The sequence below is a fragment of the Parasteatoda tepidariorum genome, chromosome 5 (genome assembly GCF_982258835.1).
Source record: "Parasteatoda tepidariorum strain Cologne lab strain chromosome 5, Ptep-v5.0, whole genome shotgun sequence".
Lineage (NCBI taxonomy): Eukaryota > Metazoa > Arthropoda > Arachnida > Araneae > Theridiidae > Parasteatoda > Parasteatoda tepidariorum.
Window position 1 is genome coordinate 7,537,362 of NC_141759.1, and position 144,179 is coordinate 7,681,540.

The window sequence follows — 144,179 nt, forward strand, 5'->3', positions numbered from 1 at the left end:
GTAAAAAAGTTTCCCATAGACTTTAAAAATTGGTGGTAAGTATACTTACCACGGCTTTAGAAAGGGTTAAATATTATCAAAATATTCAGTTTCGTGTTTTTCTTTTATAAATTCTCTGATATCTGTAAAAGGACTTACTCCATGCAATAAAACACTATGAAATTAGACTCCATACATGAAAAAAAAAATTAAAACTGGAATTCGAGTTATTTATCAAGAATGGAGGAACAAAAGACAATAATAATGTAAACATTACATGTTTAGAAGACAATTTCGAAACAAAAGCAATTTATCATCATCTGATGTCTCTAACTTGATTTATGTTTGTATAAGACAACTGCATTTTGGTTAATTAACCAATAAAAGGTAAGTTGAATGTCTTTTGCGATTCTGTTTTCTTTAATAAAACGAAATAGGACATTACAATAAAGCTGAGCCGATACGTCTCAAAATATCTATATTCTTTAATGATCGTGATAATCGTGACTGGGTTTCTTTGTAATTACGAAGCTACTGTTGCACAATTATGGTTACGCTTTGATTCGAACCCGTTCCCTCTATTTTAAATAGAATTAGACTGAAAAACAAGACGAGACAGCGGTAAAAAATTATAAAATACTACTGGGCTGCGCCCCCTGCTCGCTAACGCTCGCCAACTCGGGGAGTTGTAATGAGGCTTTTTTTTGTCGCCGTATAAGAGAAATATATATATAGATAACGTGCCGAATATGTCTTCCCACAAGTAAACAGTTAATAAAAAATTTTCTTTGTTTGAAATACGAAAGTTTTTTTTTTAATCATTTAACACAGTGAAGTATAGCTTTGTTTTGCATGGAAAAAACAAGTTCTGGTAAAATCATCGTACTTGGCGGTAGTGATATTTCCAGTAAAAAAAATCCATAATGTTGGTAATAGGATCAAAATATACGGTATTTAAGCATTCATTCAGTAATTTTTCCATTCGGATCGTAACAAAAAATTCTGGTTTTAAAAAATAAAGCTCTTATTGCTACACATTTAGTAAAAATACAAAACTGAAAATTAAGTTTAACCAAATAAATATTCTTTATGCTGCGACCTAATGAATCATGATAAAATCAAACAGCAAATCATAAACCGTATTTTTTAGTTAATTTTCCCAAAAGTTATTACACGAGAGCTTCGGTAAAAATTACCGTGCTTTTTGACGATCCCATAGAGCCAAAAATATGGTAAATATTACCAAATTCTGATAGTTTTGACCATACTTTTTTTCTCAGTGTAATATCCAAAAATAAGATATTTTTAAAACCAGAAGATTAACCTTTTAATGGGCCATTTATTTCTAGTAAAGGTAAATTAAAAAAATTTTTGGAATTGGAATAGTTATAGGAATAGTAATTGATATAAGAAAGAAGAACTAATTTAGTTTATAAAAATGCCATTTTTTTGGTTGTAAGTATATTTAACACGACCTATTAGGAACTTATTGCCTTTTATTTTTCTTTATTTATAAAATAAATTTTAAAAATGCTACAATCTTCAAAAGTAATAATGCATTTTATAACTTTTATACATTTTCTTAAACTAACAAATGGTTGTCAATGTTATTCAAACGCACTTCAAGAAAGCTGAAGTTATTGACAAATGGAAACGTAAATTTAAAGTGGTAAAAAAGTTTCCCATAGACTTTAAAAATTGGTGGTAAGTATACTTACCACGGCTTTAGAAAGGGTTAAATATTATCAAAATATTCAGTTTCGTGTTTTTCTTTTATAAATTCTCTGATATCTGTAAAAGGACTTACTCCATGCAATAAAACACTATGAAATTAGACTCCATACATGAAAAAAAAAATTAAAACTGGAATTCGAGTTATTTATCAGGAATGGAGGAACAAAAGACAATAATAATGTAAACATTACATGTTTAGAAGACAATTTCGAAACAAAAGCAATTTATCATCATCTGATGTCTCTAACTTGATTTATGTTTGTATAAGACAACTGCATTTCGGTTAATTAACCAATAAAAGGTAAGTTGAATGTCTTTTGCGATTCTGTTTTCTTTAATAAAACGAAATAGGACATTACAATAAAGCTGAGCCGATACGTCTCAAAATATCTATATTCTTTAATGATCGTGATAATCGTGACTGTATTTAAAATATATATTTTACGATGTATCGTAAACACTATAAATCCGTGGTAATTCTGTTTATCAGGATGAGAGTTCGTATTACCACGCATTTAATATAGAAAACAGAACTGAAAATTAAATTTAACGGAATAAATGTTTCTATGTTTCAAGGCATTGTGATGGGAGCTTTGTCACATTCAATAATAAAATAGATGAGTTCTGATTTGTTCAAAAATTAATAAATATTACTTTGAGAGAATTCTTATTCAAATTCTGAACATTAAATATAACACATTTTTTGTCAAAAAATTTTACTATAATGTATGAAATATTTAAAATAATAAAAATGAAACTAAAAATTCAAATGGGAATAACATCATCTTATTAAAACGTAGAAATTCTGATTCTTTCATTCTTTTGAAAAGCATTTAATATGTTACACTAGTTTACTTTTATTTCTATCAACAAAACATTCAAATATTTAAATGCTATTCCTCATTCGCTGAGAATGATGATTTCGCGCGCAAAAAGGAAGGACCTAACAAATGTAAACTTATTTCTCATGGGCTAAGAAGGATGATTTCGCGCGCAAAGGGGAAAAGCTATCGCTATGACGTAAAATGGGTGGGGCGAGAGGACTTTTTATCATATTTTTTAACGACGACGACCTACTAATATCTTTCTCAGACAAAGTTAGATGTAGGTTGTGACGTAATCAGAGGCGAAAATTTTTTTTAGCGTTGCTGTGGAGGCTTTTCGAGTTAGATTCTGAAATGCAATTATAAAAATAATCCTCTAACGGTTTTTTTTTCACCCTCAGATTTTTATATAAATAGAGGGAAATTTAAATATCATTTTATTTCTATGTGCTCTTGGCAGTTGCTCATGAAATTATTCTTTTTCTAATAAGTATTTCTTAAAAAAACATTAAATAAAATATCTAATTTAATTTATTCTTCATTTTGGTTAATTTTTAAGTAACAGATTTTGCTAATTTAATTTTATTTTATTTTATTTATTATTTTCGTTATGGAACACCCAAGTTCTCCTCAACCCTCAACATCGGCTGCTACTGACGTGAATTCTGGTATTGAGGTAAATTCTCGAACTAATTCCTCACATTCACCTAGACGTTTAGAAATTGAACTGCCGCTTTTTGTCCAGCCCTTCCTTCGTTCAGGTATGAACCAGAGGGCTTGTCGCTGGTTTTTTTTGTCATTTTTATTACCAAAGCTCGAAATTCTTATCGAATTCTTTACTCCTCGGAGTAAAAGAATTGCTTCTGGCTCATATAATCGTAATGATATTGATATCGGCTTCATTGTTGTAGAATTAACTGTACCGATGAAGAATCTCGAACTGAAAAAAAAACTTGAGGATGATTTAATTATTGTGAGCTCACCATGCATATGTGAGTATATTAAGAATTTCAATGCTTTGTATGCTTATGTATCTAATGCTAGTAGAGGAGTACCACTTAATCACTTTACTCCATATATGGTTGCTGAGAAACTAACCTTTAGCTTTAAAATGTTCACTGACTTTGCTCTTGCTCGTAATATTACTAACCCGATGACTTTAACTTATGAATATTCAGAAATATGTAATGAAACCACCACATTTCATGATGAGTTCACACAACATTTTGAAAATTCAAAATTATTTGTCGCGATGGCCGATCGTTTGAAGCATGCGGGGGCTGCGACGAAAGTTGTTCTTTCGTATGCTACAGAAATGATTTCACGGATCTCAAATGTTAATTATTTAATGAAAGAGATGAATGAAATAATTTCAAATTATTCTCAATTGGACATAGAGATTAGAGTTCAACATTATGCCTATGCAACATTATTAATTAAATTATATGGTCGTGTGAATTTGATGAAATTAGTCATAAACGCGTTAAATTGTTTTCAAAATGCTAAACCTAAAAATAGATGGCTTGCTTTGGTTGGGGATTTCGACGCGGGTAAATCAACATTAGCGGGAGGATTTAAAGATTTGTTTGGGGGTGTCACTATCAATATTAATTTAAAAGATGATACCCGCAGGATGTTCCAATTGGGAATGGCGATTGGCCACCGATTTGTAATTTTTGATGATGTCCGTGATATTGGCATTAAAAATTTAGATGATAATATGAGGGACTATTTGGACGGACATCACGAAATTATTTTGGAGCGAAAAAACCGGGATCCCGTCACACAATATTTTCCTCCGGGAATGATAACATCTAATTACTTATCTTTTCCGGAGGCACTGATGAGAAGAATTAGAATTATAAAATTAATCGCCCAACCGTCATTCTACAAAGCACATAAAGATTATTTTGAGGCCATCCGGTTCAATAAAACTACTCTTGTTGTCCGTAAGTATATATTAATTCCCTTGAATCAGTTACTTAAATATTTATTTGGTTAATAATTTTTTTTTTTTTTAAAGTGATACATGAGCTGAACTTATTAACATTGGAAGGTGTGGATAAAGAGAAACTTGACACAGCTCTTTGGTATAACACTCGAGAATGGTTTAATGCTGAACATGAGAGTTGTACATATTGTAATGAAAACGATGTTGAAAATTTTGAAGGTAACAAAATATTTATTTATTTATATACTTAATATATATATATAGTTTTATTTCAGTTCCGAATTTAATATATAATTGCCGGTTTTCGTCATACTCTTGTTCTTGATTGTGTCTCATTTTTGTTTTAATATTTTCTATTTAATATTATAAATTTATTTTAGTGCCGAACACCTCCACACAGCCAGGGCAGGTGTCCATCTGCCCCGGGGAGACTCAAAATAACATCATAGAGACCGAGACGAGTCCTGTGGCATCAAATGTTTCTAGTTAACCACCCTTAAAGATGTCTGCCATTAGAGTAGTGGCACATTTCTGCAAAAGCAGTTGCGTAATTAGTTCAATCAAATTAACTGTGAAAGAAGCTAATAAACAAATCAACTCCATTATACCAAAGGTCAGCACAACAATCAGTGTTTACGGCTAGTAAAATCTACATATATATTCCCACTTTGGTTTTTGGATATTGTTTTAATATTACTGAGACTCAGATTTTAATATTTCAGAATGCTCTCAGCAGAAGAAAATGTAATGTTTTTTTTTTTTTATTAAAGTCTTTAACATAGTTAATATTTTATTCTTTAGCATGCTTTTGTTTCACGAGTATCTTTATATGAGTATTTTCTTTTTAAAATTCTTTTGTTATGCTGGCATTCCTAAATTAAATTCTTGAATTAATTTAGTATTAAAATAATTTATCGTTTTATTTCATATTTTTATTTTAATTTATTTAATATTTATTTTTCAATCATTTTTTTTTAAATATTTTTATCTGAATGTTTCCTCTCCCGTAAGAGATGAGAAATACCAGTCGTTTTTGTGTTAAGCAGCTTTAGGGTGCTGGCGTCTATGTGTGAATGGAGTATTATATTACAATAGTCCAGGGCTACAAATTGGAAAGTGCAGGGCACTCTTCAAGTGTTGAAGAGAATGGAAAAATATATAGTGGAGTCAACGCTGGGACTGGAACCCGGTTGTAATATGTACCCAGCTGCAAAAGAACTAATCGGCTTCATTAGGTGGACTGAGCTGTTATGATGGTTATTTAACTGTATAAGGTGAAAGGCTGATATTGGTTTTAAAGTGACTGTAAAATATAAGGAAAATCGGATAGTTCTAAATAGGAAATATAGGCCAATATGCCTATAGGAAATATTGGTCTATTTCGTATAGATAGAAAAATATCAGAAAATAGCGGCAATTTGAAACACTGTTGCTAGGGCGGTTTGAGCTTGTCATTTCGCCTTTTGTTGTGGTTAGAAGAAAAGTACGATTTTTTTTAATATTTTTGATAAATATTCTGATTTTTTTTTGTCTAATAAACGCTAATAAATGGAAAAATGTTTTTTTTTGTGTTTACGATACTTACTGCGCAATTTACATCAAATACCTAAATAATCTTTTCAAAACCGTGAGACAGAAATATACAGAGACAGAAATTTATGAGACAGAAATTTACATTACCATGTTTTACTTCGAATGTATGACGGAAATGTTTTTTACTATATATTTATTTTTATACTATTTTTGTGAAGAGATTCAGATTTAAAATCAAAGACTACTTGGACCATTTAAAAAGTGGTTGTCTAACAGAAAATAGGCTTGATGACGAAAATTCTGAAGAGAAGTGCCGCGATGTAGCTGAAATTATACGAGTGTTGCAAGAGAATAATAATTTTTTTTAATTATCATCAGAAGAAAAAGATGTACAAAGATATTATTATTTTTTATATACTTTGCATAGTTATTGATATTTTCACCTTGCTGTTTTTGATTTATTTTACATTATATTTTTATGCTATGATTTTTTAAAAACATTTTTCCTTTAATCCATTAGAGCAGTGATTCTCAACCAATGTGCCGCGGAACTTTTGTGTGACGCCAAATTCTTAAAATGTGCCGCCAAATATTAGAAATGATACAATAAAAATTATAATGCCTTTTTTTACTATGAGTAAAGTTTAAATTAAAGAAAAGTGTATACAATATTATATATATATATATATATATATATATATATATATATATATATATATATATATATATATATATATATATATATATATATATATATATATATATATATATATATATATATATATACTTTTTGTAATTTTTCCGCGCTTTAACCGCGTGAACATCTTTGTCGGCGATTGTGTTGTCTCTGACAATCTTAAAATAAGATGGAAGTGTTTAAATAGTATATGGCACACAATTTTAAAAAATGTTGTAAGAGCTAATCATTAAAGTAAGCTATGCAATTAATAAACAAATTAACAAAGGAAAACTAAAAAAAACAAATATATAAAAAACAATTTAACAAAGGATAACTAACAAAAATTAAGCTAACAATTAATAAGTAGCAAAAAGACTAGTTAACAAGAAATCACAAAAAAATAACAGTTAATAATTATAGAAAACAAGCTAACAATTAATAACTAGCAAAAAAATAAATAACTGTTACTAACTAATTAAAAATTGACCGAAAGAAATAATTAATCCCTTAATAAATGCGCTTTTGTAATACATATTATTTTATTTCACATTCGAAATTGATATCACAAACTATTTAACACAGTGTAAAATAGGTAATTAAACAACTTCTAATCTAATTTTTTTCGCTGTGTGCCGTCAAATCGTTAAAAGTTAATCGTAAAAATCGTTAAAAGCGTGCCGCAACAAAAAAAAGGTTGAGAATCACTGTATTAGAGCATGAATTAGATCAATTTGTTTTATTTCACAAAAAAAAAAAAAAAAAAAAAAATACAAAGAAGGGTTAATAATTAACCTCCGCAAATAAGTTCAGATATTTTTTTTATTACTTTTTATAATTTTTCCAATTCTTTCGTGTAGTTTTTTTGCAAGCTGAAGGGATAACTTAGATAATTTTTTTGTTTAAATTGCTTCAATAATAATTATTGTCATTCCTTATAATGAATTGACATTACTAAGTCGATTATGCTAGATACCTGTTTTTCGTCATTCATGGCACACAAATCTTGAAAAAATGCTTCCCTCTCTTCCCAGTTCCAGTCCATTGATGAAAAATCTGCGAAATGCTTCACTGCGTTCACACCATACTTTTAAAAAAAATAAGAAAAATAAAGCTATTGCGAATTTTTGCATTTTCAGTAATGGTACATTGAAAGAGAAAAGACATGATCTTAAATATTTATTATTTATCTGACCAATGCGACTAAATTTTCATGTGCAGCGCGCAAAGAAAAAAAAACGGACGAACCTGAATAACTTTTTATTTTATGATGGGAACTTTCACGTTCTTGGACTCAATCTTAAGAGGTCAAAGCATTGACCTCAAACATGCTGATTAATTAGTGTAGACGATATTTTATGTGACGGAATGAGAAACACAAACTTACATCCTCTGTAAGATAAATATACATTTCATTTGACGAACTCAGATTTCTTACCTCCGAAGTGCAGAGGGGTTGCTGCAATCTAGAAAATATGGTCCTCACAGTTTGGTCAGGAGAGCAGACAGAACGTTTTACTCCTTAATCATAATATTTATTTTTGTGTTTTTAGCTGTAGCTCGAGAACAATTATAAAGATCGTTTATCCAGAGATAATTCAATGCAAATGAATTCTACACCAGCATTTTGGTCTGTGTGAGTCAGCTGCTGAATTCGTATCGACCAGCCATTTGAGGGATTCGAACGTGGTTTATCTATATACCTTATTGGGAGACTAACGCTTTAACTTCTGAAACATCACGGCTCTCACAACCATGTTTTTTTTTATAACCATCGTTGAATGGTCGACAAAATTTCCTGGTTTACGACTATTAATGCTGAACTCCATAGTCTTGTAATTTTGAACCCAATCCACAAGACAAGCCTGGATCAAGTATTGGGAGAAGTTTACCTTTGTGGAGGTCTTTTTAATGGAAGTAACCGGTATTTGCGTTAGATGGAGTGGAAAAACCACGAAAACCTGCCATGAAAAACTTGACGACAATGGAACTCTAACACATGATCCGTCTACCACTGAGAATATTTTACATCAGGACTGTGGTCGGTGCGAACCGGGTGCCAAATTCTAATCGACCAGCCTGTCAGACTTCAAAGAACAAGGTTCGAGTAAGAAGAACGGAGAGTCGGAAATCACATGTTCGAAAAACCAATGATAGAGGGAGAAAGGCTAAATTGATTCAGAAGAGTGTTTTTTCTCTCTTGATTTTTTATTTCTCATAAAGTTTTATTTCGAACATTTAAAAATAATTAAGACAAAAATTTAAATATTATTTTTAGGTGTGTTAAGTTTTCTTTCATCCTCATTATGCAAATGTTGTGTTTTGAATGAATGTTAAATATGCTTGTATATATATATATAAGAAAAATTAAGATTGGGAGAGAGTTTTAGATGACTGTATGGAGTCACTTTTACCTTACGTTATGGTGAGTAAATAACTTTCAAGGAGTTTTTTCTCTTATTAAGTTATGCGATGTCTAAGTTAAGTTATAATTTTTCTTCCTTAATAAAAATTCTTGTAAGTTCAAAGATTATTTTTTTATTATGCTTGCTTAGCATTTTCCACTCTGTACTCAACTATTCCAGCACAGCCATCACTGGGATTCGAACTCGGCACACTAGTGCGAAGGCGAATGCTCTACACCCTGAGTTACCACTGCTCTTTACAATACAATAATGCTTGGAAAATAATTTATTTGATTCAAATGTTTTAGATATACATCGAAAAACAAAATAATTTGATCATTTTTTTAACAGAACTATAGTCGCCATATTTGTCAAATAGAAACACTTTAGAGTTTACTGATGTATATGTTGTTTATGAACGAAAATTGTTTGTATCGGCTATGGCGTGAGACATTTCTAAACAATTATGTTTATCCCGCTGTGGACTGATCTTTAAGACATGGCTCCCAGCAGATCACCGAGGTAAAACATCACTGTTTTCGGCTATTGTGCGGTAGGAAGACCACTTGGATCAGTCTGCGTAGGGACCGAGGGTGTGCGGTATTAGTCTTCGTTAAACTGTTTCCCTGTAAAGTGCCCGACTTCACTTGCAGGCCGTCGGCTTACCAGTGAGGGGGCCATCCCTTCTGCACAGGATCTATATTGTTATTTCATGTCTTCGGATCATCCTCAGGAATGTTTCCCAGACCGTCGCCGATAGCCCATTGTACAGCTCTAGTGAGACGTAAATGCACAACTACTAATACGTAACATTACGTTTTAGTTTCTCACGATTTTTATGAACATTTAACTAAGAAACACCAATATATTGAAAATTTGATCATAAAGTACTATATATCATATATTTTAAATTTGCTTTAATAATTATTGTAACACGAAATAAATAATCATACCTCTTCCGGTACCATAATGATGCATGAATCCAATTTATCATTCATGTCTTGATCTGAAATAAAAATGTCTTCTGATAAAAATAATAAAAAATTAAAATAGCAAGTATATTTTTCAAAAATTAAAAATTTTTTGTGATTTTATATGAAACAGAAAATATAAAAAGGTTAAAAGTATTTTGTTCACTGAATTGAAAACGTATTGGTTATATTAAGCTTATCAAAAAAATATAAGGACAGTGTGGCTGAATGCGACACGATTTTATCTATTGTCATTTAGTTCCAACTTGGTTTTTTATGGGATGTATTCACTGAAAATAACTGACGATTTCTGTTCGAAAAGGAAGACGATTTCTGTTCGAAAAGAATTTTTCTTGATAAAATTAAATTACACACTACAGGCCAATAAAATTGTTGCACCAGAAAGGAATGCGAATAACAGAATGATATTTATTGGACACATACATTTCAGTTGGAAGAACAAGGGATTAAAGTTTCAGGATATTTGGATGTATAGAACCTGAGGAATCAGTACTCATAGCAGCCTCCCCTCGCAGCAATAACAACAGTTATTCTCTTGGGCTTCGAGTCGAACAGAGAGTGCATATCATGGACGGGTACAGTATTTCATACAGCTTCAACATGATGCCATAATTAATCGATCGTAGTGACTGACGAGTAATGGCGTGTCAGTCGTTCTGAAACCATTGACCAGACGTTTTAAATTGGTGAGAGCTCAGGAGAAAGTGATGGCTGGGGCAACAGGCGCACATGATCTGTGTCAAGATATGTAGATCAGGACAGTGCGAGCAACATGCGGTCGTACCTTGTCCTGCTGAAACGTAGCGTTATGGAGGCCTCAAAGAAAAGGCAGAGCAACTGGCCCTAACACATCTGAAATGTAACGGCTGCTGTTCAAGGTGCCGGCAATGTTGATCGAGACGTGTATCTAATGGCACATCATGCCATTACTCCAGGTGATGGGCCAGTATGACGATGTCGAATGCAAGCCGCCAATGGGCGTTCTAAACAACACGGATTCCAACACACGGATGCGGGCATCATGATGCTGTATACTGAAGCTAGATTCGTCTGAAAAGACGACGCCAAGCCATTCCTGTGTCCTGGTTTGTCGTTGATCAATACCACTGGAGGCGTTCCTGCCTTTGATGCTGCGTCAAGGGTGGTCGAAGCCATGGTCGCCGTGCTGACTGTCCATGCTGCTACAAACGTTGTCAAACTGTTCGTGCAGACACTTGTTGTCTTGCAAATGACTCAATTTGATGACTCAGGTTTCGTGACGTAGCTGTGTCATCCCTTAGGGCCAAGTGGCTGACATGTGTATCTTCTCAGCTGTTAGTAATAGGGGGCAGCTGAGATCCTGCACGGTATTCCATATGACTGCCATGAACCCATCGATTCCATATTCTACTACCAGTCATGGGATCTCGGCCAACGCGAGCAGCAATACTGCGGTATGATAAACCGCAATCCCGGTAGGCCACAATTTAACCTCGATGAAACTCAGACACGTGCTGGTAGGCATTTCCCCTTCTTACACGAGTCATAAGAAAAACTTTTTTATCCAAGAGCAACGCTCAAATTCAATTTCTGTATGAAAAACTTACTGCCAAATCTCTTTTTTTAGAGACATTGTAGGCGTTGCACCACCGCCTGCTATGCATGAAAGCGATGATAAATTAATCACTTGCATACCACAACATACTTTTTCCGTCAGGCAAATTTCACTGTCGTGGTGTGCCACCTTCCTGGTGTAGCAACTTTAATGGTCAATAGTTTATTGTCTGCAATTTAACCCTTTCGCTCCGGACGGGACATGTGCTGTCCCAGTCTGGTAAATTTTTGATATTACGGCTGGGACAACATATGTTCAAGTTACTGAAAAATATCTAGGACAGAAAATAACGCCCACTTTTGTCTTCAAACCGATATTAAGGCCGTCTCATCGTTCTGCGTCCTTAAATTTCTCACGTCATTCTCTTTCTCTTTATTTAACTAAAACTGGGTGCCTGGGCCGCGCAGCGGCCCCTAACCCATTCATCATGAAGTATTTACAAGTTGAATTAAAAAACATTTTGAATTATGCAGCATTTAGGTAGCATTACAGAAGATCAAGCATATTTGCTTGATTAATTAAACATGATTTGATATTTAATATAAGTCATGATTTATGCAATAATCAGAAATTTTCGTGAATATAAAAAGTACAATTGATATTTAAGCATTGATTGGTATTAAATTTGATGCAATCATACGTTGTGATTAAAATATGAATTAAATTAATGTATAAACAATTACAATTGATATTTTAGCATTGAATGGAATTTAAATTTGATGCATTCATAAGTTATGATAAATTATGAGTAAAATTAGAATATATGCAAATGCGATTGACAATTTAGCATTGAATAAAGTTAGAATTGTGTAATTTTAAGTTGTAAAACAAATATAACATGATATATGATAAATTTACAGAAGTTTTGTTTAATATTGGTGTCGCCATCTATCGGACACAGTTTGCAATTTAATTGAGCTGTTTTACTTTTTTCATTGAAGAAGAGTTTGATAATCTACATGTTACACTAATGCAAGAGTTCAGAATGAATAGTCCGGAATTGGGCATGACTATGACATTATGGAGCATTATCTCTAATGATTCTTTGCAGTAATTGGAGTACCTCTTCATTCTTTATGAGTTCCTGCAGTTCTTTTATTATTATGACAAGTCTGCGAGCCATACCGGCTGTTGTTGTGGGAATCAACATATGTTCAAGTTACTGAAAAATATCTAGGACAGAAAATAACGCCCACTTTTGTCTTCAAACCGATATTAAGGCCGTCTCATCGTTCTGCGTCCTTAAATTTCTCACGTCATTCTCTTTCTCTTTATTTAACTAAAACTGGGTGCCTGGGCCGCGCAGCGGCCCCTAACCCATTCATCATGAAGTATTTACAAGTTGAATTAAAAAACATTTTGAATTATGCAGCATTTAGGTAGCATTACAGAAGATCAAGCATATTTGCTTGATTAATTAAACATGATTTGATATTTAATATAAGTCATGATTTATGCAATAATCAGAAATTTTCGTGAATATAAAAAGTACAATTGATATTTAAGCATTGATTGGTATTAAATTTGATGCAATCATACGTTGTGATTAAAATATGAATTAAATTAATGTATAAACAATTACAATTGATATTTTAGCATTGAATGGAATTTAAATTTGATGCATTCATAAGTTATGATAAATTATGAGTAAAATTAGAATATATGCAAATGCGATTGACAATTTAGCATTGAATAAAGTTAGAATTGTGTAATTTTAAGTTGTAAAACAAATATAACATGATATATGATAAATTTACAGAAGTTTTGTTTAATATTGGTGTCGCCATCTATCGGACACAGTTTGCAATTTAATTGAGCTGTTTTACTTTTTTCATTGAAGAAGAGTTTGATAATCTACATGTTACACTAATGCAAGAGTTCAGAATGAATAGTCCGGAATTGGGCATGACTATGACATTATGGAGCATTATCTCTAATGATTCTTTGCAGTAATTGGAGTACCTCTTCATTCTTTATGAGTTCCTGCAGTTCTTTTATTATTATGACAAGTCTGCGAGCCATACCGGCTGTTGTTGTGGGAATCAACATATGTTCAAGTTACTGAAAAATATCTAGGACAGAAAATAACGCCCACTTTTGTCTTCAAACCGATATTAAGGCCGTCTCATCGTTCTGCGTCCTTAAATTTCTCACGTCATTCTCTTTCTCTTTATTTAACTAAAACTGGGTGCCTGGGCCGCGCAGCGGCCCCTAACCCATTCATCATGAAGTATTTACAAGTTGAATTAAAAAACATTTTGAATTATGCAGCATTTAGGTAGCATTACAGAAGATCAAGCATATTTGCTTGATTAATTAAACATGATTTGATATTTAATATAAGTCATGATTTATGCAATAATCAGAAATTTTCGTGAATATAAAAAGTACAATTGATATTTAAGCATTGATTGGTATTAAATTTGATGCAATCATACGTTGTGATTAAAATATGAATTAAATTAATGTATAAACAATTACAATTGATATTTTAGCATTGAATGGAATTTAAATTTGATGCATTCATAAGTTATGATAAATTATGAGTAAAATTAGAATATATGCAAATGCGATTGACAATTTAGCATGGACAACAATTTAGCACATGAACTCAGGGCCCTACCAACCAGACTATGCCGGCCGCTTTATTTTCGCCAAATTACAGTCCCTGGCCATATTATTAGACGCACTGTAGGATTTTATGTCAAATTATAATGATCGGTCGATGTTATACGGCTGTATAATCTTTACACGAATGAAACTGGTTTAAATATGGAGGACTTTGTGACTCGACCGATATAACGTGATGCAGTCACCATTTACCTCAAGGGGAGCCTTCAGTTGGTGGGAATCGAATCCAACACCTGTTGCACATGGACTCAGTGCCCTACCAACCAGACTATCCCTGCCGATACAATGAACAATACAATATGCTAAAATATATGCACTCATTTTGAACACACGTCCATGTCTCCACTGCATGCACATGTATTAGCCCTCGTACATTTATTTCAGTTACATTCAAACGTGCATACGTTGCATGTAAATGCGTATTAAATGTATGATTATAGGATACATTATACTATCTGTACTGAATAAAATAATCATGTATGCGGTATACAATCGTCTTTACTTGTAATCGTAAATTTAGATTACTTGTAATCATAATTGCATGCAATCTAGATCAGATGTCATATATTTCGATTACTTGTAATTACGATTGCAAGTAATTGATTATTTTAATCCCGATTACAGTGGTAATCAAAATCATGAATGTAAGTAACCATGATTACAAGTAATTGATTACTGTAATTGATTATTGGAATCACAATTACAGTTGTAATAAAAATTTGTAATCATGCTTACTAGTAATCGAAATATATAATCGATAAAATTTTTCCTGACTCTGAGGTAATCAGAGATTCTGATTACTCGTAATCGCAATTATTTGTAATCGTGATTACAAGTAATTGATTATATAGTGGTAAGTATCTATAGTCAATTAAAGTTATTGTAATTGATTACTTTATGTGAAGCCCGACTCCGTTATGTAATTCCAGCTCAAAAGTTTCTTCGAACAATTTTTTTAATTTTAAGGCGATAAAACAATGTGAATTTTGTAAGAATGTAATCCTTATAGATAGAAAGTTTTTTTAGAAAAAATTATTTAAAATTATGAATACATTTTTTTTGACATTAAAATATTGCTATCTATTTAAACAATACTAGTTCAAAATTTGCTTTGAACAGTTTATTTATTTTATCTTTATTATTAGAATGATATAAAGCGATATAAATATTATGTTGTATTTTCTTATTAGATGAAATTTTTTCTTGACTTTTTTTAAACGATATATTTATACATTGGCGTGCAAAAGATTTTTGTCACCCTGTGAAAAGCCTTTTGGTTTTTGTGTTTTTCTTTCAGTGTTTTTTTTCCATTGTTTTTAATTCAGTCAATGTATGTGTTATACTTGGTTACAGAATTTTTTATCTTATTTCTATTTAGTCGTAAAAGTTCTGACAAAATTTCAGTCTTTGCACGCAGCTCAGCTGAGTATTCCTTTTTTATATTAAGAACAAATTCTACGAAAACAAACGTTAATATTTAATTAATAGCATATACATATAAAATTACGATTTAGGCTCAGTAAATAATTATGCAAAACTTGTTTATTAAACTCAAAATAGTATTATTATAAACAATAAAATGTATCGAATACTTAGTTTGATGTACGAAATATGCTAATATTGTTCATTCAATACCTGTCAGTCATAAAAATTGTATTCGATCTAAAGTAGCTTTCAAAGCACTAACTTTGATACATTTTATTTTTAATAAGCATTCTAGGTAAGTATAAAAATATAATTAAACTACTTTATCACGTTTCGAAATGGTCTTCGGTAGCTTTTGCAATTTCTTCTCTTGATTCTTTTTCACATGGGTCTAATATTCCTAACGTATCTAGTTTCCAGAGATCCGAAATTTTAGCCTGAGCCACATGAAGGGACAAAACTGTGTTGGTACTATTACTGTTTTCAGGATCACGAGTTTTACCCATAAGTGTCCAACTTAATCGCGTTTCGATTGCAATTAAATTTTCTGAAACCGATTTAATAATACCTGTGAAAAGTTTACCGCAAACGTCGGCTCCGATAAGCAAATCAATTTCTTTAGTTTCTGAATTCGACCCTTTCATGTTTTTATAATCTCAAAATTTAATTCCTATCTTATTCGCTTCTTTTTTCCACGAGCCATCTCTTATTTTAGGAATTTCTGTACAAATTTTTTCCTGATCATAAACTTCAATGTTAGAAAAATAATCCCGATTTAAATTGCTCAAAAAAATTCTGTGTTTATTATGCTGATTAGTTCTTTGCAATCCACCAAAAAGACTATGATTTAGGCTTTTTTCCCTTACTGGTTTGTGACCTATTTTATTTATTGTTTCTTTTAAAAGATACGACTTTTGGGATCCCGTGTCTATCAATCCGCGTATAATTATTTCTTTTTTTTCCCGTTTTTTAAGCGAATTGTTAACGTTTGCATTAATACTTCCGGATTACAAGTTTCATTCGATATAACCATACTTTCCACTCTACCATCTATTTTCTTTTCCGGAGACATAAATGTATAATGACAAATATCGCATTTTACAAAACTCCTGCATTTTTTAGCCGTATGGCCAAACGAAAACAAATAAAGCAACAGCCGCTCCTCTTTAAAATATCCCATTTCTCATTTATTTATTTCAGTTTAAATTCATTACAACTCCATAAATTATGTCTATCGTTACCGCAAGAAATACATTTATTTTTCTTATTACACGATTCATTCAATAAACCTGACGCCGTTGATATGCGATTCTTATTTTGTTTATTCAAATTCTCGCCTCCACTGTTACGCTTTGAGGAGAGGAAGGGGGAACATTCTGAAACTCGTGTTATAGACGAACTCAAGGCCGTGGCTTTTTCTCGGCTAATTACTTCTGTTTTTAAAATATCTAGGATCTCTGATACTTTCCACTCATCATCATTGCTATATTTTTTAGTTATTTCTAACACTATATCTGAGGGAAGTAATTTAATAAGTATAGGACAGAGTAAAGCCCCGTAATTTTCCTGATTAATTCCCAAAGAATCTAAATTTCTTATTTCAGTTTGACAAGAATCAAAAAGTTTTCTTAATGAAAAAATATCTGTTGATTTTTCTACTGGGGTTAAACTCAACAATTTATTCAAATGAGAGTTAATTATCAACGTTTTCTTGCCAAAGCGTTCTTTTAAAGTTTCAATTGCTGATACATAATTATTATCTGTTAAACTGAATCCTTTAATCGCATCTGAAGCTGATCCCACTAAATATGTTTTCAAGTAATTAAACTTTTCAACATTCGACAAATCAGTGTTTTTATCTTTGGCAGATTCGAACTGATCGTAAAATCTTTGCCAGTCTGAAGGATCGCCAGAAAATTTCTCCATAGTTAAAAGAGGCAGTTTCACAAATGAAGTTTCATTTATTCTTATATTAGTGTTTATCTTCGGTTCGGAAATGTTCGAATTTAACTCAGGAGACACTACCGAAGTCGAAAGTTTTTCTATTTTTCTTTTTAATCTGCTTCTACTTCGTATAATATTTGTCAAATATTCATCACACTTTATAATTTCTGTATCGATTTCATTTACATCCGTAATACCCATCTGAATTTCGAGATCAATTTCTTTCAATTGTTCTTGTTTTAACATTAATTCAGACACTAACTCATGCAATTCATCTATTGTCACCTTATCATCTTGATATATGTTTTCGATTTTGGTCCATAACTTAGTTGTTAATGACCTTATCGTAGTACGGTTTTGTTTGGATTTCTCCATCTTTATATATAAACGAACTACTTATACACTTAAAGTCACTATTCTATGAAATTAAATTTCTAATCGAAAATAAGCAAGAAATCTCTTAATGGCGGTCCCTGTTCGGGCGCCAGAAAGTGTTCAATCTAAAATGAATTTTTGCTTTCTATATGAATAGTGGAAAATGTTCCACTTTCCTTTAGACCGCCAATTTGATTATTCATAAACCGTTATTGGTTTTAATTGCAAATAGATGAAAATGAATTTACATTGAATGGTAAATGATGATTATAAAGTGATGAAAATATTGAGTTAGGTAATAGCGCTCCATAGCGCGTCTCTTATTACATTACTTCTACGGTTTTCAAGTTTTTGAAAAATAAAAAGTTATTACTTCTGTTCCGTTGTCTGTCTGCTTATTTATATGCATCTGTGGGTTTCTTTGTAATTACGAAGCTACTGTTGCACAATTATGGTTACGCTTTGATTCGAACCCGTTCCCTCTATTTTAAATAGAATTAGACTGAAAAACAAGACGAGACAGCGGTAAAAAATTATAAAATACTACTGGGCTGCGCCCCCTGCTCGCTAACGCTCGCCAACTCGGGGAGTTGTAATGAGGCTTTTTTTTGTCGCCGTATAAGAGAAATATATATATAGATAACGTGCCGAATATGTCTTCCCACAAGTAAACAGTTAATAAAAAATTTTCTTTGTTTGAAATACGAAAGTTTTTTTTTAATCATTTAACACAGTGAAGTATAGCTTTGTTTTGCATGGAAAAAACAAGTTCTGGTAAAATCATCGTACTTGGCGGTAGTGATATTTCCAGTAAAAAAAAATCCATAATGTTGGTAATAGGATCAAAATATACGGTATTTAAGCATTCATTCAGTAATTTTTCCATTCGGATCGTAACAAAAAATTCTGGTTTTAAAAAATAAAGCTCTTATTGCTACACATTTAGTAAAAATACAAAACTGAAAATTAAGTTTAACCAAATAAATATTCTTTATGCTGCGACCTAATGAATCATGATAAAATCAAACAGCAAATCATAAACCGTATTTTTTAGTTAATTTTCCCAAAAGTTATTACACGAGAGCTTCGGTAAAAATTACCGTGCTTTTTGACGATCCCATAGAGCCAAAAATATGGTAAATATTACCAAATTCTGATAGTTTTGACCATACTTTTTTTTTTCAGTGTAATATCCAAAAATAAGATATTTTTAAAACCAGAAGATTAACCTTTTAATGGGCCATTTATTTCTAGTAAAGGTAAATTAAAAAATTTTTGGAATTGGAATAGTTATAAGAATAGTAATTGATATAAGAAAGAAGAACTAATTTAGTTTATAAAAATGCCATTTTTTTGGTTGTAAGTATATTTAACACGACCTATTAGGAACTTATTGCCTTTTATTTTTCTTTATTTATAAAATAAATTTTAAAAATGCTACAATCTTCAAAAGTAATAATGCATTTTATAACTTTTATACATTTTCTTAAACTAACAAATGGTTGTCAATGTTATTCAAACGCACTTCAAGAAAGCTGAAGTTATTGACAAATGGAAACGTAAATTTAAAGTGGTAAAAAAGTTTCCCATAGACTTTAAAAATTGGTGGTAAGTATACTTACCACGGCTTTAGAAAGGGTTAAATATTATCAAAATATTCAGTTTCGTGTTTTTCTTTTATAAATTCTCTGATATCTGTAAAAGGACTTACTCCATGCAATAAAACACTATGAAATTAGACTCCATACATGAAAAAAAAAATTAAAACTGGAATTCGAGTTATTTATCAAGAATGGAGGAACAAAAGACAATAATAATGTAAACATTACATGTTTAGAAGACAATTTCGAAACAAAAGCAATTTATCATCATCTGATGTCTCTAACTTGATTTATGTTTGTATAAGACAACTGCATTTTGGTTAATTAACCAATAAAAGGTAAGTTGAATGTCTTTTGCGATTCTGTTTTCTTTAATAAAACGAAATAGGACATTACAATAAAGCTGAGCCGATACGTCTCAAAATATCTATATTCTTTAATGATCGTGATAATCGTGACTGTATTTAAAATATATATTTTCGATGTATCGTAAACACTATAAATCCGTGGTAATTCTGTTTATCAGGATGAGAGTTCGTATTACCACGCATTTAATATAGAAAACAAAACTGAAAATTAAATTTAACGGAATAAATGTTTCTATGTTTCAAGGCATTGTGATGGGAGCTTTGTCACATTCAATAATAAAATAGATGAGTTCTGATTTGTTCAAAAATTAATAAATATTACTTTGAGAGAATTCTTATTCAAATTCTGAACATTAAATATAACACATTTTTTGTCAAAAAATTTTACTATAATGTATGAAATATTTAAAATAATAAAAATGAAACTAAAAATTCAAATGGGAATAACATCATCTTATTAAAACGTAGAAATTCTGATTCTTTCATTCTTTTGAAAAGCATTTAATATGTTACACTAGTTTACTTTTATTTCTATCAACAAAACATTCAAATATTTAAATGCTATTCCTCATTCGCTGAGAATGATGATTTCGCGCGCAAAAAGGAAGGACCTAACAAATGTAAACTTATTTCTCATGGGCTAAGAAGGATGATTTCGCGCGCAAAGGGGAAAAGCTATCGCTATGACGTAAAATGGGTGGGGCGAGAGGACTTTTTATCATATTTTTTAACGACGACGACCTACTAATATCTTTCTCAGACAAAGTTAGATGTAGGTTGTGACGTAATCAAAGGCGAAAATTTTTTTTAGCGTTGCTGTGGAGGCTTTTCGAGTTAGATTCTGAAATGCAATTATAAAAATAATCCTCTAACGGTTTTTTTTTCACCCTCAGATTTTTATATAAATAGAGGGAAATTTAAATATCATTTTATTTCTATGTGCTCTTGGCAGTTGCTCATGAAATTATTCTTTTTCTAATAAGTATTTCTTAAAAAAACATTAAATAAAATATCTAATTTAATTTATTCTTCATTTTGGTTAATTTTTAAGTAACAGATTTTGCTAATTTAATTTTATTTTATTTTATTTATTATTTTCGTTATGGAACACCCAAGTTCTCCTCAACCCTCAACATCGGCTGCTACTGACGTGGATTCTGGTATTGAGGTAAATTCTCGAACTAATTCCTCACATTCACCTAGACGTTTAGAAATTGAACTGCCGCTTTTTGTCCAGCCCTTCCTTCGTTCAGGTATGAACCAGAGGGCTTGTCGCTGGTTTTTTTTGTCATTTTTATTACCAAAGCTCGAAATTCTTATCGAATTCTTTACTCCTCGGAGTAAAAGAATTGCTTCTGGCTCATATAATCGTAATGATATTGATATCGGCTTCATTGTTGTAGAATTAACTGTACCGATGAAGAATCTCGAACTGAAAAAAAAACTTGAGGATGATTTAATTATTGTGAGCTCACCATGCATATGTGAGTATATTAAGAATTTCAATGCTTTGTATGCTTATGTATCTAATGCTAGTAGAGGAGTACCACTTAATCACTTTACTCCATATATGGTTGCTGAGAAACTAACCTTTAGCTTTAAAATGTTCACTGACTTTGCTCTTGCTCGTAATATTACTAACCCGATGACTTTAACTTATGAATATTCAGAAATATGTAATGAAACCACCACATTTCATGATGAGTTCACACAACATTTTGAAAATTCAAAATTATTTGTCGCGATGGCCGATCGTTTGAAGCATGCGGGGGCTGCGACGAAAGTTGTTCTTTCGTATGCTACAGAAATGATTTCACGGATCTCAAATGTTAATTATTTAATGAAAGAGATGAATGAAATAATTTCAAATTATTCTCAATTGGACATAGAGATTAGAGTTCAACATTATGCCTATGCAACATTATTAATTAAATTATATGGTCGTGTGAATTTGATGAAATTAGTCATAAACGCGTTAAATTGTTTTCAAAATGCTAAACCTAAAAATAGATGGCTTGCTTTGGTTGGGGATTTCGACGCGGGTAAATCAACATTAGCGGGAGGATTTAAAGATTTGTTTGGGGGTGTCACTATCAATATTAATTTAAAAGATGATACCCGCAGGATGTTCCAATTGGGAATGGCGATTGGCCACCGATTTGTAATTTTTGATGATGTCCGTGATATTGGCATTAAAAATTTAGATGATAATATGAGGGACTATTTGGACGGACATCACGAAATTATTTTGGAGCGAAAAAACCGGGATCCCGTCACACAATATTTTCCTCCGGGAATGATAACATCTAATTACTTATCTTTTCCGGAGGCACTGATGAGAAGAATTAGAATTATAAAATTAATCGCCCAACCGTCATTCTACAAAGCACATAAAGATTATTTTGAGGCCATCCGGTTCAATAAAACTACTCTTGTTGTCCGTAAGTATATATTAATTCCCTTGAATCAGTTACTTAAATATTTATTTGGTTAATAATTATTTTTTTTTAAAGTGATACATGAGCTGAACTTATTAACATTGGAAGGTGTGGATAAAGAGAAACTTGACACAGCTCTTTGGTATAACACTCGAGAATGGTTTAATGCTGAACATGAGAGTTGTACATATTGTAATGAAAACGATGTTGAAAATTTTGAAGGTAACAAAATATTTATTTATTTATATACTTAATATATATATATAGTTTTATTTCAGTTCCGAATTTAATATATAATTGCCGGTTTTCGTCATACTCTTGTTCTTGATTGTGTCTCATTTTTGTTTTAATATTTTCTATTTAATATTATAAATTTATTTTAGTGCCGAACACCTCCACACAGTCCGGGCAGGTGTCCATCTGCCCCGGGGAGACTCAAAATAACATCTTAGAGACCGAGACGAGTCCTGTGGCATCAAATGTTTCTAGTTAACCACCCTTAAAGATGTCTGCCATTAGAGTAGTGGCACATTTCTGCAAAAGCAGTTGCGTAATTAGTTCAATCAAATTAACTGTGAAAGAAGCTAATAAACAAATCAACTCCATTATACCAAAGGTCAGCACAACAATCAGTGTTTACGGCTAGTAAAATCTACATATATATTCCCACTTTGGTTTTTGGATATTGTTTTAATATTACTGAGACTCAGATTTTAATATTTCAGAATGCTCTCAGCAGAAGAAAATGTAATGTTTTTTTTTTTTTTTTATTAAAGTCTTTAACATAGTTAATATTTTATTCTTTAGCATGCTTTTGTTTCACGAGTATCTTTATATGAGTATTTTCTTTTTAAAATTCTTTTGTTATGCTGGCATTCCTAAATTAAATTCTTGAATTAATTTAGTATTAAAATAATTTATCGTTTTATTTCATATTTTTATTTTAATTTATTTAATATTTATTTTTCAATCATTTTTTTTTTAAATATTTTTATCTGAATGTTTCCTCTCCCGTAAGAGATGAGAAATACCAGTCGTTTTTGTGTTAAGCAGCTTTAGGGTGCTGGCGTCTATGTGTGAATGGAGTATTATATTACAATAGTCCAGGGCTACAAATTGGAAAGTGCAGGGCACTCTTCAAGTGTTGAAGAGAATGGAAAAATATATAGTGGAGTCAACGCTGGGACTGGAACCCGGTTGTAATATGTACCCAGCTGCAAATGAACTAATCGACTTCATTAGGTGGGCTGAGCTGTTGCGAAGGTTATTTAACTGTATTGGGTGAAAGGCCGATATTGGTTTTAAAGTGACTGTAAAATATAATCAAAATCGGATAATTCTAAATAGGAAATATAGGCCAATTTGCCTGTAGGAAATATTGGTCTATTTCATATATATAGAAAAATATCGGAAAATAGCCGCAATTTGTAACACTAGTGAACTAAGATTCGTGAATATTGGTCCGATGGGGGCACTAATTATTTTGCTGCTAGGGCGGTTTGAGCTTGTCATTCCGCCTTTTGTTGTGGTTAGAAGAAACGTACGATTTTTTGAATATTTTTGATAAATATTCTGACTTTTTTTTTTCTAACAAACGCTAATAAATGGAAAAATGGTTGTTTTTTTTGTGTCTACGATACTTACTGCGCAATTTACATCAAATACCTAAATAATCTTTTCAAAACCATGAGGCAGAAATATACAGAGACAGAAATTTATGAGACAGAAATTTACATTAATATTTTTTACTTCGAATGTATGACGAAAATGATTTTTTCCATGTATTTATTTTTATACTATTTTTGAGAAGAGATTCAGATTTAAAATCGAAGAATACTTGGACCATTTAAAACGTGGTTGTCTATCAGAAAATAAACTTGACGACAAAAATTCTGAAGACAAGCGCCGCGTGGTAGCTAAAATTATATGAGTGTTGCAAGAGAATAATAATAATAATATATTTTTTTAAATTATCATCAGAAAAAAAAGATGTTCAAAGATATATTATTTTTTATATACTTTGCATAGTTATTGATATTTTCACCATGCTGTTTTTGATTTATTTTATATTATATATTTATGCTATTATTTTTTTATAAAATTTTTCCTTTAATGTATTAGAGCATGAATTAGATCAATTTGTTTTATTTCGCAAAAAATATTTAAAAAAAAACATACAAAGAAGGGTTAATAATTAACCTAGAAACAATTTTACCTAGGCACCAATTGGGTTCAAAATTGCATCCACCTGAGTCCTATAACAACATACACTGAGGGACCAATATTGGGATGTTTAGACTTTTTTAAAATAGCTCCTATAATGGCCAATATCGGGCGTAAGTTGACTTTATTTTCTAAAAATGGATATAAAATATCGGGATAATCTGATAATTTTACATAGGACCGATAATGGTTGTAAAGTGGCTGTAAAATATCGAGTGATTTGGAAAATTCTATCTACTGTCAATATCGGAAAAATAACGGCTCTTTAAACCCTAATTGAGACAAGATTCATGAATGTTGGCCCATTGATGGTTCAAGTCATTTTGCTGCTATTGTAAAATATGTTTAACTCATTGAATAAATAACTCATTGAATGTTTAACTCATATAGTTTTACGTAGGATTTATAATAAATCATTGTGTAATTTTGTTACTTTTAAATCACTGTCAATTTGAGTTTCCATGGCCATTTTTACAATTCGAGAACAAATTTCGTGTTTATTTCAATTAGTTTCAGAGATGGAATAATTATTAGACTTGTTTACGAGCTTAAATAATTTATATATTTCTCTTGCTTCCTCCTAAAGTAAAAGTTCTAAAACATAGAGATGGAAGTTAGCATAGTGGGGTCTCTTTTGTTACCAGGACAGTTTCCTATGAAAAACTGACTCTAATTATATGAATAATCCATTCTTCTCCCTGGGTACTCATTTTGAAATTTTAGTCTAGTACTCCATTTTTTTTTAGTACTGTAATTTCATGTGATTTGAAAGAAAATCTTCAAAAATATTTCCTTGAATCATCTACGCTTTCAGGATAATTGAAAAACCTTCGTCTTTGTGTACCAAATCAATTATAAATGTTGAAAATGTTTGTAAAGCAATATTTTTTAATTTTTCCCATGAAATTTCTCTGATACAAAATTTCCTGCTAAGAAGTTCCGATATCCTTCATCAGTTTTAACATTTAGTTCCTATTACAACCCTGCAGCTTTTGTGCAAACTGATGTCAAAACATTCAGTAATTTTTTCAAACTACTTTAATAATGGACATTCCTACAACTACACTACTTTAATAATGGCTATTTCATGAATTGTCATTGCTTACTCATTAGTGCAATAGACCTACTTTTTTTATTCATGGGGCATTGATCTTGAATTGCTGTTTCTCTGTCTAACCTGGACCAGTGCAATATTTTAATGTTTTTATTCAGTGAAATTTCTTACGAAAAAATTTTCCGCAAATTTGTTCAGATATTTTTTTATTAATTTTTATAATTTTTCCAATTCTCTCGTGTAACTTTTTTGCAAGCTGCAGCGATAACTTAAATAATTTTTTTGTTCAAATTGCTTCAATAATAATTATTGTCATTCCTTATCTATTTATATTTTATGAATTGACATTACTAAGTCGATTATGCAAGTTTGTATACCTGTTTGTATACTATGGTGCATACCTGCTTTTCATCATCCATGGCACAAAAATCTTGATAAAATGCTTCCCTGTTTTCCCAGGACCAGTCCATTGAGGAAAAATCTGCGAAATGCTTTACTGCGTTCACACCATACTTTAAAAAAAAAAAAGAAAAAGAAAGCTATTGCGAATTTTTACATTTTCAGTAATGGTGCATTGAAAGAGAAAAGACATAATCTTAAATATTTATTATTTATCTGACCAATAAGACTAAATTTTCATGCAGTGCGCAAAGAAAGAAAAAACGGACAAACCTGAATACCTTTTTATTTTATGATGGGAACTTTCACGTTCTTGGACTCACTCTTAAGAGGTCAAAGCATTGACCTCAAACATGGTAATTAATTAGTGTAGACGATATTTAATGTAAGGGAATGAGAAACACAAACTTGCATCCTCCTGTCAGATAAATAAACGTTTCATTTGAAGAACTCTGACTTCTTACCTCCAAAGTGCAGAGGGGTTGCTGCAATCTAGAAAATATGGTCCTCACAGTTTGGTCAGGAGAGCAATCCGAACGTTTTACTCCTAATGCATAATATTACTTTTTAGTGTTTTTTGCTGTAGCTCGACAACAATTATAAAGATCGCTTATCCAGAGATAATTCAATGCAAATGAATTCTACGCCAGCATTTTGGTCGGTGTGAGCCATCTGCTGAATTCGTATCGACCAGCCATTTCAGGGATTCAAACGTGGTTTACCTTATACCTTATTGGGAGGCTAGCGCTGTAACTTCTGAAACACCACGGCTCTCACAAACCTGTTTTTTTTTTATTTTATAACCGTTGAATAGTGGACAAAATTTTCGGGTTAACGACTGTTAATGCTGAACTCCATAGTCTTGTAATTTTGAACCCAATCCAAAAGACAATTCTGATCAGATTCTGGATCAAGTATTAGGAGAAGTTTACCTTTGTGGAGGTCTTTTTAACGGAAGTAACCGGTATTTGCGTTAGATGAAGTGGAAAAACCACGAAAACCTCCCATGAAAAACTTGACGACAATGGAACTCTAACACATAATCTGCCTATCATTGAGAATATTTTACATCATTACTGTGGTCAGTGCGAACCGGGAGCCGAATTCTAATCGACCAGCCTGCCAGACTATGAATTTCAAAGAACAAGGTTCGAGTAAGAAGAACTGAGTGTCAGAAATCACATGTTCGAAAAACCACTGAAAGAGGGAGAAAGGCTAAATTAATTCAGGAGAGTGTTTTTTTTTCTTTCTAGATTTTTTATTTCTCTTAAAGTTTTATTTCGAACTTTTAAAAATAATTAAGACAAAAATTTACATATTATTTTTAGGAGTGTTAAGTTTTCTTTCACCCTCATTATACAAATGTTGTGTTTTGAATGAATGTTAAATATGCTTGTATATATATATATATATATATATATATATATATATGCTTGTATATATATATATATATATATGTATATATATATATATATATATATATATATATATATATATATATATATATATATATATATATATATATATATATATATATATATATATATATATATATATATATAAGAAAAATCAAGATTGGGAGAGAATTTTAGATGACTGTATGGAGTCACTTTAGTTGCATTACGTTATGGAGAGTAAATAACTTTCAAGGAGTTTTTTCTCTTATAAAGTTATGTTAGGCTTAGGTTGAGATGTAGTACGAAGTACCTGCCTGCAGAGCGGGCACTCCACTTTTTCGTCTCAATTGATGCCCTTGGGTGACTAGAGTACTGTGTGACTAGACTAGACTAGAGTAGAGACTCAGCCTTGCCAAACATTTTGGCTATCCGTGGAAAAACAATATCCCGTTTTATGCAAGAATGCCATCAGAGTGTTAATACAATTTGCATCAACGTATTTATGTGAAACTGGATTTAGCAAACTAGTTTCAATAAAAACTAAATACCACTCGCGTTTAAAACCTAAAGATGATATGCGAATTGCAATTAGCAACATACATCCAAACATCGATGAGATAATTAGAAACTTGCAGCCACATACATCTCATTAAAGGGTAATTTACTGATTTTTGTGTTATACAAAAAGTATTTTCTTAAAATTATAAATAAAATTAATATGAGTCAAATATGATGATGTTTTTATTCGATGAAACGAAAGAAATGCTCGAAATATACATTATATTTGTGAACATTTATCTCTAGGGGTCGCCAAAAATTTTCTCTTTACAAAAGGGGTCGCGGTCGAAAAAAGTTTGCGCACCACTGGCTTAGAGGATTGAGCGCTCATTCTCAATGAGGTTTTCAGGCTAGAACCTCACCAATGACGAACGAATTCAGTACCCGCCTCGCACTGAACACAGTACTGACGTTAAATATCCTCAGTGCTAGAAAGATTATGGGTTAAAGTTCCCTTGCCGCCAGGCTAACCATGGGAAGTTTCCGTGGTTTTTCACTCCATCGCAAATGCGGGTTAGTTCCATCAAAAAGTCCTACACGGAGGTATTTCTCCCAATACTTGATGCAGGAGCTCCCTTGTCTTCTAGATAGGGTCAAAAATTACACGACTACATAGTGTGACAATGGTAGTCGTAAACTCCATTGGAGTCGGCTGTTCAACGACAGTTAAGAATAGAGGTTAAGAAAAATAGATGATCCTTGATTAACCGTATTATATTATTTGTGTTAATCCTTACAAATTACTGAAGTAGATTACATTTCTATCAAGGCACACAAAGCTTGTATTTCAAATTACACGAACCTTAAATACATAATTTCAAACAATTATGCTGGTAACAAAGGTATAAACAAATGAAATATTATCTCCTAGTTCATAGAATGCAGCAAATATACTGAAAATTTTTAAATCGGCTGCCTTATCTGAAAATAGTACAATCACAGAGAGTCATGAAATGAGAGTCATTTGCCAAATTATTTAAAGCAATAATCGCAATGATAGTTAGCACTACATTATTAGCATATTTAAGATCACCCGCAGGAACGTGAAAATTCGATCATCAGAGCAAAAGTTATTTAAGGTGATATTTTTTTTCTCCCTGTACAGTTTAAAATTATGGCTTTGTTTCAAGTGTAAGGCACTTTAACTATGGCTTTTGTATTTTTCTTGGTGAAACAGCTTTGAAAAACCTTGTTACACACGTGGCTGACAATGACACAGATATCGTCCGACTTTTGGTCCCAATCCAGAAGACAAGGGAACTCTTGGATCGAGTATTGGGAGAAATTTGTCTTCTTGGAGGACTTTTTGATTGAACTGACCCGCATCTGCATTACATGGAGAGTAAGACCACGAGAACCTCCCACGGTTAGCCCAACTGCAAGGGAACTCTGATCAGTCTAACACTGAGGATATTTTACGCCAGCACTGTGATCCGTGCAAGCCGGATGCGTAATTTGTATTGATCAGCCATCGCTGGAATTCGAACCCGGTTCAGCCTGAGCCATTGTGGCTCATTATATATACATATTAGTATTTTTGATATCTATTAAAACAGTCGCAATCACCAAAATACCAGCAACCGAATAAAGAAACTAAGAATAGTAAGAAATTTGATCTAAATGTAGGTGATTAATAGACAAAAATGAAGTTTACTGACTTAAAGATGATCCTAACAAAATATTTTAATCCTCAATCATGAGGATATCAGAATAGCAATGTTTGACACACTGTTGCCACTCAACAGAAACAAACTTCTTAAAACTACTTAAATTTCAGCATTTAACTGTTTAACATTATAGGACTCAGTATCAGAGAAAAAGATTTTTTTAAATCTTTTCTTTATGGCTAAATTATGATAAATAGTTCAAAACTCGGAATAGTAAAAAGTTATTTCAACCCATTCAAAAACGACCTTTTAATTATATAGTTCCCCATGTTTTTCTCCAGATTATTTCTATTTTTATCTTTTTCGTCTTAATTTCAGCTCTGGATTCACATATACTAAAATTTTTATTAATATTATTTATGTAAATATCTGAAACTACTTAAAGGCAGTGTTTCCCTAAGTGTGGTACGCGCACCCTCAGAGGTTCGGGGACAGTTTAGGGGGGTACGCGTTCTTATGCGAAATATCTTGCAACAAACGAAAAATCATAAAATTTTATTTAAAAACAAAGCTAGCTATGAAAATTTACGATTACGTATTTCTCTATTGGCTATTATTTGCAGAGTTAAAAGTTAATAATCAGTGGTGTCAACAGCCAGTTGTGATTTTTAACTTTTGTGCAATTTTTTTTATCACAGCAAAAACAATATCATCCATCTCACTGATGCAAATAAACTTATTAACAAAACTTGCACCAAAAAAGAAAAATAAACATATTTTTAAAAACATACATTCATTTTTTTATTAGTGGTACACTGCATTACGAAAAATTTAGAAAGGGTAAACAAAAAGGCATAAGTTTGAGAAACACTGCTTTAAGGTGCACCTTATCCTATCTCGCTAATTTACTAACTCAAAAAAGGTTACTAACCACTAGAAATGTAAAAATTATTGCGTTTTTACGTTTTGCAACCGGTTATATTATGGAACACAAAACTATCTTCGCTTCGTTAATGTAAATATAAATAAAAATTTTAAATACATTTTCTTCTCCTTTTAGAGAAGGAAACGCTCTTTGAGAAGAACTGTAGATAGAACTAAATTATTTTGGTAGACAACTAAATTTCTAAACCCTTTCTGTAACAAGAAATTTAGATTGAAAATTTTAGTCACACAAGACGTATGCAAGTTTGATTTCTAAGTGAAGCTGCATTCTTTATCTCTTTGTTGTTTTAAAAAATAGTGGCTGCTTACGTTTTAAAGCAATTAGCTTTACATTTCTAGTGGTTTGTAACATTTGTTGAATTAGTGTTGCCAGTTTGTCTACACTGCTCGGAAAAGGGTTAAGGCATGCATAATTCTAACAAAGCTGAAACATTCTACACTAAATCACTCACATAGTTAATAAAAAGAATGAAGACAATTTTATGCATGAAAATTTTAATAGATAAAATAAAATCAATAAATATAAATTAAAATCATGCTTTTATGTTGGTTTTCTAATTTCTAAATAAATCCTGCATCTTTACACATTTCATGAAATCTTGATCCGTTGTCTTGAAGTAAAATTGAAGGATTTCCCACTTCTAGAACTGTTCCATTTTCCATAACAACAATTCTGGAATAAAACTGAATATTAAATGAGAAAAAATTAATCTTTCAAAAGAAATTGTTTTAACTCTCCTAAGGAAAGCTGACAAAAAATGGCAATTTTGAATTAAAACGGTTGAATCAAAAACAGAAATCCTAAAGGAACGTGGGAACGGAAAGTAAGAGCTCTTTCTTTTACGATTTTATAATTCTAACTCAAATTTTTTACTGCTTTTTAATTGTATATTTTTCGTGCATTTCTTATGAAATAGCGCTTTTTTTAAAAAAAAATTCAGAAAAACATTTTCTGATTTTTAGTTTTCGTATTATTTCAAAAGCACAAAAAATCGTGTGATTCTTTAAGGACAAAATTAATAACACTATTTAACGCCTGGAAAGCTTAAAGACTGAGACTAGAATAAAAACATGTGTTTAACGATAAATAGTTTTAAAAATATAAAAAACCTTATACAATAAATAAACACTATATTCTTCGTAATTTTTTCATCGTTTCATTTGCTTTTGACAGGTGCGGAGATAAGTACCTTAATGCTGCATAATTCAAAATGTTTTTAATTCAACTTGTAAATATATCATGATGTATGGGTTAGGGGCCGCTGCGCGGCCCAGGCACCCAATTTTTGTTAAATAAAGAAAGAAAAAGGTGTGGAGATAAAATCCTAAAAATTGAATTTTTAGTAATTAAAAATGCAAGAAAAATTACTTCTACATTGAAAAATTTGCTTTTTTAGTTAGATAGTCAATGGACCAAGTGGAACCCTTTTTGCCGGAAGCTGTCACTTTTTTAAATTTGTTAATCATTTCTGCTATAAACAAAAATATATTAGTTTAACTCTTTCCTGTATTGAAATTTTTGTTCTAGTACATTTCCAGAGCTAAACAGATAAGTGTTTGGTATGTTTTCAATTATATTTATTTGTTACTTTTTTAATGAATCAGTAATTACATAAAAAGAATTTGGGTAGCTTGCAAATTTAATAAATATATGTTATTAACATTTTCTAAAGAAAAAAGGTTTAAAATTGTATCTTTAACAAAAAAGATGAAATAAAATAATAGAATTATTATATATTTCGCTGAATACATGAAAACTTCCGAAGCGTCTTATGTACTTGCAAACATATTGATGTATAAACAAAAGGTTAGTAAAAATGCACCAACGCATCAGCAATATATCATTAATGCATCAGCTGGTTGTTTAAATCGTTTGATGGACTTTTGTTTTCATAAAATTTAATTCATATCAATAAAAAAAAAATTTGAAAATTTTAGGAATTTAAAAATGAACTATTTAAAAGTTTTTTGAAATTGTTAAAAATTATTAAATTGATTTAATTGTAATCAGCCTTCTTATCAATACTTTAAAATCTTAAGGACCATTTTAGCGAAAGGGCTTTTCGCTTAGTACTTGCATAAAAGATAATATCGTTACAAAATAAGAAAGGAGATTTAATAATTGTGAAGCTTGGTAATCTTATGTCTGATTCCAAAAGGGGAAAGTCCCATTTTTTGGGGGTGAAGCTGCTTTATTTTCTGAAAATTGGTCCTACTCTAAGTGTAATTTTACTACAAGGTTTTTGAAATCTTTCCCAGTAAGCAACGAGTTAGCAGCTGTGGTAGTTATTTAGTGGACAACGGATGCGATTTTCTTTTCTACAATGAGCAGTAATAAAGTATACCTACTTGTCATAGTCGAGTACTGTGTTCAGCCTATGGGCTATTGTAATGACTGTATTCTTTGCAAATGCAGTACGTATTGTATTTTGAATGAGATTGTCTGTTTCTATGTCAACAGAGGCCGTCGCTTCATCCAGCACCAAGATCTTCGTATTCTTCAAAAGTGCTCGAGCTAAACACACCAATTGCTTTTGTCCAGCACTGAAAAATATTTTGCATATAGATTAAACATTTATTTAAAAAAACAGAACTCATTATGAGATACTTTTTTTAATTTTATTTTATAGCTGGCGTTGAACAGCAGACCAAATTCTGAGTTTGAGGCTATCGATGTTCTGTATATTTGAACCGAATGAAGAAAACAAAGGAACTTCAAGATCAAACACAGAAGTGAAATAACCTTTGTGAAGAACATTATGATAGAGCCAACCTTTATTTGCGTTACTAGGAAAGGAAAGTCAGAAAACATCCCAAGATTAGCTGAACAAGAAGTGGATCCTAACTAATAATCCATCAACAACCAAGAATATTTTTCTTCGATATTGATGTTGGTGCGAGCCGGGGTCAGAATTCAATTCGAGCTGTCACTGCTGGGATTTGAACCTGGAACGCTTCGTGAGAGTTGTAATCCATAAAAGCCATTGCGGTTCAAGATGGAAATATCGATAATATCACCCGATTTATCATTCATCAATCAGTCAATCGACTGAAATTATTATTATAAATCATATTTATAAATTATATTTATAAAATCAAAACATGATTAAGTTAATGGGATTAATTTATAAAGTCTTTGATAAACTAAATGTTGAAATCAAGATTTTTAGGAAATCTTTAAATTGTGGAGTAAATGAATTATTTTATGAAAATAACGTAAACAATTGGAAAAAAGTAGTATGATAAAGTTGTATGCTTTAAAGCTTTAAGTAAAGCAGTTTAATTGTTTAAAGCAATTTAGAGGTATAAGTTCTAAAATTGATTTTTTCTTTTTTTTTTTAAAAAAAAACACTTTTTAAAATTTTTGAAAGGTACTTTTATCTGTTATCACATAACTCTAAGAGCGCTTTATTTTTCTCATTTATGAAAAATTCAACTCAGACAATGGTCAATTTCCTCTCAGATAAAAAATGTAAAAAATGATGAGAAACATGCCCCTACTTATTCTTAATTTTCACTTACAGATTAAGTAAATTAGGAAATTCGTGAAATTTTTCACTTTTATTTGACATATAAATTTTTATTTCAACTATTTTAGACTAGTATGAACTTGATCTTTTAAATATTTTCCCTTAAATAATAAACAGTTGAATATTTAAATAACCTTTTGCACTCAGGGTACTTTCAACGGTAAACCCATTTAAGGAAACTATTGCGAAAACGCAACATTTTGTTCCGATGCACAAAGTAATAGACTAGACATTTATGCTCTTAAGTGTTTTTTAAGTTTTTAGCGTAGCGAACACATGCTGGACATTGGGGCGAGTCGATTCATCTATACTTGGTTATCATGTGCTAACAAGTCATGAATATAAACTTATGCTGAGTCGTGGCATGATCTCCTACATCAGATAGCCACCACACGGTTTTCTATAAGTAGTCTGCGCAGACTACTTTAAAAGAGAACCGGTGGTGCGCATGAAACTAAATTCTATTGTAAAAGTAATTGAGAGAAAATTATATATATTTAAGAATTAAATCTGTACTGGCTGACAAGTGAATAAAGCAAACCAATCACGTTCATAAATTTAAAAAAAATTTCTGTCGTTTGCTATCACTTTTTTTATTTTTTCTGGATATTCTATTAAATGGCTCTTTCGTAAAATAGTTCACCATCATTGTGGTATTGTCAAGCAACCTATAAGAAACCGTGTGGAGGCTTTCGATATAACAAATTTTAATATTTAGATTGGTAGATTATTTATAGACTACAATAATGCCTGATAGACGCTGTTCTTCTAAAAGGAGTTAATATTTTCAATAATTTTTAATGGAATTGAGTTTATTATTTATTTTTCCATACTTAATTAAAGCTCAATGTAAAGAGACTCAGTGATTTCATTCAAAAAAACCCTCCACTCAGAATAAATTAAAATGTTATATGTTTTTATAAATGTGACAAAAATTCAAATTTATATTAATGCGGTGCAACTGTTATGGCTCACAATTTAAAAGTGAAAAAAATTAAAATCAAAATGTTATTTTCGAAACTCGAGAAATTTATTTCAAGAGCCTACATACCTTAGATTTCCACCATTCTCTTCAATGTTATGCTCTAAACCCACATCCAGAGAAGTCACAAAGGATTTTAAGTGAGATCGTTCCAAGCTCTGCCAAACAGCATCATCGCTGTATTCATTATTGGGATCTAAATTGGATCTTAATGTACCCGTAAAGAGAACTGGATCCTATTTAATAAAAACGAAACTAATAAATTATTTCACATTAAAAAATATTCAACTTTAACAGATGTTATTGTCAATTTTTATATACTGTCGATTTTTTTAAGGCTGTGAAACTTTTGACAGCTATATAAAAAAATAATTATAAAAGTTCAGTGTAAAAAAGCTAAATATAAAAAATGTTCTTTACAAATTGTCTTACTGATATCAAAATTAAAAATTTTGAAATCAAAGTGCGATAGAGGAGTTAAGCGAACGGTAAGTATTTCATGAAAGCTGTAAAAAATTTGTATAGATATTATTGAGCTTATTTACACAAATTACTAGCAGATGGCGCTGCAATCAATCGAAGAAAAGAATGATTAGTTCGAACGTGTTGAAGGTTGTTGTACCAAATTTGTGGTAACAACATGGTTTTCTAGTAATGGAATACTATAGGTTAGATTACTGTCTTACGACATCTGTGTTTGCAAGAACACTCCATACTGACCAGCACCATCTGTAGGCCACTTGTGTAACTAAATTCCAAATATTCTGTGTAAAATGGAAACAGCTTTCAAAACTTTCAAAATTTGTTTCATTCCTCTATCATACTTAATTTTAGAGATTTTTAATTTTGAAATCAGTGAGTCATCCGCCTGAGATCCTGTATATAACAAAATCTCTTAATTATACATATTTTTTTAAATCTAATAATGACGTATCACTGTTGCCTGCCAGAGTATACGGAGACCAACAATATTGATTTTTTAATTACTGATTTTTGATTACTGATTATTGATTTACTGATTTTTATTGCAAATAGTGTGTTTGTACTAAAACTCTCGACTGTTAAACATTTATATTTTAACACTAAGTGGAATAATGGCACAGTTTCATTTTTCGATTATTCAGTTTTGTAGAGTTATCTTCTATTCTGTTTTTTGTACCCACATCATTTTATTTTATTTATTTTTCAATATTCTTCTGAATTATATTCTGCAATTAACCATCGCAGCGAGGAGATTCTCAGATCCAGTGATTGGTTAATCGCAGGACATTTTAGAAAAATCAAAACATTTTCCCACACAAATCCAAGCACAAGGAAGATTTCAAAACTAGATTTCTGCAATATCCGCTGAGAAAATATTCCTTTTTTTAACTGAAATTTCTTCCACTAATCTTTCAAGAGTTTATTATATTGACGAAGTAGGATGCTACCAAGATATGACTATGTTAATTATATTATTAAAACTAAAACTAATAATTTTTATTAGGAAACCCTAGATTGTTACAAACAAAAGAAACAAACTTCGAACTTACCTGAGGAATTATAGTCAATTTTGATCTTAGTTTATGCAAGCCTAGTTTAGAGATATCTACGTCGTCTATAAATATTGTTCCTGTCACTGGTTCTATAATCCTGAACAAAGCCATGGTGATCGATGACTTTCCAGCACCAGTACGTCCTATAATGCCAACCTAAATTAAAATTAATTTCTTAATACAGTTTTAAAAAGATAGTATTTCAAGGATTTATATTTAAATCAAATTTGACTGGGTTATTTTAGAATAGCCCTGACCAAAGATGCAAGTTAAAATTCTCTAAAATGGAAAAAACGAAAACAGTCTCATACTTTTTCACTTCCGTTTATAGATAGATTAAGGTTTCTCAATACTAAGTCCAGATTCTCTCTGTACCTCGTGCTGTAGTTGCTGAACGAAATCTGACCAATGGATGGCCAATCATTGTTTTGACAGTCGGAATTCGTATCCCACGCGGCCTAGATTTCCACAAAATATATGAATTAAAAAGAAAAATCTAAAACATTTCAGGACTTAAAATAACGAGATTTTGTTTCAATGCATTAAAAAGGAAGAAAGAATAAGAAAAAAATAGAAAGAAGGAGAATGTCATACCTCAGAATCAAGTTTGCAGTATTCGTTTACTCTCTCAACAGAAATAGATTTATCTTCTAGAAAACAACTTAGTCTTACAAACCATTTAATAGCACCTGTAACCTACGGGAAAAATAATTTTAATTCAATGAAATCTTAATTATCACGGATCAGGGGTTAAGAAACAATACCTTAGATCAGGGATGGGCAAACTTTTTTGATCGAGGGCAAAAAAATCGAGAAAAAAAGTTAGGTGAGCAGAGTAAAAACTTCTAAAAAAAAGAAGAAAAAAAATGATATACAAATTTTAATGAATGTATTTAATGAAATGAATGAAATTGCGATTTCATTTCTAAAAGTTCCATAAAAGTTCTTTTAAAGTTCCTTACATTTCATTTTTAAAAGTTTCATAAAAGTTCTTTTAAAGTTCCTTACACTTCATTTTTAAAAGTTCCTTATATTAGGTTCGAAGTGAGATGTACTTATTTTAAGGAAAGAGGCTAAATGCTTGTCTGTTAGTCTGTTTCTGAAATGATTTTTTCTAGGATTCATAGTTGAAAACACTTGTTCACATATATAAGATGAAGCAAACATAGCACTGATTTTCTGGGTGTGAGATATTAAATTTTGGAAACTAGCTAATTGTAATGATTAGTAAAACTCAAACCTCGGCATATTCAGAAACAACTACTTCAGATGATTGTTAAATTGCAACTCAATTAATTCAAGCTGCAAATTCGACCTCACTGTTTCACAATTTATATCGAAAGGAATGGTAAAAATATCTAATTCTGTTTGAGTAGCACTGAAATCTTGAAATCTGCTTTCAAATTCAAATTGTAGTTTTTTCAAGCAATCTTAATAATTCTTAAGCTTTTTCTTATTTATTGGGGTATTGAATTTAACCTCGAGAATTGCGACAAGTCGTTCTTAGCTAGCTGCCCAGAAAACAGATTAAGCTTTGAGATGGGCCCAGATATCATAGATGAATTGATTTTTCCTTGCAGCTTAACATTCATGTTGTTCATATGACAAAGAAAATCTGTGAAAAATGCAAAGTCTGAAAGCCTATCTGTATCTTCTAATATTTCGCACTCTACTGAAGACTATTTCCTATGGAAGAACTACACTATGTCTGCTTTTAGCTTCCAAACTCGCTCGAAGACACGTCCTGCTCTAAGCCACCTTACTTTCGTGTAATACATCAGAGTATTCAGATTGCACGGACTGAAGAAAATCTCGGAATTGCTTGTGAGTAAACCGACGAAATCGAATAGTATTTACAAGGTTTACTACTACGTCAAACACAGGTTTCATATTCAATGCAGAGTTTTACAGAGCATCTTGGTGTATAACACAATGGAGAAAACTAACGTTATTCCCGGGATAGTTCTGATTAAGGGGTCTAAGGAATCCGGATTTTTTCCTTTCATAATTTGTGCCCCATCAGTCGAAATATTACATATTTTTGTTATAGCCACTTTCATAGTTGAAACTCACGAAAAATATCCCATCCCGTGGTAGTTCCCTTTAAAGAACGCATGCGCGCCTGCTCCTCGGTAATTTCAAAGTTCTCATCAACAGCTTTTATAAATAACACTAATTGAGCAGTATCATTTATATCAGTGCTTTTATCCATAGCTATTGAGCAAAATATAAATTGTACAATTCTTGACTCTAATTGTGATGTCAAATTTCAATCGATGGCTTCGATTCTAGAAGTTACTGCTTTTCCCGATTAGCTTACAGACTCAAAATTATTTTTTATGTCTGGATATAAAACATCACTAACTTGTAGCATATATTGTTTAACAAACCTCCCACCCCACAGAGTGGGAGAGAAAGAGATTTATTATTTTTAGCAATATTGTATGCTACAATGTAGCTTGCATGCGTAGCTGCTTCTTGGGCACTGTTCATCTTCTTAAAAAAATTTTTTTGCCCTGATAATTTCTTTTAGAAAACTTTCTGCATTTTGTCTTCTTTCACATTCAGACATTGCTTTGTAGTTGGCAGACTTATGCTTGACTGTAAAATGTCGGTTAATGTTGCATTCTTTAAAAGCTGCTGCAGCTTCATTGCAGATAAGACATACTGTTTAATCTTTTTTAACAGTAAAAATGTCTCCAAGTCCATTCATTATTGAACACATGGCACTCTGAATCAACTTTACGTTTTTAGCAGCTATTTTGGATTTACAAAATTTTACAAATAACTCCAAAAAGCACTAGCCATTTAATAATTTCAACACCATTTAAAATGACGTTTTATGTGTTTTTTAATCTTTCCATGCACAATAAATAATGTTAGAACTCACGCCGCCGGCAGAAAAATCAGCTCTTTGGGGTTCTCTTAAGTGCGCAGTCAGCCACATGTAAAGTACAATTTACATATATTAGATTCCATATGTCTGTACCTCGAGAAAGATACACGCTCACTGGATCCAGTCTACTGCTATTTTATAAAGATCTTCCTGTTTTCAATATTTTACCAATTGAAGCTGGCTGTGCTAACTATTTTCATCTATGTATGTTTTGTAGAACAAAAATAGAGAAAGTAAAAAGATCATTAGTACTTGGTTAAAAAAGAAAGAACAAAACAACTGTAGACAAGAAAATGGATGCACTAAGTCTATATACGCCACGGATCGGCAAGTTAAAATTCTATCCGCGGGCCGGATAAAACCTTCCGACGGGCCACAGTTTGCCTATCCCTGTCTTAGACCATGTCTTTCAACCACTACGGATTTCACATAATTTTTACGTGATTATTATTTATTGTGGTAGAAAAGGTAATACTTTGATTAATTAGAGGTAAAGGGATCAAATCTATCACTACATCTACATATATAAAAGTATACATATTCCATATAAGCAATAGAATCAAGTTGAAGACTGATAGTTTTTAAAGAACTCCTACAGCTTCGTAATCCCTCGTGTTATGAAACAAAGTCTTCCACAACTGAAAGCCTGCTCTCGATTTCCCATAGTCTGATTAGACAACTATATAAGATATACCCAGCTTCCGAAAGAACCAACTAAAAAAAAATCTAATAAAAATAAGAAAGTGGTAGAAAATACATCTTTAAAATTTATTTAATTTATGAATATGGTAGGTTTGTCTTAATCGAATGTTGAAATTATTTATGAGTAGAGGTAAGCAAAATCAGTTTTTTTTCTCTTTTTAATTAAATAAATACTCATATATTTAAGCATAGATTTTACTGCCAGTGGGAAAATGCATTTGATAGAACGTAACAAATTGGCATCTCTGTTATTAGGTAAATAATCTGCTTAAAACTATTTAAATGTTTTGTTTTTTTCCATAATCAATGTTGCATTGAATTCATATTACTCCCCCTATTCATCTTTTTTATAAAAAAATAACCCATTCTCAAATGATGAAATGTGCTTAGCCCAAATTATAAACCCTTTTTTTTCGGTGGTTGTTGAATTCCACCTTTGAATGGCAATCACAAAGTCACTTTGGTAAATGCCCGAAATATATACTAAGTCTAGTTAAGTGCAACAGCCCTGTATACATTTGTCTGGTATACCATTCACTGGTGTTTTTTAAGGCCCAGTACCACTGTCCGTCATACATTTGAACGGTATAGCCTACACTAACGTTTTTTTAAAGTTTAGTGCCATTGCCCGGTATTCCGAACACTGATGTTTCTCATAATCTATCCTAAGCATATATTAAAATATAGAAAAAATATAACATCAACCAGTAAATCAATATCATATCTTATGTAACAAATATTTCGCACTTTCACCAAAGCGACTATGTGACTGTTGACATTAGCCGGTAAAAATCGACATTCTCTTCACTTCGTTATTTATATATATACGTATTTGCATATTAACCTTTTCAGACCCTAGGTTTTACACACTTGTGCACCCACCAAATACAAGGTGCCTACAACTTGGACAATTTAGAGAATGGTGATTAACTTTTTTCAAGACTGCAATTAGAAATTAAAAGGCTTTGCTTACATTTAAAGTATAAGTTATCATTAAGGCAACATCAGCAGGAGTCAAGTTATGCCGATTATGCACAGCAAGGAAAGCTGATATGAACACAATGATACTGCCCAGCATATCAAGCCAAAATCTAAACCACCTGTGAAAGAAAAAAATGGAAAGAAATAATTGATAAATTAAAATTATAGAAAATTTTATAAAAAAGGATAATGAAAGAATAAAAGTCATTAAATTAACAGTGGGAAAAAAATTTCATTTATACAAGCACTTGTTTTTACCTAATTCGGTTATGGGGATGTAAAATTTGTAATCAGTTAGGTTCGGAAAGATAAAGACATTTTTTTTTCAAAATGATAGTTTTAGTAAAGTGTATTTTTTGACTGAATGTACAAGATTTTAAAGAACGTACAGGTTTTTTTTTATTTATGTTACCGTTAAATTGGTATTCAGTTATTTCATAGAATAACTAGGTATTTCATGAAATAACTAGACAAGTCACTTGAAATATATAATTCATGAAAAATTTCATTCTTTATCTAGTTATTCCATTAAATACCTAGTTATTCTATGAAATAATAAATGATAGTCCGTTAAAATGTAATATGTATATATATATATATATATATATATATATATATATATATATATATATATATATATATATATATATATATATATATATATATATATATATAGTGTATAAACGGCTTTCTATTCATGATTGTAGGCTCTGACTTATAATCAGTCACTCTTTGAGAGTAGGAAAACTAATAAAATAGTTAATTCCTATTTCACGTTTGTAAGTTAAGGTCCAAACATTACTTTTTTAAATGGTTTTTTAATGATTTTAGAATTAAAATATACTTTATACAGTTTTTATTAACTTTTCATTCCTGTATGGGTTTTGTTGCATACATTTTCGAATTAATATAAATAAAATGTTTATTTCGTAAGTGACAGCACTGAAACATATTAACTTCATATTCTTACTAAATATATGTTTAATAATTATTTAATTCGATATAAGATGTAAACACATTTTTATTTTTTCTTCTTAGCAAGTTTTGTTAATTGTTAGATCAGTATATCTATTTTTTTGGTATTTATAATTTCTTACTTTATATCTGTCAGTTTGTTTTCTGTTTTTTTCTTTCATCTGAAACTCATTTTCAATTGCATGTTTACTTTTTAGTGATATAGACTCATTATAAAGAATAATTTTTATCTTAGAAAAATTATTTTTTATTTCGAAATATAACGACGTAAAAAAATGTATCCTGCAGAGAATCTTTAGGTTTTCCCAATTTATTTTATTTTCTTATTCTATTATAGTATATATATATATATATATATATATATATATATATATATATATATATATATATATATATATATATATATATATATATATATATATATATATATATATATATATATATATATATATATATATATATATATATATATATATATATATATATATATATATAGTTATTCAATCACAGCTGTTCCTCGCAATGCACTTCTTAGGCATATTCGCATTCAAATGGATAAAATAATTATGATTTAGAAACTTTTGCTTAAATATTTAAGAAATAGACAATTACCTATTACTTCCTACGGTGGATGAAAAGCAAACTATATGATTGTTCAGTTTATTTTCAAAACTTTCAATAAACTCCTCTTGCACCTTGTAAGCACCAATTGAAGACACTCCTTGAATCGATTCCAACAACTGACTGTAGATGGGTGATTTTGTTGTAGATTCTAGTCTTCTGATTTGCCGATAAGTGTTCAGATGCAGTTTCTGAAAAGTTGATTCTTTCGTTTTAAAGTAATTTAGTAGAATCGCAATTAAATAACTTTAGTGTTTTAAAAAGGGACTTACTAGAAAAATATAGTAAAGGACGCCAAGAGGAAGAAGTGAAGCCAGAAAAATGGGAGCATTTCTTCCAATAATGTAAAAGGATGCTAGAACGTAAAGGATGCAGTTTAACCATCCGTCAATTTGACCATAGAGTTCTGTATCTATAATATCCAAATCAGAGCTGAACCTGTGGAGAAAAATATTGAGTAATTTGTAAACTCTCATTAGGGTAATTCAAACTCCTTGACTGTTTAATATCGCAAATCAATTGAATCTATTTCATCCTGATACTGGAAAAATATTATATATGGTATCTACAAGGGGAAAAAATTACTTTAAAACAATGCACGGTTCAGTTTTGTTCAAAATACATTTGTTAGATCTTTGTAACTGTGGAAATTCTAAAAAGATAATGGATAAAAATACATTTAAACATTTTCATCATAAAAATATATATAAAAATAATTGTTGTTCTAAATACACTTCTGAATACATTGTTCTAAATACAATGTTAGATCTTCGTTACTGTGTAAATTCTAAAAAGATAATAGATAAAAATATATTTAAACATCACATTCTATAGGTGTCTCAAAAATAGCACTTTAATGAGTAACATCAAATTAATTCAAAGTTTTCCTAATTTCGCAATTTATATAGATAATATTCATCTAACTTGTATCAGTCTTCTATCAATGCAATACGCTTACTAAACTTATTGGTGATTGCAAAAAGTTTTATGATTAATATTTAAAAATAAGAAATGTATTTTGGAGTATGATTTTTGCTACCAGTTAAAAAGTTTAGGCGGAAGTTTGGCAATCTTGATCATACAGAATTTCTTTGCTAGTATGAGATTAGTATTTTTCAGTGTATGTTTACTTCATAACTTGTAATAAATTGCTAGCAAATTTTGAGTCTACCATTTGAACCATTACAATTGAATCATAATTCCTGAAAAAATAGATTTTTATATAAAAAGTTGCTCTGGTGGGTGATTTGTTTTGCTTAATATATGATTTAAATTCCCAACCAATGAATTTTATAAGTTTTGTTCTTGCTTTCACAAATTTATTGCTTTTGAATAATTTCTTAATCGTTATATAAGTTGATCACTCTTAAAATATATATAACCGCAAGCATTGTATAATGCTTTCTAGGGTGCAAAAATCTAAATCCGGAAACAGAAAAACGATGCATAAATTTAGAGAATGTCCAATTTTCGCAAAAAATCCAAACAAACAATTCTAAATGAACGTTACACTAAATAATATCATAATAGTTTGTATATAGTTATAGTCATAATAATATGTATAATAGTTGTAATAATATAGTAATAGTTTGTTTTAATGCGTGGAACTTAGTAAAATCGGAAAGCTGAAATTTTTAAAATTCGGAAAAAAATCATATGGTTAATGCATTGTGAAAAAATGATAACAAAAATTGATATTAATTTGATTGATTTTCATTGTCGAAACTTTAGTTTAGTTAAATTTATCGTCTCGTAAAATGTAGTTGAAATTTAATACGAAGAAAGCAAATAGTTTTCTCTCGTTAATGATAATTGATTTCATCTGCCCTTTAATTTATTCAAACAATATTAGTTATATATATATAAGTACAATATAATTTGCAAATAAATTATAATGAATTAATAATTTTAATGATTTTTTTCTTATATGTACTGTTTGTATCAAAGATTGAAAACTTTCACCCTTTTGATATTTTTATAATACTAAACGGTACTATTTTGAAAGTTAATAAACTGGTTGCCATTCCATTCCAAAAATAACAAATCTGTTCTTACACTTGACTTGAGAGTTTCCTTGAATAAGGAAGACTGCGTTATTTTAATTTTAAAAACACAGCAGGGTGAAGACTTCCTGACTAGAAAGCGATTTTCCATTCCAGCGGCTTTTAACAACCCTGTCTCCCGTTGAACATTTTCTTAAATAAAAAAAAACTTGATTCCTGTCCTTTTTTTCTAGCTCAGGTAACAAATTTTAAAAGAAAAAAAAAGCTTGAATTATAACTGCGACCAACTACAGCCAATAGGAATATCTTCAAAAACTACATCTAGTCATTAGATCAAGTCCGCCAGACTATAAATTAGTGACCAGGAATTCACCTTGATTTCTAACTATTCTTTTGACTTCTGATCTACTCAACTTCTGACAATTTAACTTTAAAGAGACTGAAAAAGGCAAATTTGGTCAATTGCATATTTTTGTGTGTAGATCAATTAGATATTTAACATTTTTAAATGTAATCATAATAAAGTAAATAAAACAAATTATAGACTTTATCATCGGAATTCTATGGTTTTTTATTCGATTTGGTTAACAAAAATATTTGATTAAAGAGATCATCGGGATTCCTATTCTCTATAAATAATAATTATAGATATGTTGAAATAAAACTGCTTTTCTTTAAAGAAATTTTGTTTTAATGAAACTGGGATGCTGGTCTCTCGTACTAGCGGTACCATACATCGGTCACTATTAATCTTATGAAACTGGGATACCTTGAACCCAAAATTACTTAGGGTTATGGAATACAGACTAAAACACCTACGAGGCAACTCTGGTCTTTCCCGTTATTCTAGGTTTAACGTTTTATACATACGTTTTTACAAGGCTCACACGTGAATGATTAAATAAGTACTTAAATTGAATCTAATTATGAAAAATCAGAAGTACTCAACACTTTCAGTAAGTTATTTCTCAAATTACAGATCAATAAGAAAAAGGGACCAATATGGCCGTCTTTCTAATATTAACTTCCTTTACAAAATGTTGAACTAATAAATTTCTTTGACTTCAAACAGGAAAATTCTCTCCACTTGGGGACAAGGAGGTTTTGTTGAATTCCGACAAGGAAGTAACCTTTACCTCAAACTAAGAGGTTATTGATAAAAGTTTCAAAACAAAACCACCTTTAATACATATCGCTGGTTCAAAACTAAAACAACACATCTGCAAACTTAGTATTATGCCTGCAGATGTGTCGTTCTAGTTTTGAAGCAGCGATATGTTGTCTTCGGCTTAAAAAAAGAAACAGGAAATGGACAACAAATTTTTGTGCTTAAATAAGTAATAGAAAAAATGCAATAGAAAATTAAACCTGTTTGTAATTCTTCCCATCGGTGTGCTATCGAAGAAAGACATCGGAGATTTTATAAGACTGTTCAGCATTTTGTTGTGAAACCGAGCGGCTGCGGTAATCACTCCATGTGCTAAAGACAAACTTCCTATGATGACGAAAATCGCTAAAACAAAAATTAAAAGAGTGGTACTTCATTTCTTTTTCTCCAATTATGTGGAAAAGAATTCAAATATGAGATTATAAAGTCGCTAAATATTAATGTTATTTTAAATGAAGGAATGTGGTGAATATAGTGATGAGACACGTTTTCCAAGGAGCGATATTTCGTCATCATACTGGTGCTTCGTACTGTTTCCACGTAGGTACTTAAAAAGCGTAGAAAAAAGTAACTACATGATGACAAAATATACAATAGCAACGCTTTGCGTGCATGGAAATCGTTGTGTTTTGGGACGTTCATAAAAAATGCTCTCTTGTACAATTTGAAAATGTGACTCATCATTGTATTGACCTTTAACTGTTCATATCACAGTTGTTTACCAAATATAAATATTTTTAATGCTTATTTAAAAACGCATAGCTTTCGAGTCTCTTGATTTTTGAGGGAGATTTGTTTCTTATATTGAAAATGGTAACAAAATGTTCGCGTTAAAAGCTATTTCTTTGCTTCACCAAGTTGATATGCAATGATTTTTATCACCGTTCCAGATACAGGGCTGCCAACTTCCCATGCCGTTTGGAAAAATTTCTTCGAGTGGCAGTTATAACCTTCGATGAGCAGCCAACTCAATTTGGGTTTATGACTACTTATGCTTAACTCCTTAGCCTTGAAATTTTGAACCCAATTCGGAAGACAATGGCATACCTGCCAACCCATATTCCTTTCGAGGAAGATTTTCCCCAGTGGTAGTAAAATGGAATTTAATTTACAATATTAGGCAGAAACATACATTGAATTTTGAAAAAGCTTATGTGGAATAACACGTTAGTATTTAATTATTTTAAAAATTGTGGTGGTCAAAAAGATTATATAATAAATTTATAAATACAAGGAATATATAAAAGGCATACATTTTACAACCTCTTTAAAAATAGAAATAAAATTTTACGCTAAATGCGTAAAAGTTGGCAGGTATGCAATGGATCTCCTGGATCAAGCATAGGGAGAAATTAGCCTCCCTGGAGGACTTTTTGATGCAGCTAACCCGCATTTGCTGTACATGGAGATGAAAACCACGAGAACCTGCCACGGATAGACTGACGGCAAGGGGACTGTATCAGCAGTCGCTGAGATTCAATCCCCTTCACCTCATTTGAATGCGAAATCTCTATCTCTTGATCCGCCAGAGCTGTCTTAGAGTGGAAGTTAAATTTATGTTTTTATATATGTTTCTTGTAAGGCTACTCTTTACACCAATATACGTAAATGACACGAAAGTTCGTACGAGACACCACTCTATTGCTCTCTCATGGGAAACTTTTAAAATGTCCCCGAAATTTCCAAAATTTCTGCAAGATGCACTTTTCGCACATCAGAAATGCTTCCGTGGCTCTCACACCACCTCAATCACAGTACCTTTATAACTAGTAAAATGGGTTATCTGAAGGGGAGAAGCATGGATGCACAATTGGTACTTTTTCAGATTGGCTGTAATCGTCGTCTTTTACAGTCGAATATTTAGTTCCGTCAAAATAAATAGTGAAGATATTTCGAATATCGAAAAACTCGCAGAATGCACGACGATACGGCTTGCAGTGAGCACACGGAAAATTTGCATTTTTTGTCCTTTTGAGAAACGCAGAATGACAAAACTATTGCAACAAGGCTATTTATGGAAGAGCACATTTCTAACATGTACCGTGAGTGCAAACAATAATTTTTGGCATATTTCCATTTTTCAATTGAAATGTTATCACACTCTTCTCAGGTTACTCTAATTTGTTTGAAGTAATTGAAAGAAATATAAAAATATGAATGTTTTTAATTCTATCAATTTATTGATGAGTTGCAAATTAAAACAGATTTAAATTTAGTTATCTAGGGTTAATATTGAAAAATATTATCTCATTACCTTGTCCTAAGCCTAACGCGCTATAAATTTCCAATCGATAAGTAGTGGAAGAACTATGTGTTCCGTTTACTACAGGATCTGTGGTCCATTTTCCTAACCAAATATTGGCATAGGTCTAAAAAGAAAAGCAATCACTTAGAAAATAGCCATTTTATATAATGTTTTTTATAACTCTTAGGTACTATCCTTTCTTGTTGAGTAATTTTGTGGTCTGCAAATAGCCTCAGTCATTTTGCACTGTAGCAAGCTAATTAGGAAGTTTCAGGCTGATTGCAGTGAGCCCGAATATCTATATGCTAATTTGAAAGTACATCTTAGATAACCTGATTTATTCCAGGCTGTGTGCAATAAGCTAAGAATATAGTAAAGACTTATTGTAAATAGCTTCACAAAAAGTTTTTTTAAAGAAGGCATTTTAAACTCAGTCCCTGATTGAGTTATTATTCGCTTATTTCTAATTTGCTTATATTCTTATAAGATAATTGTAATCAGTTTGATAAATATCAGGGAGATTAGAAATTAGTGAAGATTTTTCCAATTAGCCTGAAGTATTGTTGACGGACAGCGGTATTTACAATGAGCTGGAGTTATCAGTTCGACATCACATCTTAAAAACATTCAAAGTGAAAAGAATTTTATTTCAGGATTTTCAATTCTGAACAAACATTAAATAATTTGATTTTATTAAATATTACGAAATCTTAATTCCTGTATGTCGAAAAACCTGACATCATAATGAAAATTTAAAGGTTTTACAGAAAATAAAACAAGTTTAAGAAAGCGCATTAAAATTATGTATTAAATTTTAAAACTAAAAAATGCACAAATAAAATTAATTAGCTTTTAAGTTCTTTTGCTAGCTTACGTATTTTCCACAAGAGCACTTAATACTTTTTATACAGTTTTTGTTCAAATTACGCCTAAATTTTCCACGTGATAGTGTTGGTAAGTTAGGTTGACTTTGCCACACAAACACTATGAAAGATGGTCGTTGATTTGGGCAGCAAAAAACTACCAAAAAGCTTCACATTTACATAAAACATCTACAAAAGACATATAAGTTCATTAAGTCAGGCTCTCTAACATTTTCAAGAAGTTTATTTAATGTCTATGTATTTTTGAATTTCTCTTTTAACGTGAGTTATTAATGTTATGTGTTTTATGAGACTTCTGCATTAAGTAAACGCTTCAGTTAAATCCTTTAAAAATGAATTTTCATCGAAAATGTTTTGAAAAACATAGATATTACACACACAAAATTACACACACATATTCTGACTTCAATAATAGAAAATTTAGTACTGAAAGTTAGCATCGACTACTATATTCATGCAAATGTTAAAAAAAAATAAACTTGAATAAAGAAAAATATATATTAATTATAAAATATTAATATATAAAGGACCTCCTGTAAAATACACTCTAAGGCAAAAAAATTGACGCACCAAGAAGGAGTTGTCCGATTGGTGGATAGGAAGACAATGTACAGAATAGTAAATGATTAAAATTTCAGAACAATTGAATAATTTATTGCAGAGTTACAGTAACAAGTTCAATAAGGTGATGACCCGCCTCTAGCCTGGATACAAGCTGCCACACGGCGTGGCATAGACCGATAAAGCTCCCGGATGGTCTTTTGCGGTATTTCCTGCCAAATTCGATCAAATTGTCGAACGAGGTCATCTACATTCCGTGCCAGATATAGTCGCCTTCCCATCATTTCCCAGACATGCTCGATGGGAGAGAGATCTGGTGATCTGGCAGACCAAGGAAGTGTTTGACAAGATTGCAGACAGTTCATAGCAACACGTGCCGTATGTGGTCTGGCATTGTCCTGCTGAAAAACCAGCCCAGGGCACTGCAAAAGGAACGGTAGCAAAACAGGTCTTATGATGTCGTCGACGTACCGCTGTGCAGTAAGTGTACCTTTAATGACGACCAAAGGGGTCCGGCTGTCAAAGGAAATGGCACCCCAGACCATAATGCCTTGTTGAGGGCCGGTGTGGCGTGCAATAGTGAAGGCAGGATCCCCCCTCTGCCCTGTGCGTCTCCAAGCACGCCTTCGATGATCGTCAGGACACAGTTGGAAGCGGGATTCGTCGCTAAAGACTATACGTCCCCAGTCGGCATCATTCCAGCCTGATCTGTTCAAAACATTCATGCATACGAAATTTCAAAGCAATCGGATGATTGCTTCTTGGTGCGTCGATTTTTTTGTTATAGCGTGTAGCTTGAATGAATTGTATTTTATAAGTTTTTAATGAAAGTAATTTTCTAAAATTTTTGTAACTTTTTTTACATTAAATATATATAACCATATATTTAATCTTACCTCCATTATAACGTAGCATAAATATCCAAATATAGTTAGAACCCATAAAGGGCAACTCATGTTCTTCATATAAGTCCAATACACGTGGCGATGTACCTGCAATCAAAAATAACTACGTAAATGTTTTATTGACACAGTTATTATGAACCGAGTATTTTTGATTGTATATTATACTGCAAATGCACGACTGGAGATTGCTTTACCAGAATAACAAGACCAAAAGCGTTACTAACGAAATATGTCATGTCTTAATATGGAAAGAAAAATCACCAGTGCTCAAAATGTTAGGAAGTGGTAACACTTTTAGTTGATTTTCTAAAAAAAGGTTCCGATGAATCGGTAAATTTTAATAACCCATGCTATTTTAAAACATAGCAGACTCCATTTGGGCACCTTTTGAATAAACATTAAAAAAAAAAGCCTTTGACTGGAAGTGCAAGTCAAGATTTTATTTTAGCTATTGCAATATTATCGTTGTATGATACCAATATTGTATAATACCAATATTATCGTTGTTTTATTTTAATAATTTACGAAGTAATTGTGATTGGCATTGAATACAAATCTTCTAAACCATGATTGATTAATCGTAATAACGACTAATATATTTTAAGAAAAATAGAATGAAAATGAAATGTGTTTGCTACCACGTATTGCAAGATCTCTGAAATCACATGTAAACATTTCATCCAAAATATAATGTTTTGCACACACAATGTATACGTAGCACAATGTATACATTGTGCTGCCCAAAATAAAGCAAACAAATGTGATTAAAACATTGATGGAAGTTGTAGTAAATAAGTTTCTGTAGTAAAATCAGTTTCTGTTCCGTAAATAAGATAAATACTGTTAAATAACCATATATGGCAGTACTTTTACTTTCGTTACTTGTACCGCCGGAACAAGTAAAAAGTACGTACTTTTACTTGTACTTCGTTACTTTTTAAATTTAGTACTTTTACTTGTACTTTCGTTACTTTTTTAGGGAAAAAGTACAAGTATTTGTAACGGAAATGTCGAATAAAATCGTTACCTTTTCTAAAACTCGGTAAGCTTTCTAAAAAAAAAAAATTTATTAAAAAAAATGCTTATGTTTCTTTATTTTATAAAACTAATGTGCAATGTATATGCATTCACAGCTAACTTCTTGTTTAAATACCTTGACGTTTTAAAATTGTCATTCCTGAAAGGGAAAAGACGGCGCTTTCGATCTTTTTTGGACTGCAACTATCATTGTGAATGTGGTGTTCTCCAGAATTGTGTTTCCAGAATATTCATCTTCTGAAAATTGCCTGTGATAAAGGATGACATGAATAGCAAAAGTTTTGAATACCAGTGGTTATCGTCTCAAGGGGGGTTGGAATGAACAAATGCCCATATGAATACTGCAGGGACTAATATAGGAAATAACTAATATAGGGAATTTATATCTATGGAATACTGTTATCACCGCATGTGATGGAATGCTTTTTTTCCTCTTAAAAAATAGTTTTGTCTAAATAACAAATGAACTGTATCTTTGATGTCTTATTGACACAAAGATGATTTTTTTTTTGGTTTTTGCTACTCCTCCAAAAAGTAACCATAAAGAAGAAAAGAAAAAAAACTTTCTCTTTTTATTCGCGGAAACCTATACTAATGTGCATAGTTTCTCTTTTCGAGTTTAATGAATTCCAATGGGTTATGAAATACACCGAAGATTTATCTAAACTATTAGTGAATTTATCATTTTTCTCGTTTTCTTGAGAAACAGGAAAACTACTCAATAACCACAAAGGAGTAAGTAACAACAAAAATATATTGTAACATGTGATATACAGGACAAAAAGCTACATTCAAAAGGCGTAGATATCTCTCTTTTTAACAATATCTTTTTACAGTTGCGGTTACAATTTAATTTACAATAAACGCTGCCATCTATCGGTGGTTCAACAAGTATTTCTACACATAGATTGAGAATCCTTATTTATGAAACTTTGCTTTAAGAGGGCTCAGTAGCCCCCATCCCCCCCAAGCTCTTGGGCGCATTCTTGGGTAAATTCTAAATCCCCCCCCCAAACTATTCGTTTTACTTAGTGTAAAAATTCCCCCCCCCCAAGCTTTAAGTGGGCGCATCGTGCGCCCACCTTCACCCCTGATGGGGGCCCCTGAGAAGACTTCATCTTTTTTGAAAAAAGTAAGTAATATTTTAATATCTAATTATTCTCTATTTATAAAATAACATTTAATATTAATTTGAATCATTTTCCATTCATTTAAATATGCTAATTAAAAATTTTGTTAACATTGTGTGCGCATTGGATGCTTTTTTAAATAATTTAAATAACTAATTTCATATTACTATTGCAAAAAATTTTGCACAAGTTTTACATTTTTTAACGTTAATGTAATTAATTATAAAAGCAATGCTTTATTTAATGGAAATGTAGTATGCACTAAAAAAAATCTAAAATATTATAATTTTTTTTATTTTGCAACAAAATATTTTTTTTTTGAATTATATTAAACGTAACATCTATTATATATAATTCTCTTACGTGGCTCCCAAATTTTGGCTGTATTTCTTTTCCGCCGGTGGCAACGTTTGCTTTGTTATGAAAACATCAAAGCATTCTGCCTTTTAATGATGTGTTTCTGATCTAATATATATAATTCTCTTACGTGGCTCCCAAATTTTGGCTGAAGTACTTTGTACAACTAAATAAGATTTACTTTATTTTCTTCATATATCAGTCGGCAAAGAATTCTATTAGGTTAAAAAACATTTCGCTAAAAAAATAACGAATTCCAAAAGAAATAAAAATAAACAACTTAAAAAATAAAAATGCTGTTGCCAGCCATAGAATTTTTTGAAAGTTAACTTAGCAACATAAATCAAAATGACATAGGAGCGCAACTAGATCAAAATTAAGATACCTGAGAGCTTGAAGTAACAAATCCTTCAATTCTATAAGTGTGATATCGCCAAATGCCTAAATTAACAATTGCGTTTTTAAAGAAATTCTATAAAAAGTTTTAAATAAACAACCTACTTCTACAACTGCTTCCTGAAGAACTTGGCTCATTGATTAAAAATATTGTTTTAATTTTACAGTACTAACTTTACTTCTACTTTCATTATTGCTATGACCCTCTTTCATTACATTTTACAACTTCATGCTAAATTTGAGGACTTTAAGTTGTTTTGTGGTTGAATACTGACATTTAGAAATGTGTACATAAAAAGTTAATATTTAGAGGTTAAGAGTTTGCCTCAGAAAAATTTGAATTGTTGACTTTGAATTTAACAATGGAAACAATCGTTTTTGTGGAAAATTGAATTGTATTGTTGACATCAAAACTAAAAATATTGTGTTTCAACTTAACAATACTACCTTAAATTATACTTTAGAATTGCCTCGGAGAAATTTGAATTGTTAGCAATGACTTAAACAAAAAGTTTTATTTTAACTGACAAATACTATATTATAATTTTAACTTTTTTTATGAGTATACTCATTTTCTTACTCTTTTCTTTGTTTTTTATACATTTTATATTTTTGTGATAAAATAAAAAACTTATAGTTGTTCTGCTTCTGAACACTGATGAAAACGCAAAATGATGGGCTTCATCAACAATCAAAAGTATATACATTTATTTTTCAAACTCCATATTATTAGGGTGGCGCCCTTCAGAGAATTAAAAATACAAAATTATCTTCATCAAAGCCTATGCTTTACATCCGGCGTTCAGTGGCAGACTACTATTTCATATTGTTTCACAACACACGGCTTTAGCCCTCTGGTGGGAAAGACTTTAAAACAAAACTTACAACAGTTACTTTTCTCAACAACTGAAATTTAGAATAGTGTGATTAAGAAAAATATGTGAACTGTTTGCAATTTCAAATTAATATTGAAATGTACAGGTTTAGAATTCTACAGTGAAAAGTTTTCGGAACTTCAGTATTCAAAAACGTATACAAAAGCTAGACGTTAATAACGTATCCAATGAGCGAGCAAAGCGAGCATTGGATTGCGAAGCAATCCGAAATGAACTGCGAAAGCAGTTCCGGGGGTTGGTGAGCGTTAGCGAGCAGGGGGCGAAGCCTCCTAGTATATACTATTACGTAAACGTATTAGTTATTCATATCATAAAATTTTAAAATCAAACTTTTGTTCATAATTTTTGGTTATGAGTGGATTTAGTCTTGCACATCGTTATTACAAATCCGAAAATTGCCATTATGAAATATTTTAAAATAAAAAAAAAAATAATATTTAAAAACAAAATATAATTTGTAGTTTATTGGATTTATAGGGGTTTCCTGTATATGAATGTATTTTTTTAAAATTTATTTTCTAACATAAGTTATAATGTTTATCAAATTTGTCGAACAAGGTAATTTATTTATAAAATAAAGTTTCCGAAAATAAAAACAAAATGTTAAAAAAAAAAATTCTATAGTTCTAAAATTAACATAAATCTAAGCTCCTTGTTGAGGCCAGAAGCACCATCTATGAAATTTTAGTGTGTGTTATGAATCCGAAGAGCTCGGATGGGAGAAATGAGTTATGTGAATAAAGTATTGTGACTAATAATTACAGTCCATTTTCTGAGTTTTGAGAACTTTTATTTTATCGAGAATTTATGTAAACTGAGCTATCGTCAGAGCCATTGTTGGTCCTGTCTATCAGAGCTATCAGTAGTGAAATTAGTGGATAATATACCTAATAAAAGGTACGTGATTTATTATTTAGTTATTGAAGTTCAATATGTTTAAAAGTGCTATAAAAAAGAGAACTATGTTCGGCTTGCTGTCGAGCTTAATGTAGACATTTCTAATATGAAAACTATTGTTGATCTAATTACAGCATTTTAGAGTTGTGATACGTATAAAAATAACATTGAGTTAGTTGAAGAGTTAGCAAATAACATAATCGAAGGAAGAAAAAGTGATGAAATCCGATTAATTGAAAAATTAAAAGCTGAAAGAGTGAAATCGGAACTTGAGCTCGCTAAATTGCGAATCGAATCTAAAAGTGAACTACCTGTTGATAGTGTGAAAAACGAAAGTGTAGAATCTTTAGACTCTCTCATTAAAAGTGTGAGGACTTTAACTCATAAAATCCCTAATAGACCAGAAGGACGGGGATATTTCTTTTCGTCATTAGAAAGAGCTTTTATTTCAAAAAATGTCCCTGAGAAATTTATGGCTGAAATTCTTCTAAATCTGTTTTGGGAAAAAGCCACAAATATAATTACATACATTAAAGATGACGAATAAGGAGATTATTCTAAAGTTAAAACTATAGTTTTGAGAGAATTCGAGCCATCCCCCCAAAAAAAAAATCTGTTTAGAGAATTTTAGGAAAGCGTAAAAAATGACGTGTGAAACGTACATGCAATTCGCGTCTAGATTAATAACGAGTTGGGAATATTATTTAAAGTTAAAAAATGTAACTGACTTCGAAACTTTAAAGCAATTAATAGTATCTGATAAAATTAATCAAACACTTAATAGAGAGGTTGTGTGCTTTATAAATTTAAGAAGCAAGTTCTTGGTTTAAACCTGTAGAATTAGCTAGGGAGATTGATTTATTTTATACTTCTAGGGGAAAACCCGTAGTTGATAATGCTACAATGAGTTATAAAAATAACTCGAAAACTATGTCAAAAGCGTTTCTAACGGATGTAAAAAATACTAAATGTATTTTATATGATGAAATTCATCCTTTGTATAAATGTACTATTTATAAAAATATGTTCGTAAGTGATAGAGTTGAGTTCGTTAAATCAAAATATTTATGCTTTAACTGTTTAAATAATCATAACGTAAGTGAGTGTAGAAACAAAATCTTTTGTAGTATTTGCAGAAAAAGGCATCATATTTCTCTTCACTTTCCGCGAGAGCAAAAAATAAATAGTTTGGAATCAAATGAATAATGAAAATAGGAACATTCAATCGTCCTTGAATTCTTCGGCACCAATTTTCCAAATGCCTGTGTATTACGAGACGCTTGTATGTGAGGGTGGGGAAAATATATTTTCTTCTACTACAATGGGAAAAGAATTAACAATCTTACTCAGCACTTTTATTTGTTTAATTAAAGATGAATCAAATAAGTGTTTTGAAGTTCGAAGATTATTAGACGTGGGAGCGAATTCTAATTTTATGAATAAAAAGGTTAGCAGATTCTCTTAATTTAAATAGGTCTCAAATATAACTGTATCGGGAATAAATAATATGTTTCTGAGCATAAAATCGAAAGTTAATGCTACTATTTTAAATAGAGATACGAGTTTTGATTTAAACTTAAATTTTGTAGTAATTCCTAAAATTACAGAACTTAACCAGCTAATCCTCTTAATGTAAATATTCTATCACTAAATAATATTTATTCCGAGTCCTATTGATTTGTTGTAAGGAGCAGAACACTTTTGTGAAATCTTAAAATCGGGTCACATTTTCCTTCAGGGTACAAAATTTAAGATTGCAAAATAGCGTTTTCGGGTATATTGTCAATGGGAGTCTTCCGACCAAAAACGAAAATAAAATATATTGTGGGCTCGTTACAGTTAATTTTGAGTTAGAAAAAACATTAAAAACTTTTTGGGAAATAGAAAATGTAGAGAGAGAGAGAGTCTAAAATTTCTAAAACTAAGAAAGCTGAAATTTGTGAAGAGCATTTTCTTGAAAATTATTCAAGAACAGAGAGTGGAAAATATGTTGTTAAAATGCCCTTTAGAGAAGATCCGTCGTGTCTGGGTGAATCTAAGAAAAAATCTTGTGTTTGTAAAAGTAAAAGTAGTGTGAATTCGTTATGAAATCGCCTTGCTAGAGAACCTCAATTTTGTGAACTTCACAAAGCATTTATGCTAGAGTATTTAAATATGGGTCATATGGAGGAAGTACAAGAGTCTGAAGAACCAGATGTGCAGCATTATATTCCTCGTCATTGGGTGTTTAGACCTGAATCCAAAAGTACCCCTTGAGATTTGTGTTTAACGCAAGTGCATTAACTTCTACTGGAACATCATTAAATTGTTTACAGTACAACAGAGGTATAATTCAGGATGATTTATTGTGCATCATGCTTAGGTTTAGAAAACATCAATTTGCCTTTGTTGCTGACATCAAAAAGACTCCTTTTTATATGTAAACAGATAATTTTGATTTCTGGTTTGGCTTCTGGGTATTTTAAATGTTCACTATTGAAGGAGCTTTGTAACATCCGAATGAGATTTTATTCCGCAATAATATGATTTCTACCATTTTTATCTTTTTTTTATTTAAATAAATTAACAAATATTTATTTTGAATTAGCAAATATAAATTTTTATTTAAATAAAAAAAAAGACTCTCTTTAAATTAATATAAACTAGGGTATAGTTAATAAGACTAGGGAAAGAATAAAGAACTGTCGTTTCCGTAAATTTTGGTCTTCGTTTCTCATTAATCAAAATTATTGAGGTTTATTAATTATAATTGTGTACTATAAGTCGCACCAACGATATTTTAAAGTTAGAGGGACTTGCTTGTTTGTAAATATTTAATCAGTTCATTTCTTTTCTTTGAAGCACTTTTCAAATTTTAGATTCAATAATTTTAATCTTTCTGATTAGCATTGATGGGGAAGATGAACCTTGTAAAAAAGCAATGGATTTGGGATGAAGGTATTGTACTAGCCTCCATACTCAACCGATATTGCGCTATAGGATTTCCACCTTACTTTACTTTATTCCATATAGAATAGAAAATATGGGAGATGTCCAATATGTCATCTCAAGAAATTTTGTTTTAAAATAAATTGATTTTTATCAAACTGGCATTGAAAATTTATGCACTAGAATTGAAAAAGATTTTTAAATAACATGAGTGTAACACTGACTAAAGATGAAACTTATTAAATTTTTTTTTTGTTGAAATTTATCGTTAAAAAAAAGAAAGATATTTTTTCCAAGTTCCTCTAACGAAAAACAAAACAAATGTATCAAAAGTAGAAATTAAAAAAAATTTATTCGACTTCAATTTATAAAGAATACAGTTGTATTATGCTTAGAAAAAAAATACCATTTAAAAGAAATTAAGCATTTAAAATCGACGCATTCTTTTAAATAAAGTTATTACTTTCCCTTCTGGTTTATTGTGACAGATAATAATTCTTTCTATTTATCCAATCAAGCTCAAATACATTTTATTTAACTTGTAGTGGATGACAATTGATGTTAATAGATCTTTTCCAAATATAAGTTCATTATTTAATTTTAAATAATTAATTTTTAGTATTTATGGTGAATTTTTTTGGATTGTCAATAATTTTATTTTCTGATGAATTTGTTTGAGTTTCTTTTCTAAATTAATTGGTTCTTTGTATTTCATGTTTTTTCTTGGACTTCTATACAAAACCTTCGGGGTACTTATGGTGTTACTTTAGACAATTGCCCCCCCCTCAATAGAAAAGGTTTTGTTTTATGGCTACCGGGGCCGGTACCCCCTGAAGACGTCGGCTTCGGTGGTCATATTTTTATTTTTATTTCCTTCGTTTCCTTTATTGCTACAAGTTATTTTCATTCATTTTTGAGTTTTATGCATATATTTAATACATTTTAAATAAAAAATGTTGGATTTTGTTATTACGTTTTTCAATTTTCTTTTTGAACTCACTAATAATACATTTTTGTCTTAATACATTTTTTACTAAATACATTTTTACCTAGTACATTTTTTACTAAAATTATGTTTATGCCCGACCTTGTCAAACAACGCCCAGTCAGATCTCTTAGAACTTCAGAACTGTTTGTGCTATTGAAAACTATTATAATTACTATTTTAACTCTTGAAAGCTCGAAGGTATTAGTTTAGCCGCTGATACTAAAATTCGTTTACAAATTTTAATTTTTCCGTTGGGCAGAAATGTGCGGAAAATGATTTTCTCGCACGACTTCAGCATTAGCCATTGTTACAAATAAAACTAGCTCAAAGATCACAAAGCTCTCTGAAACCCCGTGTTTGCTTTGTTTATGTTTGTGCTTTTAAAACGCGTTTCTATAGAGTAAAACAATTTTAAATCAATGGTAATTTAAATAAATAAGAATAATAAACTAAAAATTTAAATCAATAGATAAAATTTCTTTTTCGTGCAATTCCATAAAAAGTTTGATATTAAAATTATATTTGATTTTAAATTATATTATACGATTATATTATAAAATTATATTATAATATTCTTCCGAATTTAAAAATAAATTAATGCCCATAACTTTCAAAATTAAAAATAATTAAATAAATAACAACAATTTTGCAAAAACATTAAAGAACATAAGAATATTATTCAATAAAATTTTAGGTTACTTTGAATTTTCGATTTCCCAGAAATGTACTTTTAAATCGTTACTTTTTTGGTTTAGTACTTGTACTTTTACTTGTACTTTTTACTCGTTACTTTTCAAAATAAGAACTTTTTACTTTTTACTCGTTACTTTTTTTAAAAATACTTGTACTTTTACTCGTTACTTTTTAAAAGTAACGTTGCCATATATGTAAATAACACCTCATCTGAGTCCAAGCATTAAATGACAGTAAAAAAGTGACGAGACAAAATCGTGCCATGTGATTGAACCAACAGAGACTGTAAAAAAAGCTTGGACAAAATTATAAAAGGAAAAGAGGAGGGGGGGAGTTTGAAGGTGTGGTTTGGTGGGCATTTCTTGCCCTCAAAATTTTTAAAAAAATTAGTAGAGATCCCCAAATATTGAGAAAAGATGTGATTCGAGAAAGATTATTAACTTAATTATGAATTTTTTTTTCAATATGGAATGATTCCCAAAATTCAAGGTCGGTTGATGAAGAGCAGTATTTAATTGTTTCAGCAGAATAAAACACAAACAGAAGTAAATTGTTAGAATCAAAATTTCCTGCTAAAAAATCTGATGTAAATTATTTAAAGTTATCCAAGTTGATTTTTTTATCTACCTCACTGCTTGTTTCCCTTCTTTCTTGTAAATGCATCTAATCTTATAAAAATATTTTGTTACTTGCAATGGGTTTATATTTCTTTTTAACAGAAATTATCCATCAACAGAAGAATTATGCTTAATTACAAATATAAATTTAAAAACTATCTCCCTATATTAAAAAATTAAATATAACGATTTTTTATGCTACTTACTTTTCCAACTTCCATTCTCTCATCTTCAATCAATCGATACGTTTTTTCGGCGTCTCTTGCGTCAAAAGATGCAATTAATTTTTGTTCTTTACTCAAGCCATCGTCTGAAGTTTTTGAATAAGCAGAATCAGTAGATACGTATCTGCAGAGCATTCTAAATATCAAATGTAAATATAGATGATATGTAACGTATTTTGTTAAAAAGTTATTTCATTGTAACAGATAAAGGTTACATGGTAGATATTAAAGTTACTATGGAAATCTAAAAAGAAGCTGAAATTAAAGTATAAATATAAAAAACCAAAATGAATAAATAAACAGTTAATTTTAATATTTTGTTAAAACATAACTAAAAATATTCCTGAGCAACAATGAATTTTTTAAAGACATTGTGATTTATTTATTATATGATTTATGTGTGAATTATTTATTTATTGATCTATTATGTTTTGAGAATTTCAAGGATAATATTATGGATATTATTACTTATATCATTATGGAAATGATTTAATATGTTAAATTTTATATAGGTATATTGAAGTAATTTTTTACACATTCAAAATGTTTTCACCTATATATTAACAAAGATGACAAAATTCATCAAAAATTTTTCCTTTTATTTCCTCACCATTTTGGCGAGAATCGTGATCAACTTCCCACTACTGAGGAACTGCAATTTATTTTTTTTTGCTCTATTAAAGATGTTTTTTAAAACTCTTTTTTCCAATGGAAATAAATAAACAATAAAATTATTTTATTGGCTTAAGCTTGAGGCGAATCTATGAATTTAAAACATATTACAATTCTTTGTCATGTGAAAAATATTAAACTTTTTGTCCGTTTTATTTATCTATGGTATGAAACCGACAAAAAACGTAAATACCTATAACGCTATTAAACATTTTTTTTTAAAACATTGTCAATTTTTAGAAATTTTCAACCTAAACAAAAATTATTTTAATTATCTGATATTTTTCACTTTTTGCACATAATATGAACCCAAATCATATTGTGGTTTTAACTGTCAAAAGAAAAGGACCGGAAGTGGATTATTTTTGCAAAAATTGTGAGTTTTTTCCATATCGACAAATATCCTACAAGTTAACGGATTCTGGTTAATCAATTATAAAACTTCATTTAACTCTCATATAGCTTTTACAATTTCGTAGTAGTTATAAAATATAAAAATTTCATATTACTCAATTAAAAAAACTATATATATTTCATACAACGGCAGAGCTCCACTTCTATGTTTCTCTTTTCGCTTTTAGTTTGTTTCTTTCTGCTTTGTGTAAATAAGAAGAGTTATTCCTGGTAGCAAAGGAAAAACAAGACCCGATTTTCTTTACAAAATAGAGCGTCGATCAGTAATAAATATTTCAGAATAGCCAAAGAATATAATAAAGAATATAGTAAACATAATTATAACTTGTTCTACTTCTCATTTTTCCAATGAAATACTAAATTTTTAAAGCAAATTTAATTGCGAATTTGAAAAAAAGCTAGCTGTTTGAACAAAATTTAAACTTCAAGGGATAACACAGCTTATAACGTAATAAGAACTGAAGATGAAAAGTTACTTTTTATCTTCCTCTGTGTTTTCCTCTAAATTCATTTGGCTTGTGTGTTCTTGAATAAATTCCTTAAAAGATCCATTTTGACTCATCAATTCTCGATAAGAGCCGGTTTCATCAATTCTGCCATCCTTCATGCTGACAATTATATCCACTTTATGCAGTACCGACACATCATGGGTAACGAGAATTCTGCTCTATAATCGAAAATTATAAATCATAAGAGTTAGCCATGAAATAAAGAACTGAACAGATACAAGTACCTGAAGAAACAATTTATGATTTTTTTTATCGACGTAGTACTAATAAGTATTGAAAAGTCGTAATGTCTATCAAATGTCGTAATTTTTAACAAAACTTAAGAATTCAGCAAAAGTTTAGATGTTTAAACATGATTCAACTCTTCTTATATAGTACAAAGCTATTTACAGTTACTGATAATTTATTAATATCTTACTTTTTTTCTCAGTAATCCATCGTTTCCAATGATGTCATCGAAGAGTGCTTTACGAACGTGAACATCCACTGCACTGAGTGTGTCGTCCAGGAGGAAGATGTCTTTGTCTTGATATACAGCACGCGCCAAACTGACACGCTGCTTTTGACCGCCACTCAAATTTACTCCCTACAAATCATAAAATAATAATAATAATAAGTACATTTATATTTACTTATAGAAATAAGCAGTACAAGTAAACCAATTTCTCTTCGTTACAATCAAAGTTAAGAAGTGGACTGGAAAAATTAAAAAATAATAAAAACCTGAATAAATTTAAATAACGATAATCGAATTTCTAAGGGCCAAGTCACAATCATCATGGTTTAAGAGGACGCCTTAACACGTGAGACACTTTTCGTCGCAACTTCTCTTCCTCCACCAAAACTAATTTAAAAATTTAGGAACAGAAAAAGTTTTTTATTTTTATTTCCAGTGTCCAACTTTTTAGAATAACCCACTTGGTCATCTAAGGGCATATTTGTTGGCCACTCTTTCATGGGCACCCTATAAGATGGGCCAACGTTGCTCCTACAATAAGGACAGATAGTACGAAGGGAAGAACATCCATGGCTTTCCCGGGATTCGAACCCAGAACCTTTCTGGTGCAAGGGCAGTTCCCTAACCCCTGCACAAGCCGGTCGGCAGAACAGAAAAAGTAAGTTCAAACAAACTGAAAGTATGCCATGAAGTTTCCACGAAGAAATTTTTTTAAACATCAAAACGAAATTAAATTATTAGAAGAAAACTTGCTATTACACTATTTAGAAATTATCTTCCACTAATTTGTTTGCAATTTGAAATTTTTAGAGCAATCAAAACGTCATGGCTTACTCTAGGTCAGTCTGTACTCACTTTCTCTCTCTTTCTAATTTTAAGTTCGTAATGGAGGTGAAAGTGAACTTACGGAGAAAAATTTCTCACCTGGTATGACGTCCTCTTAAGAGTTAGACCGTTCTGATGATCATATAGTACAGACAATATTTGGACTAACAAAATCAGGTAAAAAGCGTACTTTCTAATTTTGATCATTCCCATTTTTGACAGCTTTGGGTTTTTGAGACACAAAATATGAGACGAAGTCGAAATCGAGAAAAATGGGTTCCAATTTCTCCCGTTATGCCAACTAAAAAATGGGGACCATATTTTCCAAAATGCCACTATCTACATAGTTTAGAGGTTAGAAAACCGAATTAAAAAGAAACGTGAATAAAAAAGACAAACAATAAAACTTATGGTTTTCTGTATTCTGGTATGATAGAATTAATATTTCTATGACTACTGCAACAAGCAAAAGCCTAAAAACGTATGAGGAAAAAAGTATGTAAAGTTTATTCAGTGAAAACCCCAGCAGATATTATGAGATTTTTTTTCCTTAAGATTACTGTGTCCTGACTTATTTTCCGACACGTTGTTTAAGTAATCGTCATAAATTAAATTTTTCTTAATCAATAATCTTAAATCACAAATCTTGCTATCATTTAATATATAAGAATCAGCAAAAAGTGGTATTTAGGTAATTTACTTTCTTCGAAATAAATGTTAGTACTTAATCAATTGCTGTATTAAATTTTAAATTATTTAAACATAATTAACCCCCCTTTTAGCTTTTTATTAATTTTGTTTAACTAGTTAAATACGACTGCCGCGATATATATAATTTTATAATTAATTAGTAAAGCATACGAAAAATTTCCAGATTTTAGTATCTTCGATAGTATTACTTCTAATGGTACATTGGAAAACCAATACAATGTGCATAGAATGAAAAATTAACACAGAGTACTAAAAGTTCAAGAAAAAACATAAAACTACGTTGTCCATCCTAGGATGTAACAATGGAAAAACGTAAATCTAGGTGACTCGTGTTAGAGTGACAATGAAGATAAAAAAAACGTCATTTTATGTAACCCGTCCGCTAAGTGTTAATTTCATGTATATTACATTATACTTGAATACATACCCTCCAACTTATGAGGATTTTGAAAATAATTCTTTCTAGTGGTAGCGAACCAAAGTAGAAATTTTTAAAGCAAATGGATCTCTCATAAAACTTTTATCAGAACTTAAGAATCTAGCCATATGGCCTGCACTTTTATAAGTAATAGTGGACAAGTTACGCTAAAATTAATTTTTTTTTAAATATTAAGACATTAATTTTGCTACCGTCTGAAAAGAAGATTTCTGAAACTACGGAAATTCCGTAGCAGTTGGAGGGTATGCTTGAATAGATGACTAAACTCATTTCTCATAGTTTTAAGTTATTTGGAAGGAATTTTACCTTTTCACCAATTTCTGTGTTGTCTCCAGCTGGCAAAATTTCCATATCAGGCCTTAAGCAACAAAGATGCAAAACTTTATTGTATTTTCCTTCAACTAAATGCTTCATCATCAAAATATTTTCTTTAACTGTACGATTCAAAATCCAGGCTTGCTGTGGAACGTAAGCCAAACTTCCCTGGGAAAAAAGTCATGAAATAAAAATTTAAACTTTATGAAACACAATTACTTAATTAGTACTATATAATGGAACTAATCTTCGGGAAGTTTTTTTTTTATTTATTATGGGCATAGCTCAAAATGAGTATTTAAAAAAATACACCTCGAAATGTTTGTATAAGAGACTGGACATAGTCCAAATTGCGTTTTAAGTAAATTCGATGTTGCCTGAAACGCGTGTATAACAAAAGTGACACACTTCAGAATGCGTGTTTGAGAAAATGAACATAAAATTTGATTCCATTTTTTAAACATTAATATTTTTTGCCTCTCGGAGGCTGCGTGGTAGTGCTTCGTGCTGTCGTACCACAGATCTTGGTTCAGTCCTCTGGCCGGGCATGGTTGACTCAGCCTTTCATCCCATCAGTGGGTCGATAAAATGAGTACCAAGCATGATTTGAAACTAAACACTGGGGGTTCGGCGTTGGGCTGAAAACCCGATCGGAACATCTGCTCTTGCACAGCAGAGCCCAATGGTCAAGAAAACTAAGATGGGCTGAAGCGCCACTGAGTTTAGTTTAGTTTTAGTTGCAAAAATTGTTTCTATTTTTACGAACAAACTGATGGTTCCAATTAAATTCGTACTGTGATGTTATTCATTTACCGAAATCATGCTGTACGATTTTTTAAATTATTCGTTTTTTAAAACACAATGTAAGTCAATAATTGTATTTACAAGATTTTCACGGCTTCCATAAATTAATAATAGTCGTAATAAATTTAATTTATTTTGCAAACTTTTAAAAATCACTTTATGGTTTATCTGAATTACCACTTAATCTCAGTATGAAGACATAGCTGAAAAAGCTATATTTGTAATATAGCCAGCTACCCCGATCCCAAAGTCTGAGAATTTACTCCGTATTATTTATAGTGCTTAGTACTTGTAAGTATTCCTCATATGGTAATTAAGTTTGGATTGAACATTAACCCTCTCGCGCCGACTGTCACAAATACGTGCCAACATAAAACCGTATCAATCAGGGTAAAAAGATAAAACTGGTAATCAAAGTATTTCTTCAGCAGTTTATTTGTGGGCGGAGTTATAATTGTTTGATTTATCTAATTTACCATTACTTTGTTCAAAATAAAACTATTTAGTTATACTTTGATCCAACATTGATTATATATATGATTAAACTAACAATAATTAAAGTAAAAGCAAAGTAAGTCTGTCAAATTAGCAACGACTGCATTTAAGCTACCGTTTTTTATTTAATTACAACTTGATTCTGATTTTGTACGAATGCTTTTCTGAATCACCCGTCTCCAAGGGGTTAAAAGGTGAATTCTTAGCTGTTTTTTTTTAATTTTAGAGCTGTGTCAATTTTTAACACGCATTTTGAGCCGTGATTAAAATAAAAAGCACGCTGTTCCTTCCCATGGACGCTAACAGCTCACATGCGTTAATAGAGAGATTTAAAAAAAATATATATGCTCGTCTCAAAATATTTACTTTTATATCTACAGATCCATCCATTCTATTGATCTCTCCGAGAATTGCTGACAATAATGATGATTTACCCGATCCCACAGGTCCAATGACAGCAACCAACTTGCCTTTAGGTATATGCAACTCGATGTCATGTAACGTGCTCTCTTCTTCTCCTGGCCATCTGAATGACGCTTTTCTTATTGTTAAAATATCCCCTGCAGGATAGATTCTTATGTTATCTGCTATGTAAAATTTAGAAAAAAATCTAATTTTTATTCATAGTTACAATTTAAACATGGATACGATTGAGAATAGCAGACACTAAACAAGAGATCCCAACAGGCAATCTCAAGCTTTTTAGTGGCGATAATTTCATCTAGGTGAGCAGAGTGTGTATTCGTTTCCCAAACCTTAAACATTTTAATACTCGATTTCATAGGTACTAAATACAAATTTAAATTGCTCATATGTCATAGTAGGCACAATTCATTTCGTGGCATCCACGCAATTGCCGTGATAAAATATTTACCTAATAAAATATTAAATATAGTATATGGTATAAATGCTTTATTGTTACTCTGAGATTTCTCAATTAGGCAGTTAATCGTAATTATCACAATATATAGCCTTTATCAAAAGAATGTATTTTGATATATATATATATATATATATATATATATATATATATATGTATATATATATATATATATATATATATATATATATATATATATATATATATATATATATATATATATATATATATATATATATATATATATATATATATATATATATATATATATATATATATATGGTGTGACACAAAAAGCTGCCATTAATCTTTTTATGTTATTTCGTTTCTATAAGACAACTCCTAATTAATTATTCTAATCGAAACACTTTCTCATACTTTTAAAAAGCCACAACCTGCTCTTAAATCTATTTTTGCCTCAAGTATGCATAATTATAAGTAAAAGACATTTTTCCCTTTACTCTTCGTGGGAATCATTCGACCTATTTCATAAACCAATAGTAATTTCTAAGATTTCCCTCTTTTTCCTAAATAGAGACATTTTTCGGATTTTTTGAAAGACTTTCCCTGCCAGAAAGACTGCTCGTCGAAGGAGTAAACTTCAAAATTACAAAAAATTCTGAAAGGTTTGGTTTTTAAAAGGTTACCACTCTATGAAATATTTTTCAAAAAGAGTAGTAGTTGGTAGGCCTGCATTTCTAAAATTAAGATTCGCACGCTATGAAATTTATGTTGCCATCACTTCGAAAAAAATTCTCATGCCGCATTGATGTAAGTTGTCACCTTTGTTAATATGTGATCATAGTCCACCACTATTTACGATTTTAGGCTTACAAGTCATCATTGATAAGATTGAAAAATACAATATATGATACTATGCATGACTGAAACTGGAGAACGTCAGCCTTGACCGGTGAATGTCAATACACAGCACATGTGTCTGTCAAAGATCAAATTCTTTATTATATTCTTGTGCATTCAGACCATCACAAGGGTATATCAATAAGATATGAAATACTCTGATGAAGTTTAAATAGAAAAACCAGGATCTGAAACAAAATTCAACAGCAGATGAAATGCTGCACAATTGTATGCAGGCTTGCTTTCTGGTGTATAAAATAATTAATTTTAGTGAACATATGGATATCAATTGCTTTTGAAAGGAAACCAGAAATAAAATGATTTTGCAACAATGTTTTTTTTCTTTTCCGGGGTATATGCAGACCTAAATGTGTATACTGTGTTTTGGAAAGTAATCATAAAAGAACATTGATGTAGGGAATACCGAACACCAGCATTTAAACTTAATTAATCATCAGTGTTTGAAATGCTTGCAAATGTACACCGGATTGTGGTACATTATCTTTAAAAAGTATCACAGTAAAAAATACAAGGTAAATATATGCATGACAGAGGCTGGTGAGTGGAACTTTAGAAAGATTGGAGATTAGCTTGGTTGGTGATTGGAACTTTAGAAACATTAGTGTAGGGCAAAAGTATGCCGGCAAGTGTATAAAGAACAAAATAGATTGAAGAAATAACAGAGTTAGATGACATCTTTAGTGTAAGTATAAAACATCATGCCTCCTACAATAAAAATAGAAATGAAATCCTCTAAAAACTAGTTTTTTTTCTTCTCGTTTACGAATAAATGGTAGAAGCTTTTGTTTGGTGATTGGTTGTTGAAATTTTGATTAAAATGAATGGGAATGCTTCTAAAATATATTTTACAAAAGAAAAAGAAACATAGTTACTAATTACTATTTAATTCTGTAGTAATTAGTTATATAAAGTTACTATTATTATATAAAGTAATAGTCATTAGTTATAGAAGTTAGTTATATGACGATACCTTCTTCAGGTTCAGTTCCAATAGCTTCTGGATCCATGTTTTCTGCAGCAAAAAAAGTTCGCAAACGTTCCAAAGCTACGCCAGTCTTGAGAAATGAAGAAAAAAATATTTTGTAACTGTCATAAGTCAAAAGTAACTTATATAGTAACCACAAATTTATTTTTATTATAGTATAATATAATATAATATAATATAATATAATATAATATAATATAATATAATATAATATAATATAGTATAGTATAATATAATATAATATAATATAATATAATATAATATAATATAATATAATATAATATAATATAATATAATATAATATAATATACCATAACATAACATGACATAGTATAATATAATATAATATAATATAACATAATATAAACTGTAACATAAAATTAACAAAAGCTAATATTAATATAATTTCATTCTTTCTACTACAAAGATAAATAAGGACTTTAAAATCACAAGACTTGTTGATCTCAACAAATATGTTTACTCAACTATAGTAAAGTTTCTAAAAGATTATTCGATAATATCTAATTTTATCTTCAGATTTAAAATATATATATATATCATTTCGAAATCATTATTTAGTAATCCACGAAATAATCGATCCTTTTAATATTTTTAGATACAAAATATTTAGAATTAAGAAAATCGATCGAAACCGACAACCGTGCATAAAGAGCAAAAAATTTAAAATCTTTTTATAATGTGCCAAATGAGGAAACTAATTATGTTAATTGTGGTCCAGTGCTCCTTCAAAATTGCTATAGTGGTAGTCAGCATATCAAAGCAATGAAAACACACCTTTTTCAGAAATCATTTAAATGTTAGACATTTTCACGCTACTTAGTATTCTGTATACTCAGTACCAGCCCTGGTGGGCTCCCACTGATTTATCTGATCTGGCATGACTCGAAGAGATAAGATAATGACATGGCTGCGTGTATAGCCTAGTATATTGGATGGCATTAACATTAACCCTTTCGCGCCGACTGTCACAATTACGTGCCAACATAAAACCATATCAATCAGGATAAAAAGATAAAACTGGCAAAAGATAAAACTGGATAATTCACCATTACTTTAGCTCAAAATAAAATTATTTAGTTGTACTTGGAAATAACATAGATTATATATATGATTAAACTAACAATAATTAATGTAAAAGCAAAGTAAGTCTGTCAAATTAGCAACGACTACATTTAAGTTACCGTTTTTTATTTATTTACATCCTGATTCTGATTTTGTAAGAATACTTTTATAAATCACCCGTCCCCAAGGGGTAAATATAGAAAAAGAGTGGTATTATAGGTGCACGGCCAATAAACCCACCTCTCCTGCGGCTGTCAGCAGCGTTTGGTGGATTGCCCTGCCCCCGTGATTATACTAGTCTTATATATATATATATATATATATATATATATATATATATATATATATATATATATATATATATATATATATATATATATATATATATATATATATATATATATATATATATATATATATATATATATATATATATATATATATATATATATATATATGTGTGTGTGTGTGTGTGTGATAAAATGGGAAAATAGTTATGTACAATATTTACACTGTTTGCAAAACTTCTTAGATAATTTACCACCCTATAAGAAACAGGCTACTAATGGGCTGTGTGTAATATTTTCCTTTAAGAATTCTTTGCTGAAGATATCATTGAAACTTTGCCTTGTCACATTTTTCTGCTTTACTAAAAAAATTGGCATTCAGTGAGGCAATGTATTGTGAGAGTTTTGAAAGATTTAAGTCTTCTCTTATAGTTAGATTCCTAACGTAGTAAGGAAATATTGCAATGGATTGCAATATTTTATTAGGTAAAATGTCAAGTTTAATAAGTGATCTGGAGTTGTGCACTATGCTGGTGATGCATAAGTGGTTATCGGTCTTATGCTTTTTATATATAGTGGTGTTTTTAGGTGAAGAGGAAATGAACGGTTTCCTATTAGGTGGGCTCAGAGCTTAGAACGCTCTGCAAGCTTTTGGGATGTTGTCTTTTATATGGTCATTCCATGTAAGTTTATTATTTAATGTCAGGACAAGATATTTAGTTCTTTCATCACTGGAACACTTCTCCCCAACAATAACATATGTGTCTCCAAATTATTGTATTAATGAACAATCTTTCATGTTAACTTTTAGAAAACAAGAAATAAACATATGACAGAAAATGAAATACCACTGTAATAATTTGAGGGACCACTGGACGCTCTATTTGTAGTAAAAAAAATAAATGAATAGTTTGATTATGTTCACCTGTATCAATTCCGAAATGGATTCGGGCAAAATGAACAAGCCATACTTTAGCTGCTCCATGAGAGTGATTGTAACAAATGCTTTCGTTGGATCCAAGACATTTTTATTATCCATAAATAAATAGGTAGCAAAACTTGCCACAGAAATCTATGGAACAGCATAAATATTTTGTGAGTGAAGCCAAAATCTACATTGTTTGTCTATATAAAAAATTGCATTTCTAAAAAAAGAAAAGAAATTACCATAATAACAAAGCTCTTACAGACTAAATTGACACAATCGGGCACGGCAAACATTAAAAGTTTAAAAGACTATAAAGAAATTATCTGTAATGAATAATTTCGAGAATACACCTTTTTACCTCATTGTATATAAAGGATCATCTAAAAAAATATTCTAAATTTATTTTCGTAAATGGAAATTTTAGCCATCATTTCGTTGAAAATAAATTGCATTTTAACTCCATAAAAAATAACAATTGTAAGAACAAATGTAGGTTCTTGTACGGTTACGTTCTTCATCCTCAGCCATTTACCGCTCGTTCAAGAATTTGCTTTCACGAAGGGATTTCTAGATTTAGAAAAAGAAAATTCCCTAAGATGAGACCCAGCCACCAGCCATTGTTATGAAACAGATCAAAAATATTAAAAGAAATTAAAATACTTATTTACAATTCAAATATTGGTCTGTGATATCTTGATTTTTTTTAAAAATTTAATGTGCTGAAAATTTATATATAACATCCCTTCCCGTCAAGGGAAAAAAAAGATATTTTTTAATTATTAACGCTTATTGACTAACTTCCACTTAACTATCTACTGAATTTACAAGTTAATCGAAGCCTCACCGCCTCGCAAAATAATTGTTTATAACTCATGAGTGAAGACTTGTATCAGAGATGATTTAATCGCAATTATTGAAACAATTCACTTGGATGAATAATACCAGTCATTTTGTCTGCTCTGCTTATATCTTCACATTTCCTTGGTTATGTGAGGTTTGACAACCATTCAATTTTTCTTCAGTTCATCGGAAATTTGGTGACAAAGGTAGATATGGTAGGAGTCAGGAGGTCGGGTGTCAAGTAGATTCACGTGGCCTCAAAGACTGAGACAAGCTGTAAGTCAGGACAAGTGAGGCTCCGGATTCCTCCACCTTTATGTAACTCGGCTTACTATACTCAGAACTACTGGATGATTGTTACTTACGAGTCTCTGGAGCTCTCGACCATGATACATCCTAGGTTTGTTACGCTGTGATGACAAGTCTAGAAGATGATGAAAAACTCTTACTCATTTGCGGCAGATGTTATAGATGGCTGCTATTTACCCAGACAAACTATCTTGGCCATCGGTCAATGTCTTTGATTTCTAAAAGATTCGACTTCTCTCCTCTACAATGGGTACCGAGCTCGGATTAACCTTCAAATCTCCTCTCCACCAATCACCAAGACTCATCCTTGCAGCTGCTTGATCCAGTTCAGCGCTCGGCGTTGAAAATTCGAAAAGCAGAGGAGGGAAGCTCCACCTGGTATTCGTTGATAGGTTCTCGCGACGTTACGTCATTCATCCCCAGCCATTTACCGCTTATTAGGGAATTTACGTTCGCGAAGGGATTTCCAGATTTATAAAGGGAAAATTCGCTAACACGAGACCCAGTCACCAGCCAATGCTATGAAACAGATTAAAAATATTAAAAGAAATTAAAATACTTGTTTACAATTCAAATATTGGTCTGTGATGTCTTGATTTGTTTTTGAATTTAATGTGCCGAAAATTAATATATAAGAGTGTAGTGAATATGACTCAACACAACCTTCAAGCCTCAAGGACAGCACAATTTGTTAAAGAAACAGTGATTGAGGATGCTGAAGTTTGCGGGGAAAAATTCTAAAATAAGGCTTTAACTGAACAACTTTAAAAATCTTTATTTTTTCAGATGGCTCTTCAATTCTGACGTTCTTAGTGTCTTCGACATCCTCAAACCTTGGTCCTTAAACAAATTTCAAAAATCTAGAAATTTGCAGTTTTTCATAAGAGTATAGGAATATAACTCATCAACACGACCTTCGAGACAACAAATTTTGCTGAAGGAGCAAAGATTAGGAACGTTGAAGTCAGCGAGAAAGTTCCTGAAATAGGACTTTTAACTCTTTGCACTCGGGGCTCTTTCTACAGTAAAAGAAACGGGCCCAGCTTCTCAAGGTTAAATAGAAGTATAAGAGTCGTGATTTCTCGGGGGATTGAGAGCTCGTCTTCCAATGAGATGAACCGGGTTCGACTCCCAGCCTTACTAGTAGATTCGAATTCCGCATCCGGCTTGCACTGACTACAGTGATGACGTAAAATATCCTCAGTAGCAGACAGATCATGGATTAGAATAACCTTGCATCAAGCAAACCGTAGGAGGTTTGGGGGGTTTCTCTCCATATAACGCAAATGCGATTACTTTTATAAAAAAAGTCCTCTACGAAGGCAAATTTCACCCAATACTTGATCCAAATGTTATCATGTTTTCTTGACTGGGCTCAAAATTTCAAGGATACGGAGTAGAACATTGGTATTCGTAAACTCGAAATTGGATTGGACGATTTTATAAAATAGTTGTATCACACGGCAAAATTTTTGCTTGCACGCTTACTGTATAATACCTGGAAGTCACTAAATAAAATAGTCGCTAAACATTAACACAACAATAACTATACACCAAAAGTGAATGTACACAATAATACCATGTGAAAAACACCTACACGATAAAACATTTGTAGCACATATTTGTTTATGCCAAGTGGAGATTACATTTCCACCACTTTAGCTTTAAAAAAGCATCACAGGTCGACTCCAAATATGAGTATTTGTGCTTCAAATAAATTGTGGTAGACCGAAATACCTTGTTTCTTTAAAATAAATCTTATGAATGACATCCCCTATACTACCCTTTTTTTGAGAAAGGGAACTTTTTTTAAAAGAACTTCTTTCTTCTTTTCAGCTGGGCACTTGGGCCACTATTTCATCCATCATGCTTGTTTTGATAATTGTGGTAAGAATTATTAAGTTAGCAGTCTGTGTGATGGCTGTCAGAACTTTTTAAGAGAAGGCTTCGCACAAATAGGTTAAGAAGTAAAAGTTATAGTATTTAGAGTGGTAAGTAGTTTATAAGTGAGAGTGGCACCAGGGAGGCGTCCTCCAATTGCAAAAGTTTAAAAAAGGTTACTGAAAATTTACATGGACGTACAGAAAGTACATAACGGCAGGTGAAAAACGCTTCAAAAAATATGAAATAGATATTTCGCATTGTATTTTTAGGGAGTTAGGGAGTATTATTGTAGTTTGTTTTATTGAATCAGTCCTTACAAATAATGGCCGCACTATATAAGAATATAAAGAATACAAATTTTCATGAGGTCAATATCTATCTTAAAGTCATATATTTATCTAACTTCTGTGGTGAGTAATCATATGTATTTAATCCCTTATTACCTTCTTTTTAACTATAACTAATAAAACAGTTTGCTTACCAAGATAGGTGCACAGTAAAAAATAAAAACATTGACTACTGTACACATTTGGGAGTATAAAATCAGTTTCAACTCTTTTCTTCTTTCCTCCGACACTTTTGCAGAAAATGCCGTTTCCCAGGCATATAATTTCAGTATCTGAAATGAAATAAAGATTTAAAATAAGTGAAATGAAAACTATGTGGCATAGTTAGCAACTTTTGAGCTTTTTAAAAAAAAATTTGTTCCAATTAAAAGCGAAATAATCATCTGGTTTACAGTGTTAACTCACATCAAATCAGTAAAGAGAAGTGATACTTGATGGGCTTGGCTTACTCGAAACAGAAGGGAAAGAACAGTTTCTAACGTGAACAAATGTCACGTTTCAACAATCAGTCAGAATCGAGATACCCACACTACATGACTTGCAGATATATCATTGCAACTATCTCGTCGTGACATTTTTAAATAGTAGACGTTATTATCCATATTCTTCAAGTTTTAATATTTAATTCGCTACCTACTTCGCTGCTAATTCACTACCAATTCGTTTAAATGATTTGCGGAATCATTGGCATCACTGCTGATATGGAAATAAGCATATTTTATAAACGTTAATAAATTGAGGTTTTCAAGGAAAATTGCTTTCATAATAAAATAAGAAGGAAATGCTCTATCATAAGTGTCTACAAATAGCCGTTGCCACATATTCATTTAAATTAAAAATTCATTGCATTCGTCACAAATACATTGATTTGAATTTTGCCTCTGCGTCAGTTCACTAACTGGTACTCTAATAATGCCACTAGAGGATGAATTTAAGATTTTTTTAAACAGATAGGTACAGATTCCACTCTACCAACTTTCTTCACTTTCTGGGAAAACTTCCCATAGCGTTAGCTAATTTTATTCTTTAATGCTTGATTATTATTATTTTTTTTTTTGTTGCAAATTTGATATTAAGATATTTTTGTAACCAACTTTTCTATATCTATTGCGCTGAAACTTTAAAATGTTGGGAAAATAACCTTAAATTTTTAAAGCTTTCGATTTTAATTGTCTTCCATGCTATAAAATATTATGCAAAAGGCATTGTAGTTCGCAGTCTTGCAAATACATCTGCCAAACATAGATATTGTGAGTAACATTCAATTGTAGTCTTGAATGACTTTCCTCGCAAATAATAGAGTTCTTGCCTGCATTTAGGGAAAACTTTGGTAATGTTCCGTTGTTTTCGAAAAAAGTTTTTAAAATTTCTTTGATCTGTTAGAATTTTAGAGCTTATTTTAAAACCATTCCTCGATTCAGTTAAAAAAAAATCAAATTTTTGCGATAACTTGGAATGTAGGAAAAAATTTATGTACATACCATTAATCTTTATTTAAAAGACCGAAAACTTGTAACAATCAAAGTGTTCATTTCTTTATAATTTTAATTTCTAAACTTTTTGTCTGGATTAAATTATTTGTTGTAGAAATAGCATCCACACAATCGTAAAAACATGATTGTGATTATTACCTTTGATTTGTAAGAAAATAAAAATGAATAAAAAATTCCGTAAAGATTGAGAGAATTGTGGATAATGAAATGGTTTTATTACATTATATAATGACAAACTTTTCTCACATATAGCTACATTTTCCTATTCTTATTATTTTCATTTTATGAATAAAAGAAGCATGATTAAGTCAGCTAAACAAGTTTAATTTTTTCTTTAGATGGACAATAAAATTTAAAAAAATTTTTCATAAATTAATTTTTTAAAAGAGCGCGAATAATAATTAGCAAATATATGAAGCCACTGTGACGATTGCGCAAAGATATTCATTACCCTTACAATTAACAGCTTGATATGATGCACATTAGTTTTATAGTTAACAATTTGAAATGTTGTTCATTACCTTTACCATTTGAAATTTGAAATGTTGTTCCTTAATCTTTACAGTTAACAATTTGAAGTGTTGTTCATTACCTTTATTCCACTGAGGATTTCATTCATAAACTTCAGTCGGGTGTCTTTAACTTTCATTTGTTCATCCTTTATAAAAATAAAACAAAAATACATGAGCATTATACATTCTGATTAACAATTTGCATGAAAACATCTTTATTAAAAATATAAAACAATGTGCATACATATAACAATCAAGGAAGTACAAATATAAAACAATGTGCATACATGTTCAAATCAAGGAAGATGATGAACTTAGAACTTACGGTAAGTTTTTCGCTGTATCTGGAGATGAAGTAGCCGATAGGGAGTAAGAAAATTATGACACCAAGACCAGCAAGTGTTGCCATTCCAATATACTGCCACATAATTACAAAGATGATAATAATTCTGATTGGGCAAGTAAATAGCTCTGCGCAGTAATAGGTGAAATTGGAAAGTCTCTGAATGTCTACTGATAGAAGATTGGATATAGATCCACTGGTAAATTCCTTACGAGCAGCCGGTGACAGTAAAAAGTTCTGAAAATATTAGAGAATTAATTGTTAATCATACTACAGTGTTCTTATTGCACAAGGCAACATTATTCCAATTTTTTTCTTCTATAGTTTGGTTCGGCTTGGCTGTTAACGTCGAACTCGAGTCACATTAATGGGTTGTTGTTGGTAGTTTGAGATTCATTCTTAATTATGATACAATAATAAATGCACGTGTGTATACTACAGCACCACAGATACATAGGAGGACAGATGCTGATAATAATTATCTGGTATCTAACCCCCTCTTGGAACAATAGCTAGTGGATTCTGAACCAGTCAGACACGATAAGTGCTGTACGATAAGGCACCCAGACGCTAGAACGGGGAATCGAACCCCGATCAAAGCCGTGGTAGACGAAGACTTTATCCACACAATGACTAAGTTTTTGTTTTCGGAAAGAATATTTAAACAATGCAAAATATACAGTTCGTTTCAGCTAACAAAAGAAAGACTAAAAATAATATATTGTGGATAATAATGACTCCTCTTAAATTAAAGTGTAACGGAACAATAAATAAATTTAGAAATTTTTTAACCTAATCATATTAATGTGACTCATTAGTTGTATTTTTTTTCTTGTAATTAAAATAAAAAAGTCTCTATTTACTATAAGTTTTCTTAACTCCTTATTTCTGCAATAATTATAATTTATTATCACAGAAATTATTGTAAAAACATTTTAATTTAGATTGTTGTTAAGCACTCCATTTATGGGATTCCTTCCAATACCTAAATATTGTCCACTAAGATATTGTTTCTATGCTGCTCGAAACAAAGGCAACCGTTATAAAATTTAACGTAGTATTTGTTAATCTACTCTTTATCTTTATATTAGTTTTTTTGTTTGTTTATGGGGGAGAAAAAATCGGCTCAATAGTCTATTTTCAGTGGAACTCACCAACAGTAAGTTGTAATAAATAGAAATGTATTTATTTATTTATTATTATTACTTTTTTTTTTTGGTAAGTACTTTTAAAAATGGATTAATTTTTCAGCGGAAATAGTTCGCTTATTTCCTCAATAGATGGTTGCACTGGTTGGCTCCTCCTATTAGCGAATTTTTTTTTTAAAGTTTTGATGGTGTAAAACATGATTTACCTCCAGATGGCACCACTATAATAAGTTTTAAATTTATTCACAATAGTAATATTTCTCTTAAAGTTTAATTATCTTTTTAAACAGAGATTTTTGGGTTGAAGTATATGTATTTAAGTTTATTTATATGTAATTAGTATTGTTTTTATCACTTTTATAAAATATTAGTCCATTTGTGACTGTTTTTATCATGGACCTTTTTTGTTGTTGTGACGTTCGCTGGTATTGCACTGCTGCTCGTAGGAGAAAAGGTCGGTTTAAGATTCAGTCGCTTGCTGATATAAGGATAAAAGGTGGGGAAGAATGGCTGAGAGGATGATGAACTAAAGCCGGAGTCGCTGAGTGTATGAGCTAAGGCCGGAGCCAGTCAGTGGATGAGCGGAAGTTTTGAGCGAAGTTACGCCAAAGCCGCTAAGTTGATGAATGAAAGTGATGAGCTGAGTTTGGACGGAGCAGCTAAGTCCGAATATGTTTGTCTATCCAAGGCGTTCCAATGCTGAAAGTCTGTTGATCCACGGGTGCTTACTGCCAAGCTGAAGCCTGGAAAGAGTTTGAGTGTGCTGTCTATCAGAAACTGGAATGTTGACCTGATCCAGGGATGCCAACTTGCTCCGGACAGCAAATATATATTTTAAAGTGGTAGTTTATCAATTGTGATTCTTGGTTTAATAAATTCAATTTAGTAGATTTTTATCCACCACTATTTCTAAATAATTTGTAGATTTATATGATTCACCACTTTAGAGTGCTTATGTAATGCTACACCTTTTAAGAAACAATCAAAAATAATCAAATATTTGCGAAATCTACTTGTAGTAATTTACCGCTTTTTTAATTATTTTGTCTTGTCCGGAGCAGTTGGCATCTCTGCTGATCCACGAGTCGGGTGGCAATACCGGTGGGCGTTCCAGGGATTTGGTCCGTAATTTGATTTGAATTTAAAAACTCCAAGTTCGATTTTAGTACAGTTTTAAAAGAATAATTTACCTTGACATTTAATTGCTTCTACTAGATTTTAAGATAAATGTGTCTTTTATTCTTAATTGTTTTTACTGGCTTTGGAATATTAGAATATTGAGGCTTATATGTTTAATTGCATTTCATTGAAAGTATAATTTCGTATTGCTAAATTTTAAACTTGTAGTAACTAATAAGTTAGAAATATGTTATAGCTACTTGTTAGCATTTGGAAATTATTTGATTTTGTTTTTGTTTGAAAAAATGTAATTGGTTTCAAGTAATTCTTTGTTGATTTTTTTTGAACCTGGGTAACACTGTACCAAAGTTAATATATTAATCGCAGCATAGCGTAAAACCCAAATTTTAGAAGTAACAGTACAAAGTCAAACTTTTATAAAATAATTTTGATGTCCTGCTGTGTAAATTGTCTTAACTGAGTCACCATTCCACTAAGTCTCCTTGAAACTAAGTCATCAGTATAAAATTCAACGTATCATTTCTCAATCTTCTCATTACTTTTTTAATTATTTTTTTAATTTTGCTCATGGAGGAGTAAAAGATCATCTCAATAATCTATTTTCAGTGTATGTGATCACCAGAAAGTTATAACTTATATAAAATAGTTGTGATGCCAGGGTTTCATTTGTATTGATTGCCAAGCAAATCACGCGACATAACATAATAAACTTGTTTGATTATATTGTTTTACCTTTCTATAAACTGCATTCATGAGAGCTGACTTCATCTGAGCACCAGAGTTGAAAAAGTAATACCCTGCGAAATTATCGAATAATTTTCCCGTGGTATCGACTATGTAAAACAAACTCACATACAGCATACCTCTCCATGCAAAATAATCATGCTCAACAAAATCTATGAGACGACTGGAAAAAAAATAATAATAAATAAAAGTTTTCATGTTTATAAATTATGCACAAATTAAAAAAAGTATGTTCACCTTATTATTCACGTTGTTTTTCAAAACGTTGTTCTGTGTTTTTCAAAATTTATTGTTGAGGTAAAAAAAAAAATTTTCTTTAATTCTCTAAACCCTCAAAATCTGATTATCCCATTCGGATTTTTTTATTTTTAGCTGATTTTCAGTAAAGGGTAAAATAAAACTTTAGCATTCTTAATTAGAAAATATTTATCACTATTGACTTTTTATCTCTGTTATATCAGTTTTAAAAAAATTTGGTCGCCATGGATATTTTAATTTTTACAGAGTTAAATTTTCCACACTTGTTTTGCTAAAATATCAGGTCATGACGAGTAGTTTTAAAATTATCGATTTTTGAAATCGAAACTATAATTATAATCACCCCAGAGTGCTGCAACCGGGGAGTAACTCAACAAAAGCTCTGGACAACCGCGGGACCGGCCGTGCATCTACATTTATTTAATTTATGTTTGAGCCGTCTATATATGGACTAAATGCTTAGCTAAGTCATTATCTTACTCTGAAGAGCCAAAAAAAACTGGTACAGGCATGAGTATGCAAATAAACAGGTATGGAGCCAATCAAAGTACAGCGATGCGATCGGCAACGCGTATATAAGACAACGAGTTGTCTAGCACAGTTCTTAGATCGGTTACTGCTGCTACAATGCCAGGTTATACAGATTTAAGCGAGTTTGAACGTGGTGTTATAGTCGGTGCACGGGACATGGGACATAGCATCTCCGAAATAGCAATGAAATTAGGATTTTCACGTACGACCATTTCACGAGTATACCGTGAGTATCGGAAATCCACCAAAATCTCCAGACATGAACATTATTGAACATATTTGGGATGCCTTGCAACGTGATGTTCAGAAGATATCCCCATCCCCTCTTACTCCCACTGGTTTACGGACAGTCCTGCAGGATTCATGGTGTCAATTATCTCCAGCACTACTTCACACATTGATCGAATCCATGTCACGTCGTGTTGCGGCACTTCTGCGTGCTCGCGGGAGCCCTACGCGATATTAGGCAGGTATACCAGTTTTTTTGGCTCTTCAGTGTATATCTTATCAGATCGAATGTGTCAATGAGATCATACGACCGCCGATAATGAGTAACTATTAGAACAATTCTAAGTGTGACTTTAATGTCATTGCACCAATTGCTTTTTATGGCACTAAGACCTATGAAACTGGAGTTTTTTTTAAAATTTTTTTAAGAGATTGACCGGTGTATCAAATCATATTAAATTTGAAAACGCCATTATGTTAGTTACTTTTTTGAAGTAGGTCCTAGAAGAACTGAAACGATACAGTGTAAAAAATTAAATCAACACCAATGGGCTTCGTTTTAAATAGTTTTAAAGGAAATGTTATACAAAGAAACTAACTTCGTTATTCAAATATTAAAATTTCATTTTAAACTTATTAAACTTTTTTTTTTTGAAAACAAGGTCCATGTACCAGGTTTTGCTTCTTTCCATCTTTTGATATAGATAAGTTTTCAACCCTGTTCGAGACAAGAGTTGACAATGCAACATTTTGTACTCACATAAAAAGAAACTTCATAAAAAAGTAGTAGGTTATTTGTTTTTAGGCAAATTTGATTTTTTCTTTTTATGTCAGCCTCTTTAGTTTTAAAATATCATGTTCTCGTAATATGGGTAGTTGTTTTTTCATATATTTTAGTGAACACAAATATCTGGCTCCTCCATTAAAAAGAAATTTAAGAAATGAACAGGTGAGTTATCAATGAGAGAAAAGAATTCCGGGGATTGTTGGCTCCTAATACTAGATGAATACAGATACCTTTTTGTAACGTGAAAGTAATGGTTGGAATATCTTAATAACCTAGAATGTCTTTTTATGCGTTCCTTCACTATTTATATTTAAACTTAGCAAAGGCTTGTAAGCCGTCTCTGTAATAAATGCACGCACGACCGAATTAGTACGCATAGTTGCCAATAACTACGGATTGTCTGTTGTATTTCATTTTTAGATTAAAAGTGGCAATGAATTTAATAATTTTATTTCAATCTTTGGATTTATGAATTTCTTTTTAATTTTTGGATTCATAAATTCCTTTATTATTTTTGGAATTATAAATTTATTTTAATCTGATATTGACCTCTACTAAAGGCAAATGAATCAATCTAATATAACTGAACAAGTAGTCATTGAAACGAAAATGAGTGTAAGCCATAGCAATTGAGAAAAGTTAATTTTATCTACAATTGTATTTCAAATAATTTTTTACAACTATTCGGAAAATACTTCCTCGGAAAGAGTAAAAGTTGTCAGGGATGTGTAAGCGTAACAATAAGAAAATAGGTGAAAACAGGGTACCAATTGTCAAGGTACCAAGGGTAGTTAACTAGTTGAAACAACAAGATTGATTATTCCAATGCATAGTTCTCATGTGTTTGATAAATTTTAAGAAAGGAGATATCCTTGTTGATTTAGTATATATTTAACCACCAATCAGAGACTCCAACTTTTACGGATTCTTCGTAGCAGATACAGATTTTTCTATTTATTTGAAAAAGTTGTTAAGAAAAGTATTTTTTCTTTTCAAGAGTAAGAAAATATCGCGAAGTTTTTTTCTAGTTATTTTTTAAACGAAGAGAAAGCAGTTACATATTAATTTCTCTTGTATTCTCTATTGTTTAGGCTCAGGGAAAAAACTATATTTCGTCTTTTTTTATGTATACATATTTTTTTCTTTTTTGATAATACTTTAGATCGGGTTGTTCAAAATGGTTGAAAACACCTAAAAAGCATTTTCGTAAGTATAATTAAATATAATGAATAATAATCGAAACAATAATTTTTGTTGCAAAATATAGTTCTTTTTAATGCACCTTTAGGAGAAATGAGTGAAGCAGGAAAAATTCTTTTACAAAATTTGCCTCTTTTTAACAAACATAAAAAAATTTAGAAAGCTTAGAGAATTATAAAAGTTTTGAACATTACAATGCACTTTGTTTCTAAATAAAAAGAATTTAGGAGTACCGTATTGCATTCTGTTTGACGGTATAACCAGAATCTTTTCATTTCTACACGAGTGAAAAAAATGAGATAAATTAGAATTTCTAAAAAAATTAATCTCTGAATTTATAGTTTTAAACAAAAAAAAAAACTATTTATACTAAAATGTAATTGATTGAACTTTACCGATTTGCACCAGCTAAAGCATTTAGCAAATTAAATATAAATAGAGCACAATCCCAGAGTTTCAAACATTTTTTTTAAAATTAAATATTCAAACTAAACATCAGTATACTATCTCAGCATAATTTTTAAAGAAACAAGCCTTTTTAACAATTCTAAACTTTTCTTGGATTATTTAAATAATATTTTTCTGTCAAAACAACTAGCACATTAATTTCAAAATATCACATACTATGTAGCCTTAATGGTAATTTTAATGTCAAAAGAAAATTCAAAACAATAAAAAAAGAAATTCGCCAAATTAACTGTAATAGATTTTTTCCCTTCCTGCAGAATATTATCATTTATAAATATTTATTTATTTACTTCAAATATTCAAAATAAATTAATCTTTTAAGTAACAAAATAAGAGGCAATGCCAGAGAGACATCTATTTCTATGCGAGTGAACGAAATTCAACGCAATGACAAATCACTCATCTCATAGAACATTGATTGAATTATTACAGCAAATAACTACGGGGGAAATAAAGGACACGCCTTTATGTAAAGATATTGAGAGAGTCAATTCGTAACCTCGAAGGTCACGGTCGAAAAAGGAAGTCGCGCCGATAGCAGCGAAAGCTAGGGAGGTGGCTCGAAAGTTAGGGGGCCAATAGCGTAAAGAGGTGCCTAGATTCTCGAAGTAAACTACTTGATTGGACGTCCCCCAAAAGACGATAGTAATTAATGCAGTAAATACAGTAGTTGGAAAAAAGAGACTATAAAAAAAATTGGAGCATTTTAAGCATTGGAGCATTCTCGTTAAATTATTAGATTTAAAACAGCTCTAAAAATTATAATAATCGAATAAAAATTTTATTTTCTCCAATGTTTAAGAAATAAATTGGAAAAAAAATATATCAATTTGAATTATTTAAATAAAAACATAACTAGTTTCAGAGCTATCTATTTTCTTGGAGATTTTGCAGAAATAGAAAACTTGTAGGGCCCCTCGCAACGTCTGGTGACGGGCCTGTATTAATTACATAAATAAAAACCAGGTCTTTTCCTTTTTTAAACTATGCAAAGATGGCTTAAAAGCAATTTAAACTTCATAAAAAAGCAGAAAAACAAATTTTTGGCAAGATAATTGAATTACAATTTTTGCCTAGTATTTTGGAACAGGCCTTTGGAAGTAACCTGTTATTTTTATAACAGGTATGATAAAATAACAGGTACAAAATACCTGTTCTAGAAAATATTAGTCATCTTTTTTCCCGATGAAGTATTTTCAAAGCGGTAGTGAAATATTAATTGAAATTCAGTTTTAGATAAAATTAGCTTTTCCAGTTTGCTGTGAACTATACTCATTTTTGTTTCCATAACTTACTCTTATCTAAAAATTTTAAGTATTTTCGCATAATGGCAGACAAAATCTCATTAACTTAAAATTTATAACACCAAGAATTAAAAGAAAATTTGTAGTAGAAAATTTATAAAATAAATTACCACTCTAAATTTAAAATACTATGGACAATCCGTAGTTTCTGGCAACTATAGTTCGAATAAGTTTTTTTTTTTTTTTTAAAGTTCTGTTTCGGAAAAAATCCGCTTAGTTCACTACCACGGAAAGAAATAGTTCGCAACAATCTCAAACAGATAAAATCTCTAGCCTATGTACGTTGTTTCGAAAACGAAAATTAATGCATAAAGAAACAATAACATAATTGACTTCTAAATACTAAGGTGGTACATATGAAAAAGTTTCTATTTACCTAAACGTAAATTTACAGCCACTCATAAATATAAGAAGGAAACCCTGCAATGTCCATTGTAGACTATTGGAGTCCTTTTTAAGTTTTAAAATAGCACATTTATTCATAACTTTTGCGAAGTAAATCAAACGAAATTTTAATATAGTTCCCAGAAAGAAATTGCGGTCAGTATTGATTTCATGAAAGTATTTTTAAACTCATCATTGTGAGTAACTGTGATATAAAAAATAACTTGCTAATTTTGAAAAAAATAAATTTCTTACGTCTGTTTTACATCGCAGATATGACACAACTGTTTTATTCTATTTCTATTTCCTTTTTCTTTTTTCAACAATACATCAAGAATAGCAAGAGTTGTATAACATGCACCGCTATAAAGCTTGTAAACATCACAAGTGCTTGGTGATCAAATCACTATGTTAAAGGGAATGAAAAGTAATTCCATAGCTAATAGAGTGCTTTTACTTATTTTTTCTTTCTTTTTTTAACGCAAAGGATGCCAGAGCACGCAAATTTGGAACAATTCTATTAATAAAACTTAATTATTGGTTTCTTAATTACATACGTGACAACTTCTTTTATTAATGATCTCTAGTGTTAGTAATATAGAAATCGCATTACTATTACAGTTAAAATTATACTTTTTTTTTCGTAAAAGATAAAACACATTTTTTTACTCTTTTTCTCTAGAGCCCCTGAATAAGACAGGCCGACTCATCATCTATTTTTGCTCCAAAGAGCTAACATAAGCACAATACTAACATAACGTTAACTTGCGAACTTTTTTGCGCCAATATTGCTTGATAGGTCAGCTCTTTCTCCTTTTTTAACGATTACGTGCCAAAGCATGCATTTTTGAGACAATTCTTTTAATCAAATTTAATCATTGGCTACTCAATTACTAACCTTCCAACTTCTTTTATTAATGGTTTTCCCCAGTTTTAGTAATTTGAAAATTGCAAATTACAGACAATAATATACATTTTTTCGTAAGACACATTCACATTTTTCACATTTTTTTTACTCTTTTTTTCTCATTTTAACAATAAAGTGCCAAAGCAGGCAGTTTTGGAACCAATCTTTTGATAATATATTATTATTGGTTACTCAATTACTAACCTGCAAACTTTTTTTTATAAAACTTTTTCCCAGTTTCAATAATATCGCTCATGGGCACAACTCAAAAAACACGAGTTTTGGACTAAGAACAGGTGTAAATAGGAAAATACGTATTCTGTCAGCAGCAATGCTTGCACAAATCATAATTCAACTTGACGGCAATAGTCGTTTAAGCAAACGAAAGCATTTCTTTTGCATTTTGCTTAGCAATGAAAACTTTAAACCCACTTGATTTTTTAAGGTGTGCCGCTATTGCAGCCAATGAGCGATATGAAAATTGCATTACTATTACAGGTAATAATATACTTATTCAGAGATGCCAACTTGCTACTACAAGTTTTACTACTTAATTCACCACCAATTTATTAAAACTCTTGACGAAAGCGCACCAGTTGACAACCCTTTACATTTACTTTCCAAGCATATTTGCTCCTTATCCCGTTTTGACCCGAATTTATATATTGAAATGATACAAAAAGTGGTTTTATGGAAAAAGTGGTGTAATATATTATCGAAATTAATTGGTTTTTCTACTGTTAAGACATTCAAAAAGTCATTTACAGATCAAAAAGTACTTGCTCCTTATAATTCTAGATCTAATCAGAAATAACTAAATCATTGTGGTATCTGAGAATCTTTTAATTCACCCAGATAAATGAAAATGCGGAAAAAAGTTTCCCACCACAATGAATGTCTTTGAAAAAAGGAACTGTCCTATATATATGACTCTGGGCGTTAACCGGTTAAATGAGTACCAAATTACTTCAAAAATCCAGGGTTCACGCGCTCATGAGCCACGTAACATTTTGTAAGGACGCTGCCAACACCAATCACATTAAGTTATCCTCTATTTAATAAACCGTGATTTCATCAGTGGTATAATTTTACTGTTGTCCATCTACTCAAATTAACGCGAAATTTTTTGTAACAGACTCCCCGTTCTTGAAATGCGGCAACCAATTTCGACAAAAACTTCAACTTATGTGTAGCTACTAACATGGGACGGAGGAAGTTATAATTTTGTACATAAAGGGTTCAAAAGTATCACAAATCCAATTCTTGTTACAATTTTCTGGAGTGCTTACCTTAATACCTACGATAAAATAAGAAACAATACGTAACTTACTCTAAAATTAAAGGTGGTACCAGCAAGGCTAACGTGAAAAGAAAATTAAAAATCGTAGCTGCCACTATCCAAGGCCAGAAGGTAATGATTAAACTTAGTCCTAAACTTCGAGATTCAAGAGATTTGGGTTCCCTGAAAAATTTTGCATGTCAGTAAAAAATCACAGAGAGACATCATTCATTGAACAGTTTAGTTACTTTTCTTATGTTCATGATTACGTACTTATTTATGTTCCATCTTTTCAGGAATTCTGAGTATACAAATTTGGCCAATAGCCGGACACTTATGAACTTTAGATCAAGTACAGTCAGAAGCTTTCGTCTACTTTCAAAGATGTACCTGGAAGATAAAAAATTTGTGGTTATGCAGAGAAGTTGATTTCATAAGCTTATGCAATCAAATTCAAATTAGTATTCATCATGTGACTGAAGCAGGGATTGCATAGTAGCTTATAACTGTAAAAAGAGTTGACAGTTAAAAAGAAATCTACTGAAAGGGATTAAAATGTGAATTTTTTTCTATGTTTTTTTTTTTCCTTTCAGTTTACCAGCGAACAGAATTGAAAATAATATTTTCGTATTAACCCATAAAACTTGTGTAAGTTAGGGTAGTAATTACAATTGAAAAATTCCATAAATTAAATAAAAGGAAATAAATTTTGTTACTACCACTAATTGCATTTTAGGCGCATGTAACATCCTTCCTAATAACGCAACTTAAATAACTAATCGATTTGAAAAGAAAAATTTCATTTAAGTGTGATTTATTTCAAAATAAAAAGCTGACATTATAATATTTTTCTTAAAATCGTGAGAAAGTGATAGCATTTATTTTGCCAATCTTTGCGGTTATCATTAAGTTTACATATCATTAATATTACATTAATGTTACATTAATATTAATATATCATTAATATTACATACTACATCATTAAAATTATAGTGACAAAGGTCACTTGCCTATTAGACCAAATTTTATTATCGAGAATTTTTGAATATTTTTACTCTAACGTGTGCACGAATTTCAAATGTTTAAGAACTGTTTTTCAACACACACACTCCTTCAGATTCCTTACTGCAAGATGAATTTTACATCTAATTTTTAATTTTTTGAATGGTTAAACGAAAGCTACCAACTTATGCTCTTTTAAAAGAACATTTTCCTATTGTTAGGGATCTTAAATAATTTCACGTCATTAATTTCAAGTCGGCAGGCTGTTTCTCTCTACAAGTTACAGTTCTCGAGCAACTTAATTCCTTAACAGGATGTCTTAAAATTCATACAAGTGAATGCCAAGTGCCCAAATTTAAAAAAATAATTCTTGAAATTTGAATATTTTCTTTTATAGGCGTTGAGAAAATTTATGTTATATTCGGAAAATATATCTCACGTGTATATATTAAGTAAAACATGTAATTAATATACATATATATATATATATATATATATATATATATTAAATAAATGCTCATTTTTAATAAATTTATTTATTTTTTTCGTTTTCCTTTTTGTTATCGCATAAGACAATGAAGTATAAAATAAAAGCAAAAATATAAGTATGATTTATTAAACTAGATTTGATTTTTTTCTATTTAGTTCTAATATAATCCTGTTAATTTTTGTCAGTATTCTTGTATACTATTTTGACGGTTATGAAATAACTTTAAACATTATTGCTAACGAAATAGTTTGGTTTGGTTTTTTTTTCATTCTGATAATCACCTAATGGTTAATATTATAAGTCGAAATACAGAATTAGGAGGAAGAATTAAACTTATCTGGGTCTTATAGTATAAAATTTTAAACCTACTTGATAAACCAGGACATGGAAACGAAAGAAATAAATGATACATCTTCCATTACTTTCGTATCCTAGAGATTAAAATTAAATATCATTAGCAAGAAAAAAAATAGTAAGAAAACATAAATGCAGTCTGTCTGTACAGTTCTAACGCAACAACGGAAAAAGGTAGGAGAATATATCTTTCCCCGTTGCCGAAAGCTACATTAATTGATACATTTAAAAACAAAAGTTTAACTAACTAATTAAATTGAAGTAGTATGTTACACCACAAAGGCCCAACAAAGGAAGCGATGATATCGTGAGGGACGTGACATAGTGACGTGAGTTTTCGTCGCTTTATCTTCTCGTTGGCAACGGGTAAGACTGACAATATTTGCACACATTTTCTTAGCTACCTTTATGTTGGAGGTAGCGGGTTCGAATCGAGCTGTTGCACTTGATGTATCTTCGTGCTGTCCATCTCCGAATTGTGCTATCTGTCCTTCTATTTGACAAAAGTTTATAAGCCTAAATTGAGCACACAAACCTGTAAATGTATGTACTTCCAATAAATCGAACCTTAATGTGCCTTTTATATTTTCGAATAACAAACAATTAAAATACGAGTGATTGATATAAACTTAAAGCCTGCCTTATCACTTTCTGTATTAATTTTAAAACTTTTATGAACTTTATTTTAGTTGGAAAATTTATTTAGTTTGGTTGAAATTTTAAGCTGCACTTGGTTACCTGCAATTCGAAGAAGAAAAAAAAGACCGTTTAAATCGCATGGCTAGGTTTAATATCCCACTGAATAGATTTTCAGATCAGATTTTATCGGGTACCTGCAAGCGACGTTACGCCTGGTTATTAAACCTGATTGGCCACTAAATCGCGACATAAACAAATGCCGAGATTCAGCTGTCAATCATGTTCGATATCCAAGAGTGGCGTCACTTTCAAATATCCAATCATTAAGATGCCGCTAGTTTGGTTATTAAGTTTACAGATTTTCAAATAACTCAAGGTTTAAATTCCATTTGTCTAAAATGAAGCTAATTTATAACGATCAACTGATATTGCAACAAAATTAATTATATTCAACTCACATCTTGTATGTGCGTGCTTTTAGTTCATGAACTTTGTTGGTCACTTTTGCAGGCAGATTTGACCAAAATGGAAAATATGTAGAGAACAAAAAAAATTTATTGCTCAGTTAAAAGTATTCTGTCTAAGTACGCAAAAATGTTTATCTAACTCGTTTAATTTGGTTCTTGCAACTCGAGGAGAGGACGATCATTGAAACATATACACATGACCCATGGCATCAGCACCAACAGAACGTTTATGAACAAGAGGGCGCTTTAAAGTCTAGCTAACTTTCTCTACATAAGTTAGAATGTTCTACATGGCTTCATGCCTGTTTTTGTGTTAAGCAAAATATATATAATGAAAGTAATGAAATCTTTGTGAAAGAATCATTGTGAAAGAACATAGAATGTGGCACTTAAGAGAATTGCTTATTGTGAGGCTTGCTTATTCGAAATAAAATAGTAAGAACAGTTGCTAATGTAAACAAATGCCACGTTTCAATAACCAATCAGGATCAAGATTCCCACACTACGTCACCTCCAGGTTACCCATTACGTGAGAAGAATCCAATTATCCCAATAAGAATTCCAATTAAAAGCGAAATAATCATCTGGTTTACAGTGTTAACTCACATGAAATCTAACTCAAATCTTAGTGAAAGATTCTTTGTGAAAGAATATAGAATGAGTCAGTAAAGAAAATTGATACTTGACGGGCCTGGCTTACTCAAAATAGATCGGAAAGGACAGTTGCGAGCGTAAACAAATGCTATGTTTCAACAACCAATCAGGATCGAGATACCCACACTACGTCACTTGTAGATATCTCATTGCAATTATCTCGTCGTGGCATTTTTAAAGAGTAGGCGTTATTATCCTTATTCATCAAGTTTTAATATTTAATTCGCTACCAATTCGTTTAAAAGTTTTGCAGAAAGCGGAATTTACAAGTTTACAAAAAACGTATAGTTTACATACTAACATAAACACTTATCTGCCCCTTTGAAAATAACACTTCATACTAAAAACATATCACTTTATCAAATTGTATCATAAACTGAAATGTATTATCACCTTTTTCTTACCACTTCCTATGTAGCAGAGAAGTAGGGAGACTTAGTAGTCATACATGCTAATTTTAAAAAAATCCTGGTTAAGAAAATGTTGTTAAACTGCATAACTGTAACTTTATGAGTGAAACTGATTGCAGATTTAAAATCCGTCAAGTGAAAATACATAAGATCCATTTAAAAACCATTTGCAACTAAAGGCAATGTTGTTAATCGCTTACCTGCCAACTCTTCCGGATTTTAAGGAAGATTTTATTTTCATATTAAAAGTGGTAGTAAATATATACTATTTTTTTCTTTTATAAACGTAATTTTTAAATGATTTTGATCACCACTATTCTTACAAAAATTAAGCACATATATTAATATGCTCTACTATCATGGTTGTTAACTTAAGTTTTTTAAAATGCAACGTATTTGTTTGCTTAAAAGTTTTAATTTCATTTTAATACCCCTGGGAAAAATGATAATGGAAGAGATTAAAAGTTGGCAGGTATGTATCGTAGTAAATAATGTATGTTGGTATTAAGGGGCAGTTATTTTTACCCAAAAACTGAAGAAAACTCATGTGTTGAATACCTGGAGAGAATCAATACTCCTCTGATCTGCAAACATACTTAAAAACAGCTGAATATATACGAATAGAGAATAAATCATGTTGACAGTGAAAATGATTTCTGATGACGGTTTTTTATCCTAAAAAAATAATAATTTCAGATTTAAAAACAAGAAATAATTTTTTAGATAGTAAATTTCACAATACTTTTATTATAAAACGTGCTTGCATCAGAACATTTAAAAGAAACATTAAAAAATTCTTCATCTCTTTGATAAAAACATTGCCAAAAATTATTAGGAGAATTTTAAGGCCGTCGTATTGCGAAATGATACTTTTTTGCGAATAATATGCTATTTTCATAACAGCTGTAAGTTTGCAACTGTTACTCATGACTGTTAGGATAAGTTTAGACAATCTAAAGTCAGCACTGTCGATGCTTATTTTGAAAAAGGCGCAAAATTTCAATATGGAGAGAAGTCACACTTTTTTAAAAGTGAAAAACGTGTGTGATCTATTTTTTTTTCTAATATTTAGAAACTTACTCCAATGCTGCAACACTTGGGCTCATAAAAATTTGCAAAAACTGAAAATAAGGCAGTGTTTATGATAATTTTCACACCGGTGGACAATTGTAACTAAATTGGCAATTTTAAAAAAAAATTAATATCTTTTAAGATTATTAAGTTATTTCACTGTTCCAAAGCCCAGATAATTCTTCGCGGCACGATTATATGTGTTACCCGCAAAGTATGAAACGCCAGCATTCTGTAGAATGCCTAGGCATTGTATATAATGCTGGATGTTTTTAGGCAAGGTATGAAATATGAGAAGTATTATATACTTTCCCTAGGCATTGTATTAAATACTTAGGCATTCTATAGAATGACAAATGCTATTTAGGCAAAGTATGAAATAACATACTGATGTGGTTATTATGTAAATAATGTTCATTTCTCAAAAAATAAAAATATTATTCCGAAAAAATAATGAGAGTGCCATTAAAAAAAATTTATTCAAAATGCGTAAAGAAAAATTAAATTTGTGCAAAACATAATTTATGTGTTTCTTATTAAGGGAAACAAAATGTTCACATAAAAAATTCACATTTATGTCACAATTATTTTTAGTTTAGAAACAAATATTGCACAAAATATCCATTTTATCACCTTTACTAAAATGGCCGCAGAAAATTTTATACTTTGCCTGTTTTTAATTTGGCATTCTATAGAATGACAAGGAAATGTGTGAAACATAAATCATTTCATACATTGCAAGCTAATTTCAGGCATTATATACAATACCTAGGCATTCTATAGAATGCGAATTTTAAACTTGCTGGTAACATATCGCTTTTTCAAAACTACAACGACACTTCTGCAACTCACTTCTCATGTTATTTCAATGAGAAGTGAGTTGTAGAAGTGACGTTTTAGTTTTGAACCAGCGATATATTTTTTTTTATCGCAAAAGCACTTGACTTTACATCATTGGCCCCCATGCATCAACGATGCATGAGATTGGAGCATATAAAACAAAAACTGAACCATTGAACAATTCAAGAACAATATAATAACAAGAACAATAAATACTTGAAAAACGTGAACCACTTAAACATGAACGAGAATCAGTCGCTGGATACCAATTGCATCAACTCCCTAGCTCGCCAATATCGACTGAGTAAATATTCTTCATTTAATGAAGAACAACTGAGCAAATGATCTTTGTCCATCTCAAAGTTCTGGTTGTACAAAGTGCACATAGAATAGCCAAATATACCAATTCTGTATAGATGTTTAGCAAGGCAGTCATGTCCAGTCTCCAGACGGAACGCCGCCACTGCAGTGGATCTAGGGGAGTTTGGAATTTTATCAATTGAATACCTCCATTTCTTATTCTTGATTTCTTCTACTAAATTAGCTTCATAGCTTTTCTTCACAATATTTTTTATAATTCCTTTAATTGATGAAAATGGTACTTTGGCATTACCTGCCAGCAAAATTTCTGTTCCTTTCTTTGCTAATGTATCTGCCCATTCGTTACCATTTATTCCTACATGAGATGGAATCCACTGCAGAACAACAGTCCTTCCCTCAGAAGCTAGGAGATTAATATTTCTTCTGCAGGAGTCAATAATATTTGACTCTGCAACATTATGTGCAGCAATAGACTGGATGGCTGATAGAGAGTCTGAAAAAATAACTATGTTGTCAATCTGAACTGATCTAACCCTGATTTGTTCTGTTGCAATTCTAATTGCCTCCAGTTCTCCACCAGCGATATATATGATTTAAAAACTTCGCATTGCTTCAAGTGTAAGGCACTTAAAATATGGCTTTATTTTATTTTATTTTTTTCTTTTCCTTGGCGACAGAGCTGTAAAAAACAGCGTTAAGTCAGACCAATATTGTTAAAATTGTTTACAATGTAGCCTTAAAAGATTTTTTCAGCGTACATAGAACAAATTAATCTATCATTTCAGACAAAAATATTAAACCTTAATCACAGATACGTATCTCAACATTTTACTCATTCGAAAGAAGATTTTTCTCTTTATAAACTATTAATTGTACTTATTAAATATGCTTATTAAATGTAGTGATGCTTACTAAATATAATGATACCTACGAAATAAAAATAATCTAATATTGCTGATCTCTGTAACACTACGCCACAAATCGTCAGAACAAGCCAGGAAACTGAAAGAGGATATGAAGTAGCCACTCCACATGCCCTATGTCGAAGCATAAGTTTTATGGTTAAGATCTGAAACGGAAGTAAGGTGACTAAATATTATAAAACAACATTACTTCGAAAAATTATTAAAATAAGCTTTAAAAACTTGAATTCGATAAAGTTTTCAAATTTTTATTGCTAAAAAATATATAAAATTAAGTCCTAAATGCAGGTAACATGTGAATACTTACGCGGCTATTTAAAGGATGAATGCTATAAAGGTCACAAACTATACATTCTTTTAAAGGATATAAAAAAGAATTATTTCCATCAAAGATATAAAAATAAACTTAATAAGTCGGTTACTGTTGACATTAAAAATTATTAACTTACTTTGCTTTTAAATTATATGAAAATGATTCTAAAATGTTGAGTAATTTAGAGATTAGAAATAGAATATTTGCATTGTTTTAAATGGATATAAAAATAATTCTTAAGAAATTGAATATTAAGGAGGTGACAAATTGTATTCTTTCATTGTTATCAATGATATAAAATTAAGTTCAATTTGCTGGTTATTGTGAACATAAAAAACTAAAAACTTCATATATTTTAAAGAATATTAAAATTATTCTTAAATGTTAAGTATTACGGAGGCTGCAAACTGTATACTTACATTGCTTTTAAGTGATATAAAAGTGATTCTTGAGAAATAAAATATTATGGTGATTACTAATTGTATCCTTACATTATTATCACGAATAGAAAAGTAAGCTTAATATGTTTTGTTATTTTGGACATTGAAAACTATTAACTTATTATATTTTAATGGATATTAAAATGAGTCTTAAATGTTGAAAATTCTGGAGTTTGCTAATTTAATATTAACATCGCTCTTAATGGACTTGAAAATAAGTCTTAAAATTAATAATATGGAGGATACAAATTTAAAGCTGATATTGTTTTTAAAGTATAGATGAATTGTACCTACGAAAAGGAAAATTTTGGAAGATGAAGCTATAAACGAGGAGGAAGGAACACTGACTTCTGAGATTTTCAAATGGATATATGTACTGCACTGAATTATACTTATGATCAGAAGGCTAAGTGACAGCACCTGCAATAGTTAAATTCAAGTAAAATTTTTAATATTTAGAAAAAAAGAGAACATGACATTAAAATTGCATAACAAATTCTGAATCAAAGCAGATAATGAATTTCTCTTAAGCAAATCAGTATCCAACAAATTTTATGTAATCAGTATTTTTTCATAAAACAATGCTTATTCCGTTCTGCTATTTAGTTACATGGGTTGATTGAAATAAAGGAAACTTTTTTCTACTGACACTGTCTAAACAATCTTTCTTTAAGCAACAAAAGATTTGAAAGAGTTTACATGAGAAATTTGCTGACACAATTTGAAAACTCATGCTTGAAGCATTAAGAAATGATGTCCTTTTTACCCACGCAAATTTTGCCTTGACAAAAATGACCATGGGAAGTTGAAAGTCTCTTTTCTTTTTCAATATAACTTCTATATAATTATAAAAGCATTGTTCTATAATTATTGCAATCCTAACTTTACATGGGCAGAAATAACATAATTTACAAAAGCTTCAAGCATGATCTTTTAGATTGTACCAACAATTGTAACATGCAAAATCTTCCAAAACATTTGAAGCTAGGAGAAAAAATTTTTGAGTTAAGTTAGTATAAAAGTGTTTGCATTATTTTGATTAACCCTTGTATACGGTACCTGCCCCGTAAATCTGATGATACTGTACTGTTATTGTGAAGAACCAGGTTCGATACTGAAAGTGGCTGCTTCAAGCCCACCCAACTACAAATCAATGGGTATCAGCTCGTCTATGAAGCAAAGCCGGCCTGTGAACAGTGCTGACCGCATTACCACAATCATGTCGTTGGTATTGAAATTATTGAATACTAGTTGAAATTAAAAAAATAATTCTTTGCTAAAATTTAAATTCATCGTAAAATTAGCTTAATCGTAGTATATTTTGACCATCGTGTCACTATCAATTACTATTCAACATCAATATTTTTGGTTTCGAATTATACTGAAATACAGTAAATCTCGCTTTTCTTAAGTTAAAATTCTCTTCTTAATCCAATAATGTAAAATCACGAGGGAATAGAACAAATAAGAAAACAATAAAAATTAATTCTTTCTTTTAATTTTGTCAGTTTTAAACTGGCTTTTCAGTTTATGTGCATAATTGAGTACCGTTAATCAGTACAGGATTTTTTATTCTCAGATTTTTTATTACTCCATGCAAAAAAGAAAGAAAAATATTTTTAACTAATTATTCAATATTGCAATTATTGTCCTGTTGTATTACTTAACATTATTTCTTACAATTTGTCTACATCGAAGCATTTTTTTCTCCAACGCCCACCTTTTTTTAGAATGACCCACCTGGGCATCATACAGGTATTTGAATGGCAGGTTTGTTAGTCACTCTTTCAGGAACACCCTATTAGGTGGGCCAATGTTGCTCCCACAGTAAGGACAGATAGTACAGAGAAGGAAAAAACATCCATACCTTGCCCGGGTGAATGAGCTCTTACCTCAAATTTGATTAAAAGTGTTATAAATAGAATAAATCCGTCTACATTATCCAATGCAAAAGAGCCACTATGATTAATTTTTCTTCCCTCTATTTAGATCAAAAGCGTTATGAATGGAATAACTGCAGATGCATAATTTAATACAAAAGCGCCACGATGATACATTACTCTACCCTCAAACTTCACTAAATGTGTTGTGAATGGAATAAATACCGCTACATAATTTAATGCAAAAAGCTGCGACGATATATTTCTCTGTCAAAAAATAAACCAAAAACATTATGAATTGAATAAGTGCAGCTACATTATCTAATGCAAAAGCGTCACTGAAGTATATTTCTATACTCTCAAACAACAATAAAAATCTTTATGAAAGGCATAAGTGGAGCTACATAATGTGGGGCAAAAGCGACAATACCGAAAATTTCTCTGTTCGTGTACAAGTCCAAATGCTTTACGAGTGGTCCCGGACTAATCAGTGTCTACACAGAAGAATGGGCTGTGCTCAAATAACAGAGGGAAAAAAATTAGTTCATTTTCTAAAAGAAAGATGTAGAATCGGACAAAATGTTGCTTACCAGTTTTGAAATATTCAGCCACGTCCATGGCAGTGGATTCAAGCTGTTTCGTTTTCTTAATCGCCAAACGCAGATGAGGAATATAATACTGAAAATCGCTGATGGAGTAGTTACAAACATGATATCTTGAAAACATTTTGAAAAATCTGGTACTTGTGAATTCCATGTTTGATTTGAATCCTAAAATATATTTCTTTCAGTAACTCTACATCATTTAAAGAAAGAAAAAGTGTTTGCTAAATATCAAATTATTATAAATTCTCATAAAAAGATGAAAGTATATTATAGAGTTTAGTAAATTTATTCATTAATCAAGAATTGTCAAAATACTATTTCTGATATATAACGCTTATAACATAAAACTAATATACAGCTTATAGAAATGAGTTTACTGTCTGTGCAAACATACTTTTTCGTGAAATAAAAAATTACTATGTTTACGCATATTTAAGGATATACTCTGAAAGAGATGTTTCACAATCTTCCTACAAACCTATTTTAAAACCTGACAACTCAGGCTGGCGCTAAGATTTTCATTGGAATAATTTCCAAGAATGAATAAAATGTTTGTTAATGGCGAATTAAACATTAAAATTTTTGAAATTAAATAAATTCTGCTAATGTTAACAGTTATTTTAAAATTAATAAAATTCTGCAATTGATAACAGTTATTTCACAACAACTAAAAACTTTCGGATACCAGTTTGACATATCTGGTTACCGATCTAATACGATAAATTTTTCTTACAGAGAAATTTCTTTATACCATAAGAGTTAATGCTGGCGCTGGTCATAAATGAACAATATTTTCGAAGGTTAGTCTCTCTCTCTCTCTCTCTCTCTCTCTCTCTCTCTCTCTCTGTATATATATATATATATATATTTATACACTACCGGTCAAAAGTTTAGACTCACTCTTGAATTTTTAAAAATAGACAAATAACAATTAAAAATGACTTCTTTTAAACTGAAAATTACAATAAATTAACTTTATTTTGAAAAATGTAGGTACGCATATATGGTAAGAACTATAATTTTATGCATAACTTATGAATTTCGTCCAATGTTGGATTCATCGAAATATCCTCCTTTAGCCTTTATCAGAGCAACACATATTTTTGGCATTCTTTCTATTAGTTTTTGCAATGTTCTAGCTGATATCTGGTTCCAGCAACTAAGTAAAGATTCCCAAAGCTTGTTTTGATTGGTACACCTCATTTTTGAAACATTTCTATCGAGTTCATCCCACAATAGCTCAATAGGATTAATATCAGGGGATTGAGGGGGCCAATCCATGTATTTCAGTACTTTTTTTCTTTTCATTTGATGCAATGCAGTTTCTACACAATTTCGATAAATGTTTTGGATCGTTATCTTGCTGAAAAACAAATCCTTGACCAACGATTCTCTGTCCACATGGAAAAGCGTAACGCCGCAATATTCTGTGATAATATTTTTTATCCATAATACCCTCTATTCTTTCAAGATCTCCAACTTTTCACCGGCAAAACATCCCCAAATCATGACTGAACCTCCACCATGCTTCACAGTTGGTAGTAAACATTGACTTGTCATACGTTCACCAAGTAAACGACGAACTAGTACTGCTTTCGTTTGCTTCCAAACAATTCAAATTTTGATTCGTCCGTATACAAAACCTTTTACCACTGTTCTAAGGACCAGGTAACATGTGTTTTAGCCCATTGCAGTCGTTTTACTTTATTTTGTTTTTCCAAAAGAGGTTTTCTAGCTGCTACACAATCTTTTAAGCCATAGTCACGAAATCGATGTTGTACAGTAGATACTGACACAATTTTCTGCTGAGTAGCATTCAATTCCTCACAGATTTCTAGTGCTGTTCGAGTCCGCTGCCGCTTACTTTGAATGCGTATAAACTTATCCTCACGTTTGGATGTTATTCTAGGTCTCCCTGATCGCTGGCGGCTCTTATTTTGGCCAGTTTCTTTCTTTCTTTGCAAAGTTCTGACAATAGTGGTCTGAGAAACATTACTTTTAGAGGCAATTTGTCTACTTGAATAGTCTTCCGCATGTAGTGCAATAATAACTGCACGTGTTTCTACACTTATTTCTCGTTTTTGATCCATATTTCTGTAAAAAAATTTGTAAAAAAAAATTTATTTTTGTTTTTAATATATACCAGTTATTCTGGCTAATTAAGGCTATTATATCTATTTTTAAAATTTGTCATGTACATGAACATAACTTATAATTAACCCCACAAAAGAAGATGAAAAGTAATTTGTTTATAAACTAAGAATTAATAAATTTTTTTAAATAAATTACACTTGTTTTAGAATAGGTACTTACATGCAATTTCGTTCATATATATTCGTTATATATATACATACATATATATATATATCGTGCTTAATTTTTGCATCTTGATATTAGGATTATTAACAATAAAATATTCATTGGTGTTTACGATAAAAGAAAAGATTTTAAATTTAATGTTATTAGCCTAACACATTTTTACTCAAACTTGTATTATAAGATTTTTAAAAATATTGTTTTTGGTAAGTATTAAGATTCAAATTTATTTGTAACAACCGGACAAATTTTTTATCAGCTATTGGGAGTTTAAAAATTAGTTTGAAGAAAAATAAACTTCCTTTTAATTTCAATAATTTTGATGAATTGATTCGAAATATTTTAAACATTTTAGATTAGTTTGGCCGATATTGAAGCCCGTATGAATAGGCCTATGCGGTGAACACTAAGGATTTTTTTTCCAAAACAGATGGCAGCACTTGAATTTTTATTGCTCATTGATTAGATGTTTTTACTTTTCAGGAATTCCTTCACAGGTATCAGCACTTGAATTTTTCTTTTAATGATTCAGAATATTTAATGTTGTCACTTTTATTAACTGTTACTTTACTTGGATTTGTTTATATTGTACTTTAAGGAGGCGTTTCAATCAATTGTTGATTTAAAATTTGTACCTTTTAGGTGCGATTCTTTTTCAAATTTATAATGATATTTATTTGTGGTCAAAGTTTTTTTCTTGTCTTTTCATTAAGGGGCCTCGGGGCACTGTTAGTTTTGGTTAACTCCACTAACAACAGAAAGGCTCCTGTGTGTTTGCAGACAGTGTGTCCCCAGATGAAGTACTGTTCTCCAAACACACATTTATATATTATATTTTATTTATTAGTACTTTTAATTATTAATTATTTATGTCTTATTTCTAGTTTATATTATACAAATTTGGTTTCAGCTGCCTAGTGCGCTTTTTTCCTCTTAGTTATCATTATAGACGTAGTAAATTGTACTGATTTTGTGATTATATATATATATATATATATATATAATCACAAGAAAATTTATGCTTTCTATATATTCCTTGCATTTATAAACTAAATTTATAATCTTTCTGATCACCACTATTTTTTAAAGAAATAAAGTATATATATAATGATATGGAATACGGTTGTGAAAATTCATTTCTATATGTATTAAAATGATACAAGAAGTGGTCTTACGGAAAAGGTGGTATAGTATAGTATCGAAATTAATTGGTTTTTCTACTGGCAGGGCATTCAAAATATCTTTGATAGATCAAAAAGTACTTGCTCCTCTTAATTCTAGATCTAATCAGAAATAACTAAATCATTGTGGTATCCGAGAATCTTTTAATTCACCCAGATAAATGAAAATGCTGAAAAAAGTTTCCCACCACAATGAATGTCTTGGAAGAAAGGAACTGTCCTAAATATATGACGCTGGGCGTTAACCGGTTAAATTTATTTGTTTAATCTCGCTACTTCATTTTAATTTTCTCTCAGTAAATGTAACTGAACCCCAACTTTCACCATTCAGTTACGCTTCGACGATTTATTATTTATTCCCACTAAGATGAATTAGTTAGAGAAAAGGCAAATGGCAATATTCGTTCGTTGTTGTAGAACTGAGCATTTGAGGCCTAAATGGCCCTTAGGCAAATGGCAATGATCCTAGTCCTAGTGTTTTGATTTTATTGGGCACCTGGGTCGCGAAGCGACCCCTATCCCATTCATCCGGAATTTTAACACTGTTATGGCTGAGCATTGAGGTAAGCAGGAAGTGGAGTTGCTTTTATGAATGTTTCAAGCACTTTGCTTGAATAACTAAAAAGGAATCAAAAAATTAAATGAGCAGCTTGCTCTATAGTTGTGTTTGTTTGATTTTGGAGTTGTTCAGAATTGTATCAGCATGAGTAAAGGTTATTTTCAGAAAGGTTGATGAAATTATTTGTTTTGATAGTTATGATATGAGGCGTCGGAGGTGAAATGTGCAGCTATTGGTCTGTAGTTTTTATCTTTGATATAATTTTCGAATTCAAAGATTTCATTAAAATTTGCTGTTTTACATTCTATGGCTTTATCGAAAAAATCTGCGTTTAGCTTGTATATATGCTGTGATAGAGTTGGTATTTTGAGGTCTGTATGTATATTGGTATTTCGGATGAACCATCTTGCTCAAGTTATTTTTCTGAGGACATCTACTGAACAACATCTACCAGGCAGGTGAGGCATAGGTAAGAATTGGGCGAATCATTGCTGTATATAGTAGCTTCTTCAGTTTAAGTGGCATATTCTGATTATATATTAATGTTTGTATGGCTATTATTGCTGCATTTGTTTTATCCATTCTGCTTTTGATATGATCATTCCAGGTGAGTTTTCTATTAATTATAAGGCCAAGATAATTTACATTTTTAACTATTGGTATTGGTATATTGAACATTTTTGGTTGAAGTTGTAGAAGTATTTTAATTCTTCTTTTTTGTATAATTAATATTGTTGATTTTCCAGCGTTTACTGCAGTCTTCCATTTCATATATATGGTCCTGTAGTTTTAACGGCAATGATAGTACCACACATTTATATATATGCTTAATTTTTTTTTAAGAATAGTGGTTGCCAAAATTATTTAAAAGTTTATAAAAGTAAAAATGGTACATATTTGTGGTTACTTTAAATATAAAAATAAAATTTTACTCAAAATGCGTAAAAGTTGGGTAGTATGTACATGTATATGCAAAAATAATTTTTATGTAAGCTTTTTCTTACTCTTTAAAAAGCAAGTCATGCTTCTAATACAAATTTAAAAACTGACTTGAAATTTCATGACAAGGAACAAAAAGTAAAGATTTTTAATTTTCTGTTACTTGGTTAGACCACCGGCATAAGGATTTATTACATATTTTAGTATCTTTGTAATATACAAAATTCAACTTAAATTTAAACAATGTGAAGTTTTAAGTAAAAAAACCTTAAATTTGCTACTTGCATTATATATATGACTGAATTTTTACAATAATGATCTCAGTCTGATTGTGTTAAGATACACTCCGTAATCTCTGCTACTGGGTTTATATTTAATAATTATAATAGGATCACTACCCAGTAATAAAAACCCATCCTAATTTAATCAAAATATGGCTCTACAGGGGTAATTCTTAATGATTGAGAAAAAAGTATCATTTACCACATGTCCTTAAAAAATTTTAAAAGTGATCGCAAAAGTTAGAAAATAAAATTTATTTTTGCAAATTTGTGTCCAACCTTACACTTTTTTTCAAAACAAAAAAATTTAGTTACAAAACATTATTTTTAATTAATTGTTTAATAATGAAATGTTTATTTGTTTAAATACTTACTAATAACAATAAATTTTTATTATTTTTTTTAAATATCTGTCCTGTTATTTTTCTATTACGGACAGTGTGAGGCTTGTGCTAAGTTTATGTTGCAGGTTAACAGAGCTGCCAACTTTCTCTATTTTTTGTAAAAATATTTTCTACAGTTGGCTAAGTTAATATTTTAATGTAATATTTGCTATTAATTTAAATTTATTTTTCACATAAATGATTTGAAAGTTCATATGCAACTCTACTTTAATGTAGCTCTTTCGTAATATGGTTTTTAAAATGTGGGCATAATTACCAAAAGTTGTTGGCGTAATTATAAAAACGTTGATTTTTATATTTCTACCTTTCTATGAAATATTTTATAAAAAGCATGGTAGTTGAAAGGCCTGCATTGAATCGACGTTTTATTTTACGTTAAATATTACAGCACTACACTTACTAAATATAGACTCCAAGTTACTTAGTAATAAATTTTAATATTATCTGTAGTAAATAAAATAAGATTTTCGTTTTTAGCCCACAGGCCAGCCAACTATTACGCTCCTTATAATACTTTGTAGATGGTAAAATATTATACATAACATATTATACATAATACTATTCTATGCATAAGTTTTTTTTTGCAAAATATAGTATTTAAAAAACCGAAACTTTAATAATTTTTGGTAATTATGCGAACATTTTAAAAGCCTCATCACGAAAGAGCTGCATCAAAGTAGCGTTGCATATGAACTTTCAAATCATTTATATGTAGTGATGTGAAAAATAAGTTCAGATGAATAAAAAATAATACATTCAAACATAAACTTAGCTACCACTATAATAAATATTTACAAAAAGCGTAGACAGTTTAAAGCCCTGTATATCAAATAAAATAATAATGAATACTTTTAAACTATTCTCATAGCAATAAAAAAAAATTTTAAACCCAAAAGTCGAATAATTACCGAAAATGACGTAACAATTTTGGAAACATAGAATGAATATATACTGTGTCATACTTGTCTCTTAATAATTATTGTTTATATACATTTTTAATAATATTATTTATTGCCTGTACTTAAATAAGTATTGCGCAAAATATGTCACTTCAAAATTTATCTTTCTTATTCTTCGAGTCGAGCCCTTAATCTAACCTTTTATTTCAAATTACGAAAAAAACAAACAAAAAAAACGCTGTATTGTTTCGCCGTTTTCAAAATTATAGCATTTTACTTACAAAAATGTAAAAACAGGTCAAGGTTTTACTTCTTAGCATTACCTTGTACAATTTTTATATTGTAATGCTACGCATGTTTAAGTCGCAGAAAAATATCACTTACATACAACTTCATTTATTTATTTATTTTAAAATTCTTTTTTTATACTGTTTTAAAATCGATTGAAAGTTTCATCTATATCAAATCGAATAATGACGAATACTAAAGTAATCTCATCGCTATTAAATATTTTTCTATTCTAAAATTCGAATAATTGCCCAGAATAATAACAATTTTGGAAACTTAGAATAAATAATTATTATTTCATTCTCAGTCTAAATAATTATTCTTTATACATAATATTATTATAGATTCCCAGCAAATAAGTAAGCATAACTTACCCAAAACTTTTCACTACAAAAATTATTTATCATACTTTACGAGTCTTTAATCTAAGCATTTATTTCAAATTATAAATAAATCGTTGCTTAGTTATTTTTTAGGTGAAATAATAACCTTTCGAAATCTACACCGTCTTAAAAAGACTCGATTTTAACTTTGCGTTATGTTGTGCAATTTCATTCCTGTACGCGCAGTTCAAAATAAAGTCCTATAAATACAACTTTTATTTGCTAAAAGCCCTATTATCTGGTTAGTTACAAACAAAGAACGGAAAAGAACTGATTAATTTTGCTTACTCTAAAAATTATCATTTGAGAAAACAATTGATATGGACGCAAAAGAAAGGATAGTTTAATTGAAGCGAATACATAAAACTTATGCAACTACTTGTGACACAGATAAAATCAACTTATAAAACGTTGTGCAACTTAAAATCTCTTGTAAATTTCCACAGTTATGTACTATTTATACTTTCTTACATTTCATGCTTATGCTATAAATAATATGAAGCATAAATAAATATCAAACTAAAATAGAAAAGACTAAAAAAATTCGTTGAAGTCAATCATTTGCAATTAGAATATAATTCCATCAAATTTCATTGCAAACCATATGGATTTTTTCAACAAAAATTATTTATAATGCATTTTCTTTTATGTAATTAAGTTTCGAAAGATGCAAAAAACACAGTTTTTTTTTTAAATGTAGTATTAGAATATTTGAAAAAATTATAGCATTCATTCTGAAATATTTTCCAAAAAATGTAATGTTACCAGATTTTTTATTTGTTCCACTATACATGAATATAATTATCAGATAAATAACGAGGTTTGCTTGAATTAATGATTAAATGTTGTTCAGCACACATATCTTCTATTTTATATTCCTTTCCTGCTTTAATGTTTGTTTGAATATCTAAATTAAAATAAAACAAATTTGGTTTTAGCTGCTTTAGGCGTTTTTCAATTTTGATTTAATGTTTTAATTGTTAATTTATTTCGTTGTCTCTTTTTATTTTTGTCTGGTTAGACGAAAATTAAATATAATCGTTTTTTTGTGTGCTTCCTGTTATACTTACTTAAATTTTATTTGTTATGTCAGGTTATCTGAATAATTAAAGTGATCATGGTAGCATAAGCAAACTACATCACCAAATTACTATTCCTAAGTTCATCTGAAATTACGTGTTTATTTGTTTATAGTTATGCTTTTACATCGTGATTTTACAAAACTAAACAATTTAAAATCTACGGTAATTGAAATAAAAACAAAAGTTTAGTGCTGAAGGACCAAATTATTAAAAAAAAATGGAACTAATTCTCTAAGCATAAAAACACCAATATTATTATTGACGGAAAGGATAATTAATTTTCGCAAATTACTTAATTGTATTAAATGGCAAAATTAATGGAGAAAATTTACTCGTTTGTTTAAGAGAGCGTTAAAAATCAGCAAACTATTATTGATGTCAATGATGCTTAATTAACTTTGATAATAAATATTAAATTGCATAAAAACATGTAATGAGCTAAAAATATAAATAAATGGAGAAAATGTACTCTTTCGTTACGGGGTACCGTAAAAATTCGGGGTATCGTCCACATACCATTCTGACACCAACAAATTTTAAAATTCATTAGTCCCCTTGAGCAACATAATTTTCCAGATGATGCTGAATACAGTTAGCCCTTATTTTGTTGGGATGTACTAGTAAAAATTTGATTTCCTTAATCTTATAATGTAAAGCAACTAAGAAAATCAACAAATAATAATAAATTAAAAACATTGGAATCATTTGAACTTTATTATTTGTCTGAAAATTTTGCGCGCGATTTTGTAGTGTTGTTCAGTACAGATTTATTGATGCATTTTTTATTCCCTGTACAAAGAACGGTATTCAGCTGGTATAAAATAAAATTAACCAAGATTAGTGAGAATAGTCTTTATTAAATATTACGGCAGGTTGTGCTTTCATATAACATAATCAAATTCATTTCTTTTTTGTATTTAATTCATTGTACAATAAAATTCTTTTTGACAAAATTTGCGCCGTTGCAACATGCGCAAACATGTTCCAAAAACTAAAGGAAAAATAGTTAATTATTTTTGGGTTCTAAAACAGGAATCGCTATAAAAACTTTAGGAAAAGAAATCTAAAAAGAATGATGCATTTGTAAATCTATAAGTTCTTTATAAACTTGTACATTCAGGCAAAAAATAAACTGAACTGAAAATATTATTTCAAATTAAATCTTTCCGAACACAAATAATTTCAATTATTAAATCCCCACACCTGAATTAGGTGAGATAAATTACTTGTGCTAATGCAACAGAAAATTAGTTTAAATTAGTTTCCCATTGTCACTCCTTTTATTAAATACTTTTAGCGAATTCATTGTTTTAATTAGACAATTAGAGGTGTTACTTAGCCAGATATGGAATTGACTTATATTTAAGATAAAATGTTTAATAGATTTTTTTTTTAATAGTAAACAATTCAGATTTTGAAATATTGCTCAACATTTCTAAAAAAGATAATTTTTAAGACACTCCAGCTTTTATTTTTGATAATAGATTTAGGTAAAAAATATTAGCTAAACTAGTGAAATATTTTAGATTATTTGAAATACGTAAAAAATTTTTTAACATTTTCATTATCAATATTTCTCCCCTGAAACAACTTAAATAGTACAAGTTAAAGGTTTAAATTTAAAACATCAAGAAGTACAATTAAAAATATGTATGTTTCAATTGAGATCAATTTTTATAAATTGAAGTAATGTGCGCTCTGTATATGAGGCACTCGTTTCTCTAGTGTTGTCATTCACAGAAATCTAAGCATTTATATGATTATAGATTTGGTTAAGAATAATATGGAGATAGAAGCAAAATTCTTAGCGTGGTATCTTCTTAGTAAGAGACATCTTTAACACGTTCAGCGTCGCGTCAGCCATCGGTGGCTGACACTGAAATTACATTTAGGCTGCGTCTGCCACCACTTGCTGAAACCAGGGGTGCAAGCGAGACGGAAAAGAGGAAAGGCTGGTAGTAAAACCATTTCAGTTATAGCTAGTTTTGGGGAGGAGTTAACTTATTCTTTTTTTAAATTTTTCAAGAATATCTACTTTATCTTGGAAAAGAAGCAGTTTTATATATATGCCAGAATTATAAAAGAAATCGTGATAGTTACAGATATTTCATTTTTTTCGAAAAAAATGCTGGAATGAAATGTTTTACGTACCAGGTTTTTCTCTTTTCCGTCTTGCTATATAAGGGCTTTCACCCATGGCTGAAACTGACCTTTCACATAGGCCGTATAACATGATATAGAATTTTAAAATTTACACTCTTTCATGGAATTGCAGAAAATTTATTCAAAATTTACTTAATTATTATGATTTGTGGTTTAATAAATTAATTTACTAGGTTTTTATCCACCACTATTTCTAAACAATTCGTAGGCTTATATTATTCACCACTTTTTTCAGATATGTCATGCTAAACCCATTAAAAACTAGCAAAATCTGTATAATATTTGCAAATTTAGTTTGTAGTTATTTACCGTTGCGTTCAACGTGTTAAGATACTAAAAGTCACGACCTAGAAGAAAATTTATGATTATTATCTTTTTATATTTCTCATAAAATAACAAACAGTAATAAAAGTGTTACTATTTGTTAATCTTGAAATGACTTCTGGGAGAAAGCTCTGTGGTTTCTAGAAAATCAGGTGTGGTTCTATTTGCTTTGTTCATAATTTTCTTACTGTACAAAAGCATTCGCTATTCAATTGTTTTCCCAAATGCAAATATAAAAAAAATTCAAAATAAAAAATAATATTTTTAAAAACCACGTTTTTGTAGTGGAGAATATTAATTAAAAAAAAATTTGAAAAACGAAAAACGTGGGGCGCATGAAATACATAACAGTAATGTTATATTAGTGTGGGTATGTGTGTTCTTGAGAATATGTGTATGGTATATCTGTAATTGTAATTGTACCTGAATGTGTACGTGGAATATGTTTGTGTACATGCATATGTATGTGGATGTATATGTGGCTATGCATGTGTATGAGTAAGAAAATGTGTATATGTATGTGTATGTGTACTGTTATGTATTTCATGAGCCCCACGTTTTTCGTTTTTCAATTTTTTTTAATTATTATTCTCCACTACAAAAACGTGGTTTTTAAAAATATTATTTTTTATTTTGAATTTTTTTATTTTGAATTTTTTTTATTTTAAATTACAATTTCTTTGATTTTTAATTTTTATTTTATATTTTTTAAAAATTATTACTTTTCAATTATTGTTCTTCACTACAAAAAACGTGGTTTTTAAAAATATATATTTTTATTTAGATTATTTTTCTCAGTCAAGAGTAGTCAAGACTACTACAAGACCACTACTAAAATAATAGAACTTTCATTTCAAATTAGGGATACAAAAATCTTTATAGAAAAACAATACCTTCACGACTTTCATTAGTTTTATGCTGATGACAACCAAAACAATCTGGAAATGAATGAGGAAAAACTGGATCCTACCACGTGATTTTTCAGCCAATAAAAATACTCCGACAATAAAAATCTTCTCACCTGACATGTAATACTAATTTGAAATAATGGAATCGACAACAAAAAACAATCTCGAAAATAATTTTTTTTTTAAACTTTAATTTTATTTTACTTTGTATGTCTTTTTTCTCTTCATTTTCATGCATTGTCATCCAATTCTGAACTGTGTGCCAAATTTGAAGTTTGTAGCTAGTCGGGAAGTTAGTTTAAAATCGATTACAAAATTCCACCCGGACAGACATACACGAAGGCAAGTTTATATAAACGTGGTAAAATACAGATTAATATACTGAAAGTTAGTTATTTCGTAGGTTGAGATGATGTGATATTTACAGGTTTCTCCCTTGACACTAAATGAATCTAAAGTCCGGCACAGAATGAATCTACTGCAGTCACAACGGCAAAGAATATGGTTGAAAGCGAGACGGAAAAGAGGAAAAGCTGGTAGTAAAACAATTTAAGTTTTAACTTGTTTTCGGTGGAGTGTTAATCTCTTCTGTTCATAAAAATATTCAACAATATCTTACCCAAAGTAGTAACATCGACACAGAAGGAATTTAAAGAAGTAACATCCACACAGAATGTATATAACTAAGTAACATCGGCCGAAAGTGAATTTGAAGACGAAGCATCGGCACATAAAGAACCAAAGTCACCAACATGAATACAGAATAAATCTAAAGAAGTGGCAACGGCACAGAATGAGTCTAAACGAATAAAATCTGCACAAATTGAATATAAATCAGCAACATCTGCACGAAATGAATCTAAATCAGTAACATCTACACAAAATGAATCAAACGTAGTAACATCGACGCAGAATGAATCTAAAGAAGTAACGTTGGCAGAGAATGAATCTAAAGAAGTAACACAAAATGAACCGAAAACAGTAACATGAGCACATAATGAATCTACAGCAGTAGCATCGGCCCAGACTGAATCTAAAGTATCAATGTATAGTGAAGCACCGAGAATATTTTTTGCACTACTTGGTATCAAGTAGCCGCCACCATTTCTATAATTCAGTAACACTAACAATTATAATTTGTAGGATATGATACTCATAAGAGTCAATAAAATTATTTTTACGACATTATATTAAGCAAGAAATTTTCAATTAGGATGTTTATATATCATATTTCTTTAAACAAAATTAGTTTGTTAATCAAATATACACAGAGCATAGAGAGAATATCAGAGTGAATTTAAAATAGGCATTTAGATATTATAAAATTTTTTATACCTTTGGCAGGTTTATCTATATCTTCTTATGAGAAGGTAGATATTATCTACAGACAATTAATATACAAATAAAAACATACATGTTTGTTTTAACAGTTTGATTGATTAGTTTGTCAAATCAATTCAACAAGTGAATTGAAATTACTTGGCAAATAATAGACTTCAATCAATATTTTAGTTTCATAGGTATAGAGGACTGAAGCGTACTAGGTACTGAAAATTATTTGATCATTTTGTTAACTCAATCCAAAAAAATTAAAAAAGAGATTGACTTTGACAGATAGGCAAATAATCGACTACGATCTATCGTCTTGAATAGTGCACACCGTCCACCATAGTTTAGTTTTGTTAAGTTTCGATGTCCGCCAATATAGATCGAAAATTTTAAAAAAGCTCATATATACTAAAATAATGTTCATAATTAAGAAAACTCGCTATTTGGAGCATGTGGAGTGTGCTTGAAATGTTTGTATATGCTGTACTGACTATTTTACTTACACGATGAACATTTTTGAAAAAATTGAAAAATTTCTCTAAACGCCCAAGATTTGAAATTGAGAACCAAATAATAAATCCTCTTATAAAATCCAAATAAAAAGACGAAAATAAAATCCACTTTTATTTATGCAATATTCGATTATACTTACATGTTGTCTGGATTTTTCAATGCCTGACTTTAACTTTCGAAATGCTTGAAAATTTTCATATTTTTCAAAATCTTTGATCACGCTATCTTTCATCATGCGTCAACTAGAATTTGCATTGTTTAAAAATTTTCCGGTTAGTATTTAAAAAAAAATTACTTGAAAAAAAGGAATGAGGAAAATGAAAGATAAACTGTATTATAAAATATGTTTAACTTTGTAAATACAAAAAACAAATGTTGTGATTGTAGTAAAAGGAAACTGAATTAAAGAGAAAAACAATGTCATTATCTATGCCTTTAAAAAGTTTGAATAAAGTACAATACATTATATTTTGACTAAAATGTAACTCATTTAAATTATTCATAATTTTTTCTTCCGATTTTTCTTTGAAATCAAGGGATCCAGACAAAGAACAGGGAAATAGAGACCGCATCACGGTAGCATTGAAATGCTTTATATTAAGCATAACTATTCAGTCAATCAACAATGCATTCCAAAAAAAAATTTCCTAGTTTTAACAGCTAATTTTATGTATTTAAAGCCGAGTTGACAGGTAAGATGCTAAGTAAGGCTGTAAGAACTATTGCTGTTAAGATGCTTATTAATATTTTGTTTACTGCTGCTGTTTTGAATATTGTGCGCGGTATTAATCTACCTTCAGATCCAGTTGACGTGGGTGACGGTGAGCACTTTAAGTCTTGCGCAATCTGGATAAAGTGCATATCAAAGGGTAAGAATATTTTTAAACTGATACGTAATAACTCCTAATTATTTCATATTTATAACTGAGTTGAGAGCTGACAGCAGACTGATTTTTTCAAATTTTTATAGAAATTTTCTAATGATTTGAATGTTACATAATTTTCCTTCGATTACATATTTCTGTTTCCCACTCCTCAGGAGCAGTTTGAAAGTAGAAAAAAATTGAACTTAAATCCAAAGATGTTTTATATTTGACTCCCTTTGTTCGCAAACCTCTTTGGTCTTTTTATAGGAAAAAACAATTTTTTTTAGACTGATTGATTACTTTATACTGAAAATACTTATAAGTTTAATATATGGAGTAAATTTGATTTAAGCTATTTTGTTCCATCAACTTCTACCCTGTAAAATATTTCCGTATATCTTGAAAGGATATCAACTTCTTTACAAAGTGGTGTTCCACTAAGGATTTCACTACATCAAGAAGCAATGATAGGTTTTGGTGTAGAGAAGCTTCAGCAATGATCTTTTACACTACTTGGTGTAAAATAGCAGCCACTATTTCTGTCATCATTCCATAACATAGAATTTATAATTATTGTAAGATATTATAAACATAAGAGCCAGTAAAATTATTTTTACGATACATTATTAAGTTGGATAATAAATTTAGGATGCTTAAAAATTTAACTTAGTATGCATTTACACAATCTTTCTTGAAACAAAATGTATTCATTAATTAAATATACAGGCAGAGCGGCGATAATAAAAATATGAATTTGAATTAGACTTGACATAACTGATGTGAATAGAAGTTAGATAATTTTAAATTGTTTTGTACAATTGGCAGATTTATCTCAAACTTTTTATGAAATTATAAATGTAGAGACGAAGGTAGGAGGACGAACCGGAATAGTTCCTGCGGGGATGAATACCGGCGGAGGAGCACAACTGGCGTCCAAGGCCGGGAGAGAAGAAGCTGATGTCCAGTACTTAACCCTTTCGGGCCGACTGTCACAAATACGTGACAGCATAAAACCGCATCAATCAGGTTAAAAATATAAAACTGGTAATCAAAGTATTTCTTTAGCAGTTTATTTGTGGGCGGAGTAATAATTGTTTGATTTATTTAATTCGCAAATCCTTTGTTCAAAATAAAACTATTTAGTTGTACTTTAAATTAACATTGATTATATATATGTTTAAACAAACAATAATTAAATTAAAAGCAAAGTGAGTCTGTCAAATTAGCAACGACTACATTTAAGTTACCGTTTTTTATTTAATTACAACTTGATCCTGATTTTGTACGAATGCTTTTCTGAATCACCCGTCCTCAAAGGGTTAAGGAGATGACAGTTTGCCTTCGAGAACTCTCCATCGACATCATTACAGGCGCCCACGGGCATTACCTGGGATGAAGAAGTCAATTGTCCGCTTCGCGGACAGGCACTTCGTTCTCTACTCCAGTTCAAGTTCCTTCGAGAAGGGTTGTTGTGCAGCGTCTGAGATTTCGTACCGATATTCCGTTTCTTCCCGGTGACGCCCACCTGCAGTATGAGATGTTTACAATCGAAATTTTAAAATTTAATTGTTCTTTTAATGACAACTTTTAAATGTTTTTTAACGAATAACCTGTTAATTGGAGTTTGTGAGTTTCTTGATGGTTTGTTAAAGAGGAGGTTTCATTGCCATATTGTTTCATTTGACATCTTATATTCCCATCCCCGAAACTTATACAATAAATATCTACAACTGAAATATATGCATACTTTTTACAATACTTTCATTGACTTGTTTGTTAAATCAATCGTACAAAATGATATATTTTGGCAAATAATCGACTACCATCAATATTCTCGTCCAATCAGTTAAAGAGGACTCAAACTTCTTTGGTATTAAAAAGGATTTGATCATTTTTTTAACTTAATCTGACAAAAAGATTGAAATAACTTGGTGAATAATGGATTATGATTTAGGACATAACAATTCCGCATTAAACCTTGCCCGCAATAGTTAAGCCTGGTTTATTTTTGATGTAAGGCATCATAGAGCGAAAAAAAAAGTTCATATTCGAAATAATGTTTTAATTTTATAACTTCACTCATGATTAAAACCTTATTTCGAACTCATGTCGCTGGAACTTTATGTCACCGGAGTTTTCCATCTTCGATTACGTAACACAAATAAGATCCTAATTTACTTTTTATTTTACAGAATTTACGGAGCCTTTTCAAAACCGAAAAAAACAAGATAAGACTTGGCGTAAGCTTCATCAATGAATGTTTAGATTTATTTACACCCCTTTAAATGTTTACGAACGCTTGATTTGGTATTAACTTATATTAACATATATTTTTTACTGTTTTTCAACACCAAATTTGCGTGGTTAGTAAAGAACTTTTTTTAGCATATAATATACCACTACCTAAAAATAATGAAGAGATACCAACTGCTGCTGATTCGAAAAAATATTTTCAAAAATTGTAAAGAACTATTGACCAAAATTTGAAGACTGGCGATTAATTCTGCTAACTTTTTAAAAGGGTCAAACGGCTTAATTGAAACAAATAAACGTTTCAGAATTATTCAGAAGTGGTGGTGAGTTTAAACCATATAAATCGATTTCTTAAATCAAGAATCATACATTAAAAGACACAAGAAAATTTTAATCCGCTGTCCGGAGCATGTTAGCAGCTTTGATGATAGAAGAGATACTTTCAGTCTTTGAATTTTTTTTTTTTAATTTCTCAAGAAACTTTTCGAGAATTATTTTGCAATTTCAGAGATACATGCAATTTTTCATAATTTGCAATAAGGTTTATTGTTTTCACAGATTAGAGGAATCGAAAATACGTCACGTAAAAAAAAACTAATGCAACACCACCTTATGACAGAAAATCATGAATAAGCTTTGTAACTAGTGTCGATAAAATTGGTTGTTATTTGCAGTAAACTGCTATAAGTGTCATAAACTTAGTGTAAATATTTATGAAAATCAAGATATTTTTATTTATAAAATCCATTTTTTTTGTCTTGCATTTTTTTTTATATAGCTTACAAAATATTGAATAAAATTAAACAAAATATTAAGAGCAATTTGAAATTAATGGCAAAATTGTAGTTTTAAATTTAGGAAAAAAAACTCGTTTAAAACAACAAAAGATGTGAGTATTTAGGGTAAAGTAGATCTTTAATACTGCGCATGCGTAGAAAAATGGGCAAATGTTTTTCATTGCTTTTTGGTGAATCGTATTTTTCAACTACTAAAAAAAAAGTCAGATTTGAACTTCTTGAAAATTTAAAACATTTCAAATAATTTTATTTGTGGTTTTTGTATTTTTTAAAAGTAAGCTGAAAATGATCAAGGAATTTCCATAAATTTTATTTTGAGCTACAGTTTATTAAATTTTGTCTTCTGATACAAACATGCCTTGTATATATGAACATTATGAACACAAATATAAATGCATGTACATAAAATGCATGTACATGCATATAATGGTACTATTGAATGAGCGCACGTGCATACATTGTATGTACAGTGCGCGAAAAAAAAACTCGTACCACCCCGAATAGCTCTTGTTCTAATGATCGGGTTTTCACGTTCTAGGACTTCTCTTAACCCCTTCCTTCTCTCTCCCGTGAAAATAACGGGGTGAGTTTTCACTCGCTATTTCTCACTCCCGTACATATATGGCAGTACTTTTACTTTCGTTACTTGTACCGCCGGTACAAGTAAAAAGTACGTACTTTTACTTGTACTTCGTTACTTTTTAAATTTAGTACTTTTACTTGTACTTTCGTTACTTTTTTAAGGAAAAAGTACAAGTATTTGTAACGGAAATGTCGAATGAAATCGTTACTTTTTTCTAAAACTCGGTTAGTTTCGGTAAAAAAAAAATTAATCAAAAAAGTGCTTATGTTTTTTTAATTTATAAAATTAATTTGCAATATATATGCATTCACAGATAACTTCGTGTTTAAATACTTTGACCTTTTAAAATTGTCATTTCGTAGTTCAAAAAAGCCGTCCTTTCCCTTTCAGGAAAGGGGAAAGACGGCTCTTTTGAACTACGAAAGGTTTCGCGATGTGAAATCGCAGGACGATTTATTGTTTGCTGCAGGTCTGGTACCTTGCATCAAATCTAATTGGTTGGAAGAAATAGCTAGGGAGGAGGCTACAAAAAAATTGGAAAGAATTGTCCAAGCTGCACACCCTGCTATAACTAATAACGCAACAGAAAAAAAATTCAATTTTCTAAAGCTGAAAACATCATGCCAATCACCAGCGACAGAAGAATTTATGGCATACATGAGCTCAAATGTCGAAACGGAAAGCATATCAATTTTGAATCGATATCCAATCGTAAAAAAATTATTTGTGAAATATAATACCGCAGTACCTTCTAGTGCTCCCGTGGAGCGCTTATTCAGCGTGGATAAGCACGTTCTGAGAAATTCGTTTACAAATTTTAATTATTCCGTTAGGCAGAAATGTTCGGAAAATGATTTTCTCGCATGACTTCAGCATTAGCCATTGTTACAAATAAAACTATAGACTGTTCTGTTTCAACTTATACTGCACATTCAATTATTTTTCACTAGCTCAAAGATCACAAAGCTATCTGAAACCTCGTGTTTGCTTTGTTTATGTTTATGCTTTTAAAACGCGTTTCTATAGATTAAAACAATTTTAAATCAATGGTAATTTAAATTAAAAAAAATAATAAACTAAAAATTAAAATCAATAGATAAAATTTCTTTTTCCTGCAAATCCATAAAAAGTTTGACATTAAAATTATATTTGATTTTGAAATTATATTATACGATTACATTATAAAATTATATTACAATATTCTTCCGAATTTAAAAATAAATTAATGTCCATTAATTTCGAAATTAAAAAGAATTAAATAAATAACAACAATTTTGCAGAAACATTAAAGAACATAAGAATATTATTCAATAAAATTTTAGGTTACTTTGAACTTTAGATTTCCTAGAAATGTACTTTTAAATCGTTACTTTTTTTATTTAGTACTTGCACTTTTACTTGTACTTTTTACTCGTTACTTTTTAAAATAAGAACTTTTTACCTTTTACTCGTTACTTTTTAAAATAAGAACTTTTTACCTTTTACTCGTTACTTTTTTTAAAAATACTTGTACTTTTACTCGTTACTTTTTTTAAAAATACTTGTACTTTTACTCGTTACTTTTTAAAAGTAACGTTGCCATATATGCTCCCGTGATATTGACGGGCTGGAGTGTTCAGTAGAAATGCACCAATAAGAATAAAACTAATTCAAATCTTTTGCCCGGAAAACATTTCATTTCTCATTTTAACACCATGCAGCAGTACCAGGATATTTTTAAGGTAATTGTAAATAGTTAGTTTATTTTAAACTAGATACTAGCACTCATCAAATGCGTGTATTTGGCAAAATAGACCCTTTCATGACCGTTTTCTTGAAAATTAAACAGTCGTTAAGGAGTTAATGGCTCGTGGAGGTTATTTCAAATATTCTAATTAATAAGTGTAGACAATATTTTAAGTTATAAAATCAGACACGAAAACGTACTTTCTCTTAATATACATACTACATACCTGTTTTTACCTGTTATACATGCCTGTTTTAAATCCGGCCGAAGACTCCCCGTGTAGAAAATGGTGACCGATGCACGTTAAATCTGTCGTATCGCAAAGTCCTCCTTGTTCCCATAAGAAATCAATATCGTTGGGGGTACTGATCCAGACGTTTCCTTGTTGTCTGCATTGGTTCAAAATTACTAGGCTAGGGAGTTGAACATTAGTAGTCGTAAAACAAAAATTGAGTCGGCTGTTCAACTGTGAATAAAATAAAATATAACTTTTAATAAGTATTTTTAATTATTTTATTTTAAAATAGTTGAAGCATTTTGCATTTTTAGGTATACAATTTTCACGTCATTTTAAAGAATGTACGTTTATTTAAAAAAAGGACAAAATGTGAGCAAAATCAGTCATATAGTTGCTTAGGTCGAGTAGTTCTTGGCTTAAGTTGCAGACAATAAACTATTGACCATTAAAATTGCTGCACCAGGAAGGTGGCACACCACGAAAGTGAAATTTGCCTGATGGAAAAAATATATTGGGGTATGCAAATGATTAGCTTATTATCGCTTTCATGCATAGCAGGCGGTGGTGCAACACCTACAATGCGTCTAAAAAAAGAGATTTGGCAGTAAGTGTTTCCTACAGAAATTGAATTTAAGCATTGTTCTTGGGTAAAAAAGTTTTTCTTATCCCTCGAGTAAGAAGGGGAAATGCCTACCAGCACGTGTCTGAGTTTCAGCGAGGTTAAATTGTGGCCTACCGGGATTGCGGTTTATCATACCGCAGTATTTCTGCTCGCGTTGGTCGAGATCCCATGACTGTTAGCAGAATATGGAATCGATGTGTTCATGCTGGTCATATGCAATGCCGTGCAGGATCTTAACTGTCCCCTATTACTAACAGCCGAGAAGATGCACATGTTAGCCACTTGATCCTAAGGGATGGCACAGCTGCGTCACGAAATCTGAGTCATCAAATAGGATCATTTGCAAGACAAGTGTCTGCACGAACAATTCGACAACGTTTGCAGCAGCATGAACTGTCATCACGGCGACCATTTCTTCGGCCACCCTTGACGCAGCATCTCAGGCAGGACCGCCTCCAGTGGTGTGATCAACGGCAAACCAGGACACAGGAATGGCTTGGCGTCGTCTTTTCAGACGAATCTAGCTTCGGTATACAGCTTCATGATGGCCGCATCCCTGCTTGGGGACATTGTTTAGAACGCCCATTGGCAGCTTGCATTCGACATCGCCATACTGGCCCATCTCCTGGAGTAATGGTATGGGGTGCCATTAGATACACGTCTCGATCAACATTGCCGGCACCTTGAACAGCAGCCGTTACATTTCAGATGTGTTAGGGCCAGTTGCTCTGCCTTATCTTCGAGGCCTCCATAACGCTACTTTTCAGCAGGGCAATGTACGACCGCATGCTGCTCGCAGTGTTCTGACCTATCTTGACTCAGATCATGATCACCTGTTGCCCTGGCCATCACTTTCACCTGATCTCTCACCAATTAAAAACGTCTGGTCAATGGATTCAGAACGACTGGCACGCCATTACTCGTCGGTCCCTTCGATCGATTAATTATGGCATCATGTTGAAGCTGCATGAAATACTGTACCCGTCCATGATATGCACTCTCTGTTCGACTCGAAGCCCAAGAAAATAACTGTTGTTATTGCTGCAAGGGGAGGCTGCTCTGAGTACTGATTCCTCAGGTTCTATTTATCCAAATATCCTGAAAACTTAATTCCTTGTTCGTCCAACTGAAATGTATGTGTCCAATAAATAGCATTCTGTTATTCGCATTCCTTTCTGGTGCAACAATTTTATTGGCCAGTAGTGTGTAATTTAATTTTATCAAGAAAAATTCTTTTCGAACAGAAATCGTCTTCCGTCAGTTATTTTCAGTGAATACATCCCATAAAAAACCAAGTTGGAACTAAATGACAATAGATAAAATCGTGTGGCATTCAGCCACACTGTCCTTATATTTTTTTAATAAGCTTAATATAACCAATACGTTTACAATTCAGTGAAAAAAATACTTTTAACCTTTTTATATTTTCTGTTTCATATAAAATCACAAAAAATTGTTAATTTTTGAAAAATATACTTGTATTTTTTTTAATTATTTTTATCAGAAGACATTTTTATTTCAGATCAAGACATGAATGATAAATTGGATTCATGCACCATGATGGTACCGGAAGAGGTATGATTATTTATTTCCTGGTACAATAATTATTAAAGCAAATTTAAAATATATGATATATAGTATTTTATGAGCAAATTTTCAATATATTGGTGTTCCTTTGTTAAATGTTCATAAAAATCTCGAGAGACTAAAAAGTAATGTAGCGTATTAGTAGTTGTTCATTTACGTCTCACTAGAGCTGTACAATGGGCTATTGGCGACGGTCGGGGAAACATCCCTGAGGATGATTCGAAGACATGAAATAACAATTTAGATCCTGGGCAGAAGGGATGGCCCCCTCACTGGTAAGCCGACGACCTGCAAGTGAAGTCGGGCACTTTACAGGCAAACAGTTTAACAAAGACTAATACCGCACACCCTCGGTCCCTACGCAGACTGACCCAAGTGATCATCGTATCGCACAATAGCCGAAACCAGTGATGCTTGACTTCGGCAATCTGCTGGAAGCCGTGTCTTAAAGATCAGTCCACAGCGGGAAAAAAGCAATGTAACTATCAATGCACATACCATAATAAACATAATTATTTAGAAATGTCTCACGCCATAGGAGATACAAACAATTTTCGTTCAAAGACAACGTATACATCAGTAAACTCCAAAGTGCTCAACTCCAAAATGTTATTTGACAAATATGGCGACTATAGTTCTGTTAGAAAAATGATCAAATTATTTTGTTTTTCGCTGTATATCTAAAACATTTAAATCAAATAAATTATTTTTTAACCGTTATTGTATTGTAGAGAGCAGTGGTGGTTCAACATTCACCTTCGAACTAGTATACCAGGTTCGAATCCCAGGGATGGCTGTGCTGGAATACTTGAGTGCAAAGAGGAAAATGCTAAGCAAGCATAATAAAAAAGCAATCTTTGAACTTACCAGAATTTTTATTAAGCAAGAAAAACTATAAGTTAACTTAGACATCATATAACTTTATAACCCAATTACGTCATTCCTATCATCAGATTGTGTTCTTTCAAGGCACTACAAATAATATATCCCATCCCCTCATCCAACTATGGATACTCGCAGAGAGGTGAAGTGACCTTCATGGGATCGCCGACTCGGGAGTATCCACTATAGAGTTGAAATACTGGGTAGAGAGAGTAGAATAACCCCTGACCCGTGGACAAGATAAAGTCACGTGACTGTAGCCCAAACTTGCCGTTCACTGAGACCGCTTCGATTCCCGTCCATTCGTTTAGCATTGCGATCGTCTGATGCAATTAACTGTCTGTCTTTTTAATTCAGAAATAAGAATGGTACAAAAGTCCTCAGCATTTTGCTGCACGGAGAAGTTTTCTAGGGACTGTCCGATAACTTTTTACAAGAAAGGGCGACATTTTTTTTCTATTTTAAAATTGATTTTAAAATTTTTCCGATACTCAGTCATGCTCTGATAATCATGTTTTATTTGCTTTAATAATCAATTACGCTCGTTTTTGCTCACTTTTTTTGCATTTAACATAAGTTTTTATTGTTTCTTAAACTTTAAACTTATAATGTTTAAGTATATTTCAATATATACTCTATTTTTAGCTGAAATAGCTGCAAAGCTTTGTTGGCTTCCTTGGCGAGATACTTTAGCGCCAAGGAACAGTTGAGTAAACTTTCGGTTTTGTTTTAGTTCTCTTTAAATGTCGATATCATTTCTGTATATTCTGAAGATTTTGTATATCTTTACCTCTTGATTACTAAAACCCAATATTTATCTTGTTCTAAAATGTTTCCTTTAAATATATATATTTAAATAAAAAATATGGTATATAAGAAGTTGTGTTTTTTAAATTACATAGGAATGCTTAAAAAACAAATTATTTGTATATTCTTATATGTTTGATGAATAATTAAATTCTATGAAATATTTTTAGTATTTAAATATAAAATAGTGTATAGTAGTTTTAGTGTTAATTTTTAATAAAATTGTATAATTCTGTTACTACACATAAAATGAATACAAATTATGTACTATTTAGAAAATAAATTAAGGTATATTTAATATAATCATTAAGTACTTGTTTATCTTCTTTTTATTTAAAAATAGTTGCTATATTGAAAATACTTTATTTTACTAGTATATTAAAGCGTAGAATTAGTTTGATTTAGTGCAGCAAATTTAGAAAACATAACATAGAAGTGGCTAAGTTGTGTAGGAGTAAATTAGTGCAGTAAATTAGCGCATGTGATGCATTGGTATGGAATAAACTGCTCAGACGGCCAAGGCTAACAGCCAGCTGTGGTGCAAAGATTTAACATCGTGAACCTTTCTCGTAAAATTTCAACTGTTTTTACCTTTGTATAGATTGTATATATTTAATTTGCAGCTGGCTAAAAGATATAGTTTTAAATGGGCTTATTATTTTTAAGAAAATTGCATTTTTTATGGAGGGGTATTGTAATTTTCTTAATGTCCATAAAATGATTATGGTTTTTTTATTTGTAAAATAAAATATTTTTAACTGTTACTTTTTAAGTTACTGGTTTTCTGTATAAAAATTATTAAGTATACATTGACCTACAATAGTTGCATAAATTTACCTCATAAAAAGTTGCATAAATTGCAATTTCTATCACAAATAAAAGTAAGATATTTTAATTATAAGTTCATCATTAGTTTCAATCTACATTTATTACAAAGTAAAAATTCTAATTGCTTTTTCTTTTATTTAAGTATTTTTTGTTTAAATTTCGAAAGCTTTTCTACTAGTCTCTTTGTGTGTACAATTCAAACTTCCTAGTAATTTATGGAGTTAGATTGTACATGAAATACAAAGTAAAATTTCTAATTAAACTCTTTTATTATTTTCTTTGATTAGTTTAATGTTTTTAATCTTATATTTTTCTATATTCGGAGCTGAAAACTTTTATATTAGAATAAATATTTTATTTCATATTTAGACAAATTGTTAAGTATTAAGTTAAAATGCAACAGCTGTTTATTTTTGAAAATATCTATTTTAAGTGTCAGGAAAAAAAGAAGTCAAAATTCTAAATTAATAATGTAAATAATCTTTATTGTATAAATAATTTAATGTATTCAATATATAAATAAAATTCAAAAAGTAATCAAATTTAATCAAAAATATGTTTTCTAACTAATCTATTCTACTAAAAACGGGTTTTATTTTACTCGAAGCTATTTTTCCCGAAATTTAATATTACCTCTCGAGCAGTCTCTTGGTGAGCATAAATAAAAATGATAAAAGTGTTGCAGCATTAACGTTATTTCTAAGCATCGAACTTTTTTCAGACAATCTGTTTAATTTTACAATTTGTTTTATCTAACAGTGATAAAACTTTTAAAACGTAAAGATTAAATTTATTTTTTAAACGAACTTATGTTTTATTAAAAAAGAAGGGCAGCATTCTCAAATTCACATTTTAAGCCCTGGTAGATTTTTAAAAAATCCTGATTTTTGTATCGAAGTTATTATTTTTTTTTTAAAAAATAACAATAGTTAAATGTAATAATAGTTATTACAATACATATTGTTAATTTTTTTTAAAAAAAATAGGTCTTTGCAATAAAAACATTTAAAAAAATTTTTTTCTGAATATAGTAATAAATATAAGTGATGCAGAATATCGTTTTTTATTTTTATATAGTGAATAAGTTTTAAGGAATAGTGTTAAGGGTAAAGACGAGAACTACTGAAATTTTTTTAATAAAAGCAGTACTTTAATTAAAAATTATTTGTTAAGAAAAAAAAACTCCTCATGTTTTAAAAACCCATTTAATAATATTAAAGAAATGTGATTAACGAAAATATTTTCTTTCTCTCTTTTAAATGCTCCGATTATTTGCGCATCGGTAATATCGAAATAAAGCTGTTTAAAAACTTAGTGTGCCAACATTTGTGATACTGCGCCAAGTATTGCACTCTTTCCATCACGTGATTGTAGCTCTTTGCTTGCTATCTGTGGCGTGTCTTTTCGGAAGGAATAAAGCGAACTTGGTTCCTCTACCTACTATTTCAACTCTATGGTATCCACTCCTAGTTTTATACCTAACTTATCCCCTTTTTATAAGCACGACAACAAGTATAAACTTACGTCAACCAGTGCTTCTGCTATTTCTCTTGTTTTTATTGCTAAACACAGTACTCTAGTCACCCACGGGCATCAATTCAGACGAAAAAGTGGAGTGACCGCTCTCAGGGCTAAAGAGAATAGAAGGGCTGGTTCACTCCTTTGAAGTATCTCTCGCCGCGCCGATCCTCCGACGTCACTCTAGTGACGTCACTTTGGCGCAAAGCTCGCACTTTTACTTCAAGAACGGAGCGTTTGGCCTTACTAGCTCTAACTAATATTGGATCATTTTTTTGCGAGATATTCTAAGACATTTGTTATTTTCTATAATGACTATCCTCAGTTTTCGCAGTGAATTTACAAGAATTTAAAACTATTATCGAAATGCCAGTTTGCGCGATTGCAAAAATTCTGATACATAAACAAAAGGAAAAAGTATAATTTTTCGCGTGTTCCCTAAAGTAAATGAACAACTATGTAAAGAAGGGATTCCGAAATGACACAGTTAATCTAAAACAGCAATACGCTTATTCTGTCGTAAGGAACTTTTATAAAAATTCATTATCTAAATAGAAACCACCTCGTTACTTCATAAAGGCAGGTGAAAAGAATTAAAAAATGGATAAAGTCAAAGAAAATTAAAATGTAACTAAAAAGTATAAATAAAATATATAGTATATAGTTGAAATTCTCCTAATTTCATAACATATTTTTTAATGTAGTTATTCTAAATATTTATGATTTTTTTTTAAAAATTATATTCTCTTCAATTTAAATATCAGATCACGATGTAGTACTGATACGATGTAGTACGATGTAGTCTGAGATGTAGTACTTCGTACTACATCTCAGCAACATTCGCAACATTCATTCAAAACACAACATTTGTATAATGAGGGTGAAAGAAAACTTAACACTCCTAAAAATAATATGTAAATTTTTGTCTTAATTATTTTTAAAAGTTCGAAATAAAACTTTAAGACAAATAAAAAATCTAGAAAGAAAAAAAAACACTCTTCTGAATCAATTTAGCCTTTCTCCCTCTATCAGTGGTTTTTCGAACATGTGATTTCTGACACTCCGTTCTTCTTACTCGAACCTTGTCCTTTGAAATTCATAGTCTGGCAGGCTGGTCGATTAGAATTTGGCACCCGGTTCGCACTGACCACAGTAATGATGTAAAATATTCTCAGTGGTAGGCAGATTATGTGTTAGAGTTCCATTGTCGTCAAGTTTTTCATGGGAGGTTTTCGTGGTTTTTCCACTTCATCTAACGCAAATACCGGTTACTTCCATTAAAAAGACCTCCACAAAGGTAAACTTCTCCCAATACTTAATCCAGGATCTGATCAGAATTGTCTTTTGGATTGGGTTCAAAATTACAAGACTATGGAGTTCAGCATTAACAGTCGTTAACCCGAAAATTTTGTCCACTATTCAACGGTTATAAAATAAAAAAAAACAGGTTTGTGAGAGCCGTGGTGTTTCAGAAGTTAAAGCGCTAGCCTCCCAATAAGTTATAAGGTAAACCACGTTCGAATCCCTGAAATGGTTGGTCGATACGAATTCAGCAGATGGCTCACACCGACCAAAATGCTGGCGTAGAATTCATTTGCATTGAATTATCTCTGGATAAGCGATCTTTATAATTGTTCTCGAGCTACAGCAAAAAACACAAAAAGTAATATTATTATGTATTAGGAGTAAAACGTTCGGATTGCTCTCCTGACCAAACTGTGAGGACCATATTTTCTAGATTGCAGCAACCCCTCTGCACTTTGGAGGTAAGAAGTCAGAGCTCGTGAAATGAAATGTTTATTTATCTGACAGAGGATGTAAGTTTGTGTTTCTCATTCCGTCACATTAAATATCGTCTACACTAATTAATTACCATGTTTGAGGTCAATGCTTTGACCTCTTAAGATTGAGTCCAAGAACGTGAAAGTTCCCATCATAAAATAAAAAGGTATTCAGGTTTGTCCGTTTTTTCTTTCTTTGCGTACTGCATGAAAATTTAGTCGCATTGGTCAGATAAATAATAAATATTTAAGATTATGTCTTTTCTCTTTAAATGCACCATTACTGAAAATGTAAAAATTCGCAATAGCTTTATTTTTCTTTTTTTTTAAAGTATGGTGTGAACGCAGTAAAGCATTTCGCAGAATTTTCCTCAATGGACTGGTCCTGGGAAAACAGGGAAGCATTTTATCAAGATTTCTGTGCCATGGATGATGAAAAACAGGTATCTTACATAATCGACTTAGTAATGTCAATTCATAAAATATAAATAGATAAGGAATGGCAATAATTATTATTGAAGCAATTTGAACAAAAAAATTATTTAAGTTATCGCTTCAGCTTGCAAAAAAGTTACACGAGAGAATTGGAAAAATTATAAAAATTAATAAAAAAATATCTGAACTAATGTGCGGAAAATTTTTTCGTAAGAAATTTCACTGAATAAAAACATTAAAATATTGCACTGGTCCAGGTTAGACAGAGAAACAGCAATTCAAGATCAATGCCCCATGAATAAAAAAAGTAGGTCTATTGCACTAATGAGTAAGCAATGACAATTCATGAAATAGCCATTACTAAAGTAGTGTAGTTGTAGGAATGTCCATTATTAAAGTAGTTTGAAAAAATTACTGAATGTTTTGACATCAGTTTGCACAAAAGCTGCAGGGTTGTAATAGTAACTAAATGTTAAAACTGATGAAGGATATCGGAACTTCTTTGCAGGAAATTTTGTATCAGTGAAATTTCACGGGAAAAATTAAAAAATATTTCTTTACAAACATTTTCAACATTTATAATTGATTTGGTACACAAAGACGAAATTTTTTCAATTATCCTGAAAGCGTAGATGATTCAAGGAAATATTTTTGAAGATTTTCTTTCAAATCACATGAAATTACAGTATATGATGTATTTATTTACTTCTATTGTTTATATTAATGGAGTACTAGACTAAAATTTCAAAATGAGTGCCCAGGGAGAAGAATGGATTATTCATATACACTGGTTATCATAAATTAAGGAAAAATCACAAAAATAGCGATAACTCTTTCAAAAGTAAGCCAAACCGTGCAAAATTTGCATATGTTGTCCACTAAGAGTAGCTGAGTAAAATTGCAATATGCAAATTAGTGGCGCTGCACTCGGCTTACGTCATCTGCCTGCAGCATAAAAGTCCAAGTTTGAGAGAAAGCACACAAATTTTACTGTGATTGCGACATTGAAAATCTGAGATAGCCAATTCGTAATAATGACCTCTAGGCATCATTTGCCTGAAGAACTACGATGGAGAGCCATCGGGAGACTAGAGGCAGGGCAGAGTCAATCAGAAGTGGCCAGATGGCTAAATGTGAGTCCATCTGTGGTTCATAGACTTTGGAGGCAATTTCAAACCACAGATTCGGCATCTAGGAGGTTCAGTCAAGGACGGCCAACTGTTACGACCAGTGCCGATGACCGATATTTGACATTAAGTGCACGCAGGAATAGAACCGCTACTCCGACACATCTTAGATCCTCTCTTGCTGCAGCCACCGGAAGGTTGGTGTCAACGTCAACTGTGCGCAGAAGGCTCCACGAAGGTGGTCTGTATGCGAGACGACCAGCCATTTGCGTGCCGCTCACATCACGCCATAGGAGAGACCGTTTGCAGTGGGCCCGACAACATGTCCACTGGACGTCAGATCAATGGAGGCCTGTTCTCTTTACGGATGAGTCCAGGTTTAGTCTAGAAAGTGACAGTAGACGTTATTTGATATGGAGAGAACCTGGGACCCGTTATCATCCATCAAACATCCGTGAAAGAGATGCATACGGAAGAGGCAGTGTCTGTGTTTGGGGAGGCATATCCTTAGGAGGGCGCACATACCTCCATGTCTTTCCAAGGGGAACCGTGAATGCTCAGGTTTATCGAGACAACATCCTTGATGCTTATGTGCGCCCATATGCCGGGGCAATTGGTGATTGCTTCCTGTTACAGGACGATAATGCAAGACCACACAGAGCTCGCATTGTTGATGATTATCTTCAACAGGAAACAATTACTCGCATGGAGTGGCCAGCTCGATCCCCGGACTTGAATCCTATCGAGCACGTTTGGGATGCTCTAGGGAGGCGTGTATCTGCCATCAATCCGCCCCCTCAGACCCTTGCCACGCTTGCAACTGCTTTACAAGAGCAATGGCTCTCACTTCCTATTGAACTGATAGACCGCATAATTGAAAGCATCACACATCGCTGTTTGTGCTGTATTGCTTCTAGAGGCAATCATATTCCATATTAAAGGTACTTTTTCTATTGCAAACCGATACTTCCAATTTGTTTATTTTATACATGTGCTAATTTCTATACTACTATTAATGTCTGATAATTTCTTTTTATGTTGTTTAATACCTTACTATGTGTTGTATATTGTGGGTAAGTTTCATAAAATTCCATGTGTAATTTCTTGAGTTATCGCGATTTTTGTGAATTTTCCTTAATTTATGATAACCAGTGTAATTAGAGTCAGTTTTTCATAGGAGTCCTGGTAACAAAAGAGTCCCCACTATGCTAACTTCCATCTCAATGTTTTAGAACTTTTACTTTAGGAGGAAGCAAGAGAAATATATAAATTATTTAAGCTCGTAAACAAGTCTAATAATTATTCCATCTCTGAAACTAATTGAAATAAACACGAAATTTGTTCTCGAATTGTAAAAATGGCCATGGAAACTCAAATTGACAGTGATTTAAAAGTAACAAAATTACACGATGATTTATTATAAATCCCACGTAAAACTTTATTCAATGAGTTAAACATATTTTACAATAGCAGCAAAATTACTTGAACCATCAATGGGCCAACATTCATGAATCTTGTCTCAATTAGGGTTTAAAGAGCCGTTATTTTCCGATATTGACAGTAGATAGAATTTTCCGATTCACCTCATATTTTACAGCCACTTTACATCCATTATCGATCCTATATAAAATTATCAGATTATCATGATATTTTATATCCATTTTTAGAAAATAAAGTCAACTTACGCCCGATATTGGCCATTATAGGAGCTATTTTAAAAAAGTCTAAACATCCCAATATTGGTCCCTCAGTGTATGTTGTTATAGGACTCAGGTTGATGCAATTTTGAACCCAATCGGTGCCTAGGTAAAATTGTTTCTAGGTTAATTATTAACCCTTCTTTGTATGTTTTTTTTTAAATATTTTTTGCGAAATAAAACAAATTGATCTAATTCATGCTCTAATAGATTAAAGGAAAAATTTTATAAAAAAATAATAGCATAAATATATAATATAAAATAAATCAAAAACAGCATGTTGAAAATATCAATAACTACGCAAAGTATATAAAAAATTATATATCTTTGAACATCTTTTTTTTCTGATGATAATTTAAAAAAATATATTATTATTATTATTCTCTTGCAACACTCATATAATTTCAGCTACATCGTGGCACCTGTCTTCAGAATTTTCGTCATCAAGAGCATTTTCTGATAGACAACCACTTTTTAAATGGTCCAAGTAGTCTTCGATTTTAAATCTGAATCTCTTTACAAAAATAGTATAAAAATAAATATATAGTAAAAAACATTTTCGTCATACATCCGAAGTAAAACATGGTAATGTAAATTTCTGTCTCATAAATTTCTGTCTCTGTATATTTCTGCCTCATGGTTTTGAAAAGATTATTTAGGTAGTTGATGTAAGTTGCGCAGTAAGTATCGTAAACACAAAAAAAACAACCATTTTTCCATTTATTAGCGTTTATTAGACAAAAAAAATCAGAATATTTATCAAAAATATTCAAAAAATCGTACGTTTCTTCTAACCACAACAAGAGGCGGAATGACAAGCTCATACCGCCCTAGCAACAAAACGACTTGGGCCCCCATCGGACCAATATTCACGAATCTTAGTTCACTAGTGTTTCAAATTGCCGCTATTTTCCGATATTTTTCTATATATATGAAATAGACCAATATTTCCTACAGGCAAATTGGCCTATATTTCCTATTTAGAATTATCCGATTTTCCTTATATTTTACAGTCACTTTAAAACCAATATCGGCCTTTCACCCAATACAGTTAAATAACCATCATAACAGCTCAGTCCACCTAATGAAGCCGATTAGTTCATTTGCAGCTGGGTACATATTACAACCGGGTTCCAGTCCCAGCGTTGACTCCACTATATTTTTTTCCATTCTCTTCAACACTTGAAGAGTGCCCTGCACTTTCCAATTTGTAACCCTGGACTAATATAATATAATGCTCCATTCACACATAGACGCCAGCACCCTAAAGCTGCTTAACACAAAAACGACTGGTATTTCGCATCTCTTACGGGAGAGGAAACATTCAGATAAACAAATTAAATCACATCCCACGGTTCTTTTGACAAAACACAACTCAACTAAAACGTAACTTTAATGCCTATCACAAAACAAAAAGCATAGCTCCAATGACCAGTTAAACAATAAAAAATACGGTTTTGAAACCATGCCAGTTGCAAATGGTTGAAAACCCATGCAGTTTTGTATTCTTGTTTCGTTTTTAATCATACTAGTTGTACACGGTTTCAGATCCGTAAAGGTAAAAAAATTTCTTTACTGTTAACTTTACAATTAATCGATGGACAGACTGCTGCTGTTATTCTATCGTAAGTCAGAAAAATAAAATTTTATGAGTGTGTTAGAAACGCTGATGTTAAAAAAATGTGATTTTCAATCATTGTTTTAAATTTTTATTAGTTGCTATTTTTATATGCAACAATATATTTTTATTAAAAAACTATTGTTGTTTCGAAATTAAACTAAAATATTTCTTTTTAAGGATGAAATATTTACAGAAATGGTTCAGTATGCAATAGAAGATGGGATAGTAAGTATTGCGTCAGTTAACTAATCCCGATGTGATTAAACAGAGTTTTTAACCCTCTGCGTACGGCTCTTGCGATTTGACCGGGATATTAGTTTCGTTACCGACTACGGGTCACATGAAAATCGAGGGCGAAGAAATTTTTTCAACCTGTTTCAATACTGATCCCGCTATTTCTCCGTGTAGGTTTAAAAAAAAAGCTTTATTTGATGCTTATTTTCACTTCCAGATGGCACTAGAGTTTTCATGAATTTTCCTTCTTCTCTTGATAGATTTTTTCCCCGCGTATTTGTGACTTAGCATGCTTTTTGTTTTTCTTTCGCGCGATTAGCATTGTTGAAAGATATGGATTTGGCGAGTGTCAGCTGAGGGAATAACAAAAGGAAATTTCTTGATTATGAAGATAATGATTCGGAGTATTCCATAAATCTCGGCTTTTCTTTTCATTTTTCTGCTTTATTACAAAATTTCTGTAACATTTTTCGAGACAAATTGTTTACGAATTATATTCATCTGAAAAAAAGAATAGTGCATGAATTTTTTCAATCATAATTCCTGCACGCTGAAATAGCAGGCACTATATTATATATTTTCTGAAAACGTAAAATCTATTAAAATTCTTATATCAATTTAAAACAACTAATGAAAATGTGAAATGTAACATATGTAAATAAAAAATATATAAAAAAAAAATTCCAAGACCGGAAAGTATAAAAACTAAGGCGGAGGGATTTTGGTAAGAATGCGAACGATAAGAAAAAATCAGAATAAAAATAGGTGAAATAGTATTTTTATTTTGATAAAAATGCTTCTCAGGTGACTGAAATTTAAAACTAAAGTGAACAACAGGAAAAAAAGTTTAACGGAAAAAACAAAAGTTGATATATATTTCTGACAACAAATGCATTTAAAACGCATTTGGGTCACAGGTCCGTGGTTCGATCCTCGGGCCGGGCAAGGTTGACTCTGCTTTTCATCCCTTCAGTGGGTCGATAAAATGAGTACCAAGCATGCTTGGGAACTAAACACTGGGGATTCCGCGTTTAGGCTGACAACATCTGCTCTTGCACCCAAGAGCCCAAAAATCAAGAAAACTGAGACGGGCACAGTAGGCCTTGGCCCTCCATGGGCTGTCGCACCACTGAGTTTAGTTTAATATATGCATTTAAAGGCTTATAGGAATTTAGATTAAAATAATTTTTCGAGATAAAGTGAAAACTCTCGAGAACGGCCACTTTGTTCTACAAAAAAATGTTAGTTAATGGAGGTCAGTAGTTCTTAGGGGTTACCTCAATTGACTTCAAAATGTATCGAAGGTAAACAGGGCAACAACAAAAAAATCACCCTGAATTAATTTTAAATTGATGATCGGATATTCACCTTCAAGGACTCATTCTTTACAGTTAAAAGGGATGACCTAAGGATGAGTATGGTAATTAATAAGTGCAGACGCTATTTTAAGTTACGAAATCAGACACAAAAACCTACTTTTTATGAGCAAACATGTCTTTTTTCAACGAATTCGGATTCCTGACAAAAGAATATAGGGTGTAGCCACAATCTAATCTGAGGAGTCCCAATAGTTTGGACAAGGAGAGCTGTCCAAAGTTTAGACCCCTTAGAGTTAATTTTACATCCGGCGTATTTCGCTACATCTTGAGAGCATTTTAAGCGAATTGAAAAGCTTTTCCACATGATTATAAAAGTCGCTTATCCAAAAATAATTCCATGTAAAGTATAATTTTTAGTAAATATCTATTAATTTTTATTATTATATTTAGTAGAGGTCGAAACATTTTGAATTGTAAGCTATATAATTTCTTATATCATCTTAAAGAATAGAATTTTAAGTGAGAAAATACAAAATTTGACTGAAATCGGTTGAATTGTTTCTGAGAAATCAAATTTTAAATGGCTGATTCATTTGAATTTCATTTTTTCAAGAACTATTTGAACGATTTTGCATTTTGTCATGTAAAATCAAATTCTTTAAAAGGACGTAAAAACTTCTATACCTATATAAACAGTAAATAAAGTTATAGATAATAATAAATGTTTACTAATTAATATTCGGAGCGAATTATCTGTGGGGAAATGAATTTTGAAATTGCGTGTAAAATTTTTTCAATTCGCTAAAAAAGTAAAATTTTAATTAAGGGGTCCAAACCGCTCTTCTGACCATACTATTGGAACCATATAACCCATATTGAGTCTACTCCTTACATTCAGTAGGTCAGCAATCCGAATCTATTTAAAAAAGGTATGTTTATTCAGAGAAAGAGTTTTTTCTGTTTGATTTAGTAATTTAAAATATTGTTCGCACTTACTAATTACAATATTCGAGGTCACCCCCCAAACCAATAAGATTGAGCCCTAGAACGTTAAAATCCAATAATGGAACAAAAAGTATTTAGTGTGGTCCTTCTCTTTTTTTCTTTTTTATTCCTTTTTTTGTGCACTGTGCATAAAATTTTGCAAACGATTTTAATTTTTCTTAGTGTCACTTTCTTGGAACAAAGAAGCAAATTAAACGTCATGTAAACTGAATAAATGAATAAAAATTTAGCTTCAATAAAAATTACCTTTACTCATATAATTATGTGTACAAACAAATTCACCATTCATAAATGGTATAACTAATTTAAATAAAGAAATAATTAAGTTTTATGTTTTAGTTTGCATTTATTTTATATCATAAAAATTAATCAGACTTCAAAATATGAGGTTTTTTCTTTGTTTGAGGTGCTTATTTTTTTTTCTAAAATTACTTTTTTTTATTATTAAACAATCATCTCTAAAAATAAATCATTCAGAGCATCGTCTTCAGAGCACTCTCGCTATTGTTTATAAATTAAAAATTAATTAAATTTCTTAAATAAATTACATTTTTTAGACCAGGCATTTAATGCACTTTCGTTCATTTCGTTATCAACTACAGATACTAAGCTACATTTATTCCTCGGGATAAATATTATTCCGTAAAATTGTATAATAATTGTATCATCAATAAATCGAAAAACAAATTTAATATTAAGAGTATATAAATTTATTTGTAAATAATTTTTAAAATTTATTTGTAAAATAAGCGTTAAATGTATTTTTCTCTTAAAAAAATTATAATTTTTTAGTCGACATGTGCTGACCCCACAAAATCTGAAGCATGTCATGCAATACAAAACGCAAGCGTAAGTAAAAGTATCACTTGATGTTATTAAAAATTTATGTTTTGTACGATCTTTAGACATAGTATTTAGTTATCCAGCAATCACTGAAGAATTATTTAAATTGTAGTTCATAAAGTTTACTGCAGATTGCTATACTATATCAAATAAATTATAGACCACTTCATACAATTTTAAACAATTTTTTAAAAGATATCCAAATCAAAAAAAAAATTTTTTGAAATTTTTTTTTTCGAACTAATATTGAATACCTGACGCTAAATACATTGGGAAGGGGTTATAAGTACTTTATAAACTACAATAGCTACTTCAATTAAGTATTGTGACAATAATTCTCTGCTTATAGTTTCCAGAAAAAGAATAGTAACTAATTTGCAAAGAAAACATTTTTACATGTAAGGGGCATATAACAAGCAACCTCGCAACAATTTTTTTTTGAATGATTTACTAAAGTTGATTGGTTTAACGTTATTCTTACACAGCAAAAATACTTGAATGATAATTTTATTTTTTTCAAAAAATTGACCATAGACAGGCAAAAAAGTTTACAAAAAATACTGTTATATGCTTTTATTGCAAAAATTGTTTTTGAATTTTTTTTCTTTACTTTTTATACAAATTTTTTAATGATGAAGTCTTATGTTTTTACATCCAATTTTGATATGAAAAGGCTAATTATACAAACTTCATGCTCGTTAACTAGTATAGTTAAATTTAAAATTGTTTCAAGCTAGAATGGTTTATTTGCTAATCATTTCTTTATAAACTTTGTTGCACCATTAGAAATGATACTCACATTTCACGAAACTTTCTTTATTTTTGACGAAACCTTTTTTTGTCTTGTAGCAAACATTTCGTTAAAATGTCAAATAATAATCGATATTTTTCTTTCACGAAGCGAATTTGCCAATAATAAAAAATAATTTGTCAATTTTTTTTTTACCGAAATAAAACTTGAAGTGCCAAATGCTTTCCAAATAATCACTATATCTAGGGCACTATATACCTTGGTCAATGTCGCCTTACTAACACAAAAAATATAGATAAAGCATAGAGATGGATACCCCCCCCCCCATCTTTCTTCATCACTTTATTTTCAATTGTATTATCTTCAAGCTAGTTTCGTCATTCTAGTAAGCAATCTCCGACAATGCACTGCGATGAGATTTCGAGTTGAAGAAACATTTTCGTCCGTTTCGTCACAAATCACTATTCTCAATATACGTCGCGACACTATTCTCAAAATTAACGATTTATAGCTCATGGATTGCTAAATAGTCAAATAATATATGAAAAAGTAAGGTTTTTTGACAAATGTTACCGCTATAATAAAATCAAACTTTCAATGTTCTCTGGGGATATTCGAAGATTAAGGAAGCATAATCCTTGTGTTCTTAAAATGTGACGTTTGTCTTTTCGAATATTTCGATAAAAAAATCTATTATTTCAAATGATTAATTGTTTTCTATTATTTACCATAAGTGACTAATTACTATACTAATTAAAATAAATATTTTTTTCTTGCTAATAAAATCAATTACAGCTTCATTATTTGAATACACTAGAATCAATGCTACGAAAAAGTGTTAAAATAAGTAATGTCGAGTTATGTTGTTGTAATTGTTATAAGATATTAAAAGTGTTAGCTATGTAGAGGTAGAGACAATAAATTTTTATTATAATATTTACGTTGTCGTGTTGACGGATTTATTCAAACAGTATTATAGACTTGTTGTTTTCGTCAAAAAATTACTTAAAATACAAAAAAAATGAAAAAATGATTGATATAAAATTTTACTTCAGTTTTTTTTCTTCTTTTTAGTTAATTTTAACATATGTTTTTTTTCTTATTACAGAGCTGCGGAATATTTATATATAACAGACTTCATTTTGAAGGAAAATGCTGAAGTCTCAAATGCTAACATCGACCTAAAATGCTCTTCGATAATGCAAATATAGAACTTCTACCACTTAAATATTTGCTGATTAATTATTTTCGAAAAAATAAAATGTAACCTTAACAAGTTTAAGAAGCTAATTTTTCTTCAATTCTTTATGTGTTTCGTCCATAACAGGAATTTCTTCTCTTTCTTTCCTCCTTTTTTTTTTTTTTTTTTTTTTTACTTTTACAAAATGTTTGATTTAGGAATTAATAAAAATTGAAATAAGTGTGTAAGTATCCCCAACAGTTACATATAAACAAAAAATAATAAAACTGATTTTTTAAGTACACTGGTTATCATAAATTAAGGAAAAATCACAAAAATAGCGATAACTCTTTCAAAAGTAAGCCAAACCGTGCAAAATTTGCATATGTTGTCCACTAAGAGTAGCTGAGTAAAATTGCAATATGCAAATTAGTGGCGCTGCACTCGGCTTACGTCATCTGCCTGGAGCATAAAAGTCCAAGTTTGAGAGAAAGCACACAAATTTTACCGTGATTGCGACATTGAAAATCTGAGATAGCCAATTCGTAATAATGACCTCTAGGCATCATTTGCCTGAAGAACTACGATGGAGAGCCATCGGGAGACTAGAGGCAGGGCAGAGTCAATCAGAAGTGGCCAGATGGCTAAATGTGAGTCCATCTGTGGTTCATAGACTTTGGAGGCAATTTCAAACCACAGATTCGGCATCTAGGAGGTTCAGTCAAGGACGGCCAACTGTTACGACCAGTGCCGATGACCGATATTTGACATTAAGTGCACGCAGGAATAGAACCGCTACTCCGTCACATCTTAGATCCTCTCTTGCTGCAGCCACCGGAAGGTTGGTGTCAACGTCAACTGTGCGCAGAAGGCTCCACGAAGGTGGTCTGTATGCGAGACGACCAGCCATTTGCGTGCCGCTCACATCACGCCATAGGAGAGACCGTTTGCAGTGGGCCCGACAACATGTCCACTGGACGTCAGATCAATGGAGGCCTGTTCTCTTTACGGATGAGTCCAGGTTTAGTCTAGAAAGTGACAGTAGACGTTATTTGATATGGAGAGAACCTGGGACCCGTTATCATCCATCAAACATCCGTGAAAGAGATGCATACGGAAGAGGCAGTGTCTGTGTTTGGGGAGGCATATCCTTAGGAGGGCGCACATACCTCCATGTCTTTCCAAGGGGAACCGTGAATGCTCAGGTTTATCGAGACAACATCCTTGATGCTTATGTGCGCCCATATGCCGGGGCAATTGGTGATTGCTTCCTGTTACAGGACGATAATGCAAGACCACACAGAGCTCGCATTGTTGATGATTATCTTCAACAGGAAACAATTACTCGCATGGAGTGGCCAGCTCGATCCCCGGACTTGAATCCTATCGAGCACGTTTGGGATGCTCTAGGGAGGCGTGTATCTGCCATCAATCCGCCCCCTCAGACCCTTGCCACGCTTGCAACTGCTTTACAAGAGCAATGGCTCTCACTTCCTATTGAACTGATAGACCGCATAATTGAAAGCATCACACATCGCTGTTTGTGCTGTATTGCTTCTAGAGGCAATCATATTCCATATTAAAGGTACTTTTTCTATTGCAAACCGATACTTCCAATTTGTTTATTTTATACATGTGCTAATTTCTATACTACTATTAATGTCTGATAATTTCTTTTTATGTTGTTTAATACCTTACTATGTGTTGTATATTGTGGGTAAGTTTCATAAAATTCCATGTGTAATTTCTTGAGTTATCGCGATTTTTGTGAATTTTCCTTAATTTATGATAACCAGTGTATATAGCCTTTAGACCTATCCAGAGTTAGCTTTTTTTAGATCGGTTTTCTAATCAGTTGATCAGGCACTTGATTCTAAAAAGGAGCAGAAAAAATTTATTTTTTAATTATGTCGTCTTATGATGACCTTCAGTATTGAAATTGTCAAATTTTAAGAAATTCGGTTTACCCAATCCTACAGGAAATGTACAGTTTTGTTTCGGCAAATTCGTTCAATTCTATTGATTCGAATAAAAATGTTTCTTAAATTAATGTTTTTAGAAATTTCCATGCAATTAATTCATATTAAACTTAACATCATTATTTTTATCGTATAAGTAAGCAATGTAGATAGTTTCTTCTTTTTGAATAATTAAGTCCAAAAAAATTAAAAACAATGTTATCATAATGATAAGAAAGCAACAGTACTTTCTGAGGATAAATATTATTTAGCAAAACCATGGAATTTCAAAAATTTAAGACATTTTAATTATCAATAAATCTTAAATCAAATTCGATATTTAGTACACATTTTTTTTAATAGTGCTAAAATAAGTTAATTAGATTTTTCAACCGTCGCTGTACCTCAGACCCAATTTTGGATTTACGACGACTAATGTTCAATTCCGTAGCCTTATAATTTTGAACCCAATTCATAAGACAAGGGATCTCCTGTTTCAATTATTCTGAGAAATTTTGCTTTCTTGGTTTGTTTTTGATGGAACTAAGCAGCATTTGATATACGTGGTGAGGACAACCACAAAAACCTCCCACGGTGAACCCGACGGCAAGGGGACTCTAATCCATGATCCGTCTATCATTAAGGTTATCTTACGTCAGTACTGTGGGCGGGGTGAGCCCGGTGCGGAATTCGTATCAATCTGTCAACCCGGCGCACCTTATAGGAAGGCGAACGCTCTATACCCTGATCCTACACGGTTAAAGTTAATTGAAACTTTAGATCCTTGTGATATTACATCTTTTTGAATAAAAATTGTTTTCCGTCATAAAGATAATTGTTAAAAGAACTAAAAATGCTAATCAGGGTTCGTAGCCAGATTTTTCAACAAAAAATGAGCACCTTTTAAGCACTCTTCAAGTACTCAAAAATATTTTTAATCACTTTCAAAAGGAAATCATAATAAGGATTTATGCAGTAATAAAAAATATTTTTTCTATCGTTTAAAGTTCTTTATTTATAAACATAAAACAATAAAATTCAGAAACATTTTCAAAAACTCTACATAATCATGACAATATCACAAGTTTTTCAGAAATATTGCAGAGAAAATTATGAAAATCATGCATTTTTTGTAATTTAAAACAGCAATCGATGCGGCAAGGAAAAACATCTCTCTTTAAAATTAAGCACTTTTTCCTTTTAAAAACGTAAATCAAAAATCAACACCTTTAATCTCTTTTTTAAAAACGCACCGCTCACTGGCAAATTAATTAGAATATCCTGGAAAATAATTTTGCGATTAAGAATAATTTTATAATAATAATAATAAAGATTAAAAAATTAGCTTTAAAAGTGTAATGCCATTACAGAGAAACAGGAAATTAAATGTCGCTGTAGATATAATTATGTTGTGTTGAATAAAATCTTAAATAGATTTTGTCTTTTTTTTTGGTAATAATCAAAGAAAAACCTTCTTTAATAATATTGTTGATAATTTTAATCAAGTTGTTATAGAAAAAAGTGCCAGGTTTATTAAGTAATTATTAGATTTACAAGTGATTGTTTTAAATTTAATTAGCAACGAGATTTTAGACAGATTATTAAGCATGGCAATCGCACATTATTAATTTTAATTATTAACCTCGTATCAAAAAATCTTTTTTAAATCATAATATTATTTACTTTGTTAAACTTAAAATGTTACTATTTATTTACTCCTGATTTACAAGCTCAACTTAGAATTTTAACAGAATATAGCATAATTGTCGTTTACTTAATGTAAGCGAGTAATTGTACAAATTTTTCAGAACTTTTTTAATGCCAGGATCAGTTAAAAAAATTTTTGAATTATTACAGTTATTTACAATTTTTTTAGAATTAAGAAGAAAGATATTTTTAAGTTCTAATAAATTGTCCATTTCCATTCTGTAAACAGAACAAAACGTCGAGAGAATCTATTGGAAATCTTTAGATAAAAACAATTTAAAATCATTTAGAACGTATTTTAAAATAGATATATGGTAAAAAGATATAATATATGTGCTTTTTAACATTAAATTTCTTATTTCTAAATTTTCAATAATAAATTACCAGTAATAATATTTATATGACATTCATCAATAAATTCCAAAAATTCCTTTACTTCATAATGGAATAATTTAATTTTTCCAGTTTTCATGCTAATAGTTCTACTAAGAGTTTATTATATTTATAGATTTTAATTATGTTATTGTATTTTAATTGAATTTTTTTTTAAATTCTCTAACATATTATGAAATTTAAACATATCAAGAATAGGATTCTGAAAACCAATAAAAAATATAATTTATCTAAAGTTTTTTTATTTATTTAATGAAAGTTCACTGATATTAGCTCTCACAAGAACGAAACAAAGGATTTCAAACAATAAATTAGAAAAAACAAAAGTTGTTAATCGAGACGGTTTTTAAAACTTTTCTAATTGATAACGAATCGCTCTCTCTCTCTCTCTCTTTCGTGCTCTTATATATATATATATATATATATATATATATATATATATATATATATATATATATATATATATAAGTTCAAAATGAAGAATAAAACAAAGAAAAATTATAGACATATGAAAAAAAGGGGGTGGGAAATAATAAGTAAAAAAAAAAAAAAACAACAAACAATATTTATTTAAAAAAAAAAAAAAAAAAAAAAAAAATTGAAATGTTAATTAAAAAACCGGAAAAAAAGCCGGAAAAAAAAGATATAATCTTTTCTTCAGCCCACACGATTATATCCGCAAAACAGAGTGCTTTCTGATATTGTATCAATAAAGCCAAAGCAAAATATATTAATACAATAGTGTGAGGAGCACTCAAAAAAAATTTTTTTATAAAATAACTACGTAAAAATAGATCATAAAAAGTAAATATAACATGTAAAAACAGATAATAAAATAAAATAAAAAGAAAAAATAAAATAAAAATAAAAAACATTAAAAAGGGGGGACTATAAAGCGAGTAGCAAAATCATACCTTATCAATACCTTATCTAATGAGTGCTGTTTACTTGCAGCTTAAGCGCAATAAATGTTACTTATTGTTTTTCTTAACTTTCTTAGTGTTTTCTTGTGTTTATTTATTTATTATATATATATATATATATATATATATATATATATATATATATATATATATATATATATATATTCGATCCACCAACAGCAATAATACGCATACTATAGATTGCATATGGTATTAGAACATCCAATATAATAACATCTGTAAAATTGTGTAAATTAAACTGAAATAATAAACCATTAATAAATAGGATGGCGGAAATTTATAAAAACTAATTTTAATTGTGTTTCTGAGATATAGAGAAAAAAAAGACCCTTAACCCTTTCGGGCCGACTGTCACAAATACGTGCCAGCATAAATCTGTATCAATCAGGGTAAAAAGATAAAACTGGTAATCAAAGTAATTTTTTAGCAGCTTATCTGATGGCGGAGTTATAATTGTTTGATTTATTTAATTCGCCATTACTTTGTTCAAAATAAAACTATTTAGTTATACTTTGAATTAACATTGATTATATATATGATTAAACTAGCAATAATGAAAGTAAGAGCAAAGTAAGTCTGTCAAATTAGCAACGACTACATTTAAGTTCCCGTTTTTTATTTAATTACAACTTGATTCTGATTTTGTACGAATGCTTCTCTGAATCAACCGTCCCCAAGGGGTTTAGTAATATAACTTGGATTTTTCGCAAATTTTTAAGAAAACCTATTTTTTATTTAAAATAATGGAGGTTTTATTAATTTTTAAAATAAGGGGGTTTTATTAATGTGTGTTTAGCAAAAACACATTATTTATTAAAAATAATAGGGGTTTAATTTAAGACGCATTATCATGACTTTTGGTAATTGTGAAATGTCTTTGTACAGATAGCATTTGTACCAAAATAGGGTTACTTTAAAGATTTTATTTAACAGCTTGTTAGATTAAGGAACATTTTTAAAAATTAACAAATATGGCCAAGTTTAAATTTTAAAAAAAGCACTTATTAACAAAACCAAGCCATCTGTTTTACCAATATGAAGACAGTTTCATTTCAGGTATGATTTTATAAAACAAATTCGTGACACTTTCAAAGGTCGGAGGAAATCAGACTTCCAAAACGCTAAATATGCCATCAGATATAAAATTTAAAAAACTAAGTAAATAAATAAATAAATACGCCAGTTTTAACACCAAGTTCAAATTTCTAGTAAACGCATAGCTGTTAAGGGATTCTTAAGAACATGGAAAGAGATATAAAAAATTTGACGAATTATATAGCCAAAACTAATCCCAAGCTCGTGTTGTCAATATTAAATTTTAAATAAACTGGCTACAACTTAATCACCAAAAGGACCGTTAGATTTCTAAATAACCGACACATTTTTTTTACGTTAGAGAATTTAAATAGCTTAAAGAGAAATAAAATTAAAAATAGATTTTAATATTCGAATGGTCGCGACTCTGAATCACTGAGTTATACATTTGTATTGAATTAAAAAATTGACGCTTTCATTTGATTGCTAAGAAAATAATAAAAGTATTTAAATTCGTTTTTTTATAAAATGTTACAAAAATTAAATTATTGATTTAATTTAATTATAATAAAATTAAGAAGTATTAAAAAATTAATGTCAAGAAATTGAAGAAACTTTCAAAGCTAACAAATTGGTGTTGCTCACAGTCACTGATAAAAGAGAAATAGAAATAAATAATGTTGGTTAACTTACTTCTTATTAAAAATTATTGCTCTCAGGTGATTTTTAATTAGAATCAGGCATGTAGTACTTCTAAGAATTTTTGAGTTCTGCATGTATGTAACCACTACCCGAATGAACAAAGATAGCTTTTTCTCAGATAATAGTTGTTGGTTACTTACTTTGGGAAGCAAAAATATTTCGTAACTGCTTCGAGTTAAAGAAAACAGGTTAAAATTTACAATATTAAACTGGAAGATGTAGGTTTCAAATTTCAAAGAATATATCTATCCGCTTCCGTCCAGTCCATGCAAGTTTTCTTTCCGACAAATTACAGTCAGTGTAAAATGAATACATAGTAAATTATAAACTATTTTTTTAGTGAAGCAAACGCAAAAAACTTCTCAATAAACAGAAAAAACAATAGCAATAGAAATTATGCAGCACAAAAGCAATGTTTCTATTATTGCTGCAATACAAAAGAAAATGGAAATCAGCTGCGCATGTTTTGGAATATGAGATTCAATAAAAAGCTTTCTTTTAATATTAAAATGAAAGTTATTATATATATTTCTGAATGTTCTTCAAATAGAAACAAAGTACCAGGAAAGAGACTTCAGCATGGAATGTTCCTTGCATTGTTTTAATCATAACTTACTATTCATTTAATCCGAGTTGCGTTTTATTTACGCAGTTTTGTTTAAACAGCTATTTTTCTCATATTTAAAGATAATGGATCTCAGTAAAATCTAAAGATAGCATTGCACAGATATTAAATTAATTTCATATTATATTAGGATTACTGTGATCAAGATGCTAGTTAATGTAATATTAATGTGTATGGTTTTCAACATTGTTCGCGGTTTCAGCCTTCCAAAACCCCACGTTCCGACCTTAGAGGAAACATAAATAAAATTTTTAGGAAACATTAATAAAATAAAGTAAAATAAAATAAAATTGCAAAGATACAAATTTACAAAATTTTTTAAAATATAGAGGGTCATTCCATATTAAAAGGATAGTATAAAATTATAACTTTGCAGTTTTTTTAAGAGTATTAATAAAACTATTATGCATTCAAATTTGATACCAAGATATTTCTGAAATAGATACAAATGCTTTTTTCTAAAATATATGAATTAATTTCGTGCATGACGTGCGGGGCAATACCATGGAATCGCTATTATATCTGTCAGCTTCTGATTTG

The 144,179-nt window shown here is 30.6% G+C and overlaps 3 protein-coding genes and 1 long non-coding RNA gene across 4 annotated transcripts; 3 read left to right on the forward strand and 1 right to left on the reverse strand.

Moving 5' to 3' along the window:
- Window positions 1-3,202: 3,202 nt before the first annotated feature.
- LOC147808540 (uncharacterized) lies at window positions 3,203-6,353 on the forward strand. The gene is made up of 3 exons (XR_015434343.1): window positions 3,203-3,298; window positions 4,561-4,707; window positions 4,869-6,353. It is a non-coding gene; the product is annotated as an uncharacterized LOC147808540 (long non-coding RNA).
- Window positions 6,354-21,051: 14,698 nt separating this feature from the next.
- On the forward strand, window positions 21,052-23,097 carry LOC147808541 (uncharacterized). The gene is made up of 3 exons (XM_087163304.1): window positions 21,052-21,285; window positions 22,546-22,692; window positions 22,854-23,097. The coding sequence occupies exons 1-3, from the start codon at window positions 21,135-21,137 to the stop codon at window positions 22,961-22,963; spliced, it is 408 nt and encodes a 135-aa protein (XP_087019430.1). The 5' UTR covers window positions 21,052-21,134; the 3' UTR covers window positions 22,964-23,097.
- An 8,034-nt stretch (window positions 23,098-31,131) lies between these two features.
- Window positions 31,132-105,415, reverse strand: LOC107446137 (multidrug resistance-associated protein 1). The gene is made up of 31 exons (XM_087163303.1): window positions 105,248-105,415; window positions 97,992-98,171; window positions 95,816-95,941; window positions 94,777-94,914; window positions 92,172-92,288; window positions 89,459-89,520; window positions 87,871-87,987; window positions 87,649-87,780; window positions 80,240-80,414; window positions 77,202-77,456; window positions 76,957-77,022; window positions 75,006-75,143; window positions 71,489-71,635; window positions 69,179-69,263; window positions 66,813-67,006; window positions 65,139-65,315; window positions 62,819-62,986; window positions 62,368-62,558; window positions 60,788-60,941; window positions 50,633-50,728; window positions 48,301-48,415; window positions 46,247-46,391; window positions 43,148-43,313; window positions 42,867-43,066; window positions 41,272-41,398; window positions 37,295-37,396; window positions 37,012-37,158; window positions 36,698-36,856; window positions 35,235-35,401; window positions 33,003-33,197; window positions 31,132-31,326 (listed from the first exon to the last, which is right to left on the reverse strand). Exons 1-31 carry the CDS (start codon window positions 105,278-105,280, stop codon window positions 31,215-31,217), a joined length of 4,386 nt encoding a protein of 1,461 aa, XP_087019429.1. The 5' UTR covers window positions 105,281-105,415; the 3' UTR covers window positions 31,132-31,214.
- A 6,871-nt stretch (window positions 105,416-112,286) lies between these two features.
- LOC107455681 (uncharacterized) lies at window positions 112,287-136,341 on the forward strand. The gene is made up of 6 exons (XM_021146178.4): window positions 112,287-112,444; window positions 120,183-120,235; window positions 126,396-126,506; window positions 131,121-131,168; window positions 134,294-134,350; window positions 136,204-136,341. Exons 1-6 carry the CDS (start codon window positions 112,309-112,311, stop codon window positions 136,252-136,254), a joined length of 456 nt encoding a protein of 151 aa, XP_021001837.3. The 5' UTR covers window positions 112,287-112,308; the 3' UTR covers window positions 136,255-136,341.
- The last annotated feature ends 7,838 nt before the right edge of the window (window positions 136,342-144,179 follow it).

Excerpts from the sequence above, each read along its gene's own strand:
- LOC147808541 (XM_087163304.1), top strand. The coding sequence starts at position 21,135 with ATGGAACACCCAAGTTCTCCTCAACCCTCAACATCGGCTGCTACTGAC. Across the intron at positions 21,286-22,545 it reads CCAGCCCTTCCTTCGTTCAG|TGATACATGAGCTGAACTTA; the intron begins GTATGAACCAGA and ends TTTTTTTTAAAG. Across the intron at positions 22,693-22,853 it reads CGATGTTGAAAATTTTGAAG|TGCCGAACACCTCCACACAG; the intron begins GTAACAAAATAT and ends AATTTATTTTAG.
- LOC107446137 (XM_087163303.1), bottom strand. The coding sequence starts at position 105,280 with ATGATAAATAATTTTTGTAGTGAAAAGTTTTGG. Across the intron at positions 67,007-69,178 it reads TGGAACTGAACCTGAAGAAG|GGGATATTTTAACAATAAGA; the intron begins GTATCGTCATAT and ends TCTATCCTGCAG. Across the intron at positions 31,327-33,002 it reads ACAGTACTCGACTATGACAA|AATTGTTGTTATGGAAAATG; the intron begins GTAGGTATACTT and ends GTTTTATTCCAG.
- LOC107455681 (XM_021146178.4), top strand. The coding sequence starts at position 112,309 with ATGCTTATTAATATTTTGTTTACTGCTGCTGTTTTGAATATTGTGCGC. Across the intron at positions 120,236-126,395 it reads CCATGATGGTACCGGAAGAG|TATGGTGTGAACGCAGTAAA; the intron begins GTATGATTATTT and ends TTTTTTTTAAAG. Across the intron at positions 131,169-134,293 it reads ATGCAATAGAAGATGGGATA|TCGACATGTGCTGACCCCAC; the intron begins GTAAGTATTGCG and ends ATAATTTTTTAG.